The sequence below is a fragment of the Hordeum vulgare genome, chromosome 2H (genome assembly GCF_904849725.1).
Source record: "Hordeum vulgare subsp. vulgare chromosome 2H, MorexV3_pseudomolecules_assembly, whole genome shotgun sequence".
NCBI classification, from domain to species: domain Eukaryota; kingdom Viridiplantae; phylum Streptophyta; class Magnoliopsida; order Poales; family Poaceae; genus Hordeum; species Hordeum vulgare.
In genome coordinates, this window is record NC_058519.1 from 255214568 (window position 1) to 255358746 (window position 144179).

A 144179-nucleotide genomic window follows, 5' to 3' on the forward strand; every position below is an offset into this window, starting at 1 on the left:
GGCCAGATTTCTGATAAACAAGCTACCTTAGTCAATAAAATGGCTGCTAAACCTGAAATATGTGATGAGAATCACGAAGATCTCAAAGTGCTTGGTGTGACTCCTATTGAATCCTTGTTTTCTAATATCAATCCTAATGATTCAGAGTCCACTTAACTTGATGCTAAAAACACTGGAAGTGGAGTAGAGGATATCAAAACTTTGAGTAGTGATGAAATTACTACTTTGGATTTCAAGGAATTTAATTGTGATAGTTGCTCTTTGATTGAATGTATTTCCTTGATGCAATCCATGCTAAACTCTCCAGATGCTTATTGCCAGAATAAGGCCTTTACCGATCATATCGTTGATGCTATGATGAAATCTCTTAATGAGAAACTTGAGTTGGAGATATCTATTCCTAGAAAACTTCATCATGAGTGGGAACCTACTATCAAAATCAATATTAAAAATTATGAACGCAATGCTTTGTGTGATTTGGGTGCTAGTGTTTCCGCAATTCCAAAGTCTTTATGTGATGTTCTAGGCTTCAACGAGATTGATGAGTGCTCTCTTAATTTGCATCTTGTGGATTCTACTATTAAGAAACCTATGGGAAGGATCAATGATGTTCTTATTATTGCAAATAGGAACTATGTGCCCGTAGATTTCATTGTGCTTGATATTGATTGCAATCCGACATGTCCCATCATTCTTGGTAGACTTTCCTTAGGACTATTGGTGCTATTATCGATATGAAGGAAGGGAATATTAAATTTCAGTTTCGATTAAATAAGGGCATGGAACACTTTCCTAGAAAGAAAATAAGATTGCCTTATGAATCCATGATGAGGGCTACTTATGGTTTGAGCACTAAAGACGAGGATACTTGATTCTATCGCCTTATGCCTAGCTAAGGGCGTTAAACGATAGCGCTTGTTGGGAGGGAACCCAATGAATTTATTTTGCTTTTTGCTTTCTGTTTTTTTGTGTCCACACCATCATAATTCTGTTATGATTGTGTTTTTTATGTTTCTTTTTGTGTTTGTGCCAAGTAGAACCTTTATGATTAGTTTTGGTGATGGTTGTTTGATTTGCTAAAAAAAGACAAAAACTTTGTGCTCACAAAATTATTTTTAATTCCTATACAGAAAGAGATTTTGAGTTGATTCTTTTTTCTTCTGGTTGATATGCAAATTTCTCTAAGTTTAATAATTTTTCAGAATTTTTGGGATACCAGAGGTATACGAAGTATACAGATTGCTACTGACTGGTCTGTTTTTGACAAATTCTGTTTTTTTGTTGTGTTGATTGCTTATTTTGATGAAACTATGGTTAGTATCGGGGGGTACTAACCATGGAAAAGTAAGAATACAGTAATATAACATCAATCTAAATAGAAATCAAGTTTACTACAGTACGTAAAGAGTTGGTGGTTTGTTTTCTTATGCTAATGATATCACGAGTTTCTATTTAAGTTTTGTGTTGTGAAGTTTTCAAGTTTTGGGTGATGCTCTTATGGACAGTGGAACAAAGAGTGGAAAGAGCTTAAGCTTGGGGATTCCCATGTCCCAAACCAAATTCAAGGACACCAAAAAGCCTAAGCTTGGGGATGCCTCAGGAAGGCATCCCTTCTTTCGTCTTCAATCCATCGGTAACGTTACTTGGAGCTATATTTTTATTCACCACATGATATGTGTTTTGCTTGGAGCGTCGTGTATCATAGGAGTCTTTGCTTTTTTTGTCACAATCATCCTTGCTGCACACCTTTTTGAGAGGGACATGCACTCATCGCGAATTTGTTAGAATACTCAATGAGCTTCACTTATATCTTTTGAGTTAGGCAATTTCGCTCGTATGTGCTTCACTTAGATCTTTTTAGTGCACTACAGTGTCATAATTTGTAGAAATAAAAACTCTCGATCTTCACTTATATATTTTTGAGAGTGCTCTCTCTAAGTAACTTGCTAATTGGCGCGTGCTATGAAGTTAGTCCTAAATATGATAGGCATCCAAAGAGGATATAATAAAAACTTCCATATTCAAGTGCATTGATTAGTAAGAGAAGTTTGATTCCTCACAATTAGTTTTGAGAGATGGATATGGTAATATTAGAGTTATGTTAGTAGGGTGTTATGAATCTAGAAATACTTGTGTTGAAGTTAGTGATTCCCGCAACATGCACGTATGGTGAACCGCTATGTTAGGAAGTCGGAGCATAATTGATTTATTGATTGTCATCTTTTATGTGGCGGTCAGGATCGCGCGATGGTTAACACCTACCAACCCTTCCCCTAGGAGTATGCGTTTAGCACTTTGTTTCGGTTACTAATAAAACTTTTAGAATAAGTATATGAGTTCTTCATGACTAATGTGAGTCCATGGTATAGATGCGCTTTCACCTTCCACCATTGCTAGCCTCTCTAGTGCCGCGCAACTTTCGCCGGTGCATAAACCCACCATATACCTTCCTCGAAACAGCCACCATACCTACCTATTATGGCATTTTCATAGCCATTCCCAGATATATTGCCATGCAACTTCCACCATTCCATCTCATGACATGTGCCGTCACTTTCATATTGCCATTGCATGATCGTAAGATAGCTAGCGAGATGTTTCAACGTCATACGCTAAGCTAGATCGTTGCACATCCCGGTACACTGCCTGAGGCATTTCATATAGAGTCATCATTGTTCTAAGTATTGAGTTGTAAGTAAATAAAAGTGTGATGATCATCATTATTAGAGCATTGTCCCATGTGAGGAAAAAAAGGCCAAAGATGCCCACCAAAAAAAAGAGGCCAAAGAGCCCAAACAAAAAAATGAGAGAAAAAGAGAGAAGGGATAATGCTACTACTTTTTCCACACTTGTGCTTCAAAATAGCACCATGTTCTTCATGACAGAGAGTCTCTTGTTTTGTCACTTCCATATACTAGTGGGAATTTTCATTATATAACTTGGCTTGTATATTCCAATGATAGGCTTCCTCAAAATTGCCTTGGGTCTTCATGAGCAAGCAAGTTGGGTGCATACGCACTAGTTTTCTTTTTGAGCTTTAACACACTTATAGCTCTAGTGCATTCGTTGCATGGCAATCCCTACTCATTCACATTGATATCTATTGATGGGCATCTCCATAGCACATTGATACGTCGAGTCGATGTGTCCATATCCTCCTTTTTGCCTCACAACCTCCACCACACTCTATTCCACCTATAGTGCTATATCCATGGCTCACGCTCATGTATTGCATGAGAGTTGAAAAGGTTTGAGAAAGTAAGAGTGCGAAAACAATTACTTGGCCAATACCGGGGTTGTGCATGATTTAAATTCGTTGTGTGGGGATGTTGGAGTATAGCCAGACTATATGATTTTGTAGGGATAACTTTCTTTGGCCTTGTTATTTCAGAATTTCATGATTACTTTGCTAGTATGCTTGAATTATTATTGTTTTCATGTCAATAGTAAACTATTGTTTTGAATCTTACGCATCTGAACATTCATGCCACAAAGAAGTTACAAAGAAAAAATATGATAGGTAGCATTCCACATCAAAAATTCGGTCTTTATCACTTCCCTACTCGAGGACGAGCAGGAGTTAAGCTTGGGGATGCTTGATACGTCTCAAACGTATCTATAATTTTTGATGGTTTCATGCTATTATCATGTCAACTTTGGATGTTTTATATGCATGATTATGCTATTTTTGGGACTATCCTATTAACTCAGTGCCAAGTGCCAGTTTCTGTTTTTTCCGTGTTTTTGACCTTTTTCACAGAAGAATATTAAACGGAGTCCAAACAGAATAAAACCTGCGGGATGATTTTTTCCATAACAGAAAATACGCAGGGGACTTGGGAACCAAGGCAGGAGACCTCGGGGGAGATCACAAGCCCCCTAGCCGCGGCCTGGGGGGCGCCTGGCAAGCTTGTGGGCCCCACGTGGCTCCTTTGCCCTATCTCTTTCGCCTATAAATTCTCTAAAATCCCGAAACCAAAAGAGAGCCACGAAAATACTTTTCCGCCGTCGCAAGCTTCTGTCTCCGCAAGATCCCATCTGGGGCACGTTCTGGTGCCCTGCCGGAGGGGGATTCGGACACGGAGGGCTTCTTCATCAACACCATTGCTTCTCCGATGATGCGTGAGTAGTTCACCACAGACCTTCGAGTCCATAGCTAGTAGCTAGATGGCTTCTTCTCTCTCTTGGATCTTCAATACAAAGTTCTCCATGATCTTCATGGAGAACTATCCGATGTAACTTTCTTTTGCGGTGTGTTTGTCAAGATCCGATGAATTGTGGATTTATGATCAGATTATCTACGAATATTATTTGAGTCTCCTCTGATCTCTTATATGCATGATTTCGTATCCTTGTAATTCTCTTCGAGTTATGGGTTTCGTTTGGCCAACTTGATCTATAATTCTTGCAATGGGAGAAGTGCTTGGTTTTGGGTTCATACCGTGCGGTGTCCTCACATAGTGACAAAAGGGGTAGCGAGGCACGCATCGTGTTGTTGCCATCAAGGGTAAAAAGATGGGGTTTATATCATATTGCATGAATTTATCCCTCTACATCATGTCATCTTGCTTAAGGCGTTACTGTGTTTGTTATGAACTCAATACACTAGATGCATGCTGGATAGCGGTCGATGTGTGGAGTAATAGTAGTAGATGCAGAAAGTATCAGTCTACTTGTCTCGGACGTGATGCCTATATGTATGATCATTGCCTTAGATATCGTCATGACTTTCCGCTATTCTATCAATTGCTCGACAGTAATTCGTTCACCCACCATACTACTTGCTATCATGAGAGAAGCCTCTAGCGAACACTATGGCCTCCGGGTCTACTTCACATCCTATATTCAGATCTACAAAATTACTTGGTTGCATTTTTCACCTTCAGATCTCACCTTGCAAATAATCGTGAAAGGATTGACAACCCCTTTATAGCGTTGGGTGCAAGTTTGTTTGTTTTTGCGCAGGTACATTGGTGCCTCATCTTGATACTCCTACTGGATTGATACCTTGGTTCTCAAACTGAGGGAAATACTTATCGCTACTTTGCTGCATCACCCTTTCCTCTTCAAGGGAAAAATTAACGCAAGATCAAGAGGTAGCAAGCCCTCCCATTAGCCGGCGACTGGCGTTGCCATCTCCGCTATCATAGGCGACGGCGTGACGAAGAAGGGGCTGGAAATGTAGTCACCCAGCAGGTCGACCACGGGGAAGCGTTGTGGGCACATGGAGGAATGAGGGGCGGCGCCGAGCACTGCGGACGCGAGGACGAAGGGAGGATGGTGGCGAAGGTCAGCCCGATGGTGGCACAAGGTGGGTGACGAGGAGCGGGAGGCAGAGTGTCTGTGGCCTCGGCCTCTCCTTCTCCTACCCTTATAAAGACCTGGAAGATGTGGGGGCATGTGATCAGTTACGCCCATGTCCCCCACTAACTCGCAGTGTGCACACGAGTTAATCACGCACGGAACCCCAACCGATGGCCCGGCCCATAGAAGATCCCTCTCGCGGGCCGAGGCCTAGCGGACTAGGCCTATGGCAGCATCCCGTTACATGCAGGGTGGCAGGCCCATCTCATTGCTGAGATGGATTCACGCACTAGTCGTGAGAGGATAGCTTCTGACCCAGGTACACCTTGTTCTCATGATATGTCGAATGCAGCTACCAGGTCAAGGAAGAAGCTCAATTATGATGAGGAGGATGATGATTTTATCCCAAATGTAAGCATTCGCCAGAAGAACAAGGAGAGCGTCACTGTTAGAGAGATTGTGAGAAAAGAGTATGCCATACCTGATACAGTGAAAGTTCCAGAGGCTATTGAAAGAGGATTGAAACTCACCCTTGTAGCCCCTTCTTCCAGTCAAGCTAATAAACCAGGTTAGAAAAGGGCCAGGAAGAGAGTAGTGCATGTTGTTGGACGACCAACTTCTATGTATGAAGATCCAGCAGAAGCTGCTGAAGAAGAGGAGGAAGAAATTCCATCTAAGAACCCTGCTCCTAAGAAGAAGAAGCTCATGTCTAATGCTATGCGCAAAAACACTGCACCCAAACCTTCAACACATAAGAAGCTAGTAGCTCCCAAGAGGACTACTAAGGACATACCTGTAGAGGAGAAGAACAAAGGTTGTGCATCCAGAGAGTCTGCTGCAGAGGAGAAGGAAGATGCATCTGTGCTAAGAAATCTGAGAGCTCATTTGCCATTGCACAACGATGCACATCCTATTGTTGAAGACATGAAGAAGATAAGGGACAAAGGATTGAGGTAGTGGAGGACTATAGATCCATACGCTATCACGAGAAGAACTGTTGTTGATAATCCTTTTCACACTAAGCAGCAAAAAGATTTTTATGAGACAGTGTTGCTTGACAAGAGTCCTGTAGTCAGTGACATTCGATATGTTGATTAGGACTACATCAAAGACAATGAGGACTAGTTTCCTCATGTGTTAGAAAATTTTAGGCTGCTTGATATTGAAGATTTTGTTGGCACGGAGATGACAACTTGGAATGATGAGATGATCATGCAATTTTATTCAACTGCTCATTTTATCCATATGGAAGGATAGTGTGGATGACGGAAGGTCACCGGTATGAGTCTACCATAGATGACTCGGCCACTATCATTGGTGCCCTTGTTGCAAAAGAGGGAGATTTGTATGTGTACTCAGAACCTGAGATGAATCACAACACAATGACAAACATATACAATTCCATACCCCATCAGTATAGTTATACACACAAATTTGGCTCTACCTATTTTCTGCAAGCAGGAATTTACATCAAACACCATTATGAGATATACCCTGATGCCCAAGTCACTAGATGATATCATGATCGGAGGTTATTCCATTAACATGCTGCACCACTTAGACACCCACACCCGGATTAGAGTGATGGACTTGATAGTTGGAACTTTCACGACGTCTGCTGCAGATCAGAATAGATCTTGTGGGTATGCACCATGCATTTAGATGCTCATCGATCTCAGTGCCAAGATTGGAAAGCATGCATATCGACTTGATTGTCCACACGTGCCACTTTAGCCAGACTTTGAGGATAATGAAGTTGTGACCGACCCCAGCCATCCCAGCTCAGCTTCAACGTGTGAAGCAGCAGAGGTAACAGATGCAGAGGCAACTAGAGATGCTCTACCACCACAACTCGGAACTTCAGCGGAGCAGATGTATTTTCTTGTTAGTACCATCCAAGGGATGGAGAATAGTATTTCAGAGACCTTGCTGAACTAGAAGAGCCTTGAGAGGATCATGGAGTCAAAATTCCATGACCTAGATGTCAAAGTGACAGAGTTTACTACCACTGTTGAACATATCCAGCATGAAGTTGATTCAGTATAGATTCCCCGCTCCAGCAGTGATGACGAAGAGTCACCTCTTCCTACCACGACTTAGTTCAGGACCCAGTCTAGGTCTATAGATGTGCGAGTGACGGAAGCAAGTCCAACTTCATCAGCTCAAGCATCAACACCTTCAGCTTCAGCTCAAGCTCCTAAACCTCTAGTGTGTACTCCTTGAGCTTCAGGGACATCCTCAGAAGTCTTCGCTGATGCTCTTCTGTCCATTCCATCAACTGCTACGTGAGGAGATCGAGCCAACAGGGACGCTTAGTTTTGGACCTTTGAACTTTTTAGTAACTTGTTGCCAAAGGGGGAGAATTTTATAGATCAATTAGGTCTTCGAGAGAGATAGAGAGCTTTGCATTTTATTTGCTCTTTTTTGGTTTTACAAAACTTTTGGACTTTTGGATGACTTAAAATTTGTTGTGTTTAATCATACACTTTGATTGTTGATGCTACAACTTTATACCTTTGAGCTATCTACATGATGATCATTCACTTATTTGTTTGGTGTTATGTGCAATACTATTCATTCATATCATTTATGCGCACCACCAAGATGTATGTGACATGGAAGAGTGACCCATGATCGTAATCGATTGTGCATTTGCATTCAAACACAAATTAAAATAATGCACAAATTTAGGGGTAGGTCTTGCTTTTCACATACTTCTCAAAGCGAAGATGCTTATCATTGATTATATCTTTTGTCGAAGCTGTGATCTATATGTTGTCATCGATTACCAAAAATGGGGAAATTGAAAGCACAATTGCTCCCTAAGGTGGTTTTGGTAATTAATCAGAGCATATGTATCATTGAACTAATGATCTTATCCAAGTATATTTCAGAAAAGTTCAAAGATGCATTGGTTAAAGGATTTGAGGAGAAACCCCTTGATGCAACGAAAGGAATAGGATTGGCTCAAGTTTCAAGCAAGAGAACTCTACATTTTACATTCGTGATAAATCACTTTTGAGTCCATAGGAAAGCTAATACTATTAAAAGGGGGCAAGGTAGACACCAAAAATACTCAGCATTTCTCTCACAAAATCTCTGCCCAAAGCCTATACATAAAAAATCGGTGCCACCAAGAATTCCATTTTGGCCCTACCAATTTTCCAGAGGCACAACCTTTGTAAAACCCTAATCTCTCGGTACCACCAAGTTTCACATCGGTGCCATCGAAAGACAATGACCAACTTTCTGTTGTCTTGATTTCAAGAATCGAAATTTCTAAGATTGAAGCCGGTACCATCGAGGTTTGGAAACTGCCCTAGGTCATCGTATCGGTAGTACCAAGATTCATATATCGGCCTCACCAAGAATTAAAAAGTTGCCACACTTAGTGCAACTCGGTACCACCAAGATTATTTACGGTGTCACCAAGTTGGGGAATAATGTTGTAACTGCTGGTGTTGGATTGATAGAAGGGGTGTCTAGAGGGGGGTGAATACACTACTTGCATAAATTAAAATCCTACAGTTTCCTAATTTTAATGGTTGGCAGATTTTAGCAATTATAACAAGTCTAGTGCACCCTACACATGCTAGTCAACAAATATGGCAGCCAAAAGTAAAGACAGTGCACATGTAAGAAAGGAGTAGAGTTTAGGAAGATCAAACGCAAAGATTGACACGGCGATTTTTGGCATGGTTCTGATAGGTGGCGCTATCGTACGTCCATGTTAGTGGAGACTTCGACCCACGGAGGGTAACAGATGCGAGAGTCCATGGAGGGCTCCACCCACAAGGGTCCACAAATAAGCGGCCTTGTCTATTCCACCATGGCTTACGTCCACACACGACTAGCCTCACTCACAGACACGGTAGATCATCACGAAGTAGGTGATCTCCTTGTGCGTACAAACTTATTGGTTCAACTCCACAACACGAAGTAGGAGGGTCCCAAGCGACACCTAACCAATCTAGGATGCACCACCCTCCAAAAGGTGATAGATGTGGTAGAACGATGAACTCCTTGCTCTTGTGCTTCAAAAGATAGTCTCGTGAACACTCAGTCACACTCTCACATATTTGGCTTGGGTAGGAGAGATTGATTTTCGGAAAGCAACTTCGGGAGGCTAGAGATCAAGTTTCAAATGGTTGGATTGGAATATCTTGATCTCAACACATGAGTAGGTGGATCTCTCTTAGAAAAATGGATCTAGAAAGTGTATGTATGTGTGTTGTGAGTGCTTACTATACAAATGAGAGGAGGTGGGGGTATATATAGGCATCCTTCAAAATCCAACCATTACAACATTTGCTCAACTCAGTGACACCGAAATGAATCTCGATGGTACCGAGTTGCACAATATTTAGCAACTTTTAAATTCACGGTGAGACCGATATATAAATCTCAGTTGTACCGATACGATGACCTTGGGCAGTTTAAAAATCTTGGTGAGACCGATTTCAAACTCGGAAATTCCGATTCTTGAAATCTAGTCAACAGAAAGTTCAACATAAGCTTTCGGTGGCACCGATATGAGACTTGGTGGTAACGAGAGATTAGGGTTTGGCGAAGGATGTGTCACTGAAAAAAATCAGTAGGGCCGAGTGGGAAAAGTCGATGGTACCGATTTTGCTGTTTTGGCTTGGGACAGAGATATTTGTGGGAGAATGACTGAATATTTTTGGTGGCTATCTCTAAGCACTTGAGCAATCAATACATCATAATACCTCACCCCCTTTTAATAGTATTGGGTTTCCTATGGACTCAAAAAGTGATTTCTCAGAAATATAAAATGTAGAGTCCTCTTGCTTGAAGCTTGAGCCAGTCCTATTCCTTTCCTTGGATCAAGGGGCTTCTCCTCACCGTTTGGCCAATACTCTCTGTTCACTATACTTGAAATATACTTGGTAGAAGTGTTAGTCCAAGAGACAATGTATGTTGTCATGAATTATCAAAACCACCAAGGGAGCATATGTGATTTCAATCTCCCCCTTTTTGGTAATTGATGGCAACATACAATCAAAGCTTCAATAAAGATAAGCATTCGAATATGACATATTTGAAAGATACATGACTAGTACAAGCTCCCCCTAAATGTATGCAAACCCTTTTGAAAGGATAGTTCCTTTGGACTACTTGGGCACACACATGGTAGAATGATAAGACAAGTCATATAAATATTGTCTATATGCATCAAACATATGTGAATGAATAACTTCCATGTTCAAGACTCACTCTTGCAAACAATATGTGCAAGAGACAAGAAATCATCCCGGACAAGGATATGATGCAAATACATACCTTGAGGTTCTTGAGCATCTTACTAGTAGGAGTACACTTGGGAAACAAATATTAGATAAAACAAGAGTACTCCATTGTAAAGATGTGAAGAGCTTCAAAACTACCAAGATATGAAGAACATATGAGAAATATGATTTGATGATAGATATGTCTCCAAGAATATTGAGAAATTTCTCCCTTGAGGATGAATATGTAGAATTTCCTCTCCCTGTGAATAATAGCTTGTAAATATTGGCAGTAGGCAGGCTCAGACAAGTTCAATCCAAATATGGCAATAAATTTTTTTATTTAAGTCCGATATCTCTCCACCTTAATGGTATTTCTCCCCTTGATAATATGTCTCCCTCTTTGAATGAAGAGTGAAGCTTATTGGAAGCTTTGATATTATATTACTCCCCCTTTGTCTTTAATTTCCAAAAATGTTAGAGGGTAAGGGCTAATTGAGAGCAAGGGATCCTGGAGTCTTCTCTCTTTGGTAAAGGTTACTTGAATTCATATTTTTTCCCTAAAGAATTGTTAAGAGTTCATTGAACTATCTCCCTCTATGCTAGGGACCCTAGATGTTTCTCCCTCTTATATTGTGGGGTCACACAATATTGCTCCCCCTTTTGAAGTTTTCTCCCCCTTTGAGAATTATGGGAAACCAAGATCATGTCCCCTTTGGGATAAATGGAAATGATCTATAAGAGCTCATGAGGTAATAAAACTTGCGATCTTTGAAAAAAAATCTCCCCTTTTTCAAAGATTTAGAAATTACAAAACATAATAGGCAGTGATAATTGTCGGAGTCACCGAGGCACTATGGTTCGATAGATCAAGAATTATAGGAGGCCTCTCGGAGAAATTGGTTATACCGCATTTCCCAGATCGGTGAGACCGAATTGCAATGAAAATCAACTTCTTAACTCAATATAGGCAGAAATTATCCACACATTTGAAACAGAAAATATCCAAATAACTAAAAATAAATAAGAGAAAACATTTTTTTGTTTTAGTTTTTTCAATATATACATACATATAAATGAGAGTGAAAGGTTCCGAGAAAGCATGCAACAAAAATGTGAACCATACAGGAATCTCCATCGAGATGTTGGGCGGTGACTATGTCACCTATAATAGAGTATTTTGACTTGAGGAGTCAAGCAAGATTGCTTGATCAAATGTGATACTCATCATTAAGCGCAAAATGGTGTTACCATTTTTCGATTAAGCTTTTTAATGTCTTCATATCACTTGAGTTGATCTACCTCATGACTTGGTGCAAAGCTTTATCAAGGATATGAGTACATACCTTCAAAATATATTGATGCCGTGGCATGTAGGTTAACTTGTCATGGCTGCTCAAAGTTCATCATGATCATCTTGAGTTGGGAGCTATCCTTGTCGTTTTGGTACATTTTCACCTACATTGGTTAGTCATGCAATGGAAGAACATAGTATATATCCAATTGACATGAGTGATTGTATTCATCAAATAGTTGTCAAGGATATGATTTTGTTGTCTTCTTCCTTCATTTTTGAAGAACGGATTGTTGATACTTGGCTATGTCAAGATTGATTTTGATGTGAGTTGGTGGCAATCTTGTGGAGTGTATTTCTTCCAAGTACCTACAAAAAGATTAGATGCAATACAAGGGAGCATAGTTTTCCATGATATAAGATAGTATCAAATAAATTACATCAAGGAATAGACAATAAAGCTCATGCCCTTGCATGCATCCAATTGAGACTAGCTCAAGTTCAAAGAATCAATGATGTTAAACTCACTCCTCAAATGACAAAATACTTTTCCATCAAGTGGGTTGGTAAAGATATCAGCTAATTGTTTGTCGGTACGAACATGCTTGAGATCTATATCTCCTTTACCAACATGATCACGAATAAAATGATGTCGCAATTGAATATGTTTAGTTCAAGAATCTTGCACATGATTATATGCATTTTTAATGGCACTTTCATTGTCACACAATAATGGAACATGTCTCATGTGAATGCCATAATCCTTAAGAGTTTGTGTCATCCATAGTAATTGCACATAACATGATCCGGTGGCACTGTATTCCGCTTTGCCAGTAGATAAAGATACCGAGTTTTATTTCTTGGTTAACCAATACACAAGATATCTCTCAAGAAATTGACATGTACCCAACGTGGATTTTCTATCAACCTTTTCTCCGGCATAGTCCGAGCTCAAATAGCTAACAAGATTAAAAGAAGATCCCATGGGATACCATATGCCGAAGTTTAGTGTATGTATCAAGTATCTCACAATTCTTTTCACAGCCTTTAGGTGACACTCTTTAGGTGTAACTTGATGTCGGGCACACATGCAAACACTCAACATTATATCGGGACGGGAGGCACATAGATATATCAATGAACAGATCATTTATCAATATACCTTTTGATCAACCAGTTTGTCCTGCTTAGTGAGGTCAACATGTCCACTAGTAGGCATAGGGGTTCTCATAACTTTGCAATCTTACATGTTGAACTTATTGATTAAGTCCTTGGTGTACTTGGTTTGAGAGATAAATGTACCTTCTCTCGATTGTTCGATTTGCAATCCATGGAAGAATTTCAGATCACACATCATAAACATCTCATACTTCTCTGACATCAACCTTCCAAATTTCTCACTAAAATGTGGGTTAGTAGAACCAAAGATAATACCATCCACATATATATGGCACACAAATAGTTCACCAATAACTCTTTTAGTGAATACGGTTGCGTCAATTTTACCAATTTCAAAACCCTTTTCAATGAGAAACTTCGTTAGGCATTTATACCAAGTTCTAGGGGCTTGTTTAACACCATATAAAGCTTTACGGAGTTTGTAAACATGATTAGGTTTCTTAGGGTTCACAAAGTTAGGAGGTTGTTTGACATAAACCTCCTCCTCAATTTCACCGTTTGTAAAAGCACTTTTAATATCCATTTGGTAAAGAGTAATATCATGGTGATTGGCATGAGCGAGAACAATGTGTAAGGCCTCATGTCCAGCAATGGGGCATAGGTCTCACTGTAGTCCATACCTTTGACTTTCATGTATCCTTGGCTACGAGACGTGCCTTGTTGTGTATAACTTGACCATCTTCATCTTCCTTGTTCCGAAACAGCCATTTTGTACCGATGATGTTGTGCTCGTCCTTGGGATTTTCCACAAGTGCCCAAAGTTCATTCCTCTCGAAGTTGTGTAGCTCTTCATGCATGGCATTAACCCAATCTAGGTCTTGAAGTGCTTCTTCTACCGTTATAGGCTCAATGCTAGAGATAAATGAGTAATTCTCACAAAACATAGCTAAATGAGATTTAGAGTGAGTGATTCTCCCGGTTTGTATGTCATCAAAGATTTGATTCAGCGGATGATCCTTGTCCACTCCTGCTCAAACTCGTGACAGCTTCTTGTTGGATGGTGAAGCTTTGTCATCATCATATTCTTGTTCGTTGCGGTTGATGGTGTCATCTCCTTGAGGTGGTGGTGAGGAAGGTTGAGGTGTATCCTCATGATGTACTTCTTCCTCTTCCTCATCATGTCGTGTACCACTTGTGGATGCCTCCATGTCGTCATGCGGTTCTCCTTGACGCGAATTAGGAGCTTCCACTTGAGTTTATGAAGTACTTTCCTTCACCTCCGTGGGACGAATCTTGCCGATAGGTAGATCTTGGATGGCTTCTGAAGGTTCCTTATCTCCTACATGATTTGGCAATTGTTCGACTTGCGAACCGTTAGATTCATAAACTTCACATCTATCGTCTCTTCAACTTTTTGAGTGAAGCTGTTGTAGACACAGTAAGTGTGAGAGTTTGATCCATAACCAAGTACGATGCTTATCAATAATGTCACACATAGTGTCGAATACTCGAAAGTATCCAAATTTGGGTATGTTACCGGTGAGCAACTTGTATGTCATTTTACTAAGAAGCTTGTGTAAGTAGAGTCGGTTTATGGTGTGACAAGCTGTTTCCACGGCTTCGGCCCAAAAGTGTCTTGGTGTCTTGTATTCGTCAAACATCGTTCTAGCCATCTCTATGAGTGTTCGGTTCTTCCTCTCAACAACTCAATTTTGTTGAGGTGTGTGCATAGACGAGAACTCATGTGAGATACATTCTTCTTCAAGAAAGGTATCCACGTTTGTGTTCTTGAACTCCATTCCGTTGTCGCTCCAAACTTTCTTGAGCTTCACTTCAAATTGATTTTGGCCTTTCCGAGAGAAGTTCTTGAAGATATTTTGTACCTGTGACTTATCATCAAGAAAGAATACCCATGTAAATCTGGAAAAGTCATAAACATTGACTAAACCATAAGAATTTCCACCGAGGCTATTGTAAGCATTGGGACCAAAGATATCCATGTAAAGCAGCTCGAGTGGCCTTCTTGTAATCATGATGTTCTTCACGGGATAATATCTTTAACACTAAGAATATGATTACCTTTGATAAGCCTCTCAAGGTTACGCATACCAACATGTCGTAGCCATCTATGCCATAACCAACCTTTAGAAGATTTTGCAATAAGACATGTACGGGATTTGGGTTTTTATTGAAATCTAGATATCACCTCTATGAAAACTAGTGAAGGCCATGTTATGATTATCATGACAAAACACTTGGCAATCAAATTCCATAAATAGCACATTGAAACCAAAGTCTACTAGTCCAGATATGAGAAGAAGATTGTAGTTTAGAGATTCAACAAGCATGACAATTTGAATGGAACTATCATGAGATATGGCCACCATACCAAGACCAAGTACCTTACCCTTGGAGTTGTCTCCAAAAGTCACATACCTTTGAGATCCATGGTTTGGTATGATCTCATGGAACATGTCTTTATCTCCGGTCATGTGAGTATCCACTCTTTTCCTCCGTCCTTGTAGTCTCTAAGGTTTGCCATAAGACTAAGGTTCCTCATGGTCTTCTCATACTCCATGTCGAACTCCTCATCTTCATCATAGTATCCATGCTCCACATTGCCATCATCAGACGAAATAACCTCGTCATAAGAATCAAGAATTTCATCAGAATTTTGACTATGACAATGTTCATGTTTATGCATGTGAATGGCTTCAACAATGATATTGTTAATGGTAATGACATCTCCTTTAGCATGCATGAGTTGACGAAGCTCAAATAGACGTTTATCATAATTTGGATCATTTGGCTTCATTTTGTGAAAGGCAATGGATTTATGGAAAATGATATCAAGATTTTTCAGGGAATAGTTTGGATACCTTTCCTCTAAGTTTTTCCACAAAGTATGAGCACACTCAAAATACTGCATTTAATTAAGCACATCTTGGTAGTCCTCTAATGATGAGATTAACAGTTTTAAGATTGCGAAGCATATCAAGTTCTTCATCATGAGAAGGATGTAAGGGATCAATGGGAGGCACATAGGGATATTCAACATACTTGCGCAAATGGAATACATCAAATATATCAAACATTTCGTCTTTCCATTGTCTGTAATGCTCCCCATCGATAATAGGCACTCTACAACTAATATTCCCCAAACTAGGCACATCCATCTTCCTCCAATGGTGTTTAAACCAAGGATATGGAGACCAAAGCTCTCATACCAATTGTTGAATCAGTAGAAGGCGTGTATAGAGGGGGTTGAATAGACTAATTGCATAAATTAAAATCCTAGCCTTTTTCCAATTTTAATGGTTGGCAGATTTTAGCAATTCTAACAAGTCTAGTGCACCTTACACATGCTAGTCAACAAATATGGTAGCGGAAAGTCGAGACATTGCACATGTAAGTAAGGAGTGGAGTTTAGGAATATCAAACGCAAAGATTGACACGACAATTTTTGGTGTGGTTCTGATAGGTGGCACTATCGTACGTCCACGTTAGTGGAGACTTCAAGCCACATAGGGTAACGGTTGAGAGAGTCCATGGAGGGCTCCACCCATAAGGGGTCCACGAAGAAGAGGCCGTGTCTATTCCACCATGGCTTAAATCCACGCAGTACTAGCCTTACTCATGGTTGATCTTCACGAAGTAGGCGATCTCCTTGCCCATACAAAGTTCTTGGTTCAACTCCACAACACGAAGTAGGAGGCTCCCAAACGACACCTAATAAATCTAGGAGGCACCGCCCTTCAAAAGGTAATAGATGTGGTAGAACGATGAACTCCTTGCTCTTGTGCTTCAAAAGATAGTCTCCTCAACACTCAATCACTCTCTCATATATTTGGCATGGGTAGGAGAGATTGATTTTGTGGAAAGCAACTTGGGTAGGCTAGAGATCAAGTTTGAAATGGTTGGATTGGAATCTCTTGATCTCAACACATGAGTAGGTGGCTCTATCTCAGAAAAATGGATCTGGCAAGTGTGTGTGTGTGTTCTGAGTGCTTCCTCTAAGAATGAGAGGAGGTGGAGGGGTATATATAGGCATCTCCCAAAATCCAACCATTACAAGATTATTTTTCAACTTGGTGACAACTAAATGAATGTCGGTGGTACCAAGTTGCACTAAATGTGGCAACTTTAGAATTCTCTTTGAGATCGATATATAAATCTAGGTGGTACCGATATGATGACCTAGGGCAGTTTCCAAATCCCGGTGAGACCGATTTCAAACTTGAAAATTCTGATTCTAGAAATCTGCTCAAAAGATAGTTGGTCACATGCTTTCGGTGGCACTGATATGAAACTTGGTGGTACATAGAGATTAGGATTTGGCAAAGGATCTCTTAGTGGAAAATCGGTTGGGCCGAGTGGGGAAAAGTTGGGGTACCAATTTTCCTATTTTGGCTTGGGACAGAGATATTTGTGGGAGAATGACTGAATATTTTTGGTGGCTATCTCCAATCACTTCAGCAACCAATTCATCATAACACTTCACCCCCCCTTTTAATAGTATTGGCTTTCCTATGGACTCAAAAAGTGATTCCTCACATATGTAAAATGTAGAGTCTTCTTGCTTGAATCTTGAACTAATCCTATTCCTTTCCTTTCATCAAGGGGCTTCTCCTCATAATCCTTTGGCCAATGCTCTCTGTGGACTATACCTCAAATATACTAGGTAAAAGTATTAGTCCAAGAGAAAATGTTTGTTGTCATGAATTATCAAAACCACCAAGGGAGCATATGTGCTTTCAATTGCATTTGGGGATGCCTATATATACACCTCCACCTCTTCTCACTCGCTGAGAAAGCACTCAAAACACACACACTTGCCAGGTCCATTTTTCTGAGAGAGAGCCACCTACTCATGTGTTGAGATCAAGTGATTCCAATCCAACCATTTGAAACTTGATCTCTAGCCTCCCCAAGTTTCTTCCCACAAAATCAATCTCTCCTACCCATGCCAAATCTGTGAGAGAGTGATTGAGTGTTGAGGAGACTGTCTTTTGAAGCACAAGAGCAAGTAGTTCATCGCTCTACCACATTTATTACCTTTTGGAGGGTGGTGCCTCCTAGATTGGTTAGGTGTTGCTTGGGAGCCTCCTACTTCGTGTTGTGGAGTTGAACCAAGAAGTTTGTACTCGCAACGAGATCGCCTAATTCATGAAGATCTACCGTGATTGAGCCTACTCATGTGTGGACATAAGCCATGGTGGAATAGACGAGCCTGCTTCTTCGTAGACTCCTTGTGGGTGGAGCCCTCCGTGGACTCTCGCAGTTTTTACCCTCCATGGGTTGAAGTCTCCACTAACATGGACATACGATAGCGACACCTATCGGAACCACGCCAAAAAATGTCGTGTCGACCTTTGTGTTTTATCTTCCTTCCCTACCATCTACATTACATTTGCATGTATTTACTTTCCGCTTCTATACTCTTAGATATGCATGTGTAGGGTGAACTTGACTTTTGATAATTGCTAAAACTGGTGACAACTAAAATTGGAAAAAATATAAGTTTTTATTTGGTGAAGTAGTCTAATCACCCCCCTCTAGACACATTTCGGATCCTACACTCGAACCGACGCTCTAGAAGATTCCCTTTGTATTCAATTGTCGTCGTGTGATTCGTTTTTTTGTCGCATTTATCATCGCATCATGTGCATCATCCACATTGCATTGGTACTCCATTGTCGTCATTTTCAAAACTTGCATCTGTTCATAGCTGTCGGTCCTCTCCATTCTTTTTGTCGAACGTTTCGAGACCAACCACACACGCATGCGCTCGCGGCGTCGATAATTCTTGTTTTTAGAAGTGTGTATTAAACATTCTCGGAATGGGTCAAAAGTTTTGTGTTGTCTTATTTTATTGTAGGTAGATCGTCTCCCAAATTTCATCGCATTGGAGACCGTATTATACCCGAACCATTAAACCTATAGCGGCACTATAGCCGGTCTAATAGCAAACAATTTATGTAATTAAAAAATGAAGTTGGGCTACCCGTCTTCCCTCTCATCTGTGCCTAGCCTCTCTGCACAGTGCACTGACCTATTCGCAACCTAGTACGAAACTCCCTCTGAGCACGAAACGTAGATCAACCCCGTAATACCCCAAACCATCACCAATTTATGAATTGGACTTTGTAACCTATTTATTTCAACCATCCGATCTATATCGGAGGGTCTGATTAGCCCCTAAGCTCTCCACCTATATATATATATATATATATATTTGGACAACCCTAGATCCTAGGACGGTTGTCCCATCTGTCGCTCTGTTCGTCACCACTGCTTGATCCTCCTTCCTCAGTTTCAATATTCACCCAACCAGAGCCTCCATCAGGATCCCCCTTGCAGCCAACCAGCAAACCGGATGCCCAGCCGTTTGCCCAGCCCGCAGCCGCCAGAAGCCATGCGCCAGCCAACGAAGCGTTTTCCGCCCCGAGCCTGCCTCAACCTCCACCGTGCCACCGCGACGCTGCTGACTGGGGCGCCGTGCCAGCGAGTGTCACCGCCGGAGATGCACACGTACGCCCCTCCCAGCGCCCGCAACCCTCTCTCTGTGCTTCTTCCTCCACCTCATTTCTCTCATCCGTCTCTATTTCTCTAAAGAGGAGCAATACGATCCCCCAAGGAAGCCTTCATCGTGAACCTCATCACCAGGAGCACCGGCTAAGGCCTCCAACGCCATGAACGAGTTCCCCTTGCCCGCATATGAGCCTGCTATTGCCGGACTTCATCATGTCGCTCGACAGAGTTCCTCATGTCGCCACCGCCTCCTCTGTTCGCTCGAGCAGAAGCACTTGAGGAGGACGACGCCATTAGCTTGATCTGCTCAGAGACCGCCAGGTGGGCCACCAGCCAAGCCGAGCAAGCCAGTGCCTGGAGTCGGCTAATGACCCACAAGTATAGGGGATCAATCATAGTCCTTTCGATAAGTAAGTGTGTCGAACCCAACGAGGAGAAGAAGGCTCTGATAAACGGTTTTCAGCAAGGTAATAACTGCAAGCACTAAAGTAGCGGTGACAAGTGATGGTGTAGTGAGGTGAAACGTAACGAGCGAAAAGTAACAAGTAACAAGTAGTAGCAACGGTGCAGCAAAGTGGCCCAATCCCTTTTGTAGCAAGGGAGAAGCCTGAACAAAGTCTTATGAGAGGAAAAACGCTCCCGAGGACACACGGGAATTTCTGTCATGCTAGTTTCATCATGTTCATATGATTCGTGTTCGTTACTTTGATAGTTTGATATGTGGGTGGACCGGCGCTTGGGTACTGCCCTTACTTGGACAAGCATCCCACTTATTATTAACCCCTCTCACAAGAATCCGCAACTACGAAAGAAGAATTAAGACAACGTCTAACCATAGCATTAAACTAGTGGATCCAAATCAGCCCCTTACGAAGCAACGCATAGACTGGGGTTTAAGCTTCTGTCACTCTAGCAACCCATCATCTACTTACTACTCCCCAACGCCTTCCTCTAGGCCCAAATATGGTGAAGTGTTATCTAGTCGACGTTCACATAACACCACTAGAGGAAAAATAACATACAACATATCAAAATACCGAACGAATACCAAATTCACATGACTATTATTAGCATGACTTATCCCATGTCCTCAGGAACAAAAGTAACTACTCACAAAGCATAATCATAATCATGATCAGAGCTATAATGAACAGCATCAAGGATCTGAACATAAACTCTTCCACCAAGTAATCCAATTAGCATCAACTACAAAGAGTAATCAACACTACTAGCAACCTTACAAGTACCAATCGGAGTCGCGAGACGGAGATTGGTTATAACAGATGAACTAGGGTTTGGAGAGGAGATGGTGCTTATGAAGATGTTGATGGAGATGACTCCCCTCCGACGAGAGGAGTGTTGGTGATGACGAAGGCGACTATTTCCCCCTCCGGGAGGGAAGTTTCCCCAGTAGGATCGTCCTGCCGGAGCCCTAGATTGGTTATGCTCAAGTTCCGTCTCGTGGCGGCGGCGAATCCACAAAAAAGCTCCACCCTGATTCTTTTGGACGAAACCCTTCATATAGCAAAAGAGGGGGCCAGTGGGCCACCAGGGTGCCCGCAAGCCCTGTTGCCGCGGCAACCAGGCTTGTGGGCCCCTGGCTGCTCCCCTCTGACACTTCTTTCCCCTAGTATTTTTTATACATTCCCAAAAAAATCCACGTTGATTTTCAGGGCATTTGGAGTTGCGCAGAATAGAGGACTCAGACTTGCTCCTTTTCCAGTCCAGAATTCCAGCTGTCGGTATTCTCCCTCTTCAAATAAACCTTGCAAAATAAGAGAGAAAAGGCATAAGTATGGTTCCACAAAGTATAATAATAGTCCATAAAGCAATCAATATCAACATGAAAGCATGATGCAAAATGGACGTATCATCGGCATGCCTCGCCCCTCTTGGGCATCGTCAATCGATCTCGGCCGAAACGCAGCGAGGTGATGATACGTCCCAAATGTATCTATAATTTCTGCTTGTTCCATGATCTTTTGGGTTACATTGTTACATGTTTTGCTAACTTTTATATCATTTTACACATATTTGGACTAACCTACTAACTTAGTGCACCCAGTGCCAGTTTCTGTCCGCTGATGTCTTTTTTTGCAGGGGCTTTTACCCAATTTTCCGAAGCCCGAAAAATTCTAGAAAAATATATTAAAAAATCAGCAAAACAGAAGCTTCGGGAACACCGAAGGAGGGCCAGAGGGGGTCCAGGGGCCTCCCACGTGGCCTGCTGGCGCAGCCTGGCCCTAGGCCACGCCAAGAGGTCGCCTGGGTGGGCCCCACCTCCTCCGGTGCCCTCCTTTGGCCTATATTTAGTGTTTTGTGAGGAAACCCTCGCATATTTTCTGGAATCGTGTATTTCTCCATCGTTCCACTGTCGCAGCGCTTCTGAGATCGGGAGCGTGAGGAGACCTCTTCCCGGCACCCTGCCGGAGGGAGGATTGACCTCCGGGAGCTTCTCCACCACCATGGACGCCTCCCGGATGTGCCGGGGGTAGTTTCCCTTGGACCATGAGTCTATGACCAATAGCTATGTGATGTCTTCTCTCCAATCTCGTGCTTCAACGGTTAGTTGTTGTGAGCTGCCCTACATGATCAAGGCATCTATGTAATTCTCTTGCTATTGCTATGCTCGGTTTGTTGGGATCCGATGGATTATGAGATTTTGTTCAGATTGTTATGAGTTATATATTTGATTATCCTTTTATATTATGTTCCTTAGTGATCCATGCATGTTCTCCGTTGCTTTATATTGCTTTGGCCAAGTAGTAGATCGTAACTCCAAGCGGGAGCGTTATGCATGATTGTGGGTTCGAGCCCCTCGATGTCTAACTTGAGTGACAGAAACACGAGACTAGGGGATGTGCTTGTTGCGACCAGGGAGAAAACAACAGTGCTTGTGACCAAGGTTGCAAGGATTGTTTACCTTATGCATAGTTCGTTAATGCATTTGTCCGTTGCTTTGAGTTTACACTTTGGGTGGGGCTCGCAACTTAATACCGGAGAGATGTTCTGGATAGATATCTCAAGGTGGATGATTAGTAAGTAGATGATGATGAATAAACGGTCTACTTGTCTTGGCGTATTGCCCATTACTATTGAACCTCTAACTATCAAGGAGCATAATTAGCATTGCGGTGCGATCGTAATTCTGTCAATTCCCCAACTGTGATTTTTTCCCTAGCATGGTTGTTTATCGTCTTTTGGGAGAGAGACATCACTAGTGAACGTCATGTGACTCCGGTCCATATCACCATCATTGCTTACACCTCCACTATTTACTGCTTTATTTACTTTTTCATTGCAATTACTATTACCTTCCTGCTTGTGTTTTGATCCTTTGCAAACTACAAGGTCGGAGATATTGACAACCTCTCTGTACTTGTTGGGAGCAAAGTTATTTGTTGTGTGTGCAGGTCCACGTCTTCTACTGACCAGGACAGGAGACACCTACTTGTTGAGCCTAGGAGTCCTCTTGGTTCGACAAACCTTACAGTCTTCGTGTAAGGGAAATTTTTTGCTTAATACATCTCCACCTTCCACTTGGGGTCCAACGAGGGGCGAGAAGTATATACGTCAACTCGTCATCAAGCTAATTTCTGGCGCCGTTGCCGGGGACTCGACTCTTCAAGATAGGGGAGTTGCACACTATCTTTTACCTTTGCTTTTTAGTCTTGTTTGTTTGCTTTCTAGTTTTTGCTTTAGAGTCCTGTACCAAAAACCACAAAAAAATAGTTGCTTTGCTCTTGCTTGTTGCTGTTGCTATGGGTTCCACTGAGAACACCAAGTTGGGTGACGCCACTAGTCACAACAACAATGAGTACACTTTCTCCTCTATTGCTCCAATTACCACTAAGGGTCTTTTTACAAGTAAACCATGTGACTATACTAGTCATTATGGAGAATTATGCCCTTGGCATGGTTGCATCGGAAAGCCATGAGATCTTTGGTTTGAAGTTGCTCCTAAACGTCCCCAAACTTGGGAAGACGTCCAAACACTTATAATGGAGAGCAAATCAAACATAGAGGATGACACTACAATTTTACTTAATAGAAATATTATTTATTTTGACAATTGTAGTGTCTCCGAATTCATCGCCTTTTTGCAAAGAATGGCTAAAGTCCACCACACTAGCACACTTAATATTGCCTTCACCGAGCATATTACCAATGCTCTTATCAAAGCTAGGGAGGAGAAGCTCAAGCTAGAGACTTCTATTCCTAGGAAGCTAGAAGATGGTTGGGATCCTATGTTCAAAATTAAATTGAATAATATCTCTTGTTTTGCTTTGTGTGATGTTGGAGCTAGTGCCTCTGTTATGCCCAAAAGAATGTATTATATGCTTGATTGGAAACCTTATGATCCATGTTCTTTTGGTGTTAGTCTTCTTGATTCTTCCATAAAGAAACCTTTAGGGATAATTGATGATGTGCTTATTATTGTCAATGATAATTATGTGCCCGTTGATTTTCTTATTATGGACATTGAATGTGATCCTTCATGTCCAATTATTTTGGGACGTCCTTTTCTCCACACCGTTGGTGCTATCATGGACATGAAAGAGGGAATTTTTAAATTCCAATTTCCTCTTAAAATTGGAATGGAACACTTCCCTATAAAGAAGATTAAGTTACCTTATGAGTCCGTTACACACGCAAGCTATTCTTTTGGAGTTGATAACACTTGATCTTCTTGCATTATGCCTAGCTCAAAGGCATAAAAGAAAGCGCTTGTTGGGAGGCAACCCAATATGTTTTTACTTTCCGTTTTAGTGGTCTTGATGTGTGTTACTACTGTAGCAACATCATTGTATCTTTATTTTTAATCTTTGTGCCAAGTTATAGCCTCCGATTGCAAGAAAGTTCAAAAATTGTGACATGTTGTCCAGAAACAGATTCTGTCTGCTCGACGAAACAAATCGCCAAAAATCACCAGATCATCTTTTTAATTTGAATGTTTTTGACAGCATGATCTATATAATTGTCTTTCTGCCATGTGTTCTGAGTTTGTTGATTTGAGTTGCAAAATTTCCCCGAATTAATTATTTACTACCTGTTGTTCTGTTTTTCATAGATTCTGCCATGTTTTGTGTTTTCATTGTTTTGCGAATCCTAAGCTTACTTTTTAATTGCAAAAACCTTTTGGCATTCATGAGAACCAGTAGGTTTTCATGATAATCTTTATTTCCAGCAGGTATTGAATTATTTTATTAAGGGAACTAACCACTCTAATCAACTTATGATGAGTTTTGTGTGAAGGGGTTTTCAAGTATTGCGATGGGAGAGTTGATGAAAGAAGATAAAGGAGTGTCAAACGCTCAAGCTTGGGGATGCCACCATGCATCCCAAGAAATATTCAAGGAGACTCAAGTGTCTAAGCTTGGGGATGCCCTCGTGCATCCCCTTATCTATCAACAATCATCAGGTCGTCCATCTCCAAGCTATATTTTTATCACTTGATATGATATGTGCTATGCTTGGAGCGTCCCGCTATTTGCTGTTTAGTTTGTTTTAGTTTTACTTGCTGTTCATAACAAGTCGGAACCTATCCTACCTTGTTTGGGAGAGAGACACACTCCATTCCACTCTAGAACACAACATAGCTTTTCATGCTTATCTTTTTTGTGTGTTCTTCATCTTTTCGTAGCTACTGTCATGCTTAGCTCTTAGCTTTCATGCTTATCTTTTTCAGAGTTTTTTTACTTAGGTTTATTTTGGAACTCTCTTGAGTTATCATGCTTATCTTGTTTAGGGAGCTAGCTTGTTGCACTGAGTTGTGTGTCTTGCATAAGTAGGTAATTGAGGTTGCTATTTAAGTATAGTAGTAACTTGCAATAGTTTTGAGGTATTGATTTGAGTAATGTTTGGACTATTGGTGCCAAGAGCTTGAGCCTATCAGTGATAGGTGTCGTATTTTTGGAAATTCGTGTGTTTTTTAAAAACTAAAAATTAGTTGAGAACTCTAGCTACTAAATTGATCGCTAACCTCTGGAGGGGTTGGAATATATAGAGTACCCTCACATTACCATGAGTCGAGGATGCGCAAGGATAACCAAACCCCCAAACATTCCTCTTCGGGGTACTTGTCTTTTTGTGAATTTCCTAACTAGATACAGACTTACCGATAATAAGTGTATGAGTTCTTCAGACTAATGTGAGTATTTGATTGTTGGCACTTCCACCATCCATATTTTGCTAGCCTCTTCGGTACCATGCATTGCCCTTTCTCACATTGAGAGTTGGTGCAAACTCCGCCGGTGCATCCAAACCCATGACATGATACGCTCTGTCATACATAAGCCTCATTATATCTTTCCTCAAAATAGCCACCATACCTACCTATTAAGGCATTTCCATAGCCTTTCTGAGATACATTGCCATGTAACATCCATCATCTCATGACTTGATCTTCATGTCATACATGCTTTTGATTGATCATAGAGGCGCATGCAAGTTGGGCCTTGCCCTCATTACTGCTACATGACGTGCTAGTATCATTGCATATCCTGCTACACTGGCAGAGGCATACATTTGCATACATCATGATAGTTTTCACTTGTCTTTATGTTGAGTACTTATTATATAGTGTGATGCTTTTTCTTTCTATTCATGTAAAATATAGAGTGTTGCCCTTAAGTGAGGAAAGATCCTAAAGAGGACAAAAAAAGATCCCAAAGAGGACAAATGAGAGATAAAAAGAAAGAGCCAAAGAGGCCACAAAAACATAAAATAAAAAGAGAAAAAGAAAAGAACAAAAAAAGGAATAAAAAGAGAGAAGGGGGCAACACTACTATTCCTTTTAAAAGATCCACACTTGTACTCCATTACTATATTGGTACTACATAGAGATTATCATTCATGCATAACTATGTGGGGATCCTTACACTATAGAACTTGGTTTGCATATTTCAATGATGAGCCTCCTCAAATGAGCTCTAGGTCTTCATGAGCAAACAAGTTGGATGCAACCCCACTAGTTCCATTGGAGAGCTTAGCTTAGCTCATATGTGCATCCGTTACATGGCAATCCCTACTCCTCACATCATATCTATCATTTGGTTTTATCTCGCCTATGGTTGTCCTCATTGACGTGAGCCTTTCACACCTTTTTGTCGTCCTTCCCCATTATTATTCTATTTGTCATCCTAAGTGCCAACATATCTTGCTTACGCTCATCCATTGCATGAGTGCTCAAAGTCGAAAGGGAGAGGATCATTTTGACTTGTGCGTGACAAGTGTTCTGGGGATGAGTCAAAATAAGATTCCAAAGGAGACTAAGTGTGAGGTTTAGTAGATTGAGTTCTCAATTAAAAAAATATTTTATCTCTGAACCCATCTCCCACTTCTTGCACACAAACACCATTTGGAGACATTCGAGTCACGGACAGCGAGAGCTCTTGCACCTTTATGTTCTTACTTTGCTAAATTCAATACTAGATATAGACTCTTGCTTGTTATTGTCTTGACTTGAATTGCATATCTCACTTGCTTTACTTTGAAGTTCTTATATGTGTGTTAGCATGTCACCACAAAAATTATTGTGTTATCATTTATCTACTCGAGGACGAGCCGAAATTAAGCTTGGGGATGTTTATACGTCCCAAAGTATCTATAATTTATGCTTGTTCCATGATCTTTTGGGTGACATTATTACATGTTTTGCTACACTTTTATATCATTTTACACATATTTGGACTAACCTACCACCTCAGTGCACCCAGTGCCAATTTTTGTCTGCTGATGTCTTTTTTTGGCAGGGGCTTTTACCCAATTCTCCAAAGCCCGAAAAAATCCGGAAATATATATTAAAAAAATCAGCAAAATAGAAGCTTCGGGATCACCGAAGGAGGGCCAGAGGGGGTTAGGGGTCTCCCAGGCAACCTGCTGGCGTGGCCTGGCCCTAGGTCGCGCCAAGAGGTCGCCTGGGTGGGCCCCACCTCCTCCGGTGCCTTCCTTTGGCCTATATTTAGTGTTCCGTGAGGAAAACCTTGTGGACTTTCTAGAATCGCGAATTTCTCCATCGTTCCGCCGCCGTAGCGCTTCTAAGATCGGGAGCATCAAGAGACCTCTTCCCGACACCCTGCCGGAGGGAGGATTGACCTCCGGGAGATTCTCCACCACCATGGACGCCTCGCGGATGTGCCATGAGTAGTTTCCCTTGGACCATGAGTCCATGACCAGTAGCTATGTGATGTCTTCTCTCCAATCTTGTGCTTCAACGTTTAGTCCTTGTGAGCTGCGCTACATGATCAAGGCATCTATGTAATTCTGTTGCTATTGCTATGCTCGGTTTGTTGGGGTCCGATGGATTATGAGATTATGTTCAGATTGTTATGAGTTATATATTTGATTATCCTTTTATATTATGTTCCTTAGTGATTCATGCATATTCTCCATTGCTTTATATTGCTTTGGCCAAGTAGTATATCATAACTCCAAGAGGGAGCGTTATGCATGATTGTGGGTTCGAGCCCCTCGATGTCTAGCTTGAGTGACAGAAACACGAGACTAGGGGATGTGCTTGTTGCCACCAAGGAGAAAACAACGGTGCTTGTGACCAAGATTGCAAGGATTGTTTACCTTACGCATAGTTCGTTAATGCAGTTGTTCGTTGCTTTGAGTGTACACTTTGGGTGGGGCTCGCAACTTAATACCGGAGAGATGTTCTGGATAGATATCTCAAGGTGGATGATTAGTAAGTAGATGCTGATGAATAAACGGTCTACTTGGCGTATTGCCCATTACTATTGAACCTCTAACTATCAAGGAGCATAATTAGCATTGCGGTGCGATCGTAATTCTGTCAATTTCCCAACTATGATTTTTTACCCTAGCATAGTTGTTTATCGTCTTTTGGGAGAGACACATCACTAGTGAACGTCATGTGACTCCGGTCCATATCACCATCATTGCTTACACCTCCACTATTTACCGCTTTATTTACTTTTCTGTTGCAATTACTATTACGTTCCCGCTTGTGTTTTGATCCTTTGCAAACTACAAGGCCGGAGAGATTGACAACCTCTCTATACTCGTTGGGAGCAAAGTTATTTGTTGTGTGTGCAGGTCCATGTCTTATGCTGACCATGACATTATACACCTACTTGTTGAGCCTAGGAGTCCTCTTAGTTCGATAAACCCTACAGACTCTGTGTAAGTGAAATTTGCTGCTGACAACATCTCCACCTTCCGCTTGGGGTCCAACGAGGGGCGAGAAGTATATACATAAACTTGTCATCAGGTTAGCGCCCACAAGGCCCTATCCCCTGCGAGAATGTTATATTACTTAACACTAATCGGTTCTAGCCCATGCATGTTTTCTCCAGCGTCTGCAAATTTGTGTAATTATCCAGAGAAAAACAGAATTGTAGAAAAAACCCTACACTTGATGCATTTAATAACTTTTCAACGAGGCATAGGATTTAAAAAGGTTATACATGAAAAAAACTGTGGAGTTTTGTGTAGATTCACAATGTCCAACTTTCATATATGTTTATAATGTTTAAGTTGGTGTTTGCATTTAATTTGCATAAATGCCATGTGACAAATGTTTGTGTCATATCTAAATAACCGTAGCTCCGATTTAAATGTTTTACATATGCAACTTGACTAGAAAAATGCGTAGATTAACATGGTGCACTTTATTTTCCAATTTAATAGATATAAAATATGTTTAGGACAAATCTGGAACAATTTCGAAATTCGCATGTGGGGTCATTTCGGAGGTGCTATATGTTGTTTTCGGCATCATTTAAAATGCCTAGATGATGTAGTTGTTCATGCTTAACCTTTTACCATGATTGAAAACATTTAAAATGATTGTTTAGTTAAAACAACATTAACCACATTTCTCTTAATATGGAGAGTTATTATTTTGTGATGTGTATATTCTCCTTCTCCAACTAAAATTGCTTAATTCCATCTTCACCTTGCGCCATGATCACCCATGTTAAACAACATTTAATATTGATGAGAACCTAAATGGTAGTGAACTAAGTAATTCAAATGTGGAGTTTCGTCAATATGCAACTCGTTGTATAATGATATTCACTCAATGTGTAGAAGTTGATTATTGTGATTATCATGCCTTGCATATTTAAACCGGAGATGCACCATATTTGAATGTGCATCATGTCATGAATATGTCGTGGTGTTTATTGTGTGTTGATTGCTTGTTTCTGGATTATTTCTTCTCGACAGATTTCCGAAACCGCTTTGGAGTGTGAGGATTTGTTCAACTACGCTGTTTCGTCTACTTCACGGATTCGTTCTTCTTCCAAGCGGGATCACATGCAAGATGATCATTTGCCTAGATACCACTACTATCATTCCTATGCTAGTCGTCTCGTTTCTATCGCTATGTCTCGCTGCCTACCACCTATTATGTCAAGCCTCCCAATGTTGCCATGAAAAGCCTCTAACCCCTCCACATCCCATCAAACCTTTGTTTGGATATGTTATCGCTTGCTTAGCCCTTCTTATAGCGTTGCTAGTTGCAGGTGCAGTTGCTTCCCATGTGACAACATGGATTCCTTGTTATATCACAATATTATTTCTATTTAACTTAATGCACATATATACTTGGCAAAGGTGGAAGGCTTGGTCTTTTGGCTTGGTCTTTTGGCTTGGTGTTTTGTTCCATCTTTGCCGCCCTAGTTACTTGTGTACCGGTGTTATGTTCCATACTGAACACTCCTAACAAGTTTGGGGTTGTTACGGGGACCCCTTGATTTTTGTTTTGGGATAAAACTCTTCTGGCAATGCCCAACATTGGTACTATATTTTCTCAACATAATAATACTAAACATAGTTAGTAATGCATAGGGAGTTAGTGCTACCCGTGGATTAATTTAACATAATACACGGGGCTAGTGTTGATGGTGTTCGTCCCAAATAGGGTGCCAGCGGGGCCACCAAGAGGAAACTCGAGGATTGGTTTTACTCGTTGCTAGACCCGTCCGGTAGTGCCCTGAGAAACAGATACGTGAAGCTCCTATTGGGACCTGGCCTGCTGGGTGGTCTTGCTGAATTTGTTTTACACTTATCGAAGGTCTTGTGCACTGGGATATCGAGGATACCTCGGGCTATCTCAAGGTTGAGGTTTTCTCTCCAGGGCAGCTTGTGATAGTTTTTGATGGACTAGTTAGAGAACCCATGCAGGGTTAAATCTTTCTGAGAGCCGTGCTCGCGATTATGTGGCAACTTGGAAAGTTTGTTTAACACTTGCTCATAGCAAAATTGGAGTAAACTCAATTAAAATATGCAAACTGTGTACGTAACCATGACTCTCTCTTCTCATGAGTTCTGAATCCGAGGAGGATACTATGGGGTTACGTTTGACTCATAAGTAGGTGTTCAGGATCATTTCTTGGTCATGATTAGTTCACGTCCGTTTATGCGTAGATCACCCCCTCTTGTTCTTTTACTCGTAAGTTGCCACTCAAATAAATGCTTAGTGTTTGTTGTAGCCTCACCACTTAACAATACATCACCCGTTATGCCTTGTTAGTCTTCATACCATTGGAAATGAGATTGTTTAGTCCATGTGGCTCGCAGATTACTACAACAGCAGTTGCACGTACAGGTAAAGCGATACATTGACGCCAGCGTGATGATTGTTCTATTTTGAGTTTCTTCTTATTCTTCATCATCGATCATAGGATGGTTTCTAGGCCGGAAGCCTAGGATAGCAAGGATGGATGTTGTTTTATTCATTCGATTTCATCCGTAGTCGGACCCTGCTCTTCTACTTGGTGATTGAATCTATTATTGTATTTGAGATGATCTTGATTAGCTTGTGGCGAGTGTAAGCCAATTCCATATACTCATCTCTTCTATACATGTACTTGTAAAGATATCCATTCTTGCGAAATGAAGAGATGCAGTTCTATCCCTATCGAGGCCCTCGTGCCAAAATAAGGATATGATCACATCTTGGGCGTTACACCCGAGTCGTAAGTCGTGATCACCAAATGCACGTCTATAGTGATCCCACAGATCAATGCTCACTTTACACACAGAAGCTGAATAACAAGAATCTTACATCCATACATATTGTCTTACACAAGTAAATACCATCAAGGTCAAGTCTTACATAGATAGGTCCATGAAGGCCAAAAACCAAACACAATCTAGCAGCACAAAACCTGATCGAATGTGTGAACCCATGCCATCTTCCTTAACCCTACAAGCATTGTGACTCGGCAGCGTCCTAGTTCGCATGTTCGTCACCAACTAACTCTTCTCCATATTCTTGCTCTTCCATGCCTGGCCAATTATAACGAGTGGTTAGTGATACGCCTCCATCGTATCTACTTTTCCAAACTCTTTTGCCCTTGTTTTTTACTCTAATTTGCATGATTTGAATGGAACTAACCTGGACTGACGATGTTTTCAGCAAAATTGCCTTGGTGTTGTTTTTGTGCAGAAATCAAAGTTCTCCAGAAGTCCTGAAAATTTACGGGGAACATTTTTAAAAAATATGAAAAATACCTACGCGAAGATCCACCCGAGGGGGTGGGCTAGTGGGCCACAAGCCCTGCCTCCGTCACTCCCCTGGTGGCGGTGGGCAAGCTTGTGGGGCCCACGTAGCGCTGCCGCCCCCAATCTCAGCTCTATAAGTTCACTTTCGTCCCAGAAAAAAAATAAAAAGAGGAGATTTCGTTGTGTTTGCGATACGGAGGTGCCACCACAACTTGTTCTTCATCTGGAGGGCAGATCTGGAGTCCGTTTTGGGCTCCGGAGAGGGGAAATCGTCGCCATTGTCATCATCAACCTTCTTCCCTCTCCAATTCCATGATGCTCTTCGTCGTTCGTGAGTAATCTATTTGTAGGCTCGTTGGGCGGTGATGAGTAGGATGAGATCTATCATGTAATCGAGTTAGTTTTGATGGGGATTGATCCCTAGTATCCACTATGTTCTGAGATTGATGTTGCTACTACTTTGCCATGCTTAATGGTTGTCACTAGGGCCCGAGTGCCATGATTTCAGATCTGAAATTATTATGTTGTCACCAATATATGTGTGTTTTAGATCCGATCTTGCAAGTTGTAGTTACCAATTATGTGTTATGATTCGGCAACCCCGGAGTGACAATAATCGGAACCACTCCCGGTGATGACCATAGTTTGAGGAGTTGATGTGTTCACCAAGTGCTAATGCGTTGGTCCGGTTCTTTATTAAAAGGAGAACCTTAATATCCCGTAGTTTCCTTTTGGACCCTACTGCCACGGGAGGGATGGACAATAGATGTCATGCAAGTTCTTTTCCCTAAGCACGTATGACAATACACGGAATGCATGCCTGCATCACCTTGACGAACGGGAGCTAGCCACATATATGTTCGTGTTATAACTGTTGCATAATGAATATCATCCAAACAAATCACTGACCTATTGCCTACGAGTTTGTCCTACTGCTGCTGTTACTTGTCTTGCTCCGCTGATGTTACTTGTCTTGCTCTGGTGCCGTTACTTGTCTTGCTCTGCTGCTACTGTTGTTACTACTGTCACTTGCTCTGTTGCTACTTGCTACTGCTGTCACTACTGTTGTTCCTTGCCACTGCCGTTACTCGCTACTTTGTTGTTACTACTTTGCTTGCAGATACTAATCTTTCAGGTGCGGTTGAATCAGACAAATTCAGCTGCTAATACTCGAGAGTATCCTCTCACCTCCTATTGGCGAATCAACAAATTTGGGTCAAATACTCTACCCTCGAAAACTGCTACGAACCCACGCGCTGGTGGGCCATCAACAACATCCTTCTAGTTTCGTTGCCGGGGACTGCCAGCAGCATTCTTTTGGCGCCGTTGCCGGGGAAGGTTTGTTGTCAAATCAGCATTCGTCTAGCTATTGCTAGAGAGTGCCAGTCAGCATTTTTCTAGAGCCGTTGCCGGGGAGGTATTGCTATATTCTCTGAGTCACTTGGGATTTATATCTGCTGATCACTAAGAAAAATATGAAAGATCCGAAGACAAAAGTCTTGCCCTCAACTACGAGGGGAGGTAAGGAATTGCCATCTAGCTCTGCACTTGATTCACCTTCAGTTATGAGTAAGTTTGCGACATCACCTCCTGCTAGAAATCTTGATATGTCGCCTGTGCTTGATGATGCTTATGATGCTACTGCTAGAGATGCTATGCCTGATGATACTATGCTTGATACTGCTAGAGATGCTATGCTTGATACTGCTTTGCCTGATGATGCTAGAGATGCTATTTTGCCTGATGATGCTAGAGATGCTATTTTCCCTGATGATGCTATGCTTGATACTGCTAGAGACACTACTTTGCCTAATGTTCCACTAGGGGTATTCCTTGATGCTCATATTGCTAGAGTTACTGCCAATGCTCGTGATGCTTCTGAAACTGCCGTACTATTGAGATAGAACCTGCTTTTGCTCCTGCTAGATCTAGCTCTCCTAGATATGAATTGCCTGATATACCTGAGGGTTATGTTATGGAGGGAGAGATAGCTGAGGATTTTCTTGCGTGTAAGGATTCCTATGACGCTGAGAAATTACTTCTCAAGTGGAAGGAAAAAATCTCTGAAAGCTGGGATGAAATACGAGCCGAAGTTTGCCACTTCACCTATCTTTATCACCGATAAGGATTATGAATTCTGTGTCGACCCTGAGATAATCTCTCTAGTTGAATCTGATCCTTTTCACGGTTATGAGCCTGAGACGTTCGTAGCCCATCTTGCCAAACTACACGATATAGCCACCCTTTTCACTAATGAGGAGAAGATCCGCCACTACTACATCCTTAAGTTATTTCCTTTCTCTCTAAAGGATGACGCTAAAGCCTGGTTCACCTCTCTTACTCCTGGATGTGTGAATAGTCCCCAGGATATGGTCTATTACTTCTGTGAGAAATATTTCCCTGCCCATAAGAAGCAAGCTGCCTTGCAGGAAATATACAACTTTGCTCAACTCCAAGAAGAGAGTCTTCCACAAGCTTGGGGGAGGCTCGTCCAGCTACAGAATGCTTTGCCTGATCACCCTCTTAAGAAGAACGAGATACTTGATATCCTCTATAACGGACTTACCGATGCCTCTAGAGACCACCTAGATAGTTGTGTCGGTTGTGTTTTTAGGGAACAAACTGTAGAACAAGCTGAGACCCTACTGAACAACATCTTAATCAACGATAATGCTTGGACTATTCCCGAACCACCTCCTAAGCCAACTCCTAAGAAAGAGGTATTCTATTCCTCAGTCCCGAAGATATGCAAGAAGCCAAGAAATCTATGCAAGAGAAAGGCATTAGATCTGAAGATGTCAAAAATCTACCACCTATCGAAGAGATCCATGGTCTCGATAACCCGATACAGGTAGTAGAAGTGAATTCCCTGCGTAGGTTTGATGAGAGTGATATTCCTTTTGAATAACCTTCTAGCCTATGCTTTGATGAATCTGACAACTTTGTTGCCAAACAACAGAGTTTCAATGATTATGTTAGCAAACATTTGGAACAAAGTACTCGTATGCTTAGCCATTTAAGTGCTTGTGTAGACAGAAATGTCAATGATGTGAAGCTTCTAAGTAAACATGCCTCTATGATTACTACTCAGGTAGAACAAGTAATTAAAGCTCAGAATGACCTGCTCAATGAATTAAATGACAACTCTGTCAGAGTCATTACTAGAGGAGGCAAAATGACTCAGGAACCTTTGTATCCTGAAGGTCATCCTAAGAGAATTGATCAAGATTCTCAAGGAATTAATGCAGATGGACCCAGTCATCCTAAGGAGAAGAAGAAGGATGATAGAAACCTGCATGTTAGTTCACCTAATACTGTCACACCTGAAGAACCAAATGATATTTCTGCGTCTGATGCAGAAACACAATCTGGTGATGAACATGAACCTGGTGACAATGTGGACAGCGATGTTCATAATGATGCTCAACCTAGCAATAATAAGGATGTGGAGATTGAACCTACGGTTAATCCTGAAAACCCACAACCTAAGAGATACGATAAGAATGACTTCACTGCTAGGAAGCATGGTAAAGAAAGGGAGCCATGGGTTCAGAGACCTATGCCCTTTCCTCCTAAGCCATCCAAGAAAAAGGATGATGAGGATTTTGAGCGCTTCGTTGAGATGATAAGACCCGTCTTTCTGCAGATGCGGTTAACTGTTATGCTCAAAATGTCTCTGTATGCCAAGTACATGAAAGATATCGTGACTAATAAACGGAAGATACCAGATCTTGAGATCTCCACCATGCTTGCCAATTAAACTTTCAAAGGTGGAACTCCTAAGAAACTTGGTGATCCCGGAGTGCCCACTATACCTTGTTCCATTAAAGGAAACTACGTAAGAACTGCCTTATGTGACCTTGGAGCCGGTGTTAGTGTTATGCCGCTCTCTCTTTATCGTAGACTTGAGTTGGATAAGTTGACACCCACTGAAATTTCTCTGCAAATGGCCGACAAATCAACTGCTTTTCCTATCGGCATTTGCGAGGATGTGCCTGTTGTGGTTGCTAACACCACTATCTTAACAGACTTTGTTATCTTGGATATTCCCGAGGACGATGCCATGGGTGTCATCCTCGGAAGACCCTTTTTAAACACTGCAGGGGCTGTTATAGATTGCAACAAAGGCAATGTCACTTTCCATGTCAACGGTAATGAGCACACAGTGCACTTTCCGAAGAAACGGTATCAAGTACATTGCATCAATGCTATCGAAAAGACTTCATCGATTCTTATTGGGAGCTTTGAATGCCCTATTCCTCGTGTCAAGATGAAGTATGATTTGCTTGTTGGGGAGATACATATCCCCATTGAGGTGACTTAGTGGTTATTCGACAATTCTCCGTTTCCTTTTGCGATTCGAAAAGGTTTTGTCATAAGGATTTGATCAACCCCATTGACGGATTTCTTTCGATGACCATGAAATGGATGAATCAAAGAGTCACATACCTCTGTTTTGATCTTTCATTTTCTGTTGCTTAGAAGAAAAATGATGGAATTAGTTTAGCTTTTCCTGTTTTCTGTTTTAGCGTCCTGGAGAAAAATACTTGGAAAATAAAAGTTCTCCGATGGTCCTGAAAATTTAGTATGATTTTTCTAGAATATTTGAAAATATTTGGGCCTGAGAGCTGGCCTGGGGGCCAGACCAGTGGGCCACAAGACCTGCCACCGCCACCCTCTCATGGCGGAGAGCAAGCTTGTGGGGCCCACAGGCACGCCCTCCACTCATTCGAGCTCCCAGCCTCTTCTTCCAACTCCAAAAAAAATTGTTTCACAGCTCAAACCCGTGTTCTTGCTCATTTGGCTGTGATTTTCGATCTCCTTGCTCAAAGCACCATTCTCCGAACTGTTTTGGGGAAATCACTCCTTGGTAAGTGACTCCTCCATTGGTCCATTTAGTTTTTTCTCTAGTGCTTTATCCTTCGCGTATTCTTGCTACCTTGGTGACCCTGTTCTTGAGCTAGAAAGGTTGATTTTAGCTGGTCCCAAGTAGTTTTAGCACGTGATACGGTCTCTAGGCACTAGTAGGAGTAGTTGCTACAATTTGGGTTAATCTTTATTCATTTTCCGTTCGAAGTCTCTAAAAATTTCAGAATTTTTCAGAGCTAGAAAAAGGAAAAGATGAAGAGGTTCTTGAGAGGCTCTCCAAGCCGTAACCCCAAGGAGGATGAGAAGAACCACCCCAAGTACGTAGTCCCTCGAGTCATAGAAGTTCGAGCGTGCGAGTGGCCAAGTGATGAATTTCTGCGCACCGCTGGGCTTTATGAAGACTTTTATTACTTGGTGGAGAACGCAGGTCTTACTGCGTTCATTGCAGATAAGTGCTCACAATACCTCCTCCTCACCAATATTTTTGTTCAAAGCTTCAACTTTTATCCGAGGAAGAATCCTCCCATGGTTGAGTTCATGATATACGATGTCCCCCAGTGCATGACGCTACAGGATTTTTGCAATGTATGCAAATTACCTTATGTAGGGGATATCCGTGACCCTCGTCCACGGGACTTGGAGGATTTCATTGGTACTATAGCTGTTGGAGAGGAGAGAGGAGTGTCTCGCGCTAGAATTGCTAGCATACATTTTCCTGTGCTTCGGTACTTCTCATTATTTGTGGGAAAATGTTTGATTGGCCGTGGGGAGGCTGGATCACTTAGTTCTCCAGACCTTGCGGTTTTGCGCGAAGGCCTTTATACCAATAAGACTTATAGCCTAGGTGCAATAGTAGCCCAGCGGTTGAACACCAACCGTTCCAAGGGTGTCGTCTATGGAGGTATCTACGCTACCCGTCTTGCCAGACACTTTGAGATACCCATTAGACTGGGAGAGGAAGGAGAGATGCTCCTCCCTGAGAAATATCTAGATTATGACAGCATGGTTCGCCAAGATTTTTTGGATAGAGATGCAAGTAGACGGATGATTTATAACCTCGTATTTAGTCAAGGTACTCGAGAGACTATTACTTTGCGTGCTCCTTCTTTGTTCGATCTTCATGCATGCAGGTACACTATTATGACCTCGGACATCTACGCATATTGGGGCTTGGCCCAACCACAGGCGCCCGTGCCCGAGCCGCCAGTCGAGTACCAGACGCCAGTTTATCAGTGGGAGCCAGAGGAGCTCACACAGCAGTGGCATCCACAGTCTGCTCCAGAGTATCCCGGAGCTGGTAATTTCCCACCTTGGGAGTAGACCAAGCTAGGCCAAAATCCTAAGCTTGGGGGAGTACGTGTTCTCACTGACTTTACATTCATGCTTATGCCTTCACTTTGTTAGCCGGTGTTTACACTTTGCCACTGTATTATCCATGCTAGTTTATTTTTTGTTTTCTTGTTTTCTTGTTTTGTGTCCTTTTGAGAAAACCCAAAAAGATTTTTCTTTCTTCTTTTGCTTGTTGGGAGCTTTCCCGTGTAAATAGTTTTCTTTTTCTTTGGGTCAAGGTAGAAGATATTGGTTACAATGTTTAGTGGCTTTTGCTTGCATACCTGTTTAGCTTTCAAAGAGCCATGTTACTTTGTCTACTCCTTTGTGTTTGCCTGCAGATTCATCTTAGTCCAATGCACGAGCACTCTTATTATTGTTCACATCATTTGATCGTGCAAGTGAAAGGCAATAATGATGATATATGATGAAGTGACTGAGACAGAAAAGCTGGTACGAACTCTATCTATTTTGGTTTTGTAAATATGACTAGGTTATCGACCCAGATTCAGCTTTGTTGTGAAAGAACCATGTTTGCAATGACAACTTAGAGATCATAGTTTCTGATGCCATGCTTATTTAGTTGAGAGTTTATAATGGTTTGTGTTGAATGCCAACATAGATTTTGAGATGACTATGATGTAGTATGATAGGATGGCATTCTCCTTTGAATAATTCAAGTGGCTTGACTTGGCGCATGTTCATGCATGTAGTTGAAACAAAATCAACATAGCCTCTATGATGTTCGTGTTCATGGTGATTTATATCCTATTCAGGCTTGCATTCAATTTTAGTCAAACTCATTGCATCTTGATGACTGTTGTCGCTCTCTAGTTGGTCGCTTCCCAGTCTTTTGCTAGCCTTCACTTGTGCTAAGCAGAATACTGCTTGTGCATCCACTTCAATAAACCCAAAAGTTTTTCCATGAGAGTCCACCATACCTACCTATTTGCGGTATCTACCTGCCGTTCCAAGTAAATTTGCATGTGCCACTCTCTAAACCTTCAAGAAATAATCTGTTTTGCATGCTCGAACTGCTCATGTGGTGACAGGGGGCTATTGGTATCTTCCATGCTAGGAGTGTTATCCTCGACATGTGTTTATTCACTATCATTCACGAGAAAGGGGCCGGTAATTGGAATGCCCAGTTCCACGCTTAAATCGAAAACATAACTGTAAAACAAGACTCCCCCCGGATTGATGTTAGTATGGACGGTACCCGAGGATTCGGCTAGCCATGGAGTGTGATTGATTGGTGGTGGGGGAGTTAAAACTTTACTTTTCTGTTTGGGAACCGCCAATAGCATGAGTAGCATGGAAGATATTGAGAACTCTTGGTCATTGCATTGACAATGGAAGCATGCCACCCAAAATTATTATCTCTGTTTTCAAAGCTTGAGCTCTGGCACCTCTGCAAATCAATGCTTCCCTCTGCGAAGGGCCTGTCTATTTATTTTCCTCTCGATTCATCCTCTTCTTATATAAGCACCAATTAGAGAGCACCTCTGTCATTTTTATGATTTGCTTTTGATTGATATTGAGTATGACTATGACTGGATCTTCGTTGATATGAATTACAATGTTTAGTCAGCCCTTGATCTTTGAAAGTGCTCTGCATTTATGTTTTGCGGTCTTAGAAAGAGCTAGCGAGATACCACCTATTCATATTGCTTCATGCTTGTTTCGATTGAAGTGTTGGTATTTGAAACTTATTATTATTTTCTCGTTAGCTGATTATGCCATTGATATTAGTTTATCGTGAGACCTTTGTGTCACTTGCTTATGTGGTTAACTTGTGATCTAGCTAAAATTCTGGTTATGAGTTAGACATAGTTGCAACAACAAGATCAAACAGAGTTTGTCAAAGTTTTTCTTTCACTCTCAGTTTGCCAACTGAGTTGCTTGAGGACAAGCAAGGTTTTAAGCTTGGGGGAGTTGATACGCCTCCATCGTATCTACTTTTCCAAACTCTTTTGCCCTTGTTTTGGACTCTAATTTGCATGATTTGAATGGAACTAACCTGGACTGACGCTGTTTTCAGCAGAATTGCCTTGGTGTTGTTTTTGTGCAGAAATCAAAGTTCTCCAAACGTCCTGAAAAATTACCGGGAACATTTTTGGAAAATATGAAAAATACCTGCGCGAAGATCCACCTGAGGGGGTGGGCCAGTGGGCCACAAGCCCTGCCTCCGCCACCCCCCTGGTGGCAGTGGGCAAGCTTGTGGGGCCCACGTAGCGCTGCCGCCCCCAATCTCAGCTCTATAAGTTCACTTTCGTCCCAGAAAAAATAAAAAGAGGAGATTTCATCGCGTTTGCGATACGGAGGCGCCGCCACAACCTGTTCTTCATCTGGAGGGCAGATCTGGAGTCCGTTCTCCGGAGAGGGGAAATCATCGCCATCGTCATCATCAACCTTCTTCCATCTCCAATCCCATGAAGCTCTTCGTCGTTCATGAGTAATCTATTCGTAGGCTCGTTGGGCGGTGACGAGTAGGATGGGATCTATCATGTAATCGAGTTCGTTTTGATGGGGATTGATCCCTAGTATCCACTATGTTCTGAGATTGATGTTGCTACTACTTTGCCATGCTTAATGCTTGTCACTAGGGCCCGAGTGCCATGATTTCAGATCTGAAATTATTATGTTGTCACCAATATATGTGTGTTTTAGATCCGATCTTGCAAGTTGTAGTTACGTACTATGTGTTATGATCCGACAACCCCGGAGTGACAATAACCGGAACCACTCCCGGTGATGACCATAGTTTGAGGAGTTCATGTGTTCACCAAGTGCTAATGCGTTGGTCCGGTTCTTTATTAAAAGGAGAACCTTAATATCGCGTAGTTTCCTTTTGGACCCCGCTGCCAAGGGAGGGATGGACAATAGATTTCATGCAAGTTCTTTTCCCTAAGCACGTATGACGACACACGGAATGCATGCCTATATCACATTGACGAACGAGAGCTAGCCACATATCTCTCCATGTTATAACTGTTGCATGACGAATATCATCCAAACAAATAACCGACGCATTGCCTACGAGTTTGTCCTACTGCTGTTGTTACTTGTCTTGCTCTGCTGCTGTTACTTGTCTTGCTCTGCTGCTGTTACTTGTCTTGCTCTGCTGCTACTACTGTTACTACTGTCGCTTGCTCTGTTGCTACTTGCTACTGTTGTCACTACTGTTGTTCCTTGCCACTGCCGTTACTCGCTACTTTGTTGTTACTACTTTGCTTGCAGATACTAATCTTTCAGGTGCGGTTGAATCAGACAAATTCAGCTGCTAATACTCGAGAGTATCCTCTAACCTCCTGTTGGCGAATCAACAAATTTGGGTCGAATACTCTACCCTCAAAAACTGTTGCGAACCCATGCGCTGGTGGGCCATCGACAACATCCTTCTAGTTTCGTTGTCGGGGAGTGCCAACAGCATTCTTCTGGCGCCGTTGTCAGGGAGTGCCAGCAGCATTCTTCTGGCGCCGTTGTCGGGGAAGGTTTGTTGTCAAATCAGCATTCGTCTAGCTATTGCCAGAGAGTGCCAGTGAGCTAGTCAATGAGTACTTTGAATGTAGTCGCAAGCAACCCATGTTTGGAACAAGGAACTAAGAATGCATGATATAGCACTAAATAGGTAATTTGCAGAAAGTTGGTTTTAAGTGGAATGACATGATCAAACATCTTGTTAAGGCATGCATCATGAGGTGGCAGATATAAATATGATCTATTTACAGATATCAAGTAAGAAGGGGTTGAACATCTAATGTTCGCTCATCATGTTAAGTCAACTTACTTATCTCAACTATCATCTTTCTCTCTCTCTCTCACACACACACACACCAAGTTTGTGAAAACATCGTACGTAACTTGTGGCACCCCAATTCGCATGAAACAGGGGGCATTCGCACGTCAGCCCAGGATAACACCTGACGCACGAAAGGTAGATGATGAAGCATTCCAAGCTCAAAATATTCATAATTTACATGGCATGGAGCATTACATAATTGATGAATAAAATGAGTGGCATAGCTCTAAGGCTATCTAAATGGCGGAGGAAGTCTAGCTTTGGTGGCATGTCACCTCTGGTTGGGCTCCACGACTCACACGACTGGCAAGATTACGCCTAGCTCGACAAGGCTTCTCCTACAATCTGACCACGTGCAAGGACAGGTGAGTACTTTGAATGTACTCGCAAGAGAACCAAATACATAGCATCCAAACAAGCAGAGGACAAAGCCAGTTCCATGCTCATGCGTGAAATTAACACATAACAATAGCTAAGCACGACATGATATCAACAAGGGAAAATGGATCAAACTAAGCATAGAATATGGTAGCGTGACAATGGGTAACAAGGCATAGAATAGCATATCATAACACGACATATCCTGGCATTTCAATCATAACATGGCATATCATGGCATTTTAATCATAACATGGCATATCATGGCATTTTGCTCATAGCATGGCATGGCATAATTGTATCTACAAGAAATGGACAAATGCATCAAACTATGCTAGAAAGTAAACTATCATATGCCATCTCCTGAAGAATAAGAATGACATACTATTCGTCTATCACCTTTACTGCCACTGCCCTTCAGGGCCAATTCATGAAAGGCCGAGATCTCATCTCGTGATCATGTCGGATACAACTCCGTGAACTCTTGCGACTATGTTATAGTCCATTTCATCATTAACTTTGTAGCGCATTACTTATCAAATTAATTATATCAGATTTATCCTCCATGTCAACAAAGACCTGATAGTGTGACCTAGTACGAACTGTGTCCATGACCAAGGACGCGGCTATCGATAGGTAATACTCTACAGAGATTGGTACATTGTACCCACACTACGGAACCCAAGGCCTCGTGCTCCCATTCGGGTGGACCAATAGCGTTCTAACAAAACCGATCTCTTGCATGACACTCTTCCGGCCACTCTGACAAACTCCCCTTTAGGCTAACTCATGGGTGGCCCCGATACCACTCTCGACATCCAACGGCAACCGCCGTGGCAAAACAAAATGGTCCCAAACGGGGACATGAGCTCAATACCAACACGGGCACACAAGGTCATTGTCGCCTTCCGGCCCAGGGTTGCGCGAGCACATAACCTTCCCTAGTGGGAGGCACCAGTGAGAGGCATGAAAATAGACCAAATCAGGGCCTTCCCATAAAGACAAATGTGGCTACACTGAAGAAGCTTGGTTCGGTGGCACTATGACTCGATCCCATCGATGGAGGAGGAGGTTTGTTATTATTAAGTCACATTATTATCCTCTCCGTCATCATTAACATTATGAGCATTATTAACATGGATGCATCAATGAGCATGCAAATGCATTAACAAAAAAATATACCAAGCTTCTCAAATGAAGAATCATAGCATATGAGGCAAGACAATACATGGTGCAAGCATATCAATGTAACATAATCATACTAGCATTAATAAGCATGAAATGATATTAAATCAGAGTACCAACATGATATTACCAATGGAAGTGCTCTAGCTAACCTTTCACAAGATATTACAAAGTCAAGGTATGTCATAGCAAGCATTAAGATCATATATAACAGAATGAAGAAATGTAGAAGGAACAAAACATGAATATACTACAGCTACGCGCGCGCGCGCACACACACACACACACAGACACACACACGGGATGCAAGCAAACTCAACATGCATGTCTCGGGCTCATGATAAGAGGTTGGCTTGCCTTGGGGAGGAAGGATGCACCGTATGCAAAAGACATGATCCGCGGGATATGACTCATTGGAATGAGAGCGCCCGGAGGGGCCTAAAATAGAGGAAGGACAAAGATGGAATTTTCAACATGTGGCATCACAATGAAAATGAAACCATCGGAACGGGCTCGATGAACAGAAAGACTGGACTTACTCACAGCATTGCCTGACTACGCATTAGGGGTTACATAGAGGCACTAGTCTTGTTGGGGCTCTCCAGGGGGACGCAGGCTGAGCCAATCTCCACCTTCATCGTCGGACACCTCCACAAGTTGGGACACTCTGCAGAGGTTGCGCGTTGTACCCACAAGACTCGGGGAACTTCCGTGTCATCCACGACTCATATAACATACTTGAGGTAAGCACCCAAACAATGCCTTTCCCCATGCAACACTAAACAAAGAGTCCACTCGTTGGCCGATGTCCTCATGATGTACATCATATGAGACTCTCTCAAGATCGTACCATCCATGAGGGGACACAATGGTGTTCCTGGTGTCTGTAAAAACATCACATGGTCGCCCTACCTGGCACGACTCTGTATCGAAAGGGTGAATCTAGCCCTCTCACCACTAGTAATGCGTGCCTCTGCTAGCATCGACCAAGCTAATCAAAAAAGCCCCGTCCCATAAAGGGATATCGTGGTTGCACGTGTAAGGTTGGGATGGTCAGCACATCTTAAATCTCTTCGTCTTCAAAAACACACACACAAATTGCCTCAGTACACCATTTCTTTCTCAAGTAGTTACCTAACTCAACACCATCTCCCTCGGGCACTAGTGGCACCCGATGGGATTTTTGAAAAGTCTTTGAAATCATTTCTTTTCCGACACCATGTATATTCCCATCCGACTTGCGTAGCAACTACTTAGCATCCTAACTACTTCCCACCCGCACCACCATCATAGGAAGATAGGTTCTTGCCAAGTGCAAGAGTCAATGTGGAAAGTAACGAAGGTAACCCACCACGATGGTCGCCTATTCATCATGATTCAATGCAACGGAATGGAGTGTTGTATGCCATGTATAAAATAGTTTCTTAGAGATGGAAAAGGGTAGCTTGCGTGGTTGAACAAAGTCTGCGGGGTTTCAAAATATTCTAGTCCAACACCTTCATTGACAACGCAATCTATCATTGCAATAATAATGGGCAAAAATAAGACCATGGCAAAAACACGAAAATATAAAACTGAGAAAAATATCAAATCAATTTTGTAAAATACTAGGGTGAATATTAGTGTTGTACAAATTATTAGTCTTTGGTTTTGAAATTCAAAAGGTGGTAAAAGTATTTAAACAAGGACTTTTATTATTTAAAAAAGATTTTAAATAAAAATAGTGTAATAATTTCCCAAAATTGCACAAGTGGCATCATTAAATGGCTTAGGATATTACCATAATTTAGGAGGTGGAACTTTTGCATTTGGGCAATTATTTTTTTATGTAGAATTTTTGGAAAATGCCAAAAATTAGAAAAATAAAAAGGACTTGGTGCCCTGGGCCAGAACTAACCGCAGGTGAAACGACCCAGAGGCTAACCAGCCCGAGGCGAGCTCATTGGTGATGCTAAGAGGCATGACGAGGGCAGCCAAGGGAGGGAATGGATTTAGGGTGTCTCAGTGGGTTGGGAGGTGGTGGAGTTTGTCAAAGAGGGCTTCTGGCTCTCCGGCGATGAGGTCCCGCGGCGGAGGCGCTTCGGGAGGTGATCGCCAAGGCCATCTGGAACTGTGAATCAAGAGAGGTGGAGGGGGAATTGCATCAGTGGTGAAAGGCGGAGCCAAGGGATAGGAAAAGGAAAGGCGGAGGGAGGTCACACCTTGAAATCAACGACGATCCCGACACGGCGGCGCTCTGATCGATCTCGAGCCCGGGGCTTCAAGGGGGAAAGTGTAGTGCGGGGGCTCGATTAGGTGAGTGAGAGAGTGACCAAAGGGTAGAGAGACCTCAGGTAGCCTTATATAGCGAGCCCGCGGTCCATTGCGGACGTGGCCGTTGAAGCTGTCTGTAGAGGTAAGGGAGGCCACGAGAGGGGGCACGGGCGTGTCAGGGGTGTACGTCGGGCTCATCCACGCCACAGGAAGCAGAGAGGAAGGAATCGGGAAGGGCAGACACACCGCGCATGCGAGGGCGGGGATTGGCAGGCTCGGGTGGCGCATGGCACGAGCTGCAGGAGCTCTGCAGAGAGAGAGGGAGGAGGCGGCTATCATCCCTGCGGCTTGCGTACATCGAGAGGAGGCGTCTAGTGCACGGGAGGGGCTCGAGAAGGCCGGGTATGGGCAGGGCAGGAGGTCAAAGCCTCTGCCTTATTCTGTAACACGCCCCAGAGCACATTTTTTGCCGGCATGACCGTGCCTTTGGCGTGCTCTGGCACGTCTACTAGTGTCTAGGGGCTCCAAGATGGAGTAAACAAAGGAATGAGGCATTGGATGCCCTGGGACTTTGTAGGAGAGGGAGGGAACAAAGAGGGGGAGAGCTAGGGGCTGTCGAGAGGGGGGAAATGGCGTTTTACACCATCAATAATTGAGCTTCAGCCCTGGGTTGCTACTAGGCGTGTTGTGGGTCTGGGTGAAGCCGTGGTAGAAAGTTGGAGTGAAGGAGAATGGAGGAAGAGGATAATTCAAAGGTTTTCCCTTCCTGTCGGAAGGTATTTGATGGATGTTTGGGTAGGGTAAACTTTCCCACTTGTAGTGAGATGTAACAAGACCAAATTATGGGTAAAAATGAGAGGGGTCACAAGGTTTGAGTTTGTTTTAGGAAAGTTGACAATGTAAACTTTGTAAACCCGAGAAATCAACATAATCATGTTTCTATAGATCTGGTCATGCAAAACTATTCCTCCTAATGCACCACTTGGTGTGGAGGCATTATTTGGTGATTAGAGCATGCCCAAAAAGTTTGGATAAATTGGGAAAACTTCGCAATGTAGAGTTGTGTTGACACACTAACATGTCATGTGTACCCTCGATGCTAGGAGTGATGCACCGCAGCTCACGTCGAAGGAATCCGACCAACAACGCGATACGCAAGGCAATCGGCGGATCCTTTTGAAGACCTGAAGCCCCACGCGCCCCGTAGGGACCCTGTCAGGGAGTGCAGCGGCTATGGGCTGCTGTAACAGCCCGAAACCGACGCTCCACAAGATTCCCCTTTTATTCCTTTGTCACCGTGTGATTTATTTGCTCATCGCATACATCATCTCATCATGCGCACCATCCACATTGCATTGTCACTCCGTTGTCGTCATTTTTCAAAACTTGCATCCGTTTTTAGTTGTTAGTTCACTCCACTTTTGTCATTGACCGTTTCGGGACAAACCACACACGCAGGCGTGCGCGGCATCGTAAAAATATTGTTTTTAAAACCGTGTATAAAGCATTATCAGAATGGGAGGAAAGTTCGCGAGCGGTCTTGTTTTATTATAGGTAGACCGCGTGCCAAATTTCACCGCATTTGGAGGTCGTTTGTTACCCGAACTATTAAACCTATAACGGCACTATAGCCAGTCTAAATCGTAGACATTTTCGGTGTTTGAAAATATGATGCTAGGCTGTCCGTTTTCCCTCTCTTCTATGCCTAGCCCCTCTACACAGTGAAAAGACCCCTCGCGTGTGTCTGCTAAGTTCCCAGAACCCGAAACATACGTTCGTGAACGTTGGGCCTAGATCTGCCCCGAAATACCCCAAACCATCATGGTTTTTCAATTGAGCCCCCTAGCCTATTTTTCTCGACCACCCAATCGAGATCGGGGTCCAGATAATCCATATCCATATCCACCTAGCTATTTAAGCAGTGAAACCCTAGCCTAACCCTAGGAATTTGTCTCATCCATCCATCTTGTCCCCACCGCCGCCGCCTTGTTTTGGAATTCCTCCTCAATTTGTGCGTCGGACCAACTGGACGCATCCATCCTCCGCAGTGACCACATCACTTGATCCGGTCTGGATCGAGGCCAATGCTCGCGTCGTCACCCTCATCTTCGCGCGCCCTAGCATTCCTGGTTGAGCCACCTCCTCTGCAGCAGTGGCTCCTCTAACGACGACCTCGCCGGAGCATTGGGGACCGAGCTTTCCCATCCCCATGTCTTCCTCCTTCTCCCAGAATCTCTTCCTCCCGTTTTCTCTTCCTCTCACGTCTCTCTCTCTCTCTCTTCAGGTTCCATCCGGGCACCATGGACATGGCGTCCTCGAGTAGTGGCCTCGATGGCCTCCCGTGCTTCCTTGCTAGTGTCGCTCGCCTCCGCCTCAAGCACGCCAGCGACCGGAGCCCTGCCGGAGCCGCTTCGCCTCGTGGCCACTGGAGCGGTCGCCCCGAGCCCAACCAATCCACTGCCCCGCCTTGCTCTGCTTCAGGCACTCGTGGGAGGCTACGAGTGCTCGCCTCCATCGTCGTGGGTGGGCTGCGACGGTTGGGCCTGCTATGACCTGTCGTGCATCGTGCCGCCATGGGCAGCACCAGCCCTACTTGTGATCGCACGAGCGCGTTGACCGCACCAGCGCAAGCAATGCCTATGCGCTCGCCCATCGGTGCTACGTGGGTCGCCGATCCAGCCAGGCCCAGCTCGGATCTATGGGCCGACCCAGCGTGCCTCCTCGACTGGCCGAGTGGCCCATGGTGAGCATCATCCATCCGAGCCCCATTCATGTTGACCTATCCTTCTCCCGCTGCACCGCATAGCTATGTTGTGCCCATCTGCTGTTGGATCAAATAGGGATTTGGCTTGCAGTCTTTTTTTAGTGTCTATATTTTTTTCCTAATTAACCAATGCATTTTAATTACAGAAAAAACATCATTTTTCAACCGTGCCACGGATTAAAATAATTTAGATATGTAAAATGTCCAGAATATATGTAGGTTCATAATAACCTACTTTCATGCATGTTTAAAAATATTTAACCTGTTGTTTGCATTGATTTGTGTGATGCCATATTAAAATGAGTTAATTCATAGTAAATTATATGTGCATCGCATGTAAAACCTTCATATATGAAAAATGCTTAGAATTTTTCTAGTTTCACAATATCCAACTTTCAACTATGTAAAAAATATTTAACTTGTTGTTTTCATTTAATTTTCCTAATGCCATGTTAGCTAGATTGTCTCATATCTTCTTAACCGTAGCTTCAATTAAAATGATCTACATATGTATCTTGACTAGAACAATGTGTAGAATAACATGGTAGCATTTATTTTACTATTTAACAACTCTAAAATTATGCATAGACAGAACAGTATCAAATCTTAATTTGATATGGAGATTTTCCGGAATTGTTATTCGTTACTCCGGCCTCATTTAAACTTGCCTCGAATTTCATGTAGATTCATATTATCTTGTGCATCCATGTTTTAACATGTTGTGGTTGTGACTTGCATGCATTTTGCATTCATGGCATATCATCTTGTGTTTCTCATATCTTTCAGACCGTAGCTTCATTTTAAATAATCTATATATGTAAATCGACTAGAATGATGTGTTGAATCACATGGTCCACTTCATTTTGCTGTTTAATAAATGTAAATTGTGTTTACTACAAATCTGGACCAATTTCGAAATTAACACATGGGGTCATTTCAGAGATGCTATATGTTGTTTTTGACCTCATTTAATATGCCTAGATAGGTAGTGTATTTATGCTTCACCTCCTGCCATGTTTAACGACATTTAACATTGTCGTGTATCTAAACGGGAGTGAACCAAGTAATTCAAATATGGAGTTTTGTCAATATTCAACTCGTTGCATATTGAGCTTCATTTAATGTGTAGTATTAATTGTTGTGCTTTGTCGTGTCGTGCATACTTATATCATTCATGCATCATATGTGTTGTGCATCGTGTCATGCATATGTTGTGGTGTTGTCGTGTGTTGATTGTTTGTTTCCGGGTTGTTTCTTCTTGATAGAGTTCCAAACCATTTCAGAGTGTGAGGATTCGTTCGACTATGTTGGTTCGTTTGCTTCACAGATTCATTCTTCTTCCAAGCGAGATCACAGGCAAGATGATCATTTCCCTAGATACCATTACTATCATTGCAATGCTATTTGTTTTGTTTCTTTCGCTAAGTATCACTGCCTACTACTTAAATCTCAACCTCTCAACATTGCGATGGAAAACCTCTAATCTCTCCACATCCCAGCAAAATCACTGTTTGGCTATGTTACTGCTTTCTTAGCCTTCTGATAGCATTGCTAGTTGCAGGTGCAGTTGTTTCCATGTGAAAACATGGGTTCCTTGTTATGTCATCATATTATTGCTATTTAATTTAATGCACCTACATACTTGGCCTCCTAGCCTGGTGTTTGTTCCAACTTTGCCGCCCAAGTTACTTGTGTACCGGTGTTATGTTCCATACGCGTCGCTTATCCGTCGTGTGCTGAGAACGAGATACGCGGATTCTATCGGGATCGTCGACATGTCGAGCGGTTTTGATGGATTTGTATTACCTTTCACGGATGTCTTGTGCGAGGGATTCCGAGGATACTTTGGTCTATCTCGAGGTTCAGGTTTTCCACTCGGAATCCGAGGAGATCACTGGTTTTCCCCAGTCGAGGTGTCCGACACAACTTGTGGTAGTTTGTGTTGGATTAGTTAGAGCACCCCTGCAGGGTTACATATTTCAGAAAGTCGTGCCCGCGGTTATGTGGAAATTTGGAAACTTTGTTTAACATCCGGTTCTAGATAACTTTAAGTAAACTTAATTAAAATATGTCAAATGTGTGTGTAACCGTGACTGTCTCTTCTCATGATTTCTGCATCCGGAAGAGGACACAGATGGGTTATTTTTTACGTAAGTAGGTGTTCAGGATCACCTCGAGGTCATTATTAGTCCATGTCCGTTATTCATAGATCACCCCCATCTTATTCTTGTACTCGTAAGTTAGCCATCTCAAATAAATGATTAGTTGCTTGTTGCAGCCTCACGCTTTACCATAACTCACCCATTAACATTAGCTTGCCTTGATACCTTTGGAAATGAGATTGCTGAGTCCCTGTGTCTCACAGATTACTACAACAACAGTTGCAGGAACAGGTAAAGAGATCCTTTTATGTAAGCGCGATGATTGTTCTATTTGGAGTTACTTCTTATTCATCGTCATCGATCTAGGATGGGTTCCAGGCCGACAGCCTAGAATAGCAAGGATGGACGTCGTTCTTTTATTGTTTGCTTTCTTTCGTAGTCAGACCCTGCTCTTCTACATGGTGATTGAATATATTGGTGTATGTGTTGTTCATGTTGTAGCTTGTGGCCAAGGTAAGCCAGTTTCATATAATCATCTCTTCTGTACATGTACTTGTAACGATATCGATTCTTGCAAAACGACGAGATGCGCTTCTATCTCTGTCGAGGCCCTCGTGCCAAAATAAAGATAGGATCACATCTTGGGCGTTACAAGTTGGTAGCAGAGCAGTACCGACCTAGGAGTCCCCTTGGTTGATTGAACTTGGCCGAGTCGAGTCTAGTGAAAAACTACATTGAGTCTAGTTATATATTGGAGGTTGGGAATCTTTTTACACCTTTTCCTTGCTCCGGTGAGGTTTACGACTTAGGAATTTTAATTTTAATCCTCTTCGCACTCAATTCTTTTAGGATCACGCGGGTATTTTAGAACCTCTACGATGTCATTGTGGCGAGGATTTGTTTCTTGGTGCCTCCTGTTATCAAGGAGTTGAGCTCGAGGGGATCCTTGTCACACTCGCTATCATTCAGTTTCCTTAGTATCTCAGGATGGAGGATGTTCAAAATTGCATCAACACTAGTAGTGGCGAGAGGAGTCTGCCATCCCCGGTACTGGTGGAGAGAGTCTGATTATGTGTTGACGGATGTGATACACTGGACGGGGATAGTGTCATTTCTAGGAGTTGAGTGATGGATTTTTCTCTTTGTATCCATTGACCCGATTGCATAACCAGAAAATTTCGGGAGTTCTCTGGTGGGAATTCAAGTAGTTACCTAGGAAGCCTTGTAGTTCGCTACGCCTAGGGAGCATATTCGAGCGTCATTTCAATATGACAATCCAATGTACGATCGAGTTTGTGCGAACCTTGCCAAGAAAGTATCGAGCGAAATGTTTTTCATGAATTTGTTTCGGGCTTGTTTCGTAAGCCTCATCCTTTGTTTTGTTGGAGTATGGTAATCCGAGTTGCTTCGATGTCAAGTGATAATTTCATATCTTTTCTGAGTGGTGTTCTCATATTTCAATGGGAGTGCTAATTCTTTTGCTCAATCAAATTGCCTTATCAATTCTTTTCAAACCGGAGTTGTCATGTCAATTCTTTTCATCTGAAGTGCTTCTCTTCAAGTTAATTCTATCCTCACCAATATTTGCAAGATCTATCCTCATATTTCTTTCCAGAGTTCGTCTCATCTTCCCGGGTTGTCTTTGTTTTTTTCCACCTAGCCTCCCTGTATCTTCTATGATTTAATTATCATTCAAGTGCCTTTCTTTCGAGTTCTGCTTCCGCTATAATTCTTCCATATTTTATCCGGTGGTTCATTGTAAAGATTCTTAGGAGTTTCGAGCTCATCATTCTTCATTTTTGTGTTCTTATCTAGTGGATTCAATTCAAGCTTTCAGTGTTCATCATATCCTTTTCATCATTTGAATGCTTATCATGTTGGAACTTATTATCCAAGCCACTCTTAATTATTCATTCCTCTCTATTATATCCGGAGTGTTGAATATATCTCAGAAGTTTCTGGTTCTTAGTCCTTTCAATTATTTTGAGTTTCTCTCCTCATCAATTTTCATTTGTACCGGTGAAATCTCTCTCTTTCTAACCAATCAGTTCAACAATGTTTCTTTTAGTTGGCCCATAACCCACAGGTTTTCCAAGGATCTTACGTGGCTCTTCTAATCTTTTCCGGTGCAATCTCTCTCTTTATAATCTTTTCTAGTATGATGTAAGAATGTATTCCATCGGACATATTCCTCCCCAAGTTCTATTACGAATTAATTTTCATTGTTGGCTCAACCTTTCTTTATTCATTGTTCCACAATGTCTCGGTAATTCATGGTGGTGTTCTCGTCATCATTCTCATCTTGGAAGACCGAAAGAAGAGTTGCTCGTAATCTTGGTCCATTCTCTTGAAGCTTCATGATTTTAGCTTCATGATATTCTCTCTATTTGTTTTCTATCATGAGTAATTCTTTGTATATCTATCCGATGCATTTCAGAGTGTTTTCATTTCTCGATCCTCCGAAGGCCATCATTCCAGAAAATTTATTCGTTCTCATCTTTCAGCTTTCATTCTAAAATTCTTCTCAATTTGTGTCTCTTCGTTCGTATCTCATTATTCCGGTGCCTCATTCAAGTTTTCTATTAGGCGGCTCAAAATCTCTTCGTTCTCATGTATTCCATTCATTTCTAATATCCCCATATGTTCTAAATTCTTCAGGTGGATCATGATCTCTTCGTTCTCATGTATCTTCATTCATTCATGGTATTCCCACTCATTTGCAATTCTTACCCACAGCTTGTTCAAGCATTCTCTAACCGAATCATGCTCTCTTTGTCCTCATGTATCCAAGTTCATTTGTATTATCCTCTTTCATCCCAAATTCTCACCCATGTTTCTTCCAAGACTTCTTCAAGTTTGGGGTCTATCTCTCTCTCTCCAATCTTTTTAAGAGGAATAAGTCGAATGCAAAATCTGTTGCTTGTCATCCATTTAACTTGATGAAGGATAAGCATAACATAATTCTTATCCTTGTTCATTAAGGTGATTTCAATCCTTCTTCTAGAGTTGTTCATAATATCTAATTATTTATCCCAAGTGCTTCATCTATTCTTTTTCAGAGTTGCAAGTGTTCTCAAGTATCTATTCGTGAAGTTCCATCTAGATCTTTGCAAGGTCATAATCTTATTCTTTCAACCTTGATTTCTTTTCATCATTCTTTTGCATACAATAGTTCTTCATAGTGGTTCTTCAAGGTTGTAATTCTTTCTCACTGGGTTCTTCAAGATTCTTGTTGGAGAACCTCAAGTGTTCTTTCTCTTGCATTCCAAAGTGCAATTCTTCCTCCATTTTTCCTTTGAGGTGGTATTATAGCATTTTGATTCATGAGGAGTCTTGAAGAGAATTTGCTTCAAGAATAGATATTTAAAACCACCAATTCCTTCGATCATGAGATATTTTCAACCCATGATTTCTTCATTGGTGTTATCTTGGTTTAGATTTCACCTAAGTATTTTCCTAAGGATTGTTGTTGTTAGGGTGATTATTGTTGATCCAACTTATCAATGTATCCTATTCGTGGAAGAAGTATTCATCTCTTGTTGCTCCCAAGAATCAATTTTTCCTATCAGTGACCAGTTGTCACCTCGTTATTTGAGATGGTTTTCATAAGTCCACTACAAGATTCTTCTTGTCGTTCTTGATTTCCAATAACTCCGTTCAATTCTTCTTGCAAGGATGCTCTTTAATTCAGTTGTGGTGGAAGTTGTCCTTTTCTTCTCCGTTCTTTTCTCCCCAATGATGTAGTTTCTATTCTTTTGTTTCGGAGGCTTTGTGATGTTTATCCCCAAGCAATCATCTCGTATTATCAAGATCATGTTGTTTCCTTGCTTATCCATTTAATTAGATTGTTGTGAATATTTTCAACATCTTTCCATCTTATCAAGTTTTGCCTCTATTTCCTTCCGAATTACTGCCAAAATTTTTGTTTGAATTCTTGCTTGTTCCTCATGTTATTCTTCATCTTTTTGCAACTTCAAGGATTATTGGTTTCACTCATTTGTCAAGAAGCAACTAAATTTTACCTCTTCCACTTCCCCTTTTCATTCTTAGATCTCGGGGCAAGATCTCTTTTTAGTGTAAGAGAGTTGTAACAGCCCGGAACCGAAGCTCCGGAAGATTCCCCTTTTATTCTGTTGTCGTCATGTTCTTTATTTGGTCGTCGCATTCATCGTCGCATCATCCGCATTGCATCGGCACTCCGTTGTCGTCATTTTCCAAAACTTGCACCCGTTGTTAGTTACTAGTTCACTCCACTTTTCTCGTTGTCCGTTTTAGGACCAACCACACACGCACACGCCCGCAACATCGTGAAAATATTGTTTTCAAAACTGTGTATAAAACATTATATGAATGGGATGAAAGTTTGTGTGCGGTCTTGTTTTATGGTAGGTAGACCGCCTGCCAAATTTCATCGCACTTGGATGATGCTGGGCTGCCCGTTTTCCCTATCTTATATGCCTAGACCCTCTCCACAGTGATCAGACCCCTCGCGTGTGTCCGATAAGTTCCCCGAACCCGAAACAGACGGTCGTGACCGTTGGGTCCGGATCTACCTCGAAATACCCCAAACCATCATTGGTTTTCCAATTGGGCTCCCTAGCTTATTTTTCTCGACCACTTGATCCCTATTCAAGGGTCCAGATAACCCCTATTTATATCCACCTAGCTATTTAAGCAGTGAAACCCTAGCCTAACCCTAGGAATATGTCCCATCCATCCATCTTGTCCCCGTCGCCGCCACCTCATTTTTGGATCCAACCAACCACCCGTTCCTCCTCAATTTGTGCATCGGACCAACCAGACGCATCCATCCTCCGTAGTGACAGCGGCACTTGATCCAGTCTAGATCGAGGCAACTCCTCGCGCCGTCGCCCTCATCTTCGCATGCTCGAGCTTCCCTAGCCAAGCCACCTCCTCTGCAGTAGCAGCTCCTCCAACGATGACCTTGTCGGAGCATTGGGGACTGAGCTTTCCCATGCCCCTCTCTTCCTCCTTGAACCAGATTCTTATGTTCCTCTCGATTTCTCTTCCTCTCACGTCTCTATCTATTCAAGTTCCAGCCAGGCACTATGGAAATGGCATCCTCGATTAGTGGCCTCAATGGCCTCCCACGCTGCCTCGCTAGCGTAGTTCGCCTCCGCTTAAACCACGCCGATGGTCGTAGCCCTGCCAGAGCCGCGTCGCCCCGTGGTTGCCAGAGCAGTCGCCCGAAGCCCAACCAATCCTGTACCCCGCCTTGCTCTGCTTCAGGCGCTTGTGGGAGGCAGCGAGCGCTCGCCTCTGTCGCCGTTGGTGGTCTGCGACGGCTGGACCAGCCGCGACCTGCCATGCATCACGCCACCATGGGCAGCGCCAGCCCTGTGTGCGAGCACACGCGCACGTTGACCGCACCAGCACCAGCGAGGCCTGTGTGCTCGCCGTCGGTGCTAGCTGGGCCGCCGATTCAGCCAGGCCCAGCTCGACTCCGTGAGCCGACCCATCCTGCCTCCTCGACTAGCCTAGTGGCCCATGGTGAGCATCATCCAACCCAGCCCCACTCATGTTGACCTATCCTTCGCCCGCTACACCGCATAGCTATGTTGTGCCCATCTGTTGTTGGACCACATCGGGATTCAGCACGTAGTGTTTTTTTTATTGTGTGCAGTATTTTCCTAATTAATCAATGCATTTTAATTACAGAAAAAGCATCATTTTAAAATGGTAATAAATTTTCAACCATACACCATATTAAAATAATTTAGATATGTAAATTATTCAGAATTTCGTGTTAGTTCATACTAACCAACTTTGATGCATGTTTAAAAATGTTTAACCTGAAGTTTGCATTGATTTGCGTGATTCCATGTTAAAATGAATTAATTTGTAGTAAATTATCTATGGATGGTATGTAAAAAATTTCATACATAAAAAATGCTTACAATTTTGTGTAGTTTCACAATATCCAACTTGGAACTATGTACAAAAATGTTTAACTTGCTATTTTCATTTGATTTGCCTAATGCCATGTTAAACGGTTTGTCTCATATCTTCTTAACCGCAGCTCCGTTTAAAACGATCCACAAACGTAACTTGACTAGAAAATGTGTAAAATACCATGGTAGCATTTATTTTGCTGTTTAACAATTCAAAAATTGTGCATAGGCAGAACAGTACCGAATCTTAATTTGCATATGGGGATTTTCCAGAATTGTTATTCCTTGTTCGGGCCTCATTCAAACTTGACTAGAATTTCATGTAGCTTCATAATATATTGTGCATCCATCTTTTAACATGCTATGGCTGTCATTTGCATGTATTTTGCATTTGTGGCATATCATCTTGTGTTTCTCATATCTTTTAGACAGCAGCTCCATTTTAAATGATCTATTTATGCAAATAGACTAGAATGACGTGTAGAATCACATGGTCCACTTAGTTTTGCTATTTAATAAATATAAAATGTGTTTAGTACAGATCTGGACCAATTTCGAAATTAATACATGGGGTCATTTCAGAGATGCTATATGTTGTTTCCGACCTCATTTAATATGCCTAGATGGGTAGTTTACTTATGCTTCACCTCCTACCATGTTTAACAACATTTAACATGGTCGTGTACCTAAACGGGAGTGAACTAAGTAATTCAAATATGGAGTTTCCTCAGTATGAACTCGTTGCATATTGAGCTTCATTTAATGTTTAGTATTAATTGTTGTGCTTTGTGGTGTCGTGCATAATTAAATCGTTCATGCATCATATGTGTTGTGCATGTCGTGCATATGTTCTGGCGTTGTCGTGTGTTGATTGTTTTTTTTCGGATTGTTTCTTCTCGATAAAGTTCCGTACCGCTTCGGAGTGTGAGGATTCGTTCGACTACACTGGTTCGTCTGCTTCACAAATTTGTTCTTCTTCCAAGCAGGATCACAGGCAAGATGATCATTTCCCTAAATACCATTACTATCATTGTCATGCTAGTCGTCTCATTTCTTTCACTAAGTCTCGTTGCCTACTACTTAAATCTCAGCCTCCCAACATTGCCATGAAAAACCTCTAACCTCTCCACATTCGAGCAAAATCACTTTTTGGCTATGTTACTACTTGCTTAGCCTTCTGATAGCATTGCTAGTTGCAGGTGCAGTTGCTTCCATGTGAAAACATGGGTTCCTTATTATATCACCATATTAATGCTATTTAATTTAATGCACCTATATACTTAGTAAAAGGTGGAAGGCTTGGCCTCCCAGCCTGATGTTTGGTTCCATCTTTTCCGCCATAGTTACTTGTGTACCAGTGTTATGTTCCATAATTGAGCGCTCCTAACATGCTTGGGGTTATTATGGGGACCCCCTTGACTTTTGTTTTGGGATAAAACTCGTCTGGCAAGGCCCAACATTGATACTATATTTTCCCAACATAATAAAAACATAGGGTGTCATGAACCTGAGGAGTAGTTCAACATAATACACGAAGGGACAATGCTAATGGTGTTGGTCCTAAATAGAGCATTGTGCGGGGCCAAGCCAGGGCAACTTGGGTGATGTCTATCAGGCTCTTGTACGCATCTCATGTCCTTCATGTCCTGAGAACGAGATACACGGCTCCTATCGGGATCGTCGACACGTCGGGCGTCCTTGCGGGATTTATTTTACCTTTCTCGATCGTCTTGTGCGAGGGATTCTGAGGATACTATGGGCTATCTTGAGGTTGAGGTTTTCCACTAGGAATATGAGGAGATCACGGGTTTTCCATGGTCGAGGTTTTGGATAAAGCTTGTGGTAGTTTGTGATGGAATAGTTGGAGCACCCCTACACGGTTACATCTTTTGGAAAGTCGTGCCCACGGTTATGTGGCAACTTGGGAACTTTGTTTAACATCTGATTCTAGATAACTTGAAGTAAACTTAATTAAAATATGCCAACTATGTGCGTCACCGTGACTGTCACTTCTCATGAGTTCTTCATCCGGAAGAGGACACGGTGGGGTTACGTTTGACGTAAGTAGGTGTTCAGGATCTCCTCGAGATTATTATTAGTTCACGTCCGTTATGCGTAGATCACCCCCCCTCTTATTCTTGTAGTTGAAAGTTAGCCACCTTAAATAAATGCTTAGCTTCTTTTTGGAGCCTCACCACTTAACCATACCTCACCCATTAAGCATTGCTAGTCTTGATACCTTCGGAAATGAGATTGCCGAGTCCGTGTGGTTCACAGATTACTACAACAACAGTTGCATGTACAGGTAAAGCGATGCTTTGACGTGAGTGCGATGATAGTTCTATTTGGAGTTACTTCTTATTCTTTATCATCGATCTAGGATGGGTTCCACGCGAGCAGCCTCGGATAGCAAGGATGGATGTCGTTCTTTTATCGTTTGCTTTCGTCCGTAGTCGGACCCTGCTCTTCTACATGGTGATTGAATATATTTTTCTATGTGTTGTTCATGTTGTAGCTTGTGGCGAGTATAAGCCAATACCATATACTCATCTCTTATGTACATGTACTTGTAACGGTATCCATTATTGCAAAATGACGAGATGCACTTCTATCCCTATCGAGGCTCTTGTACCAAAATAAGGACATGATCACATCTTGGGCGTTACAGCTGCCCTAGGTCGATTCGCTTCCCCCTAGAGCCTCGGGATTTGCAGCTATCAATTTCGAGGAACGGTAAAAAGCGAGAGATAAAAATGATGGAGAGATAAAACGTAGATGAAAAGGTAGTATATTGATGTTTCGATTGTGTGTTGTTTTCAATTGGCCATTACCACCAATATATATAACAGGCGGCTAGACTTCACGTACAAGAAACAGATTCATTTAGGCTTTCCTTAAAAGAAAATTACACCAAATCACATCCTAGAGTCCTAATTCTAGTCTAACTCGGATTCAACCCGGATCTGGCCCTTACTCATCTCTTGCTCCTTGCGCGTGTTGGAGAATCTGCATACGACCTCTGATTGAGACCTTTTATATATGAAGATCTACCCGCTCGACGCTACGAACAATTCTTCTATTGACCACTTTTCTAAATAAGGTCATCTTGAATACTCCACGAGGTCTTCTTGAACTCCAAGTCGGATTCGGCCACACGGATGACTGTACTGTAACTTCTGCATATGAACTCGGATTGTGATGATATATATATATATAAATCAAAGACGATCGCTTCAACGAGACGTAGACAATCGATGTAGAGACATTACTCATCTGACGTCATCTTCCAAATTTAATTTGCCGAACATCACTAGAGAAGTTAAATTTTGGCATCTCGAATACACTTTCGGCCCTTGAGATGATATTGGACAACGGTGGCCTAGACAGCAAAATTGTTCCATTTGGCATTGTAAAACCTTTTCACTTTGAACACCTTTTCATTATAGGCCATCTTAATTGCATTTTACACTGTGCCAAAATCAGGTGTCAACACATGCCCCCGTGTTTTGCGGAAAAGATCGTATGCCGAAAAATAATCTACAATGTATTCCTTCTAAGGACGATGTCAACACTCCATCAGCCATTTATTCTTCTCAGGGCAATAATCATATATCGGCCAAGTTTTATGCTAAGGGCGCTAACTGTATATCGTCCATTGCTTACTTAAGCTTCTTGTCACACACTCGGGTGGTATTTTTTCAAATACTTGCCATCGAGAGCTCGAGGTAACATCGTCCCTTGAATTGATTCCACAAAATATGAGTTTCTAGGAACTACTCTTGCAATCCTAAAAGGACCTTTCCAGTTTGGAGACCACTTCCCAAAATTTCTGTCTCTTGAACCAATTGGCAGGATCACTTTCCACACAAGTTCGCCAACTTGAAATTTCTTCAATTTGACCTTTTTATTATAAGCTCTTGCCACTCTTAACATGTCACTCTCTATGGTCTTCAAAGCAGCCAAACGTTTATCGGCAACTTCATAAATATTGCCCATTAATTTATAAAAGTCCACGATCGATAAATATTTTTTTTGCTATTCCCAAATCATTCAAATTCACTTCCAGTGGTAAAATGGCTTCTTGGACATATACTAGCTCATAGGGGTTACTTTTGTAGCACCGTGCTTTGAGATTCTATGTGCCCACAAAGCCTCAGATAGCAGCCGATGCCATCACCTTGTATTATCCTCAATCTTCTTTTTGATGAGCTTGAATTATATTTTATTGCTAGAATCAGCATGTCAATTAGCTTGGGCGTAGCACGAAGAGGAATTGAGCAACTTTATCTTATAAGATTCAGGAAATTTTCTAACTTGATGTGACATGAAAGATGAACCTTCATCTGTAGTTAATGTTTGCAGAATGCCGAATCTATGAATTATGTGCTCGGTTATGAATTGAATTACCTCTGTATCTTTCATGTTCTTGAGAGGTACGGCTTCAGACCATATAGTGAAGTAATGAGTTGCCACCAATACGAACTGATGCCCCTTTGAAGAAGACGGATGAATTTCTCCAATGAAGTCTAAACCCCATCCTCTAAAGGGCCACGGTTTGACAATAGGATGTAACATGGCAGCAGGATTCAATTGAATATCACCAAACTTTTGATAGGCTCCACATCCTTTATAATATGTAAAGCGATCCTTAATCATCATCTACCAATAAAACCCAGCACGTCGCAACAACCACTTCATCTTGTGAGCCGACTGATGAGTTCCACAAATACCTTCATGTACCTCTCCCATAGCAATTATAGCTTGATCTTTGTCCAAGCAGTTCAAAATAATATCATCGACTGTTCGGCAGTAAAGGTTATCATCCCTCGTCACATATATGAAAGCCATACGCCGAACAACCCTGTCCACCCTTTCACTCGGATCACGCAAGTGATAAATAATGGGCTTCCTCGAGTCTAGATTTTCACCTATACTAGATTTTTTGTTAGTTGCCGAAGTTGTGTGCTCTGGTTTGTCCTCTCTCATACTATCAAATCTAGTCATCGGCTTTTGAGAAATATGAAACATGTCACGATTTACATGATAGTCGGATGATTGTTGTGCCAAAACATTTGCTCTCCAATTGTCATGTCTAGATATATGAGCAATGCTAAAACAATCCAGAGCCGAAATTATATCTAGACATTTAACAAGATAAATATTAAGTGATTCGTCAAAACATTGTAAAACTTTGGATATTTGTTGTACCACTAATAACAAATCACCAAAAGCCTCAACATGTGTAGCACCTATAGCCAGCAACATCTCAAGGCCGAATAAAAATGCTTCAAATTTGGCTTGATTATTTGTCCAAAAAAGGACTAAGCGACATGAGACTTCAAAAATAGCTACCTGAGGAGATATATAAAAAATACCAACACCTTGGCCATTGCTACAAATTGAACCATCAAAATATAATCTCCATGGTACTACCGAGACAATGTTTATATCAACATTGTGCGTGTCATTAATCTGATGCTCAACAATGAAACTAGCAACTATTAGGCCTTTCATGAATTCAGAGATTCATAGGCCAAATCATATTCAATCAAAGCATAAGCCCATTTGCCAATTCTACCACTAAGAATTGATCTATGCAACATGTACTTAATGACATCGGTTTGACAAGTTAATATGAAAGCACTCGGCATTAGGTAATGTATCACTTTTGTGCAAGCATAATATGAACAAAGGCATAATTTTTCAATAAATGTCCACCTTGTCTTAGTGTCCAATAAACGGTGGCTCAAATATGTAATAGCATGCTCTTTTCCTTAGGTCTCTAGAGTTAAAACAACACCAATAACACCTTTCTCTACTGCAATGTAAAGCTTAAATGCTCCCTATGCTTGGGTGCTTTCATCACAGGAGGAGTGCACAAATAATTATTGATCATATCAAATGCTTCTTGCTGCTTTGCCCCCCCCTCCCGAAGTAAAATTGGCATCATTCTTTAATCAGAGGGTATGAGTGACTGCATCAACTTTCCCTGATAAGTTGGCTATGAATCTCCTTAAATATTTGACTTTGCGAAGGAATTTTTGCATATCTCTCCTCCATGTCGGAGCCTCCACTTTTTGTATAGCTTTTATCTTCTTGAGATCAATGTCTACACTATTTTCATGAATGATGAAACCCAAAAACTTTCTAGCTGACACGTCGAATGCATATTTCAAAGGATTCATCTTCAATCCATATTTTTTTCATTCATTCAAAGGCTAAATGCAAATCTGCTATATGAGATTCAAAAGCATACGATTTGACAACAATATCACCAATATATACCTCAAGTATAACACCGAGTAAGTCATGAAAAAAATAAATTCATAGCTCTTTGATACGTTGCGCCAACATTCTTTAATCCAAAGGTCATCAACGTCCGCTCAAATAAACCGAGGAAACCGGGGCAACGAAAAGACGTTTTGGACATATCCTCTTCGGCTATAAAAATCTGGTTATACCCTGCATTACAATCAAGAAAGATAATGACCTTATGTCCAGAAGCATCACTAATAAGCATATCAGCTATGGGCATGGGATACTAATACGTCCCAAACGTATCTATAATTTATGCTTGCTCCATGATCTTTTGGGTGACATTGTTATATGTTTTGCTACACTTTTTGTATCTTTTTACACATATTTGGACTAACCTACTAACCTAGTGCAGCTAGTGCCAGTTTCTGTCTGCTGATGTCTTTTTTGTAGGGGCTTTTACCCAAATTTCCAGAGCCCAAAAATTCTTGACAAAAATATATGAAAATCAGCTTGACGGAAGCTTCCAGATCACCGAAGATGGGCCAGAGGGGAGCCAGGGGCTGCCCAGGCGGCCACCCTGCGCGGCCTGGCCCCTAGCCGCGCCCACAGGTCGCCTGGGTGGGCCCCACATCCTCTAACGCCCTCCTTTGGCCTATATTTACCCCTCCGACCGGAAACCCTTCAAGCATATCCAGAATCGCGAATTTCTCCATCGTTCCGCCGCCGCAACGCTTCCGAGATAGGGAGCGTCAGGAGACCTCTTCCCGGCACCTTGCCGGAGGGAGGATTGACCTCTGGGAGCTTCTCCACCACCATGGACACTTCCCGGACATGCCGTGAGCAGTCCTCCTTGGACCATGAGTCCATGACCAGTAGCCATGTGATGTCTTTGCTCCAATCTTGTGCTTCCATGATTAGCCCTTGTGAGGTGCCCTACATGATCAAGGCATCTATGTAATTTTCCTGCTATTGCTATGCTCGGTTTGCTGGGATCCGATGGATTATGAGATTATGTTCATATTGTTATGAGTCATATATTTGATTATCTTTTTACATTATGTTCTTTAGTGATTCATGCATGTTCTCCGTTGCTCTTTATTGCTCTGGCTGAATAGTAGATTGTAACTCCAAGAGGGAGCGCTATGCATGATTGTGGGTTCATGCCCCCTGATGTCAAGCTTGAGTGACAGAAACATGAGACTAGGGATGGGTTGTTGCCACCAGGGAGAAAAAAGGTGCTTGTGACCACGGTTGCAAGGATTGTTTACCTTACACATAGTTCGTTAATGCAGTTGTCCATTGCTTTGAGTTTACACTTTGGGTGGGGCTCGCAACTTAATACCAGCGAGATGTTCTGGATAGATATCTCAAGGTGGATGATTAGTAAGTAGATACTGATGAATAACGGTCTTCTTGTCTTGGCGTACTGCCCATTACTATTGAACCTCTAACTTTCAAGTAGCATAATTAGCATTGTGGTGCATTCATAATTTTGTCAATTGCCCAGCTGTAACTTGTTTACCCAAGCATATTTGTGTATTGTCTTTTGGAAGAGAGACATCACTAGTGAACATCATGTGACTCAGGTCCATATCACCACCATTGCTTACACCTCCACCATTTATTATTTTCATTTACTTTTCAGTTGCAATCACTATCACTATTCCCGCTTGTGTTTTGGTCCTTTGCAAACTACAAAGACGGAGAGATTGACAACCACCTTGTACTCATTGGGAGCAATGTTATTTGCTATGTGTGCATGTCCACGTCTTCTGCTAACGCCAGCACAATAGACACCTACTTGTTGATCCTCGGAGTCCTCCTGGTTCGATAAACCTTACAGTCTTTGTGTAAGGGAAACTTGTTGCTCACTACATCTCCACCTTCCACTTGGGGTAACCAACAAGGGGCAAGACATATATTCATCAACTCGTCATCAAGCAAGTTTATGCACCATTTCCGGGGACTCCAGTCTTCAAGATAGGGGAGTTGCACGCCATCTTTTACCTTTGCTTTTTAATCTTGTTAGTTTACTTTGTAGTTTTTGCTTTAGAGTCTTATACCAAAAACCACAAAAACATTAGTTACTTTGCTTTGTTTAGTCAGTATGCCTAAGTTCTTTGCCTTTGGTGTTGCACCCGAAGGAGAGATTCTCACCTTCAAACAAAGAGCTGGAGAAAGTTTGTAAGGTGCTTGGTATAGAATTAAAAATTATCAAGATAGAGCCACCAAGAAGCAATCCACCACTATTTTTCTTAGAAATTTTTATGTTGGTATTACTTCTTGGCATAGGATTGTTCTAGACACAACAATAGGTGGGAATTTCTTGGAAGCTCCCGTTGGGGAGGCTCTTAACATTATGGAAAATCTTGTCGGGATCCCACCTATTGTTGACATACAGGATGATATCACTTTAGCTCACATTATGAGTAAACTTGAGAAGATAGAGCTAGAGATGCCAAGCATGAGTAAAATAAATGAAGTAGATCATAGGATTCAAGGGAAATTAAATAGACTTGATAGCTCCATGCACAAAATTTACAAAGTTTTGGAGACCCTTAAATCCCATGATATGGATCCTTCTAGGATTGATAAGATCGAGGATTTTATTGAAACTTTAGGAACTACTCTATCCTCCATCAATACTAAAAAGGTGGAAACCCCTGCAAGTAAGGGACCTAAGTTCGTTCACGTACCCAAGGTTCCTCAACCCAAGACGAGTATACCTATTGCTAGGGGTGTTGAAACTGTGAAAACCTTGGAAGAGATACCACTCTTAAATAGAATTAGAAATGAAATTTCAATTGGTCTTACCACCTTTGCTTTTGTTCCTAGAAGTATTTCCACTAAGCCTCTCTTTGAGAGTCCTCTTAAGATTAGTTGTACTATTGAAGAGCTTTTTGATAATCTTTGTGATTGTCTAATTGATACAACTTGATCTTTTTGCATCATGCCTAGCTCAAAGGCATAAAAGAAAGCGCTTGTTGGGAGGCAACCCAATTTGTTTTTACTTTCATTTTTAGTGGTATTGATGCTTGTTACTACTATATCAACATCATTGTATCTTTATTTTTAAGCTTTGTGCCAAGTTTTAGCCTCCGATTGCAAGAAAGTTCAAAAGTTGTGACATGCTGTCCAGAAACAGATTATGTCTGCTTGACGGACAAATTCGCCAAAAATCACCAGATAATCTTTTTGATCTGAATTGTTTTGACAGCATGATCTATCTAATTATATTTCTGGCATATGTTCAGAGTTTTTTATTTGAGTTGCATAAGTGCCCCGAAAAAGATATTTACTACCTGTTGTTCTGTTTTTCACAGATTCTGCCACGTTTTGTGTTTACATCATTTTGCAAATCTTAAGCTTGCTTTTCCTTTGCAAAAACCTTTTGAAAATCATGATAAGCAGTAGATTGTCATGAAAATCATTATTTCCAGTAGGTAATAAATTATTTTATCATGGGTACTAACCACTCTAATCAGCTTATGATGAGTTTCGTATGAAGGGAGTTTTCAAGTATGCGATGGAAGATGATGAAAGAAGATCCAGGATTGTCAAGCGCTCAAGCTTGGGGATGCCTCCATGCACCCCAAGAAATATTCTAGGAGAGTCAAGCATCTAATCTTGGGGATGCCCTCGTGCATCCCCTTCTCTATCAACAATCATGAGTTCGTCCATCTCCATGGTATATTTTTATCACTTCATATGTTATGTGCTATGCTTGGAGCGTCCCGCTATTTACTTTTTGATTTGTTTTAGTTTTTCTTGCTTTTCATAGAAAGTAGGAACCTAGCCTTCCTTGTTTGGGAGAGAAACACGCTCCATTCCACCCTAGAACACAACATAGTTTTCATGCTTATCTTTTTTGTGTGTTCTTTATCTTTTCATAGCTGCTGTCATGCTTAGCTCTTAGTTTTCATGCTATATATTTTTAAGAGCTTTTAGTTAGGTTTCTTTTGGAACTCTCTTGAGTTATCATGCTTATCTTGTTTAGAGAGTTGGCTCGTTGCACTGAGTTGTGTGTCTTGCATGAGTAGGTAACTGAGGTTGCTATTTAAGTATAGTAGTAACTTGCAATAGTTTTGAAGTATTGATTTGAGTAATGTTTGGACTATTGGCGCCAAGAGCTTGAGCCTATTAGTGATAGGTGTTGTATTTTGGGAAATCCATGTGTTTTTCAAAAACTAAAAATTAGTTGAGAACTCTAGCTACTAGATTGATCGCTAACCTCTGGAGCGGTTGGAATATATAGAGTACCCTCACGTTACCATGGGTCGAGGATGCACAAGGATAACCAAACCCCCAAACCCTCCTCCTCGGGGTACTTGTCTCTTTGTGAATCTCCTAACTAGATAGAGAGTTACCGATAATAAGTGTATGAGTTCTTCGGACTAATGCGAGTATTCGATTGTTGGCACTTCCACCATTCATATTTTGCTAGCCTCTTCGGTACCGTGCATTGCCGTTTCTCACCTTGAGAGTTGGTGCAAACTTAGCCGGTGCATCCAAACCCTTGGCATGATACGCTTTGTCATCATAAGACTCATTATATCTTTCCTCAAAATAGCCACCATACTTACCTATTAAGGCATTCCCATAGCCTTTCCGAGATACATTGCCATGCAACATCCACCATCTCATGACTTGACCTTCATGCCATACATACTTTTGCTTGATCGAGGAGCCGCATGCTAGTTGGGCCTTCCCCTTATTATTGCTACATGATGTCACATCCCTAAACCTTAAGCTAGATAGCATTGTGCTCATGTCTTCTTTGCATTTGCATCTAAGAAGTTTCAACAAAAACAACAAAGTGGCAAAGGAAAAACTCTAAACCCTAGCCACCATTTCAATTAAAGGAAAATTCAACTAGTTCAAAATCAATGAACCCAAAATGGCCTCAAGAAATGTTCAAACTTTTTGATAAATCATGAAAGTAAGTGAGCATTGGAGAAAACTATTTCCTTGACACTTCAAGCATTTTAAATAAATGCAAAAGCCACTGGTTTCAAATTTAAAAATTTGAAAACAGAAGCTATAATTTTCCAAAAATGTTGAAAGTCTTGGAAATGAGTGGGGACATTATAACAAATATTTCAGGAGGTTTAAAATAGTTTTTACTTTTTGTTTTGGAGCTGAAATAATTAGCAAAGCAATAAATAGCAAAACAGAAAAACAAAAGCAGAAGAAAAAGGAAAAGACTTACCTGACGCCCACGCCAGGCCCAGCCCATCTCGCCGCTCGTCCCCTTCCCCGCGCCAGTAGGCAGCAGGAGGTGGCCGCCGCCTCCTCCGGCGCGGCCACGCACCTGCGTTCCTGCCTGGCCGCCGGTTCACGCTGGCGACGGCGGGGATAAGCTCCCCAGAGCCTCCCCTATCCATTCCCCGCCTCGGTTCTCCTCCTCCGCCCGGATCCCCTCCTTCTCCCTGCTGCCGCCATTAGAGCCGAGCTCGAGCTCGAGCTGGCCGTTGCCCTGGCCATAGGAACCCCTCCCCGAGCACGCCATTAGATCCTCCTTGTCGCCTTGGTCATCTGTGCAGAAGCCGAAGTCCCCTCGAGCCCTGCAACGCCCGCAACACCGTCGTCTTCTTCCTCCGGCCGCCGGACCTCTCCCGTCGATTCGTCGCCCCCAGGCCTTCCCCGAGCCGTCTGAGCTCTGCTCTGCACTCCCTGTGAGCATGCGGTGGTTTTCCCCTAAGCTTTTCCCGTCGATCCCCTCCTCTAGCCCTAGTTCCACCGGAGCCCGACGAGCACCGCCGCTGCCGCTCGTCGCCGGTAGCCCTCCGATGTCCAGCTCGTCCTCCCGTGAGCACCAGAAGCTCCAGGACGACGCGTAGATGCCGTAGCAGCTAAGATCTAAGCGTGGAACCCTCTGATTCAAGCCCCCCGACGACGCCCGAGCTTCGGCCGCCGCTCCGGCTCGTCGCCGACGCCTCTTCCGGCGACCCTAGCCTCCCCAGTTGGTCCTGCCAGATCGGCCGCTTCGCGAGCTTGCTGTAGCTGCCATCCGCGTGCGATTTGGTGCTGTGCAGCGCCATCTAGGTTGCCTCCAGCGAGCCCTCCGCCGCGGGTTTGGTCGCCGGCGACCACCCTCCGGTGGCCGTCGACGTGGCCGGCCATTAGGGCCTAATCGCCCTCCCCTGAGTCGCTGCCAGAGGGCCCCACGCCTGGTCAAACCCCAATTAGGGGCTGGTCAGCGCGGGATTAGCCCAGAGAGGCTGACCAGTGGGGCCCCCCTGTCAGGTTTGACCTGCACAGGTCGGCTGACCTGCTGACGTCAGCCTGATGCAATAAATGGAATTTCCAGTATAGAAATAATTCAGGAAATTGCTAAAAATTGCAAAAATCATAGAAATTAATCTGTAACTCCAATGAAAATAATTTATATATGAAAAAGTATCAGAAAAATTCAAGGATTCTGATTATGCTATTTTCAGCTATGTTTGAAAAAGTTACAGAACCCTAAATTGTGAAATAAGGAATAATTCAATTCTTTTAATCACTTTATAAATGGAATTTGCAAAAATATCCAAATTTCATTATAAATGCAATGATCACACACTGCCCTAGATGTAAATCAGTACCATAACATGACATTTCATGCATGTTAACATTAGGTTGATCTGAGCATCAGGTCGAATCAATTAAACCGGTATCCGGGAATACCCGTTTGAATTGCTATTCGAATGTGATTCAAATCAACTCTAAACCTAAAACATCTTGATTATAATAACTTATCACTTTGCATTCTCATGCCATGCTCATGCATCATTTTGATTGCATATGATTGTTATTGAATGTTGCCATTCATCTCGGTAGGCTCCGCACCCCCGGATTCCACCGAATATCCGCCCAACGGATATCGTTCCTCCTCTGAGCAACAAGGCAAGGACCCCTTTTGATCATCCCGATAACACCTATGTTCTTGCTCCTGCACCTATTTAATGCATTAGGATCAAATGCTTCAACTGCTTTTGCCACGATAGTTGGACCCACTTCCTTTGCATGACTTAACCTTGTCACAGTAAATAGCCGAACCTTGCAACCTAGCATACCTGGTAGTTGCTTGAGCTATGATGTGCCTTATCCTGCTATGCATGCTATGCTTAGAGTTGTGTATGGTCTGTCATCTGGGAGATGAACAGAAATGTGGAATGTGTTCGGTGAGCAAAGGTCGTGTGTTGAACTTGATTTGGTAAAGGTACCGGTGAAAGGCTGTGTAGGAGTACATGGCGGGTTGTTTCATTGGAACCGTCCTTAGGAACTGAGTTCCGTGTATGTAATCCAAGACTAGATACTACCACATGCTGGGCCCTGAAATATGACCCCGCTCGGCCTATTAATCGCGTAGTAATCGGTCCAGGAGTTGCAAGTAGTTTCTGGTGTTTATAGTAATGCTGGAGGCCGTGCATGGTGCTGACCTGAGAGGTGGACCGTGATGCGGTAGGCAGTGGCACGGTATACCAAGTGGCACCCGGATGGTGGGCTTGGGAACCCTGCGCACATTGTTTGAGGCCGTGGCGGAAACCCCGGCCGGACTTCCGTACGTGTTACTCTCAGATAGGCGATAAACCTGGACTAGGTACTAGCGTGGTTAACGGTCGTGGCCGACTCCCTCGCTGGGCTTCTGCTTGAAGGTTGCCGAGGTGCATGACGTGCACATGGCGATAAGTGGCGGGAGCGTGTGTGACGAAGTACACCCCTGCAGGGTTATGATCTATTCGAATAGCCGCGTCCGCGGATATGGACTACTTGGAGACATATGTTGTTCATAGATAATTTCAATGGCTACTCATAAAATTGTCAAGATAAGCGTGAGTGTCGTGGACGGCATTTCCGTATGGAGACGGAATGATTCCACGATAGTGTATTGTTGTGGTGTTAGTGGACTCGTGTGCGAGAAATCTAGTTGTCAAAACTAATTTCAAAAGCAAGTTGTCTAGCCACGAGTCAAATGCTGGCTTCCCGCATGAAACCCCACAATACCTTCTTGATACCTTGCATGAGTAGTTAGCCATCCTAAAGTCTTGCTGAGTACCTTCGTACTCATGTTTGCTTAATCATGTTGCAGAGGTTGTTAATGACCCTAATGGAGGGTTCTTCGTAGACATCGACGACGACGAGTAGCTGGTGTCCCAGCTACGATCTGGCCCTACGTCGGCTCTATAGTATAGTCAGGCCTTGTGCCTCCTAGTTGCTCTGTCTGTACCCAGACAACTTATAACTCTTCCGCTGGCTTGTATTGTGTGACTGATATTATGGGTCGTGAGACCCTTAATGTGTAATAATATGTGTGTGGCTCTTCCGAGCCTCTTCAATAAAGCTTGTATGTTTATGGTTATGTTGTGATGCCATCGATGTATCTATACATATCAGTATGCCATGCGTACGTGTGTCTTACTTGATATGTATGGGGTTCAATTACCTAGTCGTGAACTTTAGTAGCACTCCTTACAAGGAAATGCCCCTTTGTGATCCAACGAGCCTTGGTAGTTCGCTACTGCTCCGGACGCATTGGTTGACCGGCATGTGTCCTTCTTAGCTGCTGTGTCTGTCCCCTTTGGGGAAATGTCACACGACGTAATGGAGTCCTTGTAGCTTGCTACGACTCGTCTACGTTCGTTGATGACCGACACCTGCTTTGTTGGGTCATGTATGCCTGTCCTTGTGCGGAACTGCCACTTTGGTTTATAACTAGACATGTCGATCCGGGTTCTTTGACATTGGAATGCTAGCGACACGATCGCATACGTGAGTCAAAAGACGCAAACGGTCCCGGCTAAGGTAAGGCTGCAGCCGTGGAGTTAACCGTGCGTGAGACCACAAAGAGATGCGATGTGTTACAGGCTGGATTCCTATGGCTTAGGATCAGGGTCCCGACACATGATGCGCTGCTACACTGGCAGAGGCATACATTTGCATACATCATGATAATTTTCATTTGTCTTTATGTTGAGTACTTCTTATAAAGTGTGAAGATCTTCTTTTTATTCTTGTAAAACATAGAGTGTTGCCCTTAAGTGAGGAAAAGATCCCAAAGAGGACAAATTAAAAGATCCCAGAGAGGACAAACGAAAAGATCCCAAAGAGGACAAATGAGAGATAAATAGAAAGAGCCAAAGAGGCCACAAAAAAATAAAAAATAAATAAATAAAGAAAAATAAATAAAAAGAGAGAAGGGGGCAACACTACTATTCCTTTTGAAAGATCCACACTCATACTCCATTGCTATATTTGTACTCCATAGAGATTATCACTCATGCATCACTATGTGGGGACCCATACACTATAGAACTTGGCTTGTATATTCCAATGATGAGCCACCTCATATGAGCTCTAGGTCTTCATGAGCAAGCAAGTTGGATGCACCCCCACTAGTTCCATTGCAGAGCTTACCTTAGCTCATATGTGCATCCGTTGCATGGCAATCCCTACTCCTCACATCATATCTATCATTTGGCTTTCTCTCGCCTATGGTTGTCCTCATTGATGTGAGCCTTTCACACCTTTTTGTCTTCCTTCCCCATCATTATTCTCTTTGCCATCCTAAGTGCCAACATATCTTGCTTGCGCTCATCCATTGCATGAGTGCTCAAAGTCGAAAGGGAGAGGATCATTTTGACTTGTGCCTCACTAGTGGTCTAGGGATGAGTTAAAATAAGATTTCGAAGGAGACCAAGTGTGAGGTTTAGTAGATTGAGTTCTAAATTAAAAATATATATTTTATGCTCTAAACCCATCTCCCACTTCTTACACGCAAACACCATTTGGAGACATTCGAGTCACGAACAGCGAGAGCTCTTGCACCTTTATGTTCTTACTTTGATATTTTCAATACTAAACATAGAGTCTTGATTGTTATTGTCTTGACTTTAATTGCATATCTCACTTGCTTTACTTTGAAGTTCTTATATGTGTGTTAGCATGTCACCACAGAAATTATTCGTGTTATCAGTTACCTACTCGAGGACGAGCAGGAATTAAGCTTGGGGATGTTGATACGTCCCAAACGTATCTATAATTTATGCTTGCTCCATGATCTTTTGGGTGACATTGTTATATGTTTTGCTACACTTTTATATCTTTTTACACATATTTGTACTAACCTACTAACTCAGTGCACCCAGTGCCGGTTTCTGTCTGCTGATGTCTTTTTTGGCAGGGGCTTTTACCCAAATTTCGAGAGCCCCAAAAATCCCGAGAAAAATATATAAAAATCAGCATGACGGAAGCTTCCAAATCACCGAAGATGGGCCACAGGGGAGCCAGGGGTTGCCTAGGCAGACATCCTGCGCGGCCTGGCTCCTGGTCGCGCCCATAGGCCTCCAGGGTGGGCCCCACCTCCTCTGACGCCCTCCTTTGGCCTATATTTATCCCTCCAATTGTAAACCCTTCAAGCATATCCAGAATCGTGAATTTCTCCATCGTTCCACCGCTACAGCGCTTCCGAGATCGGGAGCATCAGGAGACCTCTTCCCCGCACCCTGTCGAAGGGAGGATTGACCTCCGGGAGTTTCTCCACCGCCATGGACGCTTCTCGGACGTGCCATGAGTAGTCCTCCTTGGACCATGAGTCCATGACCAGTAGCTATGTGATGTCTTCTCTCCAATCTTGTGCTTCCATGATTAGCCCTTCTGAGCTGCCCTACATGATCAAGGCATCTATGTAATTTTCCTGCTACTGCTATGCTCGGTTTGCTGGGATCCGATGGATTATGAGATTATGTTCAGATTGTTATGAGTTATATATTTGATAATCTTTTTATATTATGTTATTTAGTTATTCATGCATGTTCTCCGTTGCTCTTTATTGCTTTGGCCGAGTAGTAGATTGTAACTCCAAGAGGGAGCGTTATGCATGATTGTGGGTTCATGCCCGTGATGTCTAGCTTGAGTGACAGAAACATGAGACTAGGGGATGTGGTGTTGCCACCAGGGAGAAAACAACGGTGCTTGTGACCACGGTTGCAAGGATTGTTTACCTTATGCATAGTTCGTTAATGCAGTTGTCCATTGCTTTGAGTTTACACTTTGGGTGGGGCTCGCAACTTAATACTGGCGAGATGTTCTGGATAGATATCTCAAGGTGGATGATTAGTAAGTAGATGTTGATGAATAAACGGTCTACTTGTCTTGGCGTACTGCCCATTACTATTGAGCCTCAAACTTTCAAGTAGCATAATTAGCATTGCGGTGCATTCATAATTCTGTCAATTGTCCAACTGTAATTTGTTTAACCAAGCATAGTTGTTTATCATCTTTTGGGAGAGAGACTTCACTAGTGAACATCATGTGACTCAGGTCCATATCACTACCATTGCTTACACCTCCACCATTTACTGTTTTCATTTACTTTTCCGTTGCAATCACTATCACTATTTGTTGGAATTATGCCCTAGAGGCAATAATAAATATAGTTATTATTATAATTCCTGTATCAAGATAATCGTTTATTATCCATGCTATAATTGTATTGAATGAAGACTCATTTACATGTGTGGATACATAGACAAAACACCGTCCCTAGCAAGCCTCTAGTTGGCTAGCCAGTTGATCAAAGATAGTCAGTGTCTTCTGATTATGAACAAGGTGTTGTTGCTTGATAACTGGATCACGTCATTCGGAGAATCACGTGATGGACTAGACCCAAACTAATAGACGTAGCATGTTGATCGTGTCATTTTGTTGCTACTGTTTTCTGCGTGTCAAGTATTTATTCCTATGACCATGAGATCATATAACTCACTGACACCGGAGGAATACTTTGTGTGTATCAAACTTCGCAACGTAACTGGGTGACTATAAAGATGCTCTACAGGTATCTCCGAAGGTGTTAGTTGAGTTAGTATGGATCAAGACTGGGATTTGTCACTCCGTGTGACGGAGAGGTATCTCGGGGCCCACTCGGTAATACAACATCACACACGAGCCTTGCAAGCAATGTGACTTAGTGTAAGTTGCGGGATCTTGTATTACGGAACGAGTAAAGAGACTTGCCGGTAAACGAGATTGAAATAGGTATACGGATACTAACGATCGAATCTCGGGCAAGTAACATACCGAAGGACAAAGGGAATGACATACGGGATTATATGAATCCTTGGCACTGAGGTTCAAACGATAAGATCTTCGTAGAATATGTAGGATCCAATATGGGCATCCAGGTCCCTCTATTGGATATTGACCGAGGAGTCTCTCGGGTCATGTCTACATAGTTCTCGAACCCGCAGGGTCTGCACACTTAAGGTTCGACGTTGTTTTATGCGTATTTGAGTTATATGGTTGGTTACCGAATGTTGTTCGGAGTCCCGGATGAGATCACGGACGTCACGAGGGTTTCCGGAATGGTCCGGAAATGAAGATTGATATATAGGATGACCTCATTTGATTATCGGAAGGTTTTCGGAGTTACCGGGAATGTACCGGGAATGACGAATGGGTTCCGGGAGTTCACCGGGGGGGGGGGGGGCAACCCACCCCGAGGAAGCCCATAGGCCTTGAGGGTGGCACACCAGCCCTTAGTGGGCTGGTGGGACAGCCCAAAAGGGCTCTATGCGCCAAGAAGAGAAAATCAAGAGAAACGAAAAAAAAGAGGAGGTGGGAAGGAAGGGAAGGACTCCCTCCCACCAAACCAAGTCCAACTCGGTTTGGGGGGGGGGGGGAGTCTTCCCCCCTTGGACTCGGCCGACCCCCTTGGGGCTCCTTGAGCCCCAAGGCAAGGTCCCCTCCCTCCCACCTATATATACGGAGGATTTAGGGCTGATTTGAGACGACTTTTCCACGGCAGCCCGACCACATACCTCCACGGTTTTTCCTCTAGATCGCGTTTCTGCGGAGCTCGGGCGGAGCCCTGCTGAGACAAGGTCATCACCAACCTCCGGAGCGCCGTCATGCTGCCGGAGAAGTCTTCTACCTCTCCGTCTCTCTTGCTGGATCAAGAAGGCCGAGATCATCGTCGAGCTGTACGTGTGCTGAACGCGGAGGTGCCGTCTGTTCGGTACTAGATCGGGGAACTGATCACGGGATTGTTCGCGGGGCGGATCGAGGGACGTGAAGACGTTCCACTACATCAACCGCGTTCACTAACGCTTCTGCTGTACGATCTACAAGGGTACGTAGATCACTCATCCCCTCTCGTAGATGGACATCACCATGATAGGTCTTCGTGCGCGTAGGAAATTTTTTGTTTCCCATGCGACGTTCTACAACAGTGGCATCATGAGCTAGGTTCATGCGTAGATGTCTTCTCGAGTAGAACACAAAAGTTTTTGTGGGCGGTGATGTGCGTTTTGCTGCCCTCCTTAGTCTTTTCTTGATTCCGCGGTATTGTTGGATTGAAGCGGCTTGGACCGACATTACTCGTACGCTATCGAGAGACTGGTTTCATCGTTACGAGTAACTCCGTTGCTCAAAGATGACTGGCAAGTGTCGGTTTCTCCAACTTTAGTTGAATCGGATTTGACCGAGGAGGTCCTTGGATGAGGTTAAATAGCAACTCATATATCTCCGTTGTGGTGTTTGCATAAGTAAGATGCGATCCTACTAGATACCCATGGTCACCACGTAAAACATGCAACAACAATATTAGAGGACGTCTAACTTGTTTTTGCAGGGTATGCTTGTGATGTGATATGGCCAACGATGTGATGCGATATATTGGATGTATGAGATGATCATGTTGTAATAGAAATATCAACTTGCACGTCGATGGTACGGCAACCGGCAGGAGCCATAGGGTTGTCTTTATACTAACGTTTGTGCTTGCAGATGCGTTTACTATTTTGCTACGATGTAGCTTTAGTAGTAATAGCATGAGTAGCACGACAACCCCGATGGCAACACGTTGATGGAGATCATGGCGTGGCGCCGGTGACAAGAAGATCGTGCCAGTGCTTTGGTGATGAAGATCAAGAAGCACGTGATGATGGCCATATCATGTCACTTATGAATTGCATGTGATGTTAATCCTTTTATGCACCTTATTTTGCTTAGAACGACGGTAGCATTATGAGGTGATCTCTCACTAAAATTTCAAGACGAAATTGTGTTCTCCCCGACTGTGCACCGTTGCTACAGTTCGTCGTTTCGAGACACCACGTGATGATCGGGTGTGATAGACTCAACGTTCACATACAACGGGTGCAAAACAGTCGCGCACGCGGAACAATCGGGTTAAGCTTGACGAGCCTAGCATGTGCAGACATGGCCTCGGAACACATGAGACCGAAAGGTCGATCATGAATCATATAGATGATATGATTAGCATAGGGATGCTTACCACTGAAACTATACTCAACTCACGTGATGATCGGACTTGAGCTAGTGTAAGTGGATCATGAACCACTCAAATGACTAGAGAGATGTACTTTTTGAGTGGGAGTTTAGCGAATAATTTGATTAAGTTAAACTCTAATTATCTTGAACATAGTCTAAGTCCACTTTGAATATATTTGTGTTGTAGATCATGGCTCACGCGACAGTCATCCTGAATTTTAATACGTTCCTAGAGAAAGCTAAGTTGAAAGATGATGGAAGCAACTTTGTAGACTGGGCTCGTAATCTTAAGCTAATCTTACAAGCTGGGAAGAAGGACTATGTCCTTAATGCTGCGCTAGGAGATGAACCACCCGCTACGGCTGATCAGGATGTTAAGAACGCTTGGTTAGCACGTAAGGAGGACTACTCAATAGTTCAATGTGCAGTCTTGTATGGCTTAGAACCGGGACTTCAACGTCGCTTTGAGCGTAATGGAGCATTTGAGATGTTCCAGGAGTTGAAGTTTATCTTTCAGAAGAACGCCCGGATCGAGAGGTATGAGACCTCCGATAAATTCTATGCTTGCAAGATGGAGGAAAACTCGTCTGTCAGTGAACATGTGCTCAAAATGTGTGGGGTACTCAAACCGTCTAGCTGAGCTGGGGATTGAACTCCCGCAAGAGGCTATCACTGACAGAATCCTTCAATCACTGCCGCCAAGCTATAAAGGCTTTGTGTTGAACTACAACATGCAAGGGATGAACAAGTCTCCCGGCGAGTTGTTTGCGATGCTGAAAGTCGCAGAGTCTGAACTCCGTAAAGAGCATCAAGTGTTGATGGTGAATAAGACCACTAGTTTCAAGAGAAACGGCAAAGGCAAGAAGGGTAATTCGAAGAAGAGCGGCAAGCCTGTTGCCAATCCGACGAAGAAGCCCAAAGCTGGACCTAAGCCTGAAATGGAGTGTTACTATTGCAAGGGTATGGGTCACTGGAAGCGCAATTGCCCCAAGTATTTGGCAGATAAGAAGGCGGCCAAAGAAAAATAAGGTATATTTGATATACATGTTATTGATGTGTACTTAACCGGCTCTCGTAGTAGTGCCTGGGTATTCGATACCGGTTCTGTTGCTCATATTTGCAACTCGAAACAGGAACTGCGGAATAGACGAAGGCTCGCAAAAGATGAAGTGACGATGCGCGTAGGAAATGGTTCCAAGGTTGATGCAATCGCCGTCGGCACAGTGTCACTTCAGTTACCATCAGGATTAGTGATGAACTTAAATCATTGTTATTTAGTGCTTGCGTTGAGCATGAACATTATATCTGGATCTTGTTTATTGCGAGACGGTTACTCTTTTAAGTCGGAGAATAATGGTTGTTCTATTTCTATGAGTAACATCTTTTATGGTCATGCACCGAATGTGAGAGGATTGTTCATATTGAATCTTGATAGCGATACACATATACATAACATTGAGACCAAAAGAGTTAGAGTTAACAATGATAGCACCATATTTTTGTGGCACTGCCGTTTAGGTCATATTGGTGTAAAGCGCATGAAGAAACTCCATGCTGATGGACTTTTGGAGTCACTTGACTTTGATTCACTTGACATGTGCGAACCATGCCTCATGGGCAAGATGACTAAGACTCCGTTCTCCGGAACAATGGAGCGTGCAAGTGACTTGTTGGAAATCATACATACCGATGTGTGTGGTCCGATGAGCGTGGAGGCACGCGGCGGATATTGTTATTTTCTCACCTTCACTGACGATTTAAGTAGATATGGTTATGTCTACTTGATGAAACACAAGTCTGAAACTTTTGAAAAGTTCAAGCAATTTCAGAGTGAAGTGGAAAATCATCATAACAAGAAGATCAAGTTCCTACGGTCTGATCGTGGGGGTGAATATCTGAGTTTCGAGTTTGGTGCTCACTTAAGACAATGTGGAATTGTTTCACAGTTAACACCGCCTGGAACACCACAGCGTAATGGTGTGTCCGAACGTCGTAATCGTACTCTATTAGAGATGGTGCGATCTATGATGTCTCTTACTGATTTGCCGTTATCGTTTTGGGGTTATGCATTAGAAACAGCTGCATTCACTTTAAATAGGGCAGCATCAAAATCCGTTGAGACGACACCATACGAACTGTGGTATGGAAAAAGGCCAAAGTTGTCGTTTCTTAAAGTTTGGGGATGTGATGCTTATGTCAAAAAGCTTCAGCCTGAAAAGCTGGAACCCAAAGCGGAAAAGTGTGTCTTCATAGGTTACCCAAAAGAGACAGTTGGGTACACCTTCTATCTCAAATCCGAGGGCAAAGTGTTTGTTGCTAAAAACGGAGCTTTTCTCGAGAAGGAGTTTCTCTCGAGAGAATTGAGTGGGAGGAAGATAGAACTTGACGAGGTTGTCGGACCTCTCATCCCTCTGGATGGTGGCGCAGGGCAAGGGGAAACCTCTGTCATTGCGACGCCGGTTGAGGAGGAAGTTAATGATGATGATAATGAAACTCCAGTTCAAGTTTCTGTCGAACCACGCAGGTCGACGAGATCACGTGCTGCTCCAGAGTGGTACGGTAATCCCGTCTTATCAATCATGTTGTTAGACAACAACGAACCTGCAAATTATGAAGAAGCAATGGTGGGCCCAGATTCCGACAAATGGCTAGAAGCCATGAAATCCGAGATAGGATCCATGTATGAGAACAAAGTATGGACTTTGGAGGTACTACCTGAGGGTCGCGAGGCTATTCAGAACAAATGGATCTTTAAGAGGAAGACGGACGCTGACGGCAATGTGACCGTTTATAAAGCTCGACTTGTGGCAAAGGGTTTTTCACAAGTTAAAGGAATTGACTACGATGAGACATTCTCACCCGTAGCGATGCTTAAATCCGTCAGAATCATGTTAGCAATAGCTGCATTTTTCGATTATGAAATCTGGCAGATGGATGTCAAAACGGTGTTCCTTAACGGTTTCCTTAAGGAAGAGTTGTATATGATACAACCCGAGGGTTTTGTCGATCCTAAGAATGCTGACAAGGTGTGCAAGCTCCAGCGATCCATTTATGGACTGGTGCAAGCATCTCGGAGTTGGAACAAACGCTTTGATGAGGTGATCAAAGCATTTGGGTTTATACAAGTGGTTGGAGAATCTTGTATTTACAAGAAAGTGAGTGGGAGCTCTGTGGCGTTTCTAATATTATATGTGGATGACATATTACTGATTGGAAACAACGTAGAGTTTTTGGAGAGCATAAAAGGTTACTTGAATAAAAGTTTCTCTATGAAGGACCTAGGAGAAGCTGCTTACATTCTAGGCATTAAGATCTATAGGGATAGATCAAAACGCCTGATAGGACTTTCACAAAGCACATACCTTGATAAAGTTTTGAAGAGGTTCAAAATGGAACAGTCCAAGAAAGGGTTCTTGCCAGTTTTACAAGGTACGAGATTGAGTAAGACTCAGTGCCCAGCAACTGATGAAGATAGAGAGCATATGCGCTCCGTCCCCTATGCTTCAGCCATAGGTTCTATCATGTATGCAATGCTGTGCACTAGACCGGATGTTAGCCTGGCCATAAGTATGGCAGGTAGGTTCCAGAGTAATCCAGGAGTGGATCACTGGACAGCGGTCAAGAATATCCTGAAGTACCTGAAAAGGACTAAGGAGATGTTTCTCGTGTATGGAGGTGACGAAGAGCTCGCCGTAAAAGGTTACGTCGATGCGAGCTTTGACACAGATCCGGACGACTCTAAGTCACAAACCGGATACATATTTATTCTTAATGGGGGTGCGGTAAGCTGGTGCAGTTCCAAGCAAAGCGTCGTAGCAGATTCTACATGTGAAGCGGAGTACATGGCTGCCTCGGAGGCGGCTAAGGAGGGTGTCTGGATGAAGCAGTTCATGACGGATCTTGGAGTGGTGCCAAGCGCATTGAATCCAATAACCTTGTTCTGTGACAACACGGGTGCCATTGCCTTAGCAAAGGAACCACGGTTTCACAAGAAGACCAAACACATCAAACGACGCTTCAACCTCATCCGCGACTACGTCGAGGGAGAGGACGTAAATATATGCAAGGTGCACACGGATCTGAATGTAGCAGACCCGCTAACTAAACCTCTTCCATGGCCAAAGCATGATCAACACCAGAACTGTATGGGTGTTAGATTTATTACAATGTAATTCACATGATGATGTGAGGGCTAGATTATTGACTCTAGTGCAAGTGGGAGACTGTTGGAATTATGCCCTAGAGGCAATAATAAATATAGTTATTATTATAATTCCTGTATCAAGATAATCATTTATTATCCATGCTATAATTGTATTGAATGAAGACTCATTTACATGTGTGGATACATAGACAAAACACCGTCCCTAGCAAGCCTCTAGTTGGCTAGCCAGTTGATCAAAGATAGTCAGTGTCTTCTGATTATGAACAAGGTGTTGTTGCTTGATAACTAGATCACGTCATTAGGAGAATCACGTGATGGACTAGACCCAAACTAATAGACGTAGCATGTTGATCGTGTCATTTTGTTGCTACTGTTTTCTGCGTGTCAAGTATTTATTCCTATGACCATGAGATCATATAACTCACTCACACCGGAGGAATACTTTGTGTGTATCAAACGTCGCAACGTAACTGGGTGACTATAAAGATGCTCTACAGGTATCTCCAAAGGTGTTAGTAGAGTTAGTATGGATCAAGACTGGGATTTGTCACTCCGTGTGACGGAGAGGTATCTCGGGGCCCACTCGGTAATACAACATCACACACGAGCCTTGCAAGCAATGTGACTTAGTGTAAGTTGCGGGATCTTGTATTACGGAACGAGTAAAGAGACTTGCCGGTAAACGAGATTGAAATAGGTATACGGATACTAACGATCGAATCTCGGGCAAGTAACATACCGAAGGACAAAGGGAATGACATACGGGATTATATGAATCCTTGGCACTGAGGTTCAAACGATAAGATCTTCGTAGAATATGTAGGATCCAATATGGGCATCCAGGTCCCGCTATTGGATATTGACCGAGGAGTCTCTCGGGTCATGTCTACATAGTTCTCGAACCCGCAGGGTCTGCACACTTAAGGTTCGACGTTGTTTTATGCGTATTTGAGTTATATGGTTGGTTACCGAATGTTGTTCGGAGTCCCGGATGAGATCACGGACGTCACGAGGGTTTCCAGAATGGTCCGGAAACGAAGATTGATATATAGGATGACCTCATTTGATTACCGGAAGGTTTTCGGAGTTACCGGGAATGTACCGGGAATGACGAATGGGTTCCGGGAGTTCACCGGGGGGGGGGGGGGCAACCCACCCCGGGGAAGCCCATAGGCCTTGAGGGTGGCACACCAGCCCTTAGTGGGCTGGTGGGACAGCCCAAAAGGGCTCTATGCGCCAAGAAGAGAAAATCAAGAGAAAAAAAAAGAGGAGGTGGGAAGGAAGGGAAGGACTCCCTCCCACCAAACCAAGTCCAACTCGGTTTGGGGGGGGGGGAGTCTTCCCCCCTTGGACTCGGCCGACCCCCTTGGGGCTCCTTTAGCCCCAAGGCAAGGTCCCCTCCCTCCCACCTATATATACGGAGGTTTTAGGGCTGATTTGAGACGACTTTTCCACGGCAGCCCGACCACATACCTCCACGGTTTTTCCTCTAGATCGCGTTTCTGCGGAGCTCGGGCGGAGCCCTGCTGAGACAAGGTCATCACCAACCTGCGGAGCGCCGTCACGCTGCCGGAGAATTCTTCTACCTCTCCGTATCTCTTGCTGGATCAAGAAGGCCGAGATCATCGTCAAGCTGTACGTGTGCTGAACGCGGAGGTGCCGTCCGTTCGGTACTAGATCGTGGGACTGATCGCGGGATTGTTCGCGGGGCGGATCGAGGGACGTGAGGACATTCCACTACATCAACCACGTTCACTAATGCTTATGCTGTACGATCTACAAGGGTACGTAGATCACTCATCCCCTCTCGTAGATGGACATCACCATGATAGGTCTTCGTGCGCGTAGGAAAATTTTTGTTTCCCATGCGACGTTCTCCAACACTATTCCCGCTTGTGTTTTGATCATTTACAAACTACAAGGCCAGAGAGATTGACAACCTCTCTGTACTCGTTGGGAGCAAAGTTATTTGTTGTGTGTGCAGGTCCACGTCTTCTGCTAGCGCCAGAGCAGCGGACACCTACAGTCGCTGTGTAAGGGAAACTTGCTGCTGACTACATCTCCACATTCCACTTGGCGTAACCAACGAGGGGCGAGAAGTATATTCATCAACTCGTCATCAGATAATCATCTTTAGTTGTAGCTCTATTCAAATCTCTAAAATCAATGCACACCCTCAACTTCTCGTAGCCTTTTCCCCACTGGTACAATATTATAAACCCACTCGGCATAAATCCAAGGTTTAATAAAATTAGCTTTCAGCAAACGACCGATCTCATCCTTGATTCGGTCATATGTTTTTGGATTAAAGTTGCTGGCCGATTGCTTGTAAGGTCTAAAACCGGCCTTTATAGGCAACCGATGCTCTACTAGCTCTCAGCTAAAACCTGGCATCTCATGATATTCCCATGCAAAGCATCAAACGTATTATTTCAACAACTTGATCAACTTAACTTTATGATTGGCCTTAAGTTTTTGTTTACAAATGTCGGTCCAAGAATTGAACCATATCCTATATCTATCTCTTCTAATGGGTCGGCCGACCTGAAACCTTGTCCAAGCTTATCCATATCATCTAACTCCTCTATAGGCTCATACATATCATTCTCATTGGACCGATATTCTCCAAGTACCTTTTGTAACCACTCGGAATTAGAATCCATTTAAATTCATTATGCTTTGGAGCCGATTGCCACCAACTGGCTTTAAAGAAGCATGCACAAAACCATTCTTGGTAGTGCTAATAAAATCAAACTCTGATAAATCGCGCCTCGTCAAGCAAGTAGCATTGGGATGTTGCCAGTCCACCAATGTATATGCTAAAGTAACACAAGCCGAGTTATCCGCATGAACGACTTCCACTTCATTATCAACCCACTAGGTTAGAAACTGGTACATAGTAGATGGCACGCATTGGTTTGCGTGAACCCAATCGTGGCCTAAAATGACATTGTAGTTACCTTGCACCTCGGTGACAATGAATGCAGTACCTAAAGTTTTGCTTCCAACTGTAACCTCTACATACATCACACCTTTGGCTTCAGTTTTCTCTTTGCCTTCAGATCCATTAAGCACCATATTGGTCTTTATCAATTGTTCATCATGCAAGCCCAATTTTTGGAAGACCGAATAGGGCATAAGATTCACCACAACACCACCATCAACAAGCATCCGAGGGAGTGGTGATCCATTAATGTGACCTCTGAGATACAACGGTTTCAAGTGTGTCACTGGTTCTTTTGGCTTCTCGAATATTGCATTTTTAGGTCCAAAATCTAGCTGATCCACCTCCCCTTGGTCGTCCACAGCACAAAACTAAGTGGGTAAATAATACACCAGATTGATATCCATACCTTCATGAACTGGTGTAGGCTTATAGTCCAAAATATCATCTTCCTCCTCGGGCATGTCCATGGAATCAAAAATCTATTCGAGTGAAGAGGAAGTAATAGGTAATGGATATGATGTCATAACTACATCACCCTATTTTGATGGTGCATGTGTTGCTGTGATAGATGTAGAACTGCAGCATCTTGTATTTGTTTAGGCTTCCACACTTGTTTTGTAGGCACCATGAGCTGAGTGTCATTGAACAATTTATCTCTTTGTTTCTCGGCTTCCTATTCTGCCATCTCTTGATTCCTTAACCTTTGTAGTTTCCTCTTTTGTGTCTTTGTTAGCCCTGGAGGCACCACTTTCGCTGAGTGTATTTAGTATCTCGTGGCTTTGCTTGGCTAGTGCTTGCCTCATGATCATTAGCCGAGTGCCTTGGCGCGATAGCAAGTATCACCTCAGTCAGGTTGCTATGCAGAGTCGGTTGATGTATGGTGAATGTTTTGGTGCCTAAGACGAGCGAGTCGGCGTCGATTTTTTTCCTTGCCATTTCCTGACTCGACTGTTGTAGCACTTGGCGACTTAACATGCCATTTTGACTTTCCTCATGTATGAAATCTTCACTCGGGCACACCTTTTTACTCGGATAGAATCCATTTGGACACATCCTCTCATTCAAATAGTTTGTACCCGGGTGCAATCTTACACTCAGATATTTTCCATTTGGTCGCATGTTCTAGCTAGCCGACTGATAAGAACCAATGTTCAATCGGCCTTTATATGAGTAGTCGAGTCGATTCCGAACAGATTGCCCGTGCCTATCTGGAAACTATGCCATTCGTCAAGTCGGTTCTATATACCGAGTGAACATATTAGCTCATGGCGACCTTGGTCGCTTCAAGTTTCTTGACCGGTTAGAGCCTGAATCGGCCGATTGATTGGCATACTTGGACAACAACATGTCAAAAGTTGTCTTGATCTCCTTACGATGTACCTTGCCTTCATTCATCTTTCACTTGCCAACTTCTGGACTCTTGGGCTTCACAAACTTGACATGAGTGTTTTCTTGTGCTTGTGGTTGCCCCCGAGTGCAGGATTCTTGATGGTGGCTTAATTATTTCCTTTCCTTCAGTATGTTTGTCAAGTAGAACTTGCCCCCCCAAGACCTTATCGCCCTCCTTGCTTTTCCTGGGTTCACCTATGAAAACATTAGACTTATTAGCAGATTCGGCTACCTTTGGCCGAATGAGTAGTTTCTTCCCCTCCATATCCATGGTGTTCATAGGAAAGGGTTGTTTATTGACTTGCATCTCATAAAATTTCAATCGTCTGTCATTAATGGCCGATTATATCTATCGTCAAAAAATATTGCAATTGTTAGTAGCATGAGAAAAAGAGTCATGATACTAGTAATAACCACGCCGTTTCAGCTCTTTAAACGATGGTAAAGTATGAGATATTCTGATAATCTTAGCTTGGAGCATAGCATCTAATATTTTATCACACTTAGAAATGTTAAAGGTGAACTTCGTCTCTTCATCACGATTCTTATGAATTGGTTTCAGATCATTGCAAGTAAATGGTTTGGCCTTTGAGGGCCAAACAAATTCAGTAGCATAAATATCACCCTCATCATCCGAGTGATCACTATCACATTCAACCAAGTTCATTTTTGGACGATCAGTTTCATATCTATGCACTTCTTTAAGACCTTTACTTTGTCTTTCCTGAGCCAAATCCCTTTAGAAGACTTGGCTAATACTTAAAAACTCATAGCCCTCTAGCTTTTCTCTTATGTGAGTCCTCAAACTATTAAGCACAAGATCTGCCAAGTCTCTCTCGGTTATCACCAAACTATAACACCGGTTTTTTGAATCTCTAAATCTCTTGATGTAATCGGAGAACGATTCATCATGCTTATGTTTTACCGATTTAAGATATGATAACTTAAGTTCAGTGTCGCTCCCATAGAAGTGATCTTGAAATTTCTATTCTAGCAGCAACCACACACGAATAGAACCATTTGGTAAAGAAGAAAACCATGAAAATGCAGTACCAGTTAAGGACAAAGGAATAAATGCAGTTTGGATTCATTTAGTGAATGTGCTTCGCCTAACTGAGCTAAGTATTGACTAACATGCTCCCATGTGGCTTTTGTGCCCTCTCCGTTAAACTTAACAAAATCTAGAATCTTATATCCCGGTGGGCACTCAATTGCATCAAAATACTCGGGATACGGTTTTTGATAAATCTGATTCCTAGGTAATTCAACACCAAAAATTTCCCGAAGCATCGTAGAGAATTTCTGGCATACACCGTATAATGCGGACCCACAAAGGCCGTTTAGAGTTCGCGAAAAACGGGTTTTGGGGGCCGACCGGGTGCGGACAAAGGCAGACCCCCCAAAATAGACCTGTATAAAAGCATATTCGCACAGGATGCTACTATACGGGCCTTCAATGTGGGGTCTGCTCGGGCGCTATCCTGTCGACCCACAAAACGAATACCCCATAAATCAGAAATACTCATCATGTGCAAAATAAGTAGAATGCCAATATTACAAATACAGTAATCATCCAAAGTACAATACTTATTTAAATCATCATAGCAAACTAAATGAATGTCACACATGAATACGAAACTTGTCCCCGTACACAAATCACACATGAATGAAGTGAAAATGAACGGATAAATGGATGGAAAAATGGAATGATACTATTCCCCAGCCCTTTGCCAATGGTGCTCAATGACATCCTTCTGAAGTTGACAGTGGGTGTTTGCATTTTCAATCTCCCTGTAGGTCTGAAGAAAAGCTCTAATTTGGTTAGGGTCTCTAGCTTGTTTGACACGGCTGCCCACATTGTCATAGAAGAACTCCAAGTTCATGCATATCTCGTCTTCGAGAATCATATTTTGAAGAATAACACAGCATGTCATGATGTTTTTTATGGATCGCTTGTCCCAAAACCGAGCAGGACCACGAACAATGGCAAACCTAGATTCCAAAATTCCAAATGCTCTTTCAATGTCTTTTCGGGCTGCCTCTTGTGCCCTTGCAAATTCAGACTCTTTCCTACTTTGGGGGTCTTTGATGCGCTTCACAAATGTGCACCAAGAAGGGTATATACCATATGCAAGATAGTATCCTTTTGTGTATTCATGCCCATTGTTTTTTTGACCGGCTACTGTAGGGAAAACCCCCCACAACCTTTTTTCTTTTATTCCCATATATAAGAGCGGTATGTACAAGAAGAAATTAGAATGTACAAAGGGGGAGAGGAGCTAAGGCTACAAACCTCAAGGAGGCAAAAAGGAAACCCATTTAAGGAGATCATCCCTGAAACTAGGCTTAATTCTATGAGCTAACAGGGAAATGTCATGAATGAAGCCAGATCTCCATTTTCTGAACTTTGGCTGCTCCTGGTTGAAGACCTTTGCATTTCTGATAGTCCAGATGTTCCAGCATGCAGTGAAGACCACCTCAGCAAAGAAGGGGTTATGGAAGTCTCTTTTAGCAGCAACAGTAGCACTCCACATGGATGGACCCTGCCATGTGATCTGCAGGTAATTCCAAACCCTGGTACTGAAAAGACAGGTGAAGAATAAGTGATCTCTGTCTTCCTTGACTCGAGCATGACATAGAACACAGAGATTGGAGTCAGAAACATTCCAGTGTCGCCGTTCAAGCATGTCTTGAGTTTTAAGCCTGTCCATGATGAGCATCCAGGCAAATATCTTAATCCTCATGGTACAACAACTTTTCCAGATCCAGTTGAGTAAAGGGTTTGGTGTAATACTGCTGTGAATGTGAGTATAGTATCTCTTGGTTGTGTATGCCTTAGCATCTTTTCCCCATACCCATCTGTCAGAGGCCTGATGATCAAGATCCAGGTCTTGAAGCAAAGATTGAACTGAAAGCAGCTCGTGGTAAGCTTGAGCAGACAGTGGCAAGTGGAACATAGAGAGCATGCTGTCATCCGAAAAGGCTGAAAAGACCTCTTGCGCTGTACAGAAAGGATCAGCCACAAAAGAAAACAGTCTTTGGAATCTGGCTGCTAGTGGCCTAATGGAGTTTCCAACCAACCAGGAGTCAGACCAAAACAGGAAGGAATCACCCTTGTTAGGCTGAACATATGTAACTGATCTGAATTTGTCCAGCCGTTTACAGATATCCTTCCACCAAAAAGAACCACAAAGGGCAGTTCCCTGAGGTACAGTGTCATGATAGTAAGTGTTCCAAATCAAGTGAACCCATGGGATATCAGCATGATTTAGAAATTTATCAACATGCTTGAGCAGGAGTGCTTCATTCTGGATTGCTAGGTTCATAATTCCTAACCCCCCTTTATTTTTAGGTCTACACACCAGATGCCAGGCAACAAGAGGAGGTGCATGATCTTGCCCATTTCTTCTCCATAGACATTGCCTTTGAATTCTTTCAAGCTACTTCAGTATGCCTGGTGGGATATCCAGACTGCATAGAAAGAAGATAGGCACAGAAGACAGTGCTGAGTTTAAATACTGTAGCCTTCCCCCCTGAGCTAGAAAAGATGAACTAGCACTAAGTCTTCTTTCCATGTTATTCATGCCCATTGTTAGTATAGTTGCAAGGGGAGCATCATCACTAGCAAGTATAGCAAGCAAATGAGACCGTTGCAACACATTAATATCATTTAGAGTACCTGGCATACCAAAAAATAAATGCCAAATCCAAAAATCATGTGAAGCTACGGCCTCCAGCACAATTGTTGCATCATGAGACGTGCCACAATACATTCCCTACCATGCTTTTGGGCAATTTTTCCAAGTCCAATTGATACGTCCCAAAGGTATCTATAATTTATGCTTGTTCCACGATCTTTTGGGTGACATTGTTATATGTTTTGCCACACTTTTATATCATTTTAGACATATTTGTACTAACCTACTAACTCAGTGCACCCAGTGCCAGTTTCTGTATACTGATGTCTATTTTGCAGGGGCTTTTACCCAATTTTCCGAAGCCCGAACAAATCGAGAAAAAATATATAAAAAATGAGCGAAATAGAAGCTTCTCGATCAACGAAGGAGGGCCAAAGGGGGGCCGGGGGCCTCCCAGGCGGCCTGCTGGCGCGGCCAGGCCCTAGGTCGCGCCAGGAGGTCGCCTGGGTGGGTCCCAGCTCCTCCGGTGCCCTCCTTTGACCTATATTTAGAGTCCCAAGGGGAAACCATCGCAGACTTTCTGGAATCGTGAATTTCTCCATGGTTCCACCGCGGCAGCGCTTCCGAGATCGGGAGCGTCGGGAAACCTCTTCCCGGCACCCTGCCGGAGGGAGGATTGACCTCCGGGAGCTTCTCCACCGCCATGGACGCTTCCCGGACGTGTCGTGAGTAGTCCCCCTTGGACCATGAGTCTATGACCAGTATCTATGTGATGTCTTCTCTCCAATCTTGTGCTTCAATGTTTAGTCCTTGTGAGCTACCCTACATGATCAAGGCATCTATGTAACTCTCTTGATATTGCTATGCTCGGTTTGTAGGGATCCGATGGATTATGAGATTATGTTCAGATTGTTATGAGTTATATATTTGATTATCCTTTTATATTATGTTCCTTAGTGATTCATGCATGTTTTCCATTACTTTTTATTGCTTTGGCCAAGTAGTAGAGTGTAACTCCAAGAGGGAGCGTTATGCATGATTGTGGGTTCATGCCCCTCGATGTCTAGCTTGAGTGACAGAAACATGAGACCAGGGGATGTGCTTGTTGCCACGAGGGAGAAGACAACGATGCTTGTGACCACGATTGCATGGATTGTTTACCTTACGCATAGTTCATTAATGCAGTTGTCCATTGCTTTGACTTTACACTTTGGCTGGGGCTCGCAATTTAATACCCGAGAGATGTTCTGCATAGATTCTCAAGGTGGATGATTAGTAAGTAGATGTTGATGAATAAACGATCTACTTGTCTTGGCGTACTGCCCATTACTGTTGAACCTCTAACTATCAAGGAGCATAATTAGCATTGCGGTGCGATCATAATTCTGTCAAGTGCCCAACTGTGATTTGTTTACCCAAGCATAGTTGTTTACCGTCTTTTGGGAGAGAGACATCACTGGTGAACATCATGTGACTCCGGTCCATATCACCATCATGGCTTACACCTCCATCATTTTCCGATTTCATTTACTTTTCCGTTGCAATCACTATTACCTCCCCGCTTGTGTTTTGATCCTTTGCAAACTACAAGGCCAGATAGATTGACAAACTCTCTGTACTCGTTGGGAGCAAAGTTATTTGTTGTGTGTGCAGGTCCACGTCTTCTGCTAGCGCGAGGGTGGAAGACACCTACTTGTTGATCCTAGGAGTCCTCCTGGTTCGACAAACCTTACAGTCTCCGTGTAAGGTAAATTTGCTGCTGACTACATCTCCACCTTCCACTTGGGGTAACCAACGAGGGTCGAGAAGTATATCCATCAACTCGTCATCACCAATGCATACAATCTATGCTTCCTAGCATGCCAAGCCAACCTCTTCTTTCGTTAAATGCCATCAAATTTTTTGTGTCTTCCTCGTTCGATGCCCAAAGATATTGAGGACCAAAGACACGACCAATCACTTTCCCAAACTATGCACTGACTCAATTGTACTATCTTCCGCAATGCGAAGGTACTCATCGGTATAGTCAACCGGAACGCCGTATGAAATTACCCGCATAGCTGCCGGGATTTTCTCATATGCACTAAATCCCTTCAAGCTCGCGGCATTCCTTCTTTGAGTAAAATATCGATCGAGTTTGCGAGGTCTGGTCCAGCGGCATTTCCCGCCCTGACCCTTATTTTGGTGGTTATTTTGCTGGTCGGGGTATTATACGGGTCTGCTAGAGATGCTCTTAGCCATCTCCTCTCTAAAATTAGCTAGAGCACCATCCGTAGTAGACGATGAAGTTTGATGTAGTGGCATAGGAGGAGTAGGATTAATAGTCGCAGGTAGGAACTCTGGTGTATATGCCGAACCACAACTCGGTAGAGGTCTAGCAGTTCTTGCTCCTAAAGGTAAGTCTTGGTTCGGCGCTGACACCGAATTTAGCATGCTCGTGATAGGATTAAAGGGTGCAGTCACAATCTGATTTCTTTGAGCAGGATAATAATTCATCGGCATGGTAGGTGCCGATGCAATAGGTAAAGATAGATTAGGGTTTTCTGCACGAGTCGACACACCAACATTATGAGCATATGATTGAGGCCTATTTTTATGAGCATGAGTATTTTCTAAAAATGATTGATAGACCAGAAAGTTACCATCAGCAATACGACTCTCTATCTCAGTCCATTGCTCATGAGAAAAAGGTAGTACTCACACGGGATTTAACCTGCTCGGCTGGAAAAGAAGGGAACTTGATTTCTCCAATCGGAGTGATATTGCCTTGGTGATCCTTCTTGAATTTTGCAAGGAACTGCTGCAGCTCCTTCTCCTCACGCTCCTTCTTGAACTACTCATAAGCTTGACAATGATCGGCTGATAGTTCAACAAGCATGGGATTAATGATGTTATCGGCGTCTACCTCAAATGGGTTGGGAAGATCAGACATGATGGTTGATGGTGACGGTTGATCTTCAGTCCCCAGCGGAGGCGCCAAAAAGTGTGTTGATACACAAACACGTAACGTGTACCCTCGGTGCTGGGGGTGATGCACCGCAGCTCACGTGGAAGGAGATCCGACGGACAGCGTGATACGCAAGACAGTTGGCGGATGCTTTTGAAGACCCGAAGCCCCATATGCCCGGGAGGGACCCCCCGTCAGGGAATGCGGCGGCTATGGGCTTCCCTAGGTCGATTCGCTCACCCCTAGAGCCTCCGGATTCTCAGCTCTCAAAATCGAGGAATAGCGAAGAACGGGAGATAAAAACGAGGGAGAGATAAAATATAGATGAAAAAGTAGTATATTGACGTTTCGATTGTGTGTTGTTTTCAATCGGCCATCACCTCCAATATATATAAGAGGTGGATGGACTTTCCTTACAAGAAAAAGGATGAGTTTAGGATTTCCTTATAAGAAAATTACACCAAATCACGTCCTAGAGTCCTAATTCTAGTCTATCTCGGATTCAACCCGAATCTGGCCCAAACTCTTGTCTTGCTTCTTGCGCGTGCCATAGAATCTACATACATCTCTTATTGAGACATTTTATATATCAAAATCGGCCGCGTAGATGATACGAATAATTCTTCTGTTGATCCATTTTCCAAATAATGTCATCTTGAATACCCTACGAGGCCATCTTGAACTCTTAGTCAGATTCGGCCACAGGGCTGACTGTACTGTCCGAATCTTGTATCATTTCTGCAGGATGCATGCCACCTTGAATGATGATGACTCCAAAAGAAAAATTTAACCGTCTCGAGAATACGCACAACTTTCATGTTGAAAACTTTTCCATATGAAGACATTTGAACAATATTTTGGACCTATCTTCAGCTTCCAATAGAATTGGCCAACGTCACTCGGATTCAAACCTTTTCAATCGGATATTAGGATCCCTCACTCGGATCGCACGATCATATTTCTTTATCCTAATAATAGTATTTCACCTGCATGACAATCTTTTTATTGGCGCAACATTTTTTCACTCGGCCGACAAACTTTTCACTCGGATTCCTGAGTCAAACTTCAGCCTCATCTTGTTTTGTACCTCCAGGTCGCATACAAACTCAGATTGAGATAAAATATATATCAAAATCGATTAGCTCAATGATGCGCAACTTCTACGAGTTGTAAGTTTTCCAATTCAAGGTCATATTAAGAGCCTAATATCTCACGCATTATACAAGACACTTATCAACTTGTATTTGATGTCAAGCGTAATATTTTGATCTTGGTTCGGGACAGTCCTTATTGACTATAACTTCTTCTTACAAACTCGGATTGGGGTGATGTATATATATATATATATATATCAAAATTGATTGCTTCGACAAGACGAAGACAATCCATGTAGAGAAATTACTCATCTGAGGTTGTCTTTGAAAGTGCGTTATATCGACTAGAGGGGGGTGAATAGGAGATTTTTAGAATTTCATCACTGAGGAAATTCCTTTTGAGGAAATTCCTCACTGATGACTAACTTACAGTGGAAACAGTTAAGGATCAGTCGTGCAAACGTTCACAACAGCAGTATTACAGAGTGAAGATTATGAAAACAAATTGCACAGTAAGCAGGCACGCAGAATACAGATGATGATTAACTATCATGAAGAATTTGGGGTTGAAGAAATTCGGAGAAAGTCTTCAGCAAATTCTTCAAACAGTCACAGTGAAAGTCATCAACACATAATACAGAGAAAGTAAAGAGTTGAGGAATTAGAACCCGATTCTTGGTGAAGACTGTTGTTGATGACCCAGTTCCAACTGCTGTGACAGTTGTACATCTGGTTTGGAGCGGCTTGGTATCGAAACCAAAGGACACCCAGTCCCGGGACACACAGTCCCTACCGTATTCTCCTTGAGCTAAGGACACACATTCCTCGCCCAACACTCGAGGTAAGTCTTCAGGGCAGACTTCCAAACCCTCACAAACTCGGTCACCCGGCGATCCACAATTGACTGCTGGATTGCTCTAGACCATGACGCCTAACCGTCTCGAGGATGCACAGTCCTCAAAGGTAAAAGGCTTCAATCCCACACAGGAACAACTTCTTCAGTGATGCTCAATCACTAGGTTTGGTTTGTGGTTTCGGTGGGTGGTGTATTTCCTCACTGATGATTTACTCTCGAAGGCTCTGAGGAATTGGGTTGCTCTTAGGACAAGTGTCAATTTCTAACGGAGCAGCCAACCAGCCAGTGGTTGTGGGGGGCGGCTATTTATAGTGGGAGCATCCCGACATGATTTGACACTAATGCCCTTAAATAATATGACCGTTGGAGTGGATAAGACCAGTGACTTGGCGTGGCTATCGAAACGGTCGGGACCCTCAACTGTGAGAGTCCTCATGTCACTCATATTCCTCACTTGAGGCTTTTGGTAGGATTTAGCTTGGGTTGAGCATCATGAGTAAATTCATTCCATAGCGTTACTTTGACCCCCTTTAACAGTACAGTGTTCCTATTCATCAAATGCGAAGAAAGTAAAAACAGAAAGCGTAAATCTTCACGCTTCAATTTCTTCAAAATGATTTTCTTCAGGAACCACCGATCTTCTCGATGTCAATATCTTCATGAGGAATATCAATTTCATCGCAGATTCCTCGTGATTCATTTCTTCAGCTTCAGACCAATTTCTTCAACTTAAGACATATATTTTTAGGGGTCGATATTCTTCAAATATCTCAAACTCCTCAATGACTTATAGATCCTGTGTATACTCAAAAACACATTAGATACTTAACCTATAAGTCTTCAAACCACCAAAATCACTAAGGGGCACTAGATGCACTTACAATCTCCCCCTTTTTGGTGGTTGATGACAATTAGGTTAAGTCTTCAACAGGGATCAAAAATATGAATTGTAAATACTCATTTGAGGAATTTGAAAACAAGATTCACAGAGACTCCCCCTGAAGATGTGCATACCTTGAGGATTCTGCTTTTATAGCAGATGCACATTGATGATTTATATCATGGAGATCTCCCCCTGAATCTTGTAAGTCATGCATACATATAACATATCATATGAAGAAAATGAAGATGCATGATGGCAAATGGTATCTGACGAATTTTAGCATGCGTGCATTGAAACTCGAGGAATAAGCATGCGAAAAAAAACGTTCAAAAGCGTCAGAGTACCATCGGGCTTAAGTTACAACTCATTACATAAAAACTTCACAAGAGTCAAGAGTTTGTAACTTAAATATAGTTCATAAGCCCCAAAAATAAATCCCGTTTGCAGACTAACTCTCAAGTTTCTCCCCCTTTGTCATCAAGTGGCAAAAAGGGACAAACTGAGGACTAACGCCCGTGAAGACTTCATTTCTTGGCGGTTGATGAAGATCCTTGGCGCTTTTTGGGTGTAGTCTTCTTCCTTGGGCCTGTTGCGGTGTCGAGTTGTTCCTCATCAGATTCGGCGGTGTGGAATGACGAGAAGGAGCTGTCTTCAAGATCTGGCACTTGAATGGGCCTGAACTTCTTCTTGGGAGGCCACGACCACTCAAAGTCTTGCTCAAAGTTCATTTCTTCAAGCTCAGTCTGGGTCTTCAGATGTGTAAGAGTAGCCCAGGTGCGATCGAAAACCTCATGCAGATAGTGATGATTAAGTTTCACAGAGTTCTGTGTCTCAGTGAGGGTTTTCACAATGGCACCAAACCGGCGTTTGACCCATTTGTGGTTGTGATCTACCTTCTGATGAAGACTGAGAAGAAGCTCTCTGGTGTTTAGCACGCGAAGAGGAACAGGGCTGGGTGGATGAGTCTCAGTATCGTCCCATGAAGAATAAGCGTCTGGTTCTTTAAACTGACCATCAAGCGGTCTGCTGCCTTCATCAATCACAGACTTTCCTTTTCCCTCAATGGGCTCGAAAGTCTTCTTGTTGACCCGAATAGGAGGCGTATAACCAACATGGTTCTGGAAATCTGCGTGGAAGTTGATGCCTGTCCTTGTCCTGAGGAATCTCATGATCCATGGTGCATAAATTTTGTGATCATAGGGGCACATTGCATTGTCAGCCAAAGTCCTCAAGAAGAAATCATGGATATTCATGGGAATACCATGAATGATGTTGAAGAGGATATTCTTCATGAGGCCGACGACATCTTCTTCATCATCATGGCCTTTGATTGGCGCTAGCACACTGCAAAGAATGCGGTAGACAGACCGTGGTGTGTATTTGAGGTCATGGACGAGGAATGTGGTTCTTGAGGGTTTGCCGGCAGCCAAAGGCTTCATGAGGACTTCCATCATTCCATTGGGCAGCTCACGCTCACCATAAAGCTTCACTGCCCCGTCTGAAGGAATTGGTACGGGCAGTTCTCTGAGGAGGTCAGACGCTGGAGCCTTGTAGTGAGTGTTTTGGGTCATCCAGTCGAACACCCAAGTGTTGATGTCATCAACATTGCCCGAGATGTGCTGAGTTGCATAGAACTGAAGAATAAGCTCACTATTCCAATGTGATATGTCTGAGCACATGGGGAGCAAACCTGCATCATGGAGTACACTGAGGACTGGTTCCATGCAGGGAATTTCTTCAAGTTCATCATGAGGAATGTGCCTGTGCTGGAATATCTTGTTGCGTCCACAGAGCACAGAAGCATAATAGTTCATCTGAGTCCTGGTCCAAAACTTCAGATGCCTCATTTGAGGCTTGTCATAGGGATTCTCTCCGATGAAATACATGCGTTCCTCAAAGAAATTTTCTTTCTGAAACTTTGGCCGCTTCGAGAATGGCTAGCGCTGAACTGGCTTGATATTGTGCTGAGGAGTGGGAGGGGAAACAACCATGGTAGTATCTGGGTTGAGCACAACGAATTCATTGTCAGGGGAGGGAACATTTTCTTCAGCAGTTTCCTCAGGTTGAGGAATTTCATCAGCTGGTATTTCTTGCTCTGGCTGAGCTTCAGTCTGAGGAATTTCTTCTTCCTTCTCAGCTTGAGGAGTTTGGTCAGCCTGTTCAGTGGGAGGAGCCTGCTCAGACTGGACATTTTCTTCAGCTTGGTTTTCATCACCCGACTTTGTGGCAGAAGCAGATTCATCAGCTGCTGCAGCTAAAGCTTCAGTAGTCTCTGTCTGAGGAACATGAGGTTGAGGACTTTCATCAATCTGGATTTCCTCATCAGTATGCTCTTCAGAGGCAGCATCCTTCATTTCCTCATCTGCCCTTGTAGTTTCGTCACCAATGACGACCATTTCATATGAAGGTGCAATATTTAGAGGCACCGGGTCCAGAGGGGCAGATTCTTCAGTTTCCTTGAGGCGTTTTGCCTCAATCTTTTCTTCTGCTGAGGAAGCTTTTCTCTTCTTCGCTTCCTTCTCAGCAGCTCTTGTCTTTTTCGCGTCTGATGCAGACGGGATTACCTTCTTCACCTTTGAAGCTTTTGGTGAAGGTGTTTTCTCTACAGATTCTTCAGCTGGTAGTGAGGAACCAGCTGGAAGAGAGTCATCAGCCTGCTTTGGTGAAGCAGCTGGATCAGGAGCAGTTGCATCAGGGGTTGCAGTTTCATCAGGAGCGGTCTCGGTGATGATTTCTTCAATGGCCGGCTCATCAGCACGGCGCTCTTGGTGTTGTTCCTCACTTTGAGGAATTTCCTCCTCATCAGGAGATGCATCTTCTGGCTGCTCAACCAGGGGCTGAGGAGTTGGTGCTGGTTGTGGGTGTCGCTTGTTGTAGTCATCAACAGCACTAGTGGCTAGTTTGATGAAATTGCGTTTGATGCTTTTGCGGTCTGACAGTTTGTCACACTTATCAGTCAAGACTTGCAGCTTTGCCTGGGTTGACACCAATGCTTCAGGCGTCAGCTTGAGGAGATTTTGCCTGAGGAATTTCTCCTTTTTGGCCTTTGCAATCTTTGCCTGCTTGGCCTTCTGTTCCTTCCACTTGGCTTCGTTTATGAAGGTGGCCACCATGTGGCTGACGCTAGGTGGAAGTTTCAAATCATCAATGGGTGTGTTTGGGTCTTCATACCATACATTGATGAAGTCGAGGAGGACCTTGGGGTCCATGGCCAGAGGAATAGCACTGCCTGATGCTTGTGCTACCCTTTCTTGCTTGTTCCTGATGATGGCTTTCAGGGATTCATCATCATAATCATCACTTCCCTCTGATGCAGACGGGACTGCGATGATTTTGCTGGGGCTGGGCAGAGGTGCAGGTTCAGTAGTTGCCAAAGTCTTCACAAGGGGTGTTGAAGACTTTGTCTCCGAGCTAGTTGCAGCTGGGAGTGAGGAGCTGGAGCTGGCAGTCGTAGGCTTCACGACTTTCTTTTGTACTGGTTTTGGAGGTGGAGCTAAGGACTTTGGTGTAGATGAGATGGGTGCTGAGGGTTTTGGCGCTGATGGTTTTGGTGTTGACGGTTTTGGAACCGAGGGTTTTGGAGCTGAGGGTTTTGTGACAGAAGCCTGTCGAGACTTCTCTTGAGGCATTGGAGCCTTTGGCTTTGATGGCGCAGACTACTTTTGAGGAATCTTTGAGCCTGAAGTTTCTGCTGCTGATGAATGAGCAGCACCGGAGGCAGCAGCTGAGGATTCATTAAATTTCTTCACTGCTGTTTCGGCTTGCTTCTTGAGCTTGGCCAGATGCCTTTCTTTTTCATCTGGGTAGTCATCAAGTGTCATAAGACTTGAGGGATGAGCTACTTGATGATCCTCAAGTGGAGCCCTTCTGCCAGGAGGCTTCAAAGCGAATTTATTCGCATATTTTGGGGTCACAAACCTATACTCCTTCCACTCCTTTGGCCATCTGCGTTCAATTTTCTGCAGCCTAATCTTTCTTTTAGCCATTGTCTCAGGTTCTAAATCAGGCGTGCAATAGTCCATGTATATGTCATCAGGAATATCAATAGCTGTGTTCTGCTCCAGTTTCTTTCCTCCCTTCTGTTTCCTTTCTTCCTCCATTTTCTTCAGACGAGGAATTTGCTGATGATTTTGAACTCTTGAAGATTCTGATGAGCCTTGAAGAGTTTCTTCCAGAAACGCTGCAAATGAGTTAATGTGATGAGAACCGAGAGATTCATCAGCTGACATGTGTGTACCTATGAACAGAGTATAGTTGCGAGGAATTTGGAGAGGTCATATGCGTTCTCAGATTTGAAGAAAATGAAAAAGTTTGACAGTTTGAGGAATATAACCAGTGGTTGAGGAATTTGCTTAAGCATACTGTTCTTGGGTTCCAGAGTTGTACAGATCCGAAAATTTGCACAATTGAGGAATCTCGTGAAAATCTTAGATGCTTAGCTAGTTCATCAATGATTGTGGTGATGGATAGTGTTTGATGAATCATGTGTGCATCGTATCTTGAGGAAAAACAGATTTCACATGGGAGAGGTAAAATTTCAGATCTGAGCTGCTGTAAAAATGGAGTATATTTACCCTAGAAGGTGCGAGCGAAGAACACAAAAGGTGGTGTTGGAGAGGCTCTTCGGTCAAGTGTCCAATGCACCCTAACTTGGCAGCAGAGGACGTCTACGGCGGCGACGGACGTAGATGTTCCGACTCCGGCGTGATCCTGGCGGCGAAAAGGTTGAGGCAGTGAAGCTCTTCCTTGCCGGCGACAAGACAACCAACGGTGGCGCTAGGGTTCGATGGAGAGTGTGATGGCAGGAGAGCGATGAGGCAAAGAAGAATATACCGAGGGGAATAAGGACCTATTTATAGCCCGAAAGTTACTGTTTGGCGCGAAAGTTTCGGACCGAATAGCCCTTGCCTCTACGTCTCCGCAGGACACGTGTAGCTCCCATACGATGCGGTGGAGATAGTGGAGATCGTGGTTATCCGATCGTGGGAAGTGGGGGTTCAGTTACCGTTCCTTTGAAGAAAACAATTTTTTTGAAGATTTGAGGATTTTTGTTACAAAATCATCAGCTGACAAGGATGCAGTGAGGATTTTGAACAAAGTTTCAAGTAGAACGCATATGAAGAATTGAATAGACTGGATAAGTATAGCATAGAGGGAAAGTAGGGTCCGATCACATTCACTTAGTAGAAACATCAACTTGAAGAAATAGCAATAAGTGAATGCTGTTGAGGACTAGAAATCACAGTCTACCTAGGCAAATGAAAGTCATCAAGTATTTTTGAAGATTTTGTAATAGATCATCACAATGAAGAACAGCTGTTTTGAAGAAAAATGCATTGTGAGGAAATTGATCATTTGAAGAAAATCAACTTGAGGAATTTCACATTGGGCGGTGGCGTTACCCACCATATAAGAATGTTGATTACAGACGCCGCGTACAATTGTCGTAGGGCCTTGAGAATCAATTTCTTCGTTAATTTCTTCACATTCAGAGTGACTTTCTTCATTGGTTGAAGAAAATCGTTTCATCATGTGTTGCACATCTAAGTCATCAACTTTGCATAAGTGTTAGGATGTGTGCATGTTTTTACAAAACATTTGAAGATTCTAAGATATTTAGCTCACACCGCAACTTGCAAAACCTTTTCTCATCCAAGGGCTTAGTGAAGATATCAGCCAGTTGATCATCAGTCTTCACATGGTCGATGAGGATATTGCCCTTGAGGACATGGTCCCGAAGAAAATGATGACGAATCTGGATGTGCTTGGTCTTCGAGTGGTGTACTGGATTATATGCAATCTTGATAGCACTCTCATTGTCACAGTAGAGAGGCACATTCTTCATGTTGATGCCGTAGTCCTTGAGGGTTTGCTTCATCCATAGTAATTGAGCACAGCAAGAACCAACAGCAATATACTCAGCTTCGGCAGTGGAGAGTGATACGCAGTTCTGCTTCTTTGAGGACCAGCAAACTAGTGATCTTCCGAGGAAATGGCATGTGCCAGATGTTGACTTACGATCCACACGGTCACCAGCATAGTCTGAATCAGAATACCCTTCCAGATGAAGATTGGAGCAATTGGGATACCATAATCCTAGTGTTGGTGTGTGAGCTAAGTATCGAAAATATGTTTCACAGCCTTATGGTGTGATTCCTTCGGTTTTGCTTGAAAACGTGCACACATGCAAACACTAAGCATTATATCTGGCCTAGATGCACATAGATACAATAAGGAGCCAATCATAGAACAGTATACCTGCTGATCGAAGTCTTTACCATTTTCATCAGTGCCGAGGTGGCCGTTGGTAGGCATCGGAGTCTTGGCACCTTTGCATTCGTGCATGTCGAATTTCCTCAGAACATCCTTGAGGTATTTCTCCTGTGATATGAAGATTCCATTGCTTTGTTGACGAATTTGAAGACCTAAGAAGAATTTCAGCTCCCCCATCATGGACATCTGATATTCTTCACTCATCATGTAGGCAAATTCATCACTCTATCTTTTGTCAGTACAACCAAATATGATGTCATCAACATATATTTGACATACAAACAGCTCATTATCATAAGATTTTGTGAAAAGAGTTGGATCGAGTGAACCAGGTTTGAAGCCTTTCTTCATGAGGAATTCCTTCAATGTATCATACCATGCCCGAGGGGCTTGCTTGAGGCCATACAGAGCCTTTTTGAGTTTGAAGACTTTGTCTGGATTCGTTGGATCCTCAAAACCTAGGGGCTGAGCAACATATACTTCTTCCTCAAGCTTACCATCGAGGAATGCACTTTTCACATCCATTTGATATAAAATAATGTTATGATGATTAGCATAAGCAAGTAGAATTCGAATAGCTTCAAGTCTAGCAACAGGTGCAAAAGTTTCATCGAAATCTATTCCTTCAACCTGGGTGTAGCCTTGGGCTACAAGTCGTGCCTTGTTCCTCACCACTTGACCGTCCTCATCTTGCTTGTTTCGGAAAATCCACTTGGTGCCGATGATGTTATGCTTGCGAGGATCTGGTCGTTTGACGAGCTCCCATACGTCATTCAGCTTGAATTGAAGAAGTTCGTCTTGCATGGCGCGGATCCACTCCGGTTCCAGAAAAGCCTCAGCTACTTTTGAGGGTTCTGTGATGGATACAAAAGAAAAATGCCCACAAAAGTTAACTAAGTGTGAAGCTTTTGAGCGAGTGAGAGGACCTGGCGCGTTGATGTTGTTGAGGATTTTGTCAAGTTCTACTTCATTTGCAATCCTCGGATGAGCTGGTTGAGGATTTTGTCTGGGCTGAGGAAGTGGTGCTGTTGCAATTTCCTCACGAGCATCTTCTTGGCTTTCATCAGCGATGGGGATCGTTTCTTCGTCAATTTCCTCAGTGGGGACAATGTCTTCAGTAAGCTTAAGCTTTATTGCTTCTTCAGGAGACAGCTTATCTGGATCAGAAGGCAATTGCTCTCTTTGCGAGCCATTAGTTTCATCGAACCGCACATCTACAGTATCAACAACTTTGTTGTGATAGTTGTTGAAGACTCTGTAGGTGTGCGAGTCCTTTCCATAACCGAGAATAAAACCTTCATGTGCCTTAGGTGCAAATTTTGAGCTATGATGAGGATCTCTAATCCAGCATTTTGCACCGAAGACTTTGAAATAACTTACATTGGGTTTCTTGTCAGTGAGGAGTTCATATGAGGTTTTCTTGAGGAATTTGTGAAGATATACCCTGTTGATGATATGGCATGCAGTATTGATTGCTTCAGGCCAGAAGCGACGAGGAGTATGATATTCTTCAAGCATAGTTCTTGCCATCTCAACCAGAGTCCTGTTCTTTCTTTCGATGACACCATTCTGCTGAGGAGTATAAGGAGCAGATAATTCGTGAGTAATACCAAGTTCATGAAGATAATCATCAAGACCAGTGTTTTTGAACTCGGTTCCATTATCACTCCTGATATGTTTGATCTTGATGCCGAAGTTCATCGAGGCCCTTGAAGAAAATCATTTGAAGATTTCCTGCACTTCAGTTTTATACACTATAATATGCACCCAAGTGTATCTGGAATAATCATCAACTATGACAAAGCCATATAGAGATGCTGCATTGGTTAGTGTTGCATAGTTTGTAGGTCCAAATAAATCCATATGAAGCAATTCAAATGGACGTGTAGTGGTCATGATGGTTTTGGAGGGATGCTTGGATCTGGTCATTTTCCCAGATTCACAAGCACCACAGAGATGATCCTTGAGGAATTTGACTGATTCGATGCCAATGACATGCTTCTTCTTTGCAAGTGTGTGAAAATTCCTCATGCCTGCATGACCCAGTCTTCGATGCCACAGCCGTCCTTGTGAGGTTTTTGCTAGTAAGCAAGTGGCTGGTTGAGGACCTGTAGAGAAGTCAACAATGTACAAATCCCCTCTTCTTACACCTTCAAAGACTTTGGATCTGTCAGGTTCCATAATGACTACACATCTATATCTACCAAAGATAACAATCATATCAAGATCACAAAGCATCGAGACTGACATGAGGTTAAAACCAAGGGATTCAACAAGCATCACTTTGTCCATATGCCTATCCTTGGAAATAGCTACTTTGCCAAGTCCCAATACCTTGCTTTTACCTTTATCAGCATATGTGATTTGCTTCAGAGGTGATGGAGTTAGTGGCATATTCATCAGTAGGCTTTAATCACCAGTCATGTGATGTGTGCAACCACTATCGAGAACCCACTCAGTATTTTTGGGTTTGTCATCCTGCAGATGAATTAGTACAGCTTACCATCTCATATGTTTCAGATTTGAAGAATATGATACTAATTTCATCAGTTCAGTGATTTCATCATAACAGAAATATAAGGACGCGTGAAATATTTCTATTTCATCAATCATTAGCTTGCATCCTATCAAGCATTTCCTCAGGTCTCCAGCAAATTCTTCAAATGATGATTTTCATCTGGAGACCTGTCCTGCAGAAGTGATTAGTTTGATTTCTTCACCACCCACATCTGAAGGGGTGGCAAAGCGTTCATCATCCTGCGAGCACCATATGAGAAAGGTGGCATTGAAGCTAATGCACTTCTCTTAATAGTAGGGGGGTTAAAGTACTCATATGAGTATGCAGAGAACTGGTTTGAGGATTTATGAACATAATGATTTGAGGAGTAGCGCTCATAATCATATTCCTTGTAGTTTCCCTGCATGTTAGACGCATAAGCACGGGTACGAGCATAGTTTTGACCAGTTGAGGATTTTGATCTTTTTTGAAGACTTTGGTCCTCCTGAGGAATTTGATCTGGGGTTCAGATTCTTCAGAGGTGATGTCATGAGAACATTTACTTGAAGATTTTGAAGACAACTTTTGGGAACCCAGATTTTCCTCACAGGAGGGCCATTCCTGCAGTTAGTTCCAACGTATCGAGCAAATACTTCACCAGATTGATTTTTGAACAGTTTATAGTTGGAATCAAATGACTCATCCGAGGAATAGGATAATTCACATGAGAAGCCAGTTAGATTAGATGGATCAAAAGGAGGCCCAGTAGCAGCAACCCATGAGGTTTTGGGATACTGCTCAGGTTTCCAATAAGATCCATCAGCATTTAGTTTTCTCTCAAAGGCAATTCCTTCTTTCCTCGGGTTCCTGTTCAAGATCTGCTTTTTGAGCACATCACAAAGGATTTGGTGTCCTTTGAGGCTTTTGTACATGCCTGTCACATACAATTCCTTCAACCCTGCATTTTCATCAGTAACATTTGTGTTTTCCTCAAGTGAGGAAATAGACACAGCAGGTGTAGTTGAAGAATTTGTAGCATTTGATGATTCTGGTGAGGAATTAGTAGTTTCACGTTCAATGCTTTTAAGACATGGAGGAATAAATTCAACTTGACTAGCGCTAATCTGTTGAGCTAGTAATGAATCATTTTCCATACGAAGATCATCATGAGACATCCTTAACTTCTCAAGATCAAGCTTTCTTTGAAGGAATTCGTAGGAAAGCTTCTCATGATCAGTGAGGAGTGTATCATGACGATCCTGAAGATTATCAAATCTAGACTGAAGGTTTTTCATGTCATCAGCGAGGATTTGATTAAGATTCATTTCATCATTCAACAGATCATCACTTTTGTCTAGCAGTTTTTGAAGCTTTTCAAGAGCAGTTTGTTGTTTAGTGGCAATGATGGCAAGTTTACTGTAACTGGGTTTCTTGTAATCATCATGTTCACAGTCACTTGAATCAGAGGAGGAGGCATTATTTGATACCTTTGAACCTTTTGCCATGAAGCAATAGGTTGGAGCGAAGTCGTTAACATAGTCATCAGTATGGATGGTGCACTCATTTTCTTCAAGATTGAAGATTGACTTGCTGACGAAATTGGTTGCTAGTGCAAGACTAGCCTGTCCGGATTCTGAGTCTTCTCCACAGCCTTCTTCTTCATCACAGTCCTCTGATTCTGCCTCGGAATCCATTTCCTTGCCAATAAGTGCCCGAGCCTTTCTGAAGCTAGTCTTCTTGTGTGAGGAGGACTTTGAAGATGAGGATTTTGAAGATTTCTTCTTCTTCTTTGAGTCATCAGAACTATCATCCTTGTATTTCTTCTTATTTGATTCCTTTCCCCAGCGGGGACAATCAGCAATGTAATGACCTGATTTCTTGCACTTGTGACAGGTCCGTTTCTTGTAGTCCTCAGATGCAGATTCTGATTTCCTCATGTCTCTTCTTGATGATTTACCGAACTGGCCTCGTCGTGTAAATCTCTGGAATTTCCTCACAAGCATTGCAAGTTCCTCACCAAATTCTTCAGGGTCACAACTGCTGTCATCTGTGTCTTCTTCTTCAGATGAGGAAATTGCTCTTGCCTTCAGTGCACGTGGTCTGGAATAGCTTTGTCCATATAGATCTCTCTTTTCTTCTAGCTGGAATTCATGAGTATTTACCGTTTCGAGGATATCAGCAGGATCTAGCATCTTGTAGTCTGGTCTTTCTTGAATCATCAGAACTTTAGTGTCAAATGAAGAATCCAAAGATCTCAGCAGTTTCTTCACAACTTCGTGATCAGTGATGTCTCGAGCTCCCAGTGCTTGCAGTTCATTTGATATGTCAGTGAGGCGATCAAAGGTGTCTTGGCAGCTTTCATTGTCATGTCTCTTGAAGCGATGGAAGAGATTGCGAAGAATATCAACACGAGAGTCACGTTGGGTTGATACTCCTTCATTTACCTTGCACAGTCTCTCCCAGATCAGTGTTGCAGAGCCGAAGGCACTTACTCTTCCAAATTGGCCAGGGCTCAGATGACCATAGATGATGTTCTTTGCTTGAGAATCGAGTTGCTTGAATTTCTTCACATCAGCTGCAGTGACACTAGCAGAAATGATGGGGACACCATTTTCCACAATATACCAGAGATCATTGTCTATAGCTTGTAGATGCATTTGCATTTTGTTCTTCCAGAAGGGAAATTTCTTTCCCTCGTAGGTAGGACATGCTGCAGTCACCTTAAACATGCCTGCAGTCGACATAATTAAAACTCCAGGTGGTTAAACCAAAATCACACAGAACAAGGGAGTACCTTGCCCTGATACCAATTGAAAGTGCATTATATCGACTAGAGGGGGGGTGAATAGGAGATTTTTAGAATTTCATCACTGAGGAAATTCCTTTTGAGGAAATTCCTCACTGATGACTAACTTACAGCAGAAGCAGTTAAGGATTAGTCGTGCAAACGTTCACAATAGCAGTATTACAGAGTGAAGATTATGAAAACAGATTGCACAGTAAGCAGGCACGCAGAATATAGATGATGATTAACTATTGTGAAGAATTTGGGGTTGAGGAAATTCGGAGAAAGTCTTCAGCAAATTCTTCAAATAGTCACAGTGAAAGTCATCAACACATAATACAGAGAAATAAAAGAGTTGAGGAATTAGAACCCGATTCTTGGTGAAGACTCTTGTTGATGACCCAGTTCCAACTGCTGTGACAGTTGTACATCTGGTTTGGAGCGGCTTCGTATTGAAACCAAAGGACACCCAGTCCCGGGACACACAGTCCCTACCGTATTCTCCTTGAGCTAAGGAGACACAGTCCTCGCCCAACACTCGTGGTAAGTCTTCAGGGCAGACTTCCAAACCCTCACAAACTCGGTCACCCGACGATCCACAATTGACTGTTGGATTGCTCTCGACCATGACGCCTAACCGTCTGGAGGATGCACAGTCCTCAAAGGTAAAAGGCTTCAGTCCCACCCAGGAACAACTTCTTCAGTGATGCTCAATCACTAGGTTTGGTTTGTGGTTTCGGTGGGTGGTGTATTTCCTCACTGATGATTTACTCTCGAAGGCTCTGAGGAATTGGGTTGCTCTTATGACAAGTGTCAGTTTCTAACGGAGCAGCCAACCAGCTAGTGGTTGTGGGGGGTGGCTATTTATAGCCTGGGAGCATCCCGACATGATTTGACACTAATGCCCTTAAATAATATGACCGTTGGAGTGGATAAGACCAGTGACTTGGCGTAGCTATCGAAACGGTCAGGACCCTCAACTGTGAGAGTCCTCATGTCACTCATATTCCTCACTTGAGGCTTTTGGTAGGATTTGGCTTGGGTTGAGCATCATGAGGAAATTCATTCCATAGCGTTACTTTGACCCCCTTTAACAGTACGGTGTTCCTATTCATCAAATGCGAAGAAAGTAAAAACAGAAAGCGTAAATCTTCACGCTTCAATTTCTTCAAAATGAATTTCTTCAGGAACCACCGATCTTCTCGATGTCAATATCTTCATGAGGAATATCAATTTCATCGCAGATTCCTCGTGATTCATTTCTTCAGCTTCAGACCAATTTCTTCAACTGAAGACATATATTTTTAGGGGTCGATATTCTTCAAATATCTCAAACTCCTCAATGACTTATAGATCCTGTGTATACTCAAAAACACATTAGATACTTAACCTATAAGTCTTGAAACCACCAAAATCACTAAGGGGTACTAGATGCACTTACAGTCTTGCAAGTGTAATTGGCCGAACATCACTCGGGAAGTTAAATTCTGGCATTTTTAATACACTTTCAGTCCTTGAGATGATATTGGACAATGATGGCCTAGACATCAAAACTGTTACATTCGGCATTGTAAAACCTTTTCATTTTGAACACATTTTCATTCGAGGCTATCTTAATTGTATTTTGCATCGTGCCAAAATCAGGTGTCAACAAGTTGCTCAAATTTGGTTGTGCGAGAGAGGGTTTTGGAATTTTTTGGTGAATCAAATTAATTTTAATTGATATGAAACTTAGCAATATTATCACATATATCATGTGTAATTTTTTAGAATTTTCCTGGAATTATTTGAGAATATGTTTTATATAAATATTTCAAAAGCTTGAAAGAGGCAAAAAAGGTTTTGAGCAGTTTTGTCCAATATTTTGAACATGAACATGTGTTGAAACTATTATATATGGAAAATATATTTCCACTAAGTTTCCCTAAATTTTTTGAAATATTTTGAAAGCATTACAATATCTTTTCTATATAATAGACCATTTCTAGCCTCAAAAAAGGTATTTAAATGAAATAGGAAAATAACTTTTAAAATAATTATTTTGTGGTTTTGGGAAGTCTTCTTGATAATAGGATCCAAATAAGATATTTGGTGCAAAACATAATTCCTAATGTTAGGACTTGTAGTACAAATCTCAGTTGAAGGATTTTTGAAAGCTTAAATTAAATAAATGATTTTTGGTCAAAATAATATTTTATAGATATAGCTTTAGGTCATGTACACATGGCATCATCGCTAGACAGAAATTTGGATCAAGAAGGTGAGTCTTGCGAGAAGGGGAATTTCTGTGAATTAAAACTCAATCAAGTAGTCCATCAAGTAGTAATCATATCAAACATCACATGCACACAAAAAGTTTTAATTGGTCCAAATGTTTATAAACTCATAACATAGCAAGTGGTACAACACGGGTGTGAAAGTCACAACAATCCGCTCCAAGACGAGCACCATCCTCGGGTCGGTCAGCTTCTCGTGGCCCCACCCGAGGTTTTGCTCCGGTCAGGTCGTAGGGGCTATCAGGAGAGGGTTGACGTGGCGCGTGTCCATGAAGACCCAGCCGTGCCAATAGCCCTCCACCTTTTCCCCGAACTTTAGGCAGGTGTTCTCTCTCTTGACATCGACGAGGGAGACGCACGCAGATCGTTGGTCTTGGGCGGTGAACTGCGGGCTGAAGAAGTGGTGGAAGAGAGACACCAACGGCCTCACGCCCATGAAGGCCTCGCGGTAGAAGGCAAAGATAGACAGGAGGAGGATGGAGTTGGGCTGAAGGTGCAGGCCATGGACTCCGTAATGCGAGAGCATGGCGTAGAAGAACTCGAAAATAACGAGACCAACCCGGCATAGATGTTGTGGATGAAGAAAAGGTAGGCGGAATCCCCTAGACCGCTACGCGCAATTGAGCGAGGATAGATCCCGATCATCTTCCCCTCATTCTGATACTTGGCTATCAGTGGGAGTATCAGGCCTCAGTCATCCTCTGTGGAAAAGGAAGAGGGCTAGAAAACCGGCACGACAACGGGACGTCCTAGGGTCGGGGTCTCGGTCTTTGCCTTCTTGTCGGTCGGTGCCATATGCATATCCTCATTGCGAATGAGGCAGGGGTGCTTCCTCGCGTGAGATTGGATTGGGACAAGCCACGCGCAGAGGACGGAGCGTGACAAGGTGGATGCGGGGCAAGGAAGTGCAATAATGACCCGGCACCGCGTGCAGGCTTTATATCATCCTGAGCAGTTGTCAAAGCGTCGCGGGAAGTGGGGGCGTCCCGTGCCTGGTCGTGCGGCATGTGTCGTGCCTGGGCCTTGAGCGGTTGGGGGCCGCATCGTTTTTCCCCTCCAACTAGCGGAATCATGCACGTCGTGTGCCAGGGGGCTACCATTGGGCCTTTGGGACTGGGTGTGGGATGGCGATTCATAAGTCGTGATCATTGAATGTACGTGCAAAGTGATCCTAGAAATCAACACTCAGTGAACGCACAAAAAATGAATAACAAGAGTGTTTGTGCACTAGAGACTGGGGTTCCTTGTGCCCCAGACTTGTGCACGGGCATCGACGACGCCCCCGGCAACAGTGCACCGGGAAGACAACAGAGAGGCAATCCAAGGCCACGCCCTTCCCCTCTCCAAGTGGGGCGTGCGATGCAAGGGCTCCAGATGCAAGGCCCCAGCATGCCCTTCTTGCCGAGATGGCTCCCAAGACCCCCGACACGCACGCTCCACCGGGAAGAATACCCGAAGATCAGCAAGACCCCGGCAAGCTTCCCTTGCTGGGAAGACTTGAGGCCCCCAGCAAGCCCTCCTTGCTGGGAAAGTATCCAAGCCACCGACAAGCCTTCCTTGCCGGGAAGGTGACCAAGTCACCCAAAGGAGGATCCAGGCCAGCAAGCTCATGTCCCTCGCCAGGTGTCCCTGCAAGTTTCTACCGTAATCCTACCGCTCCAGCACATCTCCCGTGTGCCGGCGTAGAGCATAGGTGTCGATTCACCTGGATACGTGTCGCTACCCCCTTGCGGCAGGTCAGGGGCTAGACAAGGCATTTACTACCCCTGACACCACCGAGGAATTAAAGCGGTGAACACTATTCACTGTACACCCCTTGAGCGCACCGTTGGTGACCCGTTTGCCTATAAAAGGAGGCCCAAACCTCATTCGTAGGAGGTTGGACCTTTTGGGGATCAGCGACTCCCTAATCACCATCTAAGTTACTGTAGCAAAATCAACCTACAGTAAACCCGCAATACAAACTAAGCAGGAGTAGGGTTTTACATGCCAAGCGGCCAAACCTGGGTAAAAAGAACCTTGCGGGTGTTGATCGTTAGTTCTGCTCTCGACGCCATACCTCCCTCTTCCCGCCAAACTATTAAGGGACTCCTCGAGCTTCCCATAGGTGTTGGTTTTCCCCGACATCTTTGGCATGCCAGGTAGGGGGAGGAGGTGATGGTTGAGAGCTTCTTCGCGGATCTGAGAAAGTTCCGCATCAGAGCTTGGGAAGTGGAGCACACCACTACGGACCCTCAAAGCAGGGCGCAACGATGGTTGCCCTACTTAGCCATGGCCTCCTGACACCTTCGCTAGTGCCTCGCTGTGCGAACGTGGGCTAGGGAGGGCGGGGACCTCGAGCCCGCAAGCACCAGACAGACGTACCGCTCCTAGACAGTGCGCTGTTGTAGAGGGTGTGCCTGGGGGCTTCGACGAGGCCTCCGACACACACTCCGGCTGACGCACCTCCATAGAGAGGTGCATAACCGTCGAGAATGCGCCTATGGGCCCTGGAACCCTGGCGCGCCCTCCAGCCGTACGCTTCCCCCCGGAAGCGTCACGTCTTTGTGGAAGGTACACTCGGGGGGCTCCGCCAGCACGACCACACAAAACAGGAAAAGTAATTATACTCCGGCAACCCCCCCCCTCACCTATACAACAGTCGAGAAACTGTCGGCAAATACCTTGCCGGAGGGGAAGTGGCCAGGAGAGTATAGTCTCCTGCTTGCCGGGGATTCGATGCCTTGGCAAAAGACCCAAGCGACGCGGGGAGAAGTACCGCGGCACGACAGATAAGTGATAAATATTTTAGATTGAGATTTCAGAGTAGATAGGTTGTTCCCTTTTTGAAAGATCCCGCACCTTGTTAGAGAAACTACGCGTAGATGGAACCTTGTCAGGATCGCCTTAGTTCTGTTTCGAACTAGTTCAACGACCTGAACGGCCACACGTCGCCTTCTCACTGTTTCGAATCGGTTCAACAGTCTAAGTGGCTACATGGCACCTTATTTTGCCTCGAGCCGCGCTCGGCGATCTAATGGTTGCACTCAGTGCCGCAAGGAGCCTTGCCTGTAAGACCCCTCAAGCGAACTGCAAAGGATCCGTTCCTCAAAGCACTAGCGACAGGACCAGTCACGCCGGCAAGCTTCCGGAAGACGCAAAAGGCATATCATACAAGGAGAAGGATCCGACACAAGGGGAACAACATTTCATTCATTTGTTTGAAACAAACTCAGGCATATTACATGATTGATTTTTGCTACTCTAACCTATTACACTGTATTTTGGCGAGGGACATGCTCGCCGGATAGAGGTTCAAGAAGACAAAAAGCGGGATGACCCCCAACCCAGGTTGGTTCCTCGTGGACCAGCACTGCGCGGAGGAGAACGGGGGCGGAAGACAGGTGACCCGAGGGGATGAAGAAGCCAGAGCCCACAATCGTACCACCTCAAAGATTAGGCGTCAATGCTTCACGCGTGGCAGTAATGCTTCGGGAGCTGGGGATGCTACTATACGCCCACTCCTCCACCTCGCACGCTTGATGCACGCCATGGGGAAGTGCCGCCTGCAACGGCTCCAAGACTCCAGAGTTCCCTGCTAGGGAAGCCCGTGCACTACTTTGGGCCTGACCCAGCAACGCCCCGCGCGCGTGCGTGGCCCATGCCCGGGGGCTCCTATCGGTGCACTAGAGACTGGGGTCCCTTGTGCCCCAGACTTGTGCACGGGCATCGACGACGCCCCGACAACAGTGCACCGGGAAGACAGCACAGAGGCAATCCAAGGCCACACCCTTCCCCTCTCCAAGTGGGGCTTGGGATGCAAGGGCTCCAGAGGCAAGGCCCCGGCTGGACATCCTTGCCGGGATGACCCCCAAGGCACGTGGCAGGCACGTTCTGCCGGGAAGAATATCCGAAGATCAGCAAGACCACGGCAAGCTTCCCTTGCCGGGAAGACTCGAGGCCCCCAGCAAGCCCTCCTTGCTGGGAAAGTATCCAAGCCTCCAGCAAGCCTTCCTTGCCGGGAAGGTGACCAAGTCACCCGAAGGAGGCTCCAGGCCAGCGAGCTCCTGTCGCTCGCCAGTTGTCCCCGCAAGTTTCTACCGTAATCCGACCGCTCCAGCACAACTCCCGTGTGCCAGCGCAGAGCCCAGGTGTTGATTCACCTGGGTACATCTCGCTACCCCCTTGCGCAGGCCAAGGGTGATACAAGGCATTTAGTTCCCCTAACACCACCGAGGAAGTAAAGTGGTGAACATTGTTCACTGTACACCCCTTGAGCGCACTGTTGGTGACCCGTTTGCCTATAAAAGGAGGCCCAAAGCTCATTCGTAGGAGGTTGGACCTTTTGGGGATCAGCGACTCCCTAATCACCATCTAAGTTACTGTAGCAAAATCAACCTACAGTAAACCCACAATACAAACTAAGTAGGAGTAGGGTTTTACGCGCCAAGCGGCCCGAACCTGGGTAAAAAGAAACTTGCCGGTGTTGATCGTTAGTTCTGCTCTTGAGGACATACCTCCCTCTTCCCGCCAAATGCTAAAGGGACCCCTCGAGCTTCCCGTAGGTGTTGTTTTTCCCCTACAAAGAGTCTTACATCCATTACGTACCGTTTTACTCGAATGTGGCCTTCATGGCCAAGTCTTCATATATTTTCACCAGAAAATCTTCATCAATAGTGTGAACCCATGTCATCTACCTTAACCCTACAGGCATTCTGACTAGGAAGTTTCCAAGCTCACACATACGTCACCAACGTATTCCTCAACATATCATGTTCTCTCATGCCTGGCAAATAAATAACTTGTGGCAAGCCAATGAGTACTTTGAATGTACTCGCAAGCAACCCACGTTTGGAACAAGGCAATAAAGATGCAGGATATAACACTAAGCATGTAATTTGTAGAAAGCTAATTTTGAGTGCAGTACGAACGGGTTATAGATATCATCATGTGTAGGGGTTGAACATCTCATGTTCACTCATCATGTCAAGTCATCTGACTTAGCTCAAGTATCATCTTTATCACACACACATACACCAAGTTTGGAAACCATGGACGTAGCCCAAGAGTGTTCATCCAACTGTCCTTTACCGTGGACACGGCTATTCGAATAGTTTTACACTGTGTAGAGGTTTACATGTTATACCCACAAGACTTGGGGAACTTCCATGTCACCCATGACTCGTGGTATATTAGATACCCGAGGTAAGCACCTGAACAATGCCTTTCCCTTGGTGGCACTATACAAAGAGTCCACTCGTTGGTGTCATCTCACATGATGAAAATCATACGAGCCCCTCTCAAGATCGTACCATCCATGAGGGCATGCAACGGTGTGCCCGGTGCCTGTAAAAACAGCCCATGGTCACCCTACTTGGCACGACCCTGTATTGAGAGTGACCATGGCACTCCCGCCACTATTAATGTGGGCTCTCTACTATCATCAACCAAAGTAATAAACAAAGCTCCGTCCCATATAGGGGAATCGTGGTCGCACATGTATGGTTATACTAATGATCACAACTTAAACCAATCCATTTTTGGAAACAACATACTCCCTTGCCTCGGTGCACCACTTCTTTATCAAGTGGTCACCTAGCTCAACATCATCCCCCTCACGCATTTGTGGCACCCGACAGGGTTTTCAAAAGGTTTTTGAAACCATTTCTATTTCTGTCATGATGCATATTCCCATCCCATTAGCCTAGCTACTACTTAGCATCCTAACTACTTTCCACCTACACAACCATCATAGGAACGTAGGGTCATGCTCAGTGCAAGTATCAACAAGGAAACATTAGAGACTACCCACCAAGGTTGTCACTGATTCAACAAGATTCAAATGCAACAAAACAAAGTTTCATATGACATGCATAAAAATGGTTTCATAGTCATGGTCAAAGGGTTGCTTGCCTGGTTCAGCAAAGTCTTTGAGATCTTCACTAGCTTCTAGTGCAACTACAAGCACCTCGTCTACTTCATCAACTATCGTCGGAAACAACTAAAATAAGCCACACAACAAGCAGAGAAACCAAAGTGCTCTATAAATAGGATTTTTATTTTATAGGACACCTCTGGCTATAAGAGGAGTAGCCAAACAGATTTCAATGGATCTGGATCAACGATATTTTCTGAAAGGTGAAATGGATGGATTAGTGGACCTACAAGAAGTCAACAGAAAATATTTTCTTAAAAATGAGTGAAGGCACTCATTTAACAGGGCATGATGTTAGAAGACTTTTGGAAGTGGTTTCATTGGATTTGGAGTTATGATGAATTTTCTAGTTATTTGATAAGAAGGAATAAACGGGAAATGTGCCATTTATTTAATCTAACAGAAATAATATAGGGGGAAAATGTTAACCATGGATACATAAATAGTGCATGATTTGTAGACTCTCCAGAAATTTGAATTACTCCATCTGGAGTTGATTTGGGCTCTCTAGAGATTTTGCAAAGTGGGCTATCAATAGTTGAAATTCGAATTTAAATTTGAACACGGCAAGATCTATGGTGAAAAACTATGGAAGTGGTACCAAATTTAGGCAGCATTTTTAGGAAGGTGTAGAAATTTTAATCATCAATCTTGGGGTTGGTTTGAATTCTGGGGGATTTATTTTATGTCACTCGAAATAAGAAAAGGAAAAAAAGGAACTACCTAGATGGGCCTAAGTTATGCGTTGGGTGCAACTTAGTCTCCCAGTGCACTGGGCCGGCACATTAGTCCAGCTGCGCAGGAGTCCACGGCGACGTCGAAGGCGCCTTCTGGAAAAGGCGCATCAGTCGCTCGGAAAACACATGCACGTGGAAGACATCTCCACTTGAAATCACCGGGCCCGACCATTTGTCCGCTGATAGGCGGGGCCCACTCATCAAGTCTTCATTCCTCCTCCCACTCGAGAAGAGAAAGAGCAGGTGTCGAGGATATTCCGCACGACCAAGACATGGCTCATGAGGTTAACTCATCTCTAGACTTAAGCAAGAACTGGTCTCATTTCTAGATGGAAGGTTGCAAAGATCATCTTCTTCAAAATTTTCACAGAAAGGTTGTGAAGACCGGCTCAACATCAGATGGATTTTAATTCCAATATTTTCATCAAAGTCGAAGCAAGAGAAGCCGGCTCAACATTATGTGGATTTCTTATTCCCAAAAATTGCATCAAGCCAAAGCATTGGAGGCCGACTCAATGGCATATGTATTTTATTGCAAAGAACACGTACATGCAATATGATTGTGAAGACATCTCATAAAAAGAAGAAACTCGGATTTTCAAGGATCCACTTCATTAAATCAAGTCGGCGAGGGAAGCAAGCCGATCTCTTGGCACTTTTATTTCAGGATCTTACCATGAATAAATTCAAGCTAACCTGGGGGCTGATGTTGGGGATATTCCCCATGACAAAGACCCAACTAATGAGGTTAAGTCATCTCTAGACTTAAGCCGCCCTAATGTTAAGTCCTCTCTAGGCTTAAGTCGCCATGAGGTTAAGTCCTCTCTGGGATTAAGTTGCCCTGATGTTAAGTCCTCTCTGCGCTTAAGTTACCCTGAGGTTATGTCCTCTCTGGGCTTAAGTCGCCCTGATGTTAAGTCCTATCTAGTCTTAAGTCGCCCTGATGTTAAGTCCTCTCTAGGCTTAAGTCATCGTGATGTTAAGTCATCTCTCGGCTTAAGTTTACCTGAGGCTAAGTCCTCTCTGGGCTTAACTCGCCCTGATGTTAAGTCCTCTCTGGGCTTAAGTCGCCCTGATATTAAGTCATCTCTGGACTTAATCCGCCCTAACGTTAAGTCATCTCTCGGCTAAAGTCGCCCAAAGATAAGAAGGCATGTGGAGATGAATCCTGAAGATGAGTCCCGAAGATGAGAAGCCCGTTGTAAGCCGCCCGCGGTGAGAAGCCCGCGGTAAGCTGCTCGTGGTGAGAAGCCCGCGGTAAGAAGCTGGAATATGAAAGGTTCCCTCACAAGGGAAGAAAGACCCGGATTAGGAGTTAGGAAAGATTAATCCTAGTCTAAGTAGGACTCTATATGTAAGCCACCCCTTCAACCTATATAAGGAGGGGTAAGGTGCCCTAAGAGGGACAAGTTCAAGTCAGTAGAGACACATAGATTAGACACCCTCAAGATTAGAGGTAGCGATTACGCACCCTTGTAATCGAGATCATCTTCTTCATCAATGAAAAACAAGCAAGACATAGGCTTTTACCTCCATCGGAGGGGCCGAACCTAGGTAAACTCGCGTCTCCCGATTCCGATTAACCCCTCTCAAGCCGCCACATAGCTGTGATGGATCCACACCTAAGTATTTGCATGAGGACATCTGCCGTGACAAAACCACGACAGCAAGGGAGGCATATTCGAATGGCGTAGGCCCTTGCCCAGACGGCACCGGCCGTCCCTGGTGGCGCTCCGACCACCGACGTGTGTAGTGCAACGGGGCGCATTCACCTAGATGGTTTGCTTCCGCTGGGAGGCATAGGGGAACGCGGGGCCTTGGCCGTGGCACAGGCCGATGACGGTAGTCGTGAGGTAGTGCTCCGGCCACCGGAAGAAGAAAAAGGGTGTGGAGAAGGGGTTAGAGTGGTGCTAGCGGTGCCTTAGTGAGGATTAAAGCAGAGGAGGGGCTCGGGGAGCATGAATTCGAGCGGTGGCCAAGGAGGATGGCTTTGGCAGTAGGGGAGAACTACAGGGCATGAGATGAGCTATGGGGGAACCAGGAGGTCCATGGGGGAGGGGGAAAGCGAAGGGAGGCAGCAGGGTGCTCACGTGCGGGCTTAAGTAGACTTGTCGAGGCGCATCGTGGATGGAGTCCACGTGCGACGCTCGGGCGTGCATACAAGGTCAAGTGGGAGGGTCGGGGAGGATGGGACAACATGATGTCGTGTTGAGGACGTCGAGGCGACCTCGAGGGACATGATCCCACTATCCTAGGTCACTTGATGGCTCGATATGGGAGCCACAAAGTGCGAGTGCACACTACAGCACGCTCCAGGGAGCGAGCTTTTCATGTCAGGCCATGCCTTTGGTAGAATGGGTGCGGCCACTTGTGTCTAGGGGTCATAGAGCGAGTAAACAATGTGCAAAAGGCCAAGGGGGCTCTGGAGGTGCACTAGGGGAGAATAAAAGTTGAGAGGGAGGTCAAATATGTTGTCTAGAGGGAATAAATGGGGTTTTACCCCACCAATTATTGAGCTGGGGGTGGGTGTCTTACTGGAGGTAATTGGACACTAGGAGGTGTTGTGGTAAAAAGATGAAAGCAAGGGGAATAGTGAAAGTGGTCAAAACATGGATTTTACCATTTCACAAGAAGGTGTTTGATGGTTTCTTGGGCAAGATAACTTGTTCTACTTGCTATGAAATTTAATAGGAGTGAATGATAGGTAGAAATGATCCTTATCACCAATTTTGGGATTAGATGATGAAGTTTCCAATGTGAACTCTATAAAAGACCATTTCTGGCCTCAGAAAAAGGTATTTAAATAAAATAGTGAAATAACTTCTAAAATAATAATTGTGTCGTTTTCAGAAGTCTTTTTGATAATAGGTCCAAATAAAATCTTTGGGGCTAAACATCTTCCCTAATTTGAGGACTTGTACAAACCTCAATTCAGAGTTTTTTCATAAGCTAAATTAAACAAATGCTTTTTGGTTAAAATAATATTTTATAAAAATAGCTTTAGGTCCTATACGCATGGTATGTTCATTGGTCAAAGATTTGGAGCAAGAAGTTGCGTCTAGAGAGTAGGAGCAAATTTTGTGATTTAAAACACAAGCAAGCAACCAAGAAAATAGCAACCAATACAAGCACCACAAGAACACAAAAAAGTTGTAATTGCTCCTAATTTTTGAACTATGTTGACTTAGTTAGTAGTGGCAAAACAGAGGGTGTGACACTGGGGGTACCTAGGCCCGTGTGCCCGTGGCCCCAAACGCGACGCTTACCATGGGCCTAGCATGGCCCACCATCAACCTTCATGAACAAGACCCTCGCGAGGGACCCCGTCGTGCAAGGCGCATGTTAGCATGCGTCTTCTAGAGCCATGCAAAGCCCCCTCGTGAGGTTGCCTCCCGAGGCTACACTCGAGGCCCTTGCAGGGTGGACTAGTCAAGGTATGCCCAGCGGGGTCATGAGACCCTGCATCTCCACATGGGTGACGTGCGCCGCACCGAGCGGAGAAAGGAACCTTGCGAGCAGCTATGGATGAGATGGCTATCCTATTTTGTGCTAAGGGAGCAACGCGTGCTCGCTGGTTCCCAAGGCAATCTCCAAAGGTTTGCCCTTGGCTTCAAGAAGACCAATATAGGAGGTTTTCCAGGACGGAGGACACCCCGAGCCCACCAGGGCATCACGGGAGAAGCTTTTTCACGCGAAGACCAATTTTGCCAGGATAAACCAAAGGCATGCCCCTCTTCAAACTGGTCGTTATGGCAACCCTTCATGCCTTGTGTTTTCATGGGAAGAGGACTTTGGCTAGTATAAGAGACAACATGTTGCCGTTGTAGAGGATGATGGATCCGAGAGCAGGTTAAATACACACCTTTGTAATCTCTCTCACCCTAAAGCAATCCAGACAAGCAGGATTAGGGTTTTACACCGCAAGGTGGCCCGAACCTGGGTAAACTATCGTGTTCATTGTTCTTCTTCCCTAGCTCGAGCGCGTTGGAGGGTTGCCGTGAGGTTCCACGGTAGAGTAGGATGGGAGAACCTAAGCACCCCAGATTTCGAACCTCTTTGGGTCCATGAAGCCCCGATTCTAACACAGTTTACCAATGCAAGTAGGTCCTCGATGGTGCGGATTAAGTCATCGCCATCCATAGGCTCAACATCCTCTACGAAGATTAGGGGTCAATTCCTCATGAACTCCGACAGAGTGGAGCGTCCATTGTCGTTCCGTCCTTGTTGTTGGTTGTTCACCAAGACCTGAGCCATATGTTGCATACGCATAGCAATAGAGTTGGCTTGGCATTCCTCCCGGAGAACTTGGATAAATTGAGCTATGGTCATGTTCTCAAGTGGAGGTGGTGGCGAGGGAATATCGCCTTCTGGCTACTCCTGATGATCTCCTGTCTGAGCAGACCCACCATCTCCCTGCTATTGGCTAGAGTTATCAGCGCTGGGGTTGGTGAAGGAGCTGTTGCAGGTTGCAGTCACCATCCTTTTTGTAGCAGCCATGTCAAATAACTAGGATAGACAAGAGGGAGAAGCAATAATAGAGGAACACACCTAAGGGGGTTGGTATAGTGCAAATGTGATCAAACAGCGGTCAAAAGACCAAACTCATAATATTAAGATGAGATAGGTGATGTAGTCGCTTACATGTTACCCAAGGTAAAAGCACGACTTGCATCAAAAACCAAACAACAAAAACAAACAACAAGCACACATCATTTCATATGAACCATTAGACGTACTCTACTTCACATGAGGGATACATGACATATCTTACCCTAGGGGTTCTCGGACTCAAGTGGTGGGGTGCTCGGTCTCGTACTCACGCTCCTCTGGATCTTCCTCCTTTTGATCGTCCGTACGGGTGCCGTCTCCAGTCGAGGGGGTTACGGGACGAGGAGGTCCATCCTGGCAATGCTTTGCGGGTGGGTTGGTGGAGAGCGCACAGACTCCTTCGCACTCATGTGATGATGCTAAGATGTTCCTAGAGCGGGTGAATCTCTAGCTGGGGGTACTCCCCCTCTGTAAGTGATAGTTGGTTGTCCCTTGGGGGCTCCATCCTTCTTGATCATGCATGGCTTTGTCTTGGCTTGTCGAAGTATCTCACGGGTCTGGTGAAGTTCCTTGCGGAGCTTCGTGGACTCCTTATCAGGTTGTGAGCCATACTATCGGTGGAGAGGTTGAAGTATCTTTGGAACCTAAGTGGAGTTCCATCCTCCTTGCATGGAACCAACGTCCAACTCTCGCCAATATCATCCTTCCTGAAAGGCAGATCGCGAGTAGCTAGCTCGTCAAGCATCTCTGGGAAGATGTCTCGAAGTGTACGAGTGCCTTCAGTGCAGCTGTCCCGGATGCGATCACCAAGGTCTCCATCTATGGCCCTTCAAAGAACCAAATCGTCGGGGAGTTGTTTGCCTTGATAACCACATCAACTTGGTACTCCTTCGTGGTGGCATCGAACTAGTTCTCGTGTTAGAGGAAAACAGGATCGTTGAAACTGGCACTTCTCCAGGCTATCCTCAAGGAGTAGGGGAAAGTTGTATGGTAGGAGGTCTTCGGGTACGGCGTCCATCTACAAAGGTTTAAGGGGAGGGGTGTCGGTAAAGTGTTGAAAGTAGAGTAGAAGAGGTAAGAAGTGTGGAAACTCCTAAGTACAAGTACTAGGTATGGTTTTAGAAAGGAGCTTTATCCTAACTAAGTCCATGCTAACTAAGGCTTCCTACAGTTAGGATGGCCATCATACCAGATTTATTGGGACCCTAACTCATAACTCGTGATAACTGAATGCACATGTACAGTGATCCCGGAGATCAATGCTCACTAAACACACAGAATATGGATAACAAGAGTCTTACATTCATACATACCGTCTTACGCAAATAAATACTATCAAGGACAAGTCTTACATAGATGGAGCCATGAAGGCCATACACTAAACACAATTAGCAACGGAAATCTTGAACGATATCGAGAACACATGCCATCTGCTTTAACCCTATAGGAATTTCGACTCGGAAGCATCCTAGTTTACATGTTCGTCACCAAGGTATTATTTGTTGGAAATATTCCCTAGATGCAATAATAAAGTGGTTATTATTATTTACTTGTTCATGATAATTGTTTATTATCCATGCTATAATTATATTGATTGGAAACTCAAATACATGTGTGGATACATAGACAAAAAAGTGTCCCTGGTAAGCCTCTACTAGACTAGATCATTGGTCAAAGATGGCTAAATTTTCCTAGCCATAGACATGAGTTCTCATTTGATAACGGGATCACATCATTAGAAGAATGATGCGATGGACAAGGCCCAAACCTTAAGCATAGAGTTTGATCATACCTAGTTTATTGTTATTGCTTTATGCATGTTAAAGTATATGTTCATATGACCATGGGATCATGCAACTCACTGACATCACAGGAATACCTTGCATGTATCAAACGTCACAACGTAACTGGGTGATTATAAAGGTGCTCTACATGTATCTCCAAGGGTGTCTGTTGAGTTGGCATGGATCAAGACTTGGACTTGTCACTCCGTGTAATGGAGAGGTATCTCGGGGCCCACTCGGTAATACATCATCATAGTAATCTTGCAACCAATGTGACTAAGGAGTTAGTCACGGGATCTTGTATTACGGAACGAGTAAAGAGACTTGTCGGTAATGAGATTGAACTAGGTATGGAGATACCGACGATCGAATCTCGGGAAAGTAACATACTGATGGACAAAGGGAACTGGATACGAGATTAAATAAATCCTTGACGCCATGGTTCAACAGATAAAGATCTTCGTAGAATATGTCGGAACCAATATGGGCATCCAGGTCCCGCTATTGGTTAATGGCCGTAGACGAGTCCCGGTCATGTCTACATAGTTCTCTAACCCACACGGTCTGCACACTTAACATTCGGCGATGATATTGACATAGTTGAGAAATTGTGTTGGTGACTGAAGGTTGTTCCGAGTCCCAGATGAGATTTCGGACATGATGAGGAGCTTAGGAATGGTCCAAAGGTAAAGATTGATATATGGGAAGTTGGTATTCGAGTTCTAGAAGGGCTCCGCAAGGTTACCGGTTTTGTGCTAACAGTTCCAGAAGAGTTCCGGGAGTCCACCGAGAGGGTCCACCTATCCCGGAGGGCCCCATGGGCTGTGAGAGGTGGCGCTCCAGCCCCTGGTGGGCTAGCCACCCCTCCCACCTGAGGCCCATGCGGTCAAGGGGTTGAGCTGGCCCAGGGGTGGCCGCCGCCCCACTCTCCATGGGGGCTAAGGTACCCTTGGCCATCGCCCCACCCTTAGAGGAAACCATAGGGTGTTGGCCCCTCCTCCCTACCTCATATATATACTAGATAAGAGGGAGGTCAGCCGCACTAGAGACAGCCGCGACGCTTCCCTTCCTCTCTCTCTCTCTAGTAGAATTTCCTCACTGTGACGATCGCAACAGTGCTTGGGGAAGCCGTGCCGAGATCGCTCCACCACTACCGCCGCCATGCCATCGTATAGTTGGAGAACTTAGCCTCTACTTCACCATCGCTCACTGGATCAAGGAGGCAAAGGCGTCATCGAGTTGTACGTGTGTTGAATGCGGAGATGTCGTCCGTTCGGCACTTGATCGGGATATCCCTGATTGGATCAGGGGACGGTTCGTGATTGTATCGCAAATATGTTCGACTACATCAACCACGTTTCTTAACACTTTCACTTAGTGATCTACAAGGTAATGCAGATGCACTCTCCCTCTCGTAGTTGTTGATATCCATAGATTGATCTTGGTGAATGTAGTAAAAAATTTATTTCCCATGCAATGTTTCCCAACAGTGGCATCATGAGCTAGGTCTATGCATAGATAACATGCACGAGTAGAACACAAAAGAGTTCATGGGCATTGATGTTCATATTTCTTACTTCCTTAGTCTTATTTTGATTCAGCGGTATTGTGGGACGAAGCAGCCCGGACCAGCCTTACTCGTCCATGTACGAGAGACCGGTTCCATTGAATGACATGCAACTTGTTGCATAAAGATAGCTGGTGGGGGTTCGTATCTCCCACTTTAGTTGAATCGGATTCAACAGAGGCGGTCCTTATAGAAGGTTAAATAGCAACTTGAGTATCACTGTTGTGGCTTTGCGTAGGTAAGAATGGTTCTGGCTAGTCACCCATAGCATCCAAGTAAAACATCCAACAAAAAGTAGAGGACGTCTAACTTGTTTTTGCATGGTATGTTGTGATATGATATGGCCAAGGACATGATGGAATATATGTGATGTATGAGGTGATCATGTTTTGTATAGATTATCACGACTTGCAAGTCGATGAGTACGGCAACCGGAAGTAGGCATAGGGTTCTCTCTAATTATTTGTGCGTTTATGCATTATTTTATCGCTATGAGTTGCAATAGTGGTAAAAGCATAGTTGGTGCAACAACCTCAATAGCGACACGATGATGGAGATCATGGTGTCATGCCGGTGATGATGGAGATCGAGCTAGTGCTTTGGATATGGAGATCAGAAGCACAAGATGATGGCCATATCATGTCACTTTTGATTTTCACGTGATATTAATCCTTTTATGCATCTTATTTTGCTTAGGACGACGGTAGCATTATAAGATGATCCCTCACTAAAATTTCAAGATAAAATGGTGTACTTCCCAAGTGTACACCGTTGCGAAGGTTCGTCGTTTCGAGGCACCACGTGATGTTCGGGTGTGATAGGCTATACGTTTGCATACAACGGGTGTAAGCTAGTTTTGCACTTGGGTTAAACTTGACGAGCCTAGCATGTACAGATATGGCCTCAGAACACAAGAGAACGAAAGGTCGAATATGAGTCATATAATATATATGAGCAACATGGAGATGTTCACCATTGAAACCATCTCATCTCACATGATGATCGGACTTGGGTTGGTGAATTTGGCTAGCCATTGAAGTCCTGTGGGAGCTTCGGCTGGTCCAGGGAGACAAGTGAAACAAGTGTTGTCAGGTTTAAGCTGAAGCTTAGATTGGGGTTTTTGGCATTTCTAATATGAACCAGAGAGGGGCCAGTTGGCTGGGACTGGGCATTGATACTGACCACCTAATCTTAGAGTTTGGAGCAAAGGGGTTGGGTTTAGCTATGCCTAAGGGGGCTTTCACCCATGTGTCAGAAGGTGCTCAACAGTGGTTTGAGGTGGTTGCAGCCCACCACTGGTGTTGCAACGTAACAGGTTTGGGTTTGGTGCTAAAACATGGGGTTTCATCAAGTTTAAGCCCCATTAGACAAGTTTAGCTTTGTAAACTTGAAAACTTCCGCATTTGACCAAATATGTCCCTTCCAAAGAGAGTGTGAGCAAACTAAGTCCCACAAATCCCATTTTTGGTGTGGAATTCTTATTTGAGGTATTAGGCACTCCTGCAAAGTTTCAACATCATTGGACAATCTTTGCTATGTAGAGTTGCTCTAACTTCAATCTGGACAGAAGGGGTATTGCAGTTATTTGGGATCCTTAATCACCTTGGATCAAAGTGAAACTTTATGTGGACACCAAATATGGCTTAGGGATATCACTGGAATTTTCTAGGATTTTATTGAGAATATTTCCTTTGGAAATATTTCAAAAGGTCAAAAGAGACAGAAATGGTTTTCATGGTTATACTCAAATAATTATAATATACATAGGGGTTTAAAATCTTATGTATGGAAAATGTATGTCCTTCTCATCATCTCCAAATTTAATCAGATTTTTCTAATGCAGAAAAGTATTTTTCCCTGTAGGAATACCATTTCAGGCCTGAGAAATGGACATGTAAGTAAATTAAGAAAACAATTCTAAAAATAATTATTTTGTGGTTTTGGAGCTCTAAAATAAAGCTAAAATCAGATCACCAACTTTGGGTAAGAACACTCCTTGCCATCAAGGGCATGTAGTGCAACTCAAAGTAGGGTTTTACCTAGATCAGTAACAGGAAAAAGGTTTTTGGAAATAATTAAATATTTTCATATGGGGTTTTTATCACCACATGATAAAACACACAAGCATATAATGACAATCATGGCACTCACATCATTAGTTTTGAAAAAGTTTTAACAAGCTCAGATTTTTGCATTACAGAGAAAGTGGTAGTGAAAACAGGGTGTGACAAACCTCTCCCCCTTACAAGAATCTCGTCCCCGAGATTCCTAAGCTAGGTGCTAAAAGGTCCGAAAACTCAGATCGGAGATAGTCTTCACGCTCCCATGTTGCTTCGGCTTTGGTGTGGTTGCTCCACTGAACCTTGAAATACTTGATGGTGCGGGTTGTGGTGCAACGCTCTGCTTCATCCAGGATGCGGATCGGCCTCTCGCTGTAGGTGAGGTCCGGCTGAAGGTCGATGGCCTGATGGTCAATGTCCTTGTAAAGATCGGGACGATTTGGCGGTTGAAGACACTTCCGAAGTTGTGACACGTGGAAGACGTTGTGCACACTCGGAATTTCCGGAGGTAGTCCAACTAATAAGCAACTTTCCCACACCTTGCCGTGATCTTAAAAGGTCCAATGAACCTTGGAGAAAGTTTCCCTTTAACATGGAAATGCTTGGTTCCCTTGAGAGGGGTGACACGGAGGTACATCTGGTCTCCGGGAATGAACTCCACATCCCTGCAGTGACAATCCACATAGCTCTTTTGTCGCGACTTGGCTGCCTTTAGATTTTCTTGGACAAGTTGCACCTTCTCTTCTGCCTTGTGCAAAACATCCGACCCGAAAATCAGCCCGTCGCCGATTTCAGACCAGTTGAGCGGGGTGCGGCACTTTCGTCTATATAACGCTGCAAATGGGTCCATCTGGAGACTGGACTGGTAGTTGTTGTTGTATGAGAACTCGGCGAACGACAGACAGTCTTCCCATTTGGCACCATGTGCCAAGACGCAAGCGCGGAGAATATCTTCGATTATCTGGTTTACTCTCTCCGTTTGTCCTCCCGTTTGCGGGTGGAAAACGGTGCTGAAAGAGAGCTTGGTTCTGAGGGCTTCTTGGAACTTCTTCGAAAATCTTGAGGTGAACTGCGTGCCTCGGTCAGATATAATCTCCTTGGGACCTCCGTGAAGGCTCACAACATGATGGATACACAGACTGGCTAGTTGGCTTCCATCATAAGTGGTGTTGACTAGAATGAAATGGGCCACCTTGGTCAGATGGTCGACAATCACCCATATTGAGTCATGGCCTCTCCTAGACCTTGGTAAGCCGGTAACAAAGTCCATGCATATCTTGTCCCACTTCCATTCTGGCACCTAGAGAGGTTGTAGCAATCAGCGGGTCGCTGATGCTCAGCCTTGACTCGCTGGCACACGTCGCACTAGGCAACATAAAATGCTCTTTCCCTCCTCATGCCATGCCACAAGAATCTTTCTCGGAGATCTTGATACATCTTGGTACCACCAAGGTGAATAGAGTAGGGTGAATCATGAGCTTCCTATAGGATCAAATCCTTGAGTTCAGCCTTGTTGGGTACGCATAAACATTTCCCAAACCACACTACTCCTTGTTCATCCATTGAAAATCCTGGGGCCTTGCCTTCTTGAATCTTCTTCTTGATGCCTTCAATGCTCTTATGACCCTTCCGGGCCTCCTCGATATCATCAACCAGTGTTGGTTTGACTTTGTGGTTAGCTAGGAATCCCGATTCCACTAGCTCCAATCCTAAGTTCTCCATTTCTTAATATAAGGCGGGTTGCCTCTCCTTGAGCATGACGTTCAAGGTGTTGGTTTTCCTGCTTAAGGCATCAACCACTACATTGGCCTTACCGAGGTGATATTGAATGCTGAGGTCGTAGTATTTGATTAACTCCAGCCACCTTCGTTGCCTCATATTCAATTCCCTTTGGGTGAAGATATACTTCAGACTTTTGTGGTCGGTATATATTTCACATCGTTTCCCCAGAAGGTAATGTCACCATGTCTTCAGGGCATGCACTACTTCTGCCAACTTGAGATCATGGGTGGCATAATTCTCCTCATGCGGGTGCAGTTGTCCTGACAGATACGCCACAACTCTGTCATGCTGCATTAGAACCCCACCGAGCTCTTCAACTCTTGGAAGCTTGCTTCACACTCCGGGGCGGTAGTTAACCTGTTCTTCAACTCTTGGAAGCTTGCTTCACACTCAGGCGTCCATTCGAACTTCTTGCCTTTCTTCAAAAGCTGAGTCATAGGTCGAGCGATGCAGGAGAATCCTTCTACAAACTTGCGATAATATCCTGCGAGTCCGAGGAAGCTCCTGACTTCCTTCACATCAATTGGCGATTCCCAGTTGGTTACCGTAGTAATCTTGGAGGGATCAACCGCCAATCCACTTGCCGTCATGGTATGACCCAAGAATCCAACTTCGTTCAGCCAGAATTGGCATTGAATTTGGCATAAAGTTCGTGCTCTCGAAGATTTTCCAATACTAACGTCAAGTGTTTCTCATGTTCTTCTTCAGACTTGGAAAAGATTAAGATGTCATCAATAAATACGTCGACAAACTTATCCACGTATTCCATGAAGACCTTGTTCATTAGGTACATGAAGTAAGCTGGGGCATTAGTCATCCCGAAAGACATGACAGTGCATTCGTATAGACCGTACCGGGTCACGAAAGCAGTCTTGGGTATGTCTTCGGGTCGGATCTTCATATGGTAATATCCAGATCGGAGATCGATCTTGGAGAATACCTTAGCTCCATTTAGCTAATCAAACAGGTCTTAAATCTTGGGGAGTGGATACTTGTTCTTGATCGTGACCTGATTGAGAGAACGGTAATCGACACACAGTCTTATAGTCCCATCCTTCTTGGACACGAACAGAACAGGTGATCCCCAAGTTGACCTACTCGGACGAATGAACCCTTTCCTGAGTTGCTCATCCAGCTCCTTCTTTAGCTCTGCTAGCTCTTCGGATCCCATCCTGTAAGGCTTCTTATAGATAGGCCTTGATCCAGGCATGAGCTCAATGATGAACTCGATGTCTCGGTCAGGAGGCATCCCTAGTAGCTCATCTCGAAAGACGTTCGGGTAATCACAGACTACTGGCACTCGATCGAGTTCTACCTCTAACAGGTTGTTAACCCGCGGTACTCGAGCGGTTACTGTCTCAGAGACATACTTGACTTTGACCCCTTGGTCGCTTGTCATGGTAATAGCCCTGTTGGCACAGTCCAAGATGCTCTGATGTTTGGCCAGCCAATCCATGCCGAGAATTACTTCTAGATCTTGCGACTTAAGTACAATGAGATATGCTGAGAAGCTTATCCCATTGATAACAATCCCGACCTTCCTACATCTTACGTTGGTCCTCAACACTGCTCCCGGGGTTTGGATTTCCATATGCCCGCGAAGTAGAGTAGGATTTAAACCACATTTCTCCGCAAATCTTTGTGTAACAAAAGAATGCGAAGCACCACAATCAAACAATACTGTTGTTGGGGTGGAGTTGACGAGGAACGTACCCAGAATGCAGTCCGGGTCTTCTTATGCCTCTTCTGCAGAGATATGATTAATATGCCCCCTGCTGTGATACTGCTGATTGCGGGGAGCTTGGTTCCTGCGAGGTGCTCCTTGCCCTTGATTTGGCGCATTGGAGTGCGGTGCACCGGGCTTCTTGTTGGGACACTGCCTGGAATAGTGCCCTGTTTGTCCACATCCGAAACTGGTAACTTGTGCTGGAAGATTGGTCTTGACTCCACCGTTGTTCGTTGGGTTGATTGCTGGCTTGGTGTTGACTTGCTTCTGAGGCTGGTAGTTCTGGCGAAACGTTGGAGTCTTGTACTGCTGCTGTTGATAGTTGGGTCTTGCTGGAGCTGACTACCATGGGTGTGGCTTCGGGTTACTCGGTCCTCCACTACCCATTAGCTTGCGCTTACGGGTGTTGTCCATAGCACGACGCTTATCCTCCAACATAAGGGCCTTATTAACCAGATCGCTGAAGGTTCGACATTCACAAACAACCAACTGATGCTGGAGTGACTGATGCAGTCCTTCCATAAAGCGTTCGACTTTGGCAGCCTCAGTGTTGACATCTTGTGGTGCATATCTTGATAGGAGGTTGAACTTCTGCAAATACTCCTTGACGGATCTAGTGCCTTGCCTTAAGGCTCAGAATTCCCGCTTCTTAATGGTCATCATTCCTGGAGGAATGTGAGCAGCGAGAATCCATCTTTGAACACAGCCCAAGTGATGACTTGCCCTACTCTCATGATCTGAAATCCATCCCACCAAGCTCTAGTTGTGCCTTCGAGACAATGAGAAGCATAGAGGACTTTCTCACGATCATCAGTTCATTTGACCAGCGCGAGGAGGTCTTCGATAGTATCGATCCAGTAATCGGCATCCAATGGTTGAGTCGTCTCCGTGAATTTGGGTGGTGTAGTTCGCATGAACTCAGAGAGAGTAGAGTGACCATTAACATTCCTGTTCTGCGGCGGGTTGTTCACCAAGGCTTGAGCCAGCTGCTGAATAGCGGCATTATTGGCTTGACGTTCCTCTCGGAGAGCTTTAAGGAACTGGGCCATAGTCAAGCTTTCAGGAGGAGGCGGTGGCGGTGCAACATCGTCTTGTTGCTCGTGGTGATCTCCAGCTTGAGCTTCCCCTCCGGTTCCCTACTGCTGACCTGAAGAGGCAGAGCCGGGGTTGCTGAAGGTGCTATTGCGAGGTGCATTCACCATCCTGTCAGGGGAGTAGACAGGTCAATTTGCCAAACCGGCCGAAATCATAAGGGATGATGCTCTAGTAAAGGGGGTCTCGTGCTGTGCTAGTGAGAAAATTTTAAACCTGAGGTTTTTCAAAAAGCTAATGCAGTAGATTAAAACAAGCGATGTAGTCGCTCACAAGTTGTCTAAGGCAGAATGTGTCTTGCATCCAACATGCTTACACAACACTCATGGTTCACTGAACCGATACATGAACTCCTACGCTCGGGGAGTAACTCCAAATTGCCTACGTTTATTATACTAAGCGGCAGACTGCGCGGTCTCATAGGCGGGTTCTATGGGATCTTCGTCTTCATCTTCATGTTCATCAGTACTTCCCTCCTTTAAAGGAGTAGGAGAAGGAAGCGGTCCATCACGGCATCTCTTGGTTGGCGAGGTAGCGAAGAGTTTAGTGTACTCTTCGGCAGTCAGGCGACGACTCTGAAGAGGAGTGGCCTGAAGCGGTGGTATTCCTCCTTGGAAGGCGATGCCAGATCGTCCTTCAGGTGCTCCTTCCTTCTTCACCTTGCGGTTCTTCATCTTTTCCATGCGAAGTAGATCCTTGACTTGGTACATCTCTTGGCGAATCTTTGTTGACTCCTTGATCAAAAGGTGCGTCAAAGAGTCGGAGGAGAGACTGAAGTATGTTTGAAACCTCAGTGGCGTCCCATCCTCAGAAGATGGGTTTAGTATCCAACTCCCGTCTATCCCATCCTGAATGAAGGGTAGGTGACGAGTAGCCGGCTCGTCAGCCATCTCGGGAAGGGTGTCGCGGAGTCGCACGAGCCCCTCTCGTGTTGCTGTCTCCACTACCAACATCAGATCCTCCGTCTGTCGGCCTTCAAAGAACCAGACTTTGGTGTCACGCCATGAGTGTCATTAGCCTTCATTCTTTGGTGTCGGCGTTGACCCAGTGCTCGTGGTAGAGGAAGATGGGCGTGCGGCGTACTTAGCACTTCTCAAGGCTATCACCCAAAAATAGAGGAAATCCCCTCTCCAGAAGCGTCTCAGGTACGGCGGCCATCTACAAGATGTAGAGGTGAGGGTTAGAAAGTTTTTAGTGTGGGTGCATAATCTCACGTTATGCTCTAAGTGCACTAGTCTTCTCGGCTATCGTCCGTGCTACCTAAGGCTTCCTATAGTTAGGATGGCTCTGAAACCAGCTCTATGGGGACCCCGACTTACAAGTCGAGATCGCCGAATAAACGTGCCCAGCGATCCCAGAGATCAATGCTCACCGAACACACAAATACTGAATAAAAGAGTCTTACATCCAAGTACCGAATTATTACATCACATGACCAAATGGTCAGTTTCACAAGGTTGGGCCTAAGGCCAAATCCTACCGATACAACTAATAGCAGAAATCATAGGGGCTGAGTGGGTGCTCATGCCATCAGGCCTACACCGACATGCATTCTGACTTGGAAACGTCCTAGTTCGCAGGAGCGTCTCGGAAGACGTACTCATCTCCAAACTCCGGTCCTTCCATGTCTGGTCAATAATATAACAAGTGGCAAGCCAATGAGTACTTTTGAATGTACTCACGAACAACCCATGATATGAACAATGAAAGTGAAGGATAACAATAACATGCATCTTTGCTGGAATTCTCTTGGTGGTAAATAAACATGATCAGAGGTATTCATCGTAAGTTAAGAACTACTTTTGAAGAACAGGTTACAGCTATCAATATATCAGTCGAGGGCTAAACCATCCGGGTTCACCCTATATGCCAAGTCACCGAACTTGGTCATATCCTTACTTTCATAATAACTCCTTTTTATCACAACTCACACACACTTGGTTTATGCGGAAACAAATGGACGTAGTTTAAGCAGCACCACCCAACTGTCCTTCACCGTGGACACGGCTATTCAATAGTTTTACACTCTGCCGATGTAGTACGCTGGACCCACGAGATCCGGTAAACTTCCTTGTCATCCACGACTCGCGGTATATAACATACCCGAGGTAAGTACCCGATCAATGCCTTTCCCCTGACGATACTAGACAAAGAGGTAAAATCGTTTCATACCCAGCCCACATGTTGTACGTCTTACGAGCACCGACTCTGGACAGTATCAATCATGTCGGGACCAACGGTGTGCCTGGAACACATAGAAATGGCATAGTCGCCCTACCTGGCACGACCCCATCACAAGAGTGACCACATATCACTCCCGCCACTAGTAATGTGGCTCTTTGGTAGCATCGACCAGAGTAATCAACAAAGCCCCGTCCCATAAAGGGGTAACGTGGTCGTACATGTAAGGTTGGGACGGTCGAAACATCATAAATCTAATCCCATTTCCGAAACCATACTCACACAAATTCCCGGTGCACCACTTCACCAAAAGTGGACACCTAACTCATCATCACCCTTGGGCATTAGTGGCACCCGACGGGGTTTTCATAAATCTTTGATTTATACAAACAACATGCTCATGCTAATATTATTCTAACTTTAGTTGTCAACATGATTCTAGCATGACCCTCATAGGTGGTAGGATCAAGCTTAATGTATGTGCTCCGGAGGAGCCATCAGATAGGATTTACCGGCAGTTATGATCATATGCAACAGAAATATTTTCTACACTAGCATGCACCATAACATATGCCCAAACATGGTCAAAGGGTTGCTTGCCTTGGTCAGCTAGGTATCCGAGGTGTTCGAGGTCTTCCGCTCCGATTCCCTCGTCACACGGATTTTCTATCGTTGTCAAAAGAATAAATAAGAAATAGCTCAATCAAAAACAGATCACAAAGTCATTTTTAAAAACTTTCTTTATTACTGATAAATCTAATTTATTATTTTTAAAAAATATTTGCCTCTGATTCCAATGAAGGAACATTTTTAAAATCACTAAAGAGAAGCAAAACAATTCCAACTTAATCCTTTTTATTATTGTAAAACAGAATAGTTGCTGAAAAATTCAACCAATGGTCTTATTAAATACTTCACATTTTTAGAAGAATATCAGTGGAAAAATTATATCTTTACACTTGTTAAATCTTTTTATAAAAATCTTTGAAAAACCAGTTTTAAAACAAAAGAAAAATGGGCTAAGTCCCTGGCTTGGCTTGGCCTGGTACTGGGCCGGCCCAAAGGCCAGCCGACAGCTTGCCGAGGCACGCACGCCGTCAGGTTTGAACCTGACGTGCGAGGCCCTGCGGTCAGTGGCTGCGAGCAACGAGGGAGAGGGAGTTGGGCCACCGACAGGTGGGGCACACCTATCGGGGTCGTCTCCTACCTCTGGCCAGAGAGGAGGAGGAGCACCTCGGCGAGGCTACCGACGTCGTCGGGCCCCAACGAAGATAGAAATGGGTCCGGCTCATTGTCACCTACCTGCTAGTGGTTGGAACAATGACGGAGAGGCTCGGGTTCACCGGCAACGAGGAGGCCGCGACAGAGGAGTTTCAGGAGGTGGTCGAGATGGTAGCTAGGGGCACGGAAATGCTTGGGAAAGTTGGGGGAAAGCTTCCAGAGGTTGAGGGGAGTGTTTTGGTGGGTCGAGGGATGTAGGAGCCGTCGTGTAGCTGGAGATCGACCAGAGCTCCGAGGCGGAGGGGCCTCAGTCGATCTCGAGCACCGGGGCTCTGGTGGCTTGCTGGTGAGGCTAGGAAGGTGCTAGTGGTCGTGGCGAAGCTGTCAAAGGAGTGCTGGAGTGAGGGGGAGGGCAATAAATAGGCCCACGACGGTGAGCCAATTCGGGAGCGCCAGTGACTCACCATGGCACGCATGGGGGTGCAGAGATGAGCTGGGGTCGAAACCACGGTCTCAGGACGTGGTTTTGGATTGCCAGAACCATCTACAACAGAGGGAGAGAGAGGGGAGTTGAGCATCAGTGGCCGTGCAACTTTGGCCGGTACTGGTGCGCAGGGGCACGCGTCGCACAAGCTCTAGCGCGGGATAGGAGGGGCCCTGATGGGCGCTCGATGCAGAGGGCTTGTCGGGGAAGAGGTTGGACACCTCGGCGACTTCCTATAGCACGCCCAGAGCGCAGTTTTGGCAAGCCACGGTGAAAGTGCGTTATATCGACTACAGGGGGGTTAATAGGAGATTTTTAGAATTTCATCACTGAGGAAATTCCTTTTGAGGAAATTCCTCACTGATGACTAACTTACAGTGGAAACAGTAAAGGATCAGACGTGCAAACATTCACACCAGCAGTATTTCAAAGTGAAGAATGGGAAAACAGATTGCACAGTAAGCAGGCACGCAGAATACAGATGATGATTAACTATTGTGAAGAATTTGGGGTTGAGGAAATTCAGAGAAAGTCTTCAGCAAATTCTTCAAACAGTCACAGTGAAAGTCATCAATACATAATACAAAAAAAGTAAAGAGTTGAGGAATTAGAACACGATTCTCAGAGAAGACAGTCGTTGATGACCCAGTTCCAACTGCTGTGACAGTTGTACATCTGGTTTGGAGCGGCTTCGTATTGAAACCAAAGGACACCCAGTCCCGAGACACACAGTCCCTACCGCATTCTCCTTGAGCTAAGGACACACAGTCCTCGCCCAACACTCGTGGTAAGTCTTCAGGGCAGACTTCCAAACCCTCACAAACTTGGTCACCCGACGATCCACAATTGACTGTTGGGTTGCTCTAGACCATGACGCCTAACCGTGTGGAGGATGCACAGTCCTCAAAGGTAAAAGGCTTCAGTCCCACATAGGAACAACTTCTTCAGTGATGCTCAATCACTAGGTTTGGTTTGTAGTTTCGGTGGGTGGTGTATTTCCTCACTGATGAATTACTCTCGAAAGCTCTGAGGAATTTGGGTTGCTCTTATGACAAGTTTCAGTTTCTAACGGAGCAGCCAACCAGCTAGTGGTTGTGGGGGGTGGCTACTTATAGCCTCGGAGCATCCCGACATGATTTGACACTAATGCCCTTAAATAATATAACCGTTGGAGTGGATAAGACCAGTGACTTGGCCTGGTTATCGAAACGGTCGGGACCCTCAACTCTGAGAGTCCTCATGTCACTCATATTCCTCACTTGAGGCTTTTGGTAGGATTAGGCTTGGGTTGAGCATCATGAGGAAATCCATTCCATAGTGTTACTTTGACCCTCTTTAACAGTATGGTGTTCCTATTCATCAAATGCGAAGAAAGTAAAACAGAAAACGTAAATCTTCATGCTTCAATTTCTTCAGAATGATTTTCTTCACAAAACACCGGTCTTCTCAATATCAGTATCTTCATGAGGAATATCAATTTCATCGCAGATTCCTCGCGATTCATTTCTTCAGCTTCAGACCAATTTCTTGAACTGAAGATATACATTTTTAGGGTCGATATTCTTCAAATATCTCAAACTCCTCAATGACTTATAGATCCTGTGTACACTCACAAACACATTAGATACTTAACCTATAAGTCTTCAAACCACCAAAATCACTAAGGGGCACTAGATGCACTTACAATCTCCCCCTTTTTGGTGGTTGATGACAATTAGGTTAAGTCTTCAACAGGGATCAAAAATATGAAGTGTAAATACTCATTTGAGGAATTTGAAAACAAGATTCAGAGAGACTCCCCCTGAAGATGTGCATACCTTGAGGATTTTGCTTTTATAGCAGATGCACATTGATGATTTATATCATGGAGATCTCCCCCTGAGTCTTGTAAATCATGCATACATATAACATATCATATGAAGAAAATGAAGATGCATGATGGCAAATGGTATCTGACGAATTCCAGCATGCGTGCATTAAAACTTGAGGAATAAGCATGCGAAGAAAAACGTTCAAAAGTGTTAGAGTACCATCGGGCTTAAGTTACAACTCATTACATAAAAACTTCAGAAGAGCCAAGAGTTTGTAACTTAAATATAGTTCATAAGCCCCAAAAATATCCCGCTTGAAGATTAACTCTCGAGTTTCTCCCCCTTTGTCATCAAGTGACAAAAAGGGACAAACTTAGGACTAACGCCCGTGAAGACTTCATTTCTTAGCGGTTGATGAAGAGCCGTGACGCTTCTTGGGGGTAGTCTTCTTCCTTGGGCCGGTTGTTGTGTCGAGTTGTTCCTCATCAGATTCAGCAGTGCGGAATAAAGAAAAGGAGCTGTCTTCAAGGTCTGGCACTGGAATGGGCCTGAACTTTCTCTTGGGAGGCCACGACCAGTCGAAGGCCTGCTCAAAGTTCATTCCTTCAAGCTCAGTTTGGGTCTTCAGATGTGCAAGTGTAGCCCAGGTGCGATCGAAAACCTCATGCAGATAGTGATGATTAAGCTTCACAGCGTTCTGAGTTTCAGTGAGGGTTTTCAGAATGGCACCAAACTGGCGTTTGACCCATTTGTGGTTGTGATCCATCTTCTGGTTAAGACTGAGGAGGAGCTCTCTGGTAGTCAGCACGCGAGTAGGAACTGGGCTTGCTGGACGAGTCTCAGTATCGTCCCATGAAGAATATGCTTCTGGCTCTTTGAACTGGGCATCAAGGGGCCTGCTTCCTTCTTCAATCACAGATTTTCCTTTTCCTTCGATGGGCTCGAGAGTCTTCTTGTTGACCCGGATAGGAGGCATATAACCCATGTGGTTTTGGAAATCAGCGTGGAAGTTGATGCCTGTCCTTGTCCTGATGAATCTCATGATCCACGGGGCATAAATCTTGTGATCATAGGGGCACATTGCATTGTCGGCCAAAGTCCTCAAGAAGAAATCATGGATATTGATAGGAATACCGTGAATGAGGTTGAACAGGATATTGTTCATGAGGCCTACAACATCTTCTTCATCGTCATGGCCTTTGATTGGCACGAGCACACTGCAGAGGATTCTGTAGACAGACCGGGGTGTGTACTTGAGCTCATGGACGAGGAATGTGGTTCTTGAGGGTTTTCCTGCAGCCAAAGGCTACATGAGGACTTCCATCATTCCATTTGGCAGCTAACGCTCACCATAAAGCTTCACTGCCCCATCTGAAGGAATTGGTACGGGCAGTTCTCTCAGGAGTTCAGAGGCAGCGGCTTTATAGTGAGTATTTTGGGACATCCAGTCAAACACCCAAGTGTTGATGTCATCAGCGTTGCCAGATATGTGCAGAGTGGCATAGAACTGAAGAATAAGCTCACTATTCTAGTCTGATATGTCTGAGCACATAGGGAGAAAACCTGCATCATGTAGTACATTGAGGACTGGTTCCAGGCAGGGTATTGCTTCAAGCTCAACATGAGGAATATGCCTGTGCTGGAATATCTTGTTTCGTCCACAGAGCACAGAGGCATAGTAGTTCATCTGAGTCCTTGTCCAAAACTTCAGATGCCTCATTTGAGGCTTGTCATAAGGGTTCTCGCCGATGAAATACATGCGTTCTTCAAAGAAATCTTCTTTCGGAAACTTTGGACGCTTGGAGAATGGCTGGCGCTGAACTGGCATGAGATTTTGCTGAGGAATGGGGGAGGAGACAACCATGGCAGTCTCAGGGTTGAGCACAATGAATTCATTGTCTTGGGCGGGTACATTTTCTTCAGCATTTTCCTCAAGTTGAGGAATTTGATCAGCTGGTACTTCTTGCTGGGGAGATGTTGCTTTCTCTGGTTGAGCTTCAGGCTGAGGAATTTCTGCTTCTTTCTCATTTTGAGGAGTTGGGTCAGCCTGTTCCTCATCTTGAGGAGTCTGCTCAGAATGTACATGTTCCTCAGCTTGTTTTTCTTCAGCTGGATTTGTGGCAGAAGCAGTTTCATCAGCTGGTGCAGCTGATGCTTGAGCAGTCTCGGTGTGAGGAATAAGAGGTTGAGGACAATCATCAATCTGGATTTCCTCATGAGTGTGTTCCTCAGAGGCGACATCCTTCATTTCCTCATCTGTCCTTGTAGCTGGGTCATCAATGACGACCATTTCATATGAAGGTGCGACATTTAGAGGCACCCGGTCCAGAGGGGCAGATTCTTCAGTTTCTTTGTGGCGCTTTGCCTCTGTCTCTTCCACTGCCGAGGAGGCTTTTCTCTTCTTTGCTTCCTTTTCAGCAGCCCTTGTTTTCTTCACGTCTGATGCAGACGGAATTATCTTCTTCACCTTTGAAGCTTGTGGTGAAGGTGTTCTTTCTGCAGATTCTTCAGCTGGTAGTGAGGAACCAGCTGGAACAGAGTCATCAGCCTGCTTTGATGAAGCAGCTGGATCAGGAGCAGTCTCATCAGTGGTTGCTATTACATCAGTTGCATTTTCCGTGATGATTTCTTCAATGGCCGGTTCATCAACACGGTGCTCCTAGTGTTCTTCCTCAGCTTGAGGATTTTCCTCCTCATCAGGAGATGCATCTGCTGGCTGCTCAACCAGGGGCTCAGGAGTTGGTGCTGGTGGTGCTTTTCTCTTGTTGTAGTCATCAACAACACTAGTGGCTAGCTTGATGAAATTGCGCTCGATGCTTTTGCGATCTGACAGCTTGTCATACTTGTCAGTCAATACTTGCAGCTCTGCCTAGGTTGACACCAGTGCATCAGGAGTCAGCTTGAGGAGATTCCGCCTGAGGAATTTCTCCATTTTGTCCTTTGCAACCTTTGCCTGCCGGGCCTGCTGTTCTTTCCACTTGGCTTCATTTATGAAGGTGGCCACCATGTGGCTGATGCCAGGAGGAAGTTTCAAATCATCAATGGGAGTGTTTGGATCCTCATACCATATATTGATGTAGTCAAGGAGGACCTTGGGGTCCATTGCCAAAGGAATAGTATTGCCTGATGCTTGAGCAACCCTTTCTTGCTTGTTTGTGATGATGGCTTGCAGGGTTTCATCATCATATTCATCACTCCCCTCTGATGCAGACGGGACTGCGATGATGTTGTTGGGGCTGGGCAGAGGTGCACGTTCAGTAGTTGCCAAAGTCTTCACAAGTGGTGTTGAAGACTTTGTCTCCGAGCTAGTTGCAGCTGGGAGTGAGGAGCTGGAGCTGGCGGTCGTAGGTTTCACGACATGCTTCTGTACTGGTTTTTCTTGAGGCTTTGGAGGTGGAGCTGAGGATTTTGGTGCAGAGGAGATTGGTGCTGAGGGTTTTGGCGCTGATGGTTTTGGTGTTGAAGGTTTTGGCAATGAGGGTTTTGGTGCTGAGGGTTTTGTGACAGAAGCCTGAGCAGACTTATCTTGAGGCTTTGGAGCCCTTTTCTTTGATGGCACAGACTGCGTGTGAGGAATTTCTCAGCCCGAGGTTTCTGCCGCTGAGGAATTAGCAGCACCGGAGGCAGCAGCTGAGGATTCATTAAATTTCCTCACTGCAGCTTCTGCTTCCTTCTTGAGCTTGGCCAGATGCTTTTCTTTCTCATCTGGGTAATCATAAATGGTCTTGAGGCTTGATGGATGAGCTACTTGATGATCCTCAATTGGGGCCCTTCTCCCAGGAGGCTTCAAAGCGAATTTCTTCGCATATTTGGGAGTCACAAACCTGTACTCCTTCCATTCCTTCGCCCATCGGCGTTCAATCTTCTGCAGCCTTATCTTTCTCTTGGCCATTGTCTCATGTTCATCAGGCGTACAATAGTCCAAGTATATGTCCTCAGGGATATCAGCAGCTGTGTTCTGCTCCAGTTTCTTTCCTCCCTTTTGTTTTCTCTCTTCCTCCATTTTCTTCAGTTGAGGAATTTGCTGATGATTTTGAACTCTTGAGGATTCTGATGAGCCTTGAAGAGTTTCTTCCAGAAACGCTGCAAATGAGTTAATGTGACGAGAACCGAGAGATTCATCAGCTGACATGTGTCTACCTGTGAACAGAGTATAGTTGCGAGGAATTTGGAGAGGTCATATGCGTTCTCAGATTTGAAGAAAAAGAAAAAGTTTGACAGTTTGAGGAATATAACTAGTGGTTGAGGAATTTGCCTAAGCATACTGTTCTTGGATTCCAGAGTTGTACAGATCCGAAAATTCGCACAATTGAGGAATCTCGTGAAAATCTTAGATGCTTAGCTAGTTCATCAATGATTGTGGTGATAGGTAGTGTTTGAGGAATCATGCGCGCATCATATCTTGAGGAAAAACAGATTTCACATAGAAGATGTAAAATTTCAGATCTAATCTGCTGTAAAAATGGGATATATTTACCCTGGAATGTGCGTACGAAGAACACAGAAAGTAGTGTTGGAGAGGCTCTTCGTTCGAGTGTCCAATGCACCCTAACTTGGCGGCAGAGGACGTCTACGGCGGCGGCGGACGAAGATGGTCCGACTCCGGCGTGATTCTGGCGACGAAAAGGTCGAGGCAGTGAAGCTCTTCCTTACCGGCGACAAGACTACCAGCGGTGGCGCTAGGGTTCGGTGGAGTGTGCTATGGCCGGAGAGCGATGAGGCGAAGAAGAGGATACCGAGGGGGATAAGGACATATTTATAGCCCGAAAGTTACTGTTTGGCACGAAAGTTTTGGACCAAATAGCCCCTGCCTCTACGTCTCTGCAGGACACGTGTAGCTCCCGTACGATGCGGTGGAGATAGTGGAGATCGTGGTTATTCGATCGTGGGAAGTGGGGGTTCAGTTACTGTGCCTTTAAAGAAAACAATTTTTGAAGATTTGAGGATTTTCGTTGCAAAATCATCAGCTGACAAGGATGCAGTGAGGATTTTGAACTAAGTTTCAAGTAGAACGCATATGAAGAATTGAATAGACTGGATAAGTATAGCATAGAGGGAAAGTAGGGTCCGATCACATTCACTTAGTAGAAACATCAACTTGAAGAAATAGCAATAAGTGAATGCTGTTGAGGACTAGAAATCACAGTCTACCTAGGCAAATGAAAGTCATCAAGTATTTTTGAAGATTTTGTAATAGATCATCACAATGAAGAACAACTGTTTTGAAGAAAAATGCATTGTGAGGAAATTGATCATTTGAAGAAAATCAACTTGAGGAATTTCACATTGGGCGGTGGCGTTACCCACCATATAAGAATGTTGATTACAGACGCCGCGTACAATTGTCGTAGGGCCCTGAGAATCAATTTCTTCGTTAATTTCTTCACATTCAGAGTGACTTTCTTCATTGGTTGAAGAAAATCGTTTCATCATGTGTTGCACATCTAAGTCATCAACTTTGCATAAGTGTTAGGATGTGTGCATGTTTTTACAAAACATTTGAAGATTCTAAGATATTTAGCTCACACCGCAACTTGCAAAACCTTTTCTCATCCAAGGGCTTAGTGAAGATATCAGCCAGTTGATCATCAGTCTTCACATGGTCGATGAGGATATTGCCCTTGAGGACATGGTCCCGAAGAAAATGATGACGAATCTGGATGTGCTTGGTCTTCGAGTGGTGTACTGGATTATATGCAATCTTGATAGCACTCTCATTGTCACAGTAGAGAGGCACATTCTTCATGTTGATGCCGTAGTCCTTGAGTGTTTGCTTCATCCATAGTAATTGAGTACAGCAAGAACCAGCAGCAATGTACTCAGCTTCGGCAGTGGAGAGTGATACGCAGTTCTGCTTCTTTGAGGACCAGCAAACTAGTGATCTCCCGAGGAAATGGCATGTGCCAGAAGTTGACTTGCGATCCACACGGTCACCAGCATAGTCAAAATGAGAATACCCTACCAGATGAAGATTGGAGCCCTTGGGATACCATAATCCTAGTGTTGGTGTGTGAGCTAAGTATCGAAGAATATGTTTCACAGCCTTATGGTGTGATTCCTTTGGTTTTGCTTGAAAACGTGCACACATGCAAACACTAAGCATTATATCTGGCCTAGATGCACATAGATACAATAAGGAGCCAATCATAAAACAGTATACCTGCTGATCGAAATCTTAACCATTTTCATCAGTGCCGAGGTGGCCGTTGGTAGGCATTGGAGTCTTGGCACCTTTGCATTCGGGCATGTTGAATTTCCTCAGAACATCCTTGAGGTATTTCTCCTGTGATATGAAGATTCCATTGCTTTCTTGACGAATTTGAAGACCTAAGAAGAATTTCAGCTCCCCCATCATGGACATCTGATATTCTTCACTCATCATGTAGGCAAATTCATCACTGTATCTTTTGTCAGTACAGCCAAATATGATATCATCAACATATATTTGACATACAAACAGCTCATTATCATAAGATTTTGTGAAAAGAGTTGGATCGAGTGAACCAGGTTTGAAGCCTTTCTTCATGAGGAATTCCTTCAATGTATCATACCATGCCCGAGGGGCTTGCTTGAGGCCATACAGAGCCTTTTTGAGTCTGAAGACTTTGTATGGATTCTTTGGATCCTCAAAACCTGGGGGCTGAGCAACATATACTTCTTCCTCAAGCTTACCATTGAGGAATGCACTTTTCACATCCATTTGGTATAACATGATGATATGATGATTAGCATAAGCAAGTAGTATTCGAATAGCTTCAAGTCTAGCAACATGTGCAAAAGTTTCATCGAAATCTATTCCTTCAACCTGGGTGTAGCCTTGGGCTACAAGTCGTGCCTTGTTCCTCACCACTTGACCGTCCTCATCTTGCTTGTTTCGGAAAATCCACTTGGTGCCGATGATGTTGTGCTTACGAGGATCTGGTCGTTTGACGAGCTCCCATACGTCATTCAACTTGAATTGAAGAAGTTCGTCTTGCATAGCTTGGATCCACTCCGGTTCCCGAAAAGCCTCAACAACTTTTGAGGGTTCTGTGATGGATACAAAGGAAAAATGCCCACAAAATTTAACTAAGTGTGAAGCTTTTGAGCGAGTGAGGGGACCTGGCGCGTTGATGTCGTTGAGGATTTTGTAAAGTTCTACTTCGTTTGCAATCCTCGGATGAGCTGGTTGAGGATTTTGTCTGGGCTGAGGAAGTGGTGCTGTTGCAATTTCCTCAGGAGCATCTTCTTGGTTTTTATCAGCGATGGGGATCGTTTCTTCACCAATTTCCTCAGTGGGGACAATGTCTTCAGTAGGCTTAAGCTTAATCGCTTCCTCAGGAGACAGCTTATCTAGATCAGAAGGCAATTGCTCTCTTTGCGAGCCATTAGTTTCATCGAACCGCACGTCTACAGTCTCAACAACTTTGTTGTGATAGTTGTTGAAGACTCTGTTGGTGTGCGAGTCCTTTCCATAACCGAGCATAAAACCTTCATGTGCCTTAGGTGCAAATTTTGAGCTATGGTGAGGATCTCTAATCCAGCATTTTGCACCGAAGACTTTGAAATAACTCTCATTGGGTTTCTTGTTAGTGAGGAGTTCATATGAGGTTTTCTTGAGGAATTTGTGAAGATATACCCTGTTGATGATGTGGCATGCAGTGTTGATTGCTTCAGGCGAGAAGCAACGAGGAGTCTGATATTCTTCAAGCATAGTTCTTGCCATTTCAACCAGAGTCATGTTCTTCCTTTCGACGACACCATTCTGCTGAGGAGTATAAGGAGCAGACGATTCGTGAGTAATACCAAGTTCATCAAGATAATCATCAAGACCAGTGTTTTTGAACTCGGTTCCATTATCACTCCTGATGTGTTTCATCTTGATGCCAAAGTTTGTCGAGGCCCTTGAAGAAAATCGTTTGAAGATTTCCTGCACTTCAGTTTTATACACTATGATATGCACCCAAGTGTATCTGGAATAATTATCAACTATGACGAAGACATATAGAGATGCTGCATTGGTTAGTGTGGCATAGTGAGTAGGTCCAAATAAATCCATATGAAGCAATTCGAATGGACGTGTAGTGGTCATGATGGTTTTGGAGGGATGCTTGGATCTGGTCATTTTCCCAGATTCACAAGCACCGCACAGATGATCCTTGAGAAATTTGACTGATTCGATGCCGATGACATGCTTCTTCTTGGCGAGCGTGTGCAAATTCCTCATGCCTGCATGACCTAGTCTTCGGTGCCACAACCATCCTTCTGAGGTTTTTGCTAGTAAGCAAGTGGCTGGTTGAGGACCTGTAGAGAAATCAACAATGTACAAATCCCCTCTTCTTACACCTTCGAAGACTTTGGATCTGTCAGATTCCCTATATCTACCAAAGATAACAATCATATCAAGATCACAAAGCATCGAGACTGACATGAGGTTAAA